Below are 144,179 nucleotides of genomic sequence, written 5' to 3'. Positions count from 1 at the left end.
GATGGAAACGCAAGAGTAACAAGGAAAGAATACTACCAACTTCAAGGCCAGAGAAGAGCCAATGATTCCAGTCAGAGACCAAGAGCAGGAAGCGAGAGTAGGAACAATATGGAGTCTAACAAGCCACACAGCGTATGAGATCTCAATCAACAAGGTAGCCGGATATAAAATGTTTATTTGTCTAAATAACAGATTCATCCATCAGATAGAAAAGGAAACAACTAGTGACCCTGTCACTCTGAATTTAGTTTTTGCTCCAGAAGCAACAGACTATCATGTAAATCTAAACAAGCCATTTATTTTAGGGATTATAATAACATCAACATAATCATGTTTATAAAACATTATTTGGAAGACCATTTGTGTGGGTATTTATTTCATCCACTGCTTTTTGAAAGTACTAAAAATAGCAAAATTTCATCATCAGTAATTATTTTTTAGAGGAAGTGGCAGAAGTTCAGAGAATATGTAAATATAACCACTTGATTAGGTTACTCCTTTTTCTTTTCACCAACTCAAGCTATATGGTGACTGACAATGCTATCAGATGCTAAATATCTATAGCAGCCAAAAGTTTACTGAAATTTTTGCTTACAACATTACTGTACATAGGATTCCCTGGGAGGCTTTTCAGACTCTTGTGAGACATATTCCCAAAACAGTTTTCTGTCTCAGTAGATTGGTACTCCCTACCTGCTGGTACTGCAATCTTTTCACCATTTGGAGAGCAACAGAGCCAATGAAAAATATAATATCAAGCTGAAGTCCCTGAAATAAATCCTTCCTACAAAGCAGGGGGACTGGTGGCTAACTTCTAAACACTCAATCCGTTTATTGGTTGTCAGCCTGGTCTACACATTCTGAACACCTACTGTATCCCAAAGTTTGAAAAAAAAGATCTTTGTTCAAACTCCTTGCTCACTGAATTCTGTTTGTATTAACCTAACCCTTCCAAAAGAATGCCAGTACTCACTAAAAGTGCAGTCAGTATTGAGAAGCAGTGACCTTTGTGTTGACAGGTCTTGAGAGGGCTTAATCTCCCCCACATAATCTTGCAAGTATTGTCAGCTTACAGTTACCCACTTGGAAATTTACCCTCACACTTAGCTAATTATTAGATGATGGGTACTGGGGCTAAGCACACTGAACACACTTGAAAGGCAGGCAATCCTATGCTGTAGTAAGAACTAATGAACTAGCCCTCTGCTTCATTATCTAAAGAGTATAATGTAAGCTGACAAGTTAAATGTTAAATACTTTTATGATCATCTTCATAATTATTAACAACAAACATCTCTCCAGCATGTACAGCAAAAGCATGTACCTCATACACAGCATAACAAGGGGCTTTAGAGACATTGTAAAGGTAAAGTGGACTTAGGATCTTATACCCATGACAACTAGTGCTTGATTTTTTTTTTCCCACAGAGATAATGATATAGAATAATCCTGGCAAATCCTTCTGAACACATCAGAGAATAGAAGACAGAATGAACTAGAGCATCTGTTGTATAGGATGGCACACAATCCGTATACAGACCACCGAATAGCACAACAAAATCTGATGTTAATGTGTAAGTAAATATAAGCCCCTTACCAAATGATATTTTATTCATTTTGGAAAATGTGGGGCTTTCCATCTGTGGTGGTTTGAAAGGAAATGGCCCCCAAAGGGAGTGGCACTATTAGGAGGTGTGGCCTTCATTGAAGGGAGTGTGTCACTGTGGGGGCAGACACTGAGGTCTCTTTTTCTCAAGCCTTCCTCAATGTGACAGTCAGTTCACTTCCTGTTGCCTGCAAGATGTCACATTCTCTGCTCCTGCACCACATCTGCCTGCAGGGCACCATGCTCCCCTCCATGACCACAATGGACTGAACCTCTGAATCTGTAGGTGAGCCACCCTCAGTGAAATATTTTCTTTGTAAGAGGTGCATGGTCATGCTATATCTTCACAACAATAGTAAACCATAAGACACATATTCTTTGGTTTGCATTGCTTGATATTTTAAGTTGGGAAATCTAGGACTGAATTGTTGTACACAGAAGAAGCTGGAAGTAATTTTCAGTTCTAATTGTATGATTATCTCCTTATTTTTCATTCCTATGGAAACTACTTCCCAAATCAATAGACTAACAGGCCAAGAAGAACATGCTTTATTATCTTATTTTTTTTTCCTCTGACATTTCCAGGCGACACAATCTCCCAGGGAATTCCTCTGGCTCCTGGAATCTTTATGCCCCACCCCTTCTCACAATGTTCTTAGAGTCATAGTGGCAGGGTTATTTTGTAAGTGTATCACATATTGTTTTATTATAATAAGATTTATTAGCACAAGATTTCTTTTCCTTTAAGGATGTTTCAGTCCATAAACCAACCATCCTTCTGATCATACATCAAAATGGCCCTGGTTGGTAATCACCGATTTCTCCCTCCACCCCATGCCTGGACCGACTATGCTACTCTGACTTAATGAGTCTGTTTTGGGTTTGTGTAAATGGAGCCAGGCCCTCTCTATCCTTCTGAGACCTGCTTACTGTGCTTAGGAAAATGTTGTCAATTTTAATCTGCATTGCCTCACATTGCAAAATTGACTTTCTGTGTAAGGCAGCCCAGCTGCATTGTTTATTCATTTATGTTGTGGATATTTAGACTGTCTTCACTTCTTGGTACTGTGAACAATGCTACCGGGAACATGGCAGTGCAGAGGTCTCTTTGAGATCATGATTTCATTTCGTTTAGACTTATATCCAGAAATTGTGAGCCCACACGGTAGTCTTATATTTAAAGAATTTAAGAACTTCTTATAGTATGTTCAATAAGTTGCACCATTTTGGGTTCTCAGCAAATGTGTAAGGATTAATTTACATCATTTTGAAATTTTCATTTTAAAAAAATCTCCAGAAATATTCAATGCGATATTGGGCAATATCAAAAGCAAACTCTTTGTGTTTTAAAAATATTGTTGTTGAAAACAAATAGCATATTTCACCCAGCCTCTTGCTCAGAGGCAGCATATACAAAGAAAGAGGTTTGATTGCAGGAGATATTTTCAAAAACCTGAAAACGAGAAAAAGAACCACAGTTCAAAACCACCCAAAGCATGGTGACAATTTTTCACTTCAAATCTTTAATGCCAATGTAAAAAAAAAAAAAAAAAAAAATGTCATGCAAGATTTTCTTTGGATTTATAAGGTTTGCCATTTAAAGGGAAAAGCAAAGTAGTGATTAAAAGCTATTTAACAAATTCCGGCAAATGGCAGGACACAATGTTAATCACCAGGGACTGTGGACCATGTGGATCTGGGTTCTCCGTGTGATCTTTAAATGATTGAGAAATGTAAGTGCTCTTGTCTGTTTTTCTGACGTGTGGAAAGCAGAAACTGCAACAAGAAAACTGTTTTGGCTTCCAAAATATTTACTGCGGAAACTGTAAAAAGAAAATTGTTTTTGCTTGCCAAATACTTTCTGTGAACTTTGAGGCTTCAATGTGTTTCTTTATATACACGATTACTAAAAGGACAATAACATCAGTGATGATATCGGTGCTCTAAAAGTGGGGTATCCTGAGATTTTTGCATTCCTAATAGTTTCAATTAATCTACTCTGCAAGCAGTTTCCATTTATAGACATGTTGATAAGAAAGAAAAATTCCAGTTAGTTTCTACTATAACAGTCATTCTTGTTTACTTATCTTAGAGAAGTGTATTAATCAATGCAGATCTCCACATTCTCGTTTTAGTGGCTGATTAAGAAACCACATAAATAGTTGCTATTACTCTTCTGCTAATGGTAGTGTTACAAACCTCACAGATACCTATGGTTATAATTTGGTGAATGGCAGACTGAATATATGCTATTATAACCTAAATATTCTCTCAGTGAATCTATGTAGGCACTAAATTTATGTAAATACATTCCCACCAAGACAAAATTAAATTGCTTTATGCATGTGTAGTATATACTTCTGTTCAATTTATGTGTGTATATGATGCACGTGAGTGTGCTCATATGGGTTTCTGCAATCACAGGTGTGTGTGTGTATATGTGTGTGTGTGTGTGTGTGTGTGTGTGTATGTACATGTGTTTGTTAGGCCAGAGGCCAATGCTCACTGTCTTTCTCTATCACTTGTCACCTTATTTTCTGAGATAGGTTTCTTACTGAGTGTGGAGCTCCTTTTTCAGCGAGGTTGGTTTGTTTGAAAGTCCCTGGGATCTGCCTGACTCTATTCTACTGTGCTAGTATTACAGTTGCATGCCCTCATGGCCAGCTTTAATGTGGGATCTGAACTCAGGCCTTTGTGCTTATATAGCAAAAACTGTATCCACCAGAGCTTCCACCATCCCAAGTGGGGTTCTGTTCCTTTTGTCCTGAAAAACTTCTGTTACCTTTCATCAGATCTTTAAATATAGAACACAAAGAACTGTAGGTAAATGAGGAAAGCTGGGGAAGGTGGTCCTCTCCAGAGAAGATCACACCAAATGGTTGTCCAGCGCCAGTGGGTCAGCCCTGAAAACATGTATAAAAGTATCACTATATGAACTGAACAGGTTATATTTAGGAATATGTATGTATATACACATATGTATCTAATAACAAAGGATAAAGAGGCTATGAATTTGAAGGAGAGTGGGTACAGTTATTTAGGAAGGCTTGTAGGGGAATGGAAGAAAGAACTATAATTATAATCTCAAAATGAAATAAGTAAAGGTCAGACATTATATGCACCACTTCCCTATAGCAATTCCGCATCAGTGTAGAAGAATTAATTGCTCATTTAGGAAGAGAAAGGATTTTGAGCTGTAACTCCCTCATTGTGAAGTTAAAAATCACAGTGTTTTTTCTACCGAGTTTCTTTGCATATGCAATATGATGCTCTGTGCCATTAGTTTCAATCCTTGCCCCCAGGCTCCAGTATTTTACTAGAGATAAATCTGGGTTGACCCAAACCATCTGGGCAAGAGTTTGAAAGGGAGGGGAGTTGTCAGGGTAGGAGAAGATATCAGTCAAATATGATGACTCTCAAATCATGTAGTCTGCAGAAAAGCACAGGAATTCAGGCTCCATTTGATACAAACTCAGCTGAGACTTTGAAGATGAAATCAAGACTTTGAATCATTCCTAAGACTATGCTTGGGTGCTGAGTAGAAGATAGCTTTGGTGATATAATGTAATAGTCCAAATTTTAATAGTTGAAGAAACATAATTAAAGTGTTGAATATATTGTCTTTTGCTTGCACACAAACAGCATTTTTTTTTTTTTTTAATCTCTGGCTTTTCTTATCCCATACATCAGCTCCCAAAATGTTATTTCTCTTTTTCAGTAAACCTACCGATCTCAAATCTTGTTCCAAAACCATCTTCTCCATAAAACTTTCTCAGGAGGAAGTGCTCTCTTCTTTTGGCAAGTGACTAAGATACTTTGGCATCTTGTTTTTGTCTTTACCACATAGATGCTAAGGACCTTTTCAATACTTTTGCCAAGCTGAAGGATCCAAGACGCATCAGAGGCTCTCTTTGCACTTCCTAAGGCACACTGCTATGGATATTCTCATTATCTCAAAAGAGTTGTTTAATTAATACAGAACAAATTGCTTAAACTCACAAATGAAAGTCCCTTTGATTATTTTCAGTGTTATTTTTGCTCCTGGTCCTCAGGAGCAAAGGGCTTTTAAAATGGAAAAATTGGAGAGATGGTTCTGCAATGAAGAGAACCTTCTGCTTTGCCGAGAACTTGGGTTAGATACTAAGAAGCTATGTGTGTGGAAAAATTAAGCCTCAATGGGCCTGACAGCAGGCCTACAGCATGCACAGTTGATTATCTCCTGACTGCAGGTCTAGACTGACAGTAAGAACATGCGCAGTAGATATTTCCTGACAGGCAGCCTGCGTCTGCCAGAGGGTGGAGAAGAGCACACGAGAGATGATGTGGACCTATGGACAGTGACCACATCACCTCAGCAGATGCCAGCTCAGTGGCTCTCCTCCCCTGGGGCAGGGTTGAGGGGTACATAATGCTAACCCCTTCTTGGAATAAACTGAGCTTGTTTCAACTTGTTCCCAAGGCCAGTGTCAGAGTTATACCTATTTTCCCCCATCCCCAAAGGACACCTGTCGGGATCCTGCAGAGGCAATTCCAATTGCAGAGGATTTTTTTTTTTGCTTTATTTTGGCTTCCATGGACACCAGCCACTTACATGATGCATATATGTACATGTAGACAACGTTTGCATGAAAACCATACAAATTTTTTAAAAAAGATGCATGCCAAAGCTTAAGGCATCATTGTTAAAGCAATAATAGTAATTGAGATTTTTGTTTTGAAAAAATATAAAAGCTAAGCTAAAAATACTAATATTAAGTGAAAATAGTAAACTAATACTGGAAAAATGATTTTCCTTCATAAAAATTAAAAAAAAAAAACCTCAAGGGTAAATTAATTCAGAAATGCTATCATTATGAAACTCCATCATAATAAAAATAAAATCAGGATGAATAAGTTTTTTTAATTAATCAAATTACTTATTTATTTATTTTTGAGACAGGGTTTCCCACTGTAGCCTTGGCTGTCTTGGAACTTGCTCTATATACCAGAAGTGCCTTGAACTCACAGAGCAATCAAATGCCAAGTGGTCTGCTCTGAAATCACACCTATGTGTGATCTCACATTATATGAGCTGATCAGGTTGTATTTAAGTATTTAGGAGTGTGTGTGTGTGTGTGTGTGTGTGTGTGTGTGTGTGTGTGTGTGTGTGTTTGAATATGATTAATTCTATTCAGTTTGACCAAATCTTAGAGCCTGTAGTTCAACTTAGAGGTTTGTAACCTTCCTTTCCCTAAGGCGGTTGTAAACTTTCTTTTCTTCTTTGATATGTAAATCTGCTCACAGACTCAGCACTGGAGTTGTTATCAGGGATCTGGGGATTACCCTTTTCAAATGATAGCATCACAAGAGAAACAGCTTCTCTACCCCCCTCAGGGGAGGAACCTAACTTCAACTGTAGAAATTTACAAATGTGAAAGAATGACCCATTCACACTGCCCAGTTAGCTCTCTAACACCCTGTAGCACATTCCTATTAGCTCTTACCAGCTCTGTCATTCTATCAGTTGAGTTCAATCTCTCCTTATTGCATTCATCTTGAGCGAACTCTCCTTTGACTGTTCAATGATATCTGTGTAATTGGTCTGTGATTCTTAACTCTGGGATTCCATCTTTCATCTGTTAGAATGGCAAAATACAAACACAAATAATAGTTTATGCAGCATAGGACACGGAACAAGGGAAACACTCCTCCATTGCTGGTGGGGGGTGAAAACTTGTACAGCCACCGTGGAAATCAGTATGGTGGTTCTTAGAAAATGGGAATCAAGAATCTAGCTATACCACTCTTGGATATATACCACAAGGACATTAGCTCAACTATGTTCATAGCTGCTTTATTTGTAATAGCCAGAACAACCCCCTCCCCCCAAAAAACCAAACCTAGATGCCCCTCAACCGAAGAATGGATAAGGACAATGTAGTACACAATAGAATGCTACTCAACCTGTTAAAAACAATGACATCATGAAATTTGCAGGCAAACAAATGGAACTAGAAAAACTCATCTTGAGTGAGGTAACCTTGGCCCAGAAAGACAAACATATTATGTAATGTAAGGAATAATCATGCTACAGATCAGATACCTATCCAGAGACCCACGGAGGCTAGATAACAAGGAAGGCCCAAGTGGATCTCCCTGGGAAGGGGGAATAGAGATTTCCTGTTTGGAATAGGGGCAGGTGGGCATGCGAATGTGAGGAATTGGGTTGGAGGGCAGGCAGCCGGAGAGTGTGCTGAAAAAGATTACTTGGAATGAGGGCTTTACAGAGTCAGATAGGAGCCTGAGGCAAAGGAAACTTCCACTATTCTATAAGGATGGCTCCAGCTCAGATTCCTGGCAGACCTGGATACATAGCCTGAACTGGCCAACCCCTGTGACTGTACTGGTGACTACCCTGGTTGTCATTGGAAAGCCTTCATCCAGTGACGGATGGAGGCAGATTCAGAGACCCACAGCCAAACATTGGGCCAACCAAGGAGAGTTCGGCTGAGGAGAGAGAGGAGGGATTATAGGAGCCATTGGGGTCAGGGAACTTCAAGAAACCCACCCAAGTGACTAACTTGGCTCATGGGAACTCAGAGTCTGAACTAACAATCAGGGAGACTGCATGGGACAGTTATGTACGTTTATACATGTAGGACTCCTGGCAGTGGGAACAGAGGGTGTCTCCCTGAGCTTTGTCTGGCTCTTGGAAATCTATTCCTCATATGGGATTGCCTTGCCCAGCCTGAATACAGGGGGGAGGTGCTTAGTCTTATGACAGTTTAATATGCCATGCTTTGCTGATGCCCATGGAGGCCTCCCCTTTTCTTAGAGAATACAGAGGAGGGGTGGACTGGGGGAGGGCTGGAGGGGAGATGGGGGGAGTAGAAAGAGAAGAGGGAATGGAGGCTTCAGTAAAATAAATTAATTGGATTAAATTTAAAAAGAATAAAATCACTGTCATTTGGGGAAAAAATAGTGGATATGAGACTCAGAAAGGAAATTTAAAAATACTCTGCCTTTAAAATTCATTCAAAATAAGTTTGTCTCATTAAAAGATAATCCACATCCTTCAAACTTTTGTTCCTTGGGGGTCATTCTGAAAGATTGAGAAGGTAGACTTTAGTGAGCAGAATGCTCAATCCAGGCTAGTTTATTTCTGTATTTAATTCATCCATTTATTACATAACATACTTATTCAGCAACTTCTCAACCCCAGACATGGTGGACCAACACTTGTTATTAAAGAGATAATGCTTTATCTCATTCCCTCTTTCTTGTGGACAACTGAGTCTATATTGTGATGGTACAAGTAATAGCTCTTATTGTTCAGAGCTCTGGTGGTACCAACTATGCCAACTTCCATGTCTATCCCAACCCTTAAAGGTACAGACATTACTATTTCCTTTTGTGTCACAGCCCAGAGTGGATGTCTCCCGGAAAGTGGGTGTCCCAATGAGGAAAGAAGCCAGAACATCCAACTCCTGGCCCAGTTGCTTTGCTTATAGATTCAAGTGAATCAGTATGCTCTATATGGGTGACTATATTTCTGAGCCTGCTTGACTGATTCCTCACACGAAAAACATATTCTAAGTTCTGATATTCCTATTTGCTAATTAAATGTTTCTTCCAGTTCGTATGCCTCAACCCACTTAAGCAAATAATCATTAACTTTCAATTATATTTAATCTAGCCTTGAATAATTTGTATATTACAGGGAGGAATTAATATTAATAGGTACAATTGCAATTTAAAGTATCCACTTCTTCAAAACTAATATCCAGTCATTTAAATAGTTCCATATTTAGAGCAGAAGAAAATGCCAAGGAGGAGGATGAGAAGTGGCATTTAGTCACCTTTAAAATAGGATTGTTGTCCCATCTTGAAAGAGTTCTGTGACACTGATAACTTGCTTGTTGCAGAACAATGGGGGGGGGGGTACTTTCTCTTGTCCTTGCTTGCCAATTTATTTTGCTTGTTACCATGGTGATAAATCCATAGTCTCAGTAGATCAAAATTTTGAACCCTGAATCTTTTGACCCTCTAAAGCCAGCTATAGAGAGGAGGAGAAAAAAAGCTCTAGAAATCCCTTCAAGTGAACAAATTTGTGGAAATTCATGTTCTGGTGCTATGCTTTAGGATATATCCAGTATAAAATCTCTGGCATTTTAAAGAGGAAAATACAAATAGGCTGTAAGCCTCAAATTCTTAAACCACTGGGAGATTAGTTTTGTGAAAAACTCTTGTTAGAACCTGTCCCCAGGTTGCCGTGCATAACAATTCTGACCTTACAAAAGGCATCATGATTAACTTTTCAGATTTTCGGTATTTGATTTTAAAGCCATACAGATATGTGCACAAAATAGGTCTTATCCTACAGTAATCTTACACTCTATTTGCATGCTAAAATCAAGTTCCAAAGAGAAAACAGTATAGAGGAGAAAAATAAATACTGCATATAAAATTTACCAGTTTATGTATGCATGTGTATGCATAAGAATAAAAGAAATTTCTTTTTAGTTTCTGTGTCCAAATTAGTACACAAATGAACTTATCATACTTTAGCATATTTCATTTATTTATAAATAAATGGATAATGCATTGGCATACTTCATTTGCTTATGTGTTTGCTTATTATTTCATAAAATATTTATTGAGCTCTAACAATGTGCCAGCCAATATTCTCAATACAGAAATGTCAAAATTTATGACTGATGACAACGGTCTCTGATCTTCTAAAATTCTCACTCTGTAAGGTAGAGGAAAACAGACTGTACACAAGAAGACAGGCATGCACACAGCACTACCTCCACCACCAACACCTTCACCAGTAGTAACATTCGATAGTCATGTATTTAGTTCAGACATCATGAGATGACAGTGCCATACTCAGGAACAGGAAAGCAAGATATGTTTTTTCTCTGGCAGAGTCAATGAGGAGAAAGGAAAAACGAAAGGATATAAACCAAGAAGTAGGCAATAGGTCCCTAAGATTTTCTTGTCTATCCTAGGATTACAGGAATGTGGCACCAAGCCCAGTGGTTTTGTTTGTTTCTTTGTTTAATTTTCTTCTTTATTGTTTGAAAATTGTATACATTTACCTGATGTTACTTTCTTAATATCTTTGATATTGTATTTTAGTTATCATATTTTTCCTTCCTTTCCCCCCCCTCTACATTCTCTATGTAACCCTCCTTTTTCATTCACTTTTATTGTATGCATATATCTATTTATACACAGACATATATTAAATCTAACCTGTTGAGTACATATAGTTACTTGTATGTGTATTTCCAGGGCTGACTATTTGACAGTAACAAACAATTGGTGTGTTCTTCTCTGGGAAAGACCACCTCTGCCACTCACAGCTTTACTTATTAGCATATAGTCCATTGTGTAGGTTCGAGGCCTCCTGTACTTTTTCCTATCCAGTTTGGCATGTTTGTTGGTGTCATCCTTTCTCAGCTCACATTTGGGCAGTTATGGTGGTGAGAATTTATAGATGTAGCTTCTGATATTACTAAGAGACATAACCTTACATCAAAGTCCTTGATTCTCTGGCTCTTACCATCTTCCCACTCTTCTGTAATGTTTCCTGGGCCTTAAGTGTGGGAGTATTTTGTAGATGTATCCCAAGAAACTAGACTCCGCAATGCTGTACTTTGATTGTTTGTAGTTTTCTGTAATGTAAAGAGAAGTCTCCTTGATGAAGCGTGAAGACTATACTTATTTGTGGGTATAAGTTAAATGTTTATAGATTGTTTTTAAGGATTGTGCTCATTTAGTAAAGTAGTTATAGATTCTCCTCCAATAACTCTGATTACCTAGTTACCTAGTCAAGACATGGGTTCTTCTTGTTAAGTGGGCCTTATGTTCAGTTTTTCGTTATAGCCAAAGTAGTAATGTCACTACTGTTATGGTGCCATGCTGGTCATTGATGTAGTTATTGGGCAACATACCAGAGTAGGACAATTGCTTGCCTGATACCTTCTGGTACCATGAAAGCTAATCTGCAGGGAGAGGACAAGCAGGTCAGTTCTAGATCATGGTTCTCTAGACCTTGTTTCTGAGGTACATAGTATCTTTAGCAAAAGGGACTTAGCTTCCACTTCTGGGATACAACTGAGGGCAGCAATAATAGACTGTATGTTTTGGGAGTCTCTTGGAAAGCCCTGGCCAACAACTCAAAAGAGGGCTTATTACATCTGGTATTGGGGTTTTTACATCAGTGGTGGGGATCCAAACTCAGGTCATTACAGAGTACCAATTGAGCTATCTCTTCAGCCCCAGATATTCTAATTTTCATAACTATAATTTATTTATCTTTATAGAAACTAGCAACTTAATTTTGCGTGCTTGTGTCTGATTCACATATTACTGAACAGTTCATACATGTGATTTCCAGAAACGGTTTCATGTCTAGACCTAGCATCAGTAAGACTCACTATGACTTTTGTCAGTTGCATTCTTTGATTGCTTCCATCTGTGTATCACAATACTGGCTGTGTCTACAGTGATGCCATTGCTACTAACAGATACCAGTTACTGAGAACCTTACTAGGCATGCTTCAGACTCTATGTTGCCTGTTTCACTGGCTATATTATATTTATCCATCATAAGAAAAGACCCACACAGAACATTCGTTTTATAGATCTGTACATAGTGTTTAAAACATTGGCCTTTCTGATTAGAAGTAGAATAGAAAATAAATTAATATTTAACTGAAAATTTGTTGCTACCAACTCCTATTGCTAAATTGAGATCCTAAAATTGAATCTACAGGTCATTAAATTTTTGTTTTAAAAACTCCACATATTTTTTAAAAGTTAAATTTCATTTAATAAGTAGGAATAAAACAATATTTGGGTTTTACTAAAATTATATTCCTAAGTCCATCAACATTCCTCATTGTTTGGTCAAACATGAAGATTGGAACAAATTACAATTCTATCTGTCCCACTAAAGTTTTCTCTCTGATTAGAGGTTTTATGGATTTATTGAGATGTGTTGAAAGTGGCTAACAACAAAACAGATTCTTTATTACATTAGCAATGATTCAAGAAATCAGAAAAGACACAGCAAGTGAATATGCCACAATCTCATCCGTCTTGATAAATAGTTTGAGGAGATGCTATTTCTTTATAAATAAAGGTGTGTGTGATTTACATCTTACCAAGTCTCCAAATTCTGTCATGATTAACCTTCCTTAGTATCCAGTATATCTGATGTCTTTCTCCTATGAAGACCAGGACCAAGGATACAGAAAAAAATCATACTTTTACCTTAAAAAATAGTAGTAGCCATTATTCCTTTAGTACGACACTTCAGCACTCAACTAGGGTTACAGCAAGCAAATAATAGAGTTGACTTTCAACTTTGCATACCAGCTTTTGCTTAAAATGCTATAAGTGCTTTAATTTTGCTTTCTATTTAGCACCAATTTCCTCCTTTAGTCCCTTTTCCCTTAAATGAGTCTTGTGAGTCTGTCATCTGAATCCTGCTGGCATTCACTGGAACTGGCTGTCCACACACATTGCTTTGGAAGAATAAGTAAACAAGAGAACAAAGAAATCAAATGTTTCTTAGAACTTTGATTTGATTTTCATTAATCTGTGTCAATATTTGCATTTTTAATTTCTTGGTTGTATTATAATAGGTGTATGACTTAATGTTCGCAGAAAAATGGGAGTGAGATGTTATTAGTCAATAACAGTCAAATAATGGAAATCCAGTGCAAGTATCCAAGACTGTAGACCAAAGAATAAAAGAAGACCTATCTTCTAGGGCTCTGTCTTCAATCCAGTACACACACACACACACACACACACACACACACACACACACACACACAAAACAAATCTACTAAGTCAATTTAGCAATATTAAAACTTCAGTGGTGTTATTATGTGCCAATAGTGAATTATCTAAAATAGAAATTAAGAAAGGAATCACATTTCTAACAGTTTCATGAAAAACATAATACTCAACCAAAAAGCAGGAAAAAACTAACCAAGCAAGTAGGAAAAATCCACAATTAAAGTGATAAAACATGGATGAAAGAAATTGAAGAAAACATAAAGAAATATGGAAAGGCATCTTGTGTTCACACATTGGAAGAATAAGTATTGGTAAATAGTTCATATTTCCCAAAGCAATCACCAGACCCAATAGAAATATTAGGAAGAACATTCTTCATAGAATGAAAGCTAACCAAAAAATTTCTATACAAATAGTAAAATATTTTGTAGATCTATATGTAAACCTTTGATCTTGCCTTGTTTCTGTAGTTTCCACTGGTTGTTTCAGAAGTTCATCATTACTTTTCCGGCATTAAGGAGTACAGGGTCAACATATTCGTTAAAGTGTAGTTATTGCTTCTTGTAGACAGAAGTTTATGTCCTACCTGGTTCTGGATCCTTCTAGTTCCAAATAAACACACAGAGGCTCATATTAATTATAAACCATTTGGTCAATGGCTCAGGCTTCTTATTGTCTTTTGATTATTAACCAATTTCTATTAATTTGTGTATCTCCACATGGTGTTTGCTTACCAGTTATGCTGGGATCTCTTGCTCCATTGACAACTACATGGCATCTCTGTCATGACTCACTCTCTGAGTTCCTCTTTCCAGCATTCTCCGAGTCTGATAGCTCCAGCTATATTTCTTGCCTGGCCACATCCTGCCTGTCCATTGGCTGAAATAGCTTTATTCATCAACCAGCAGGAGAAACATATGTTCACAGCACACAGAAGGACATCTCCCATCAGATTCTCATCAATATACCTGATTGGCCAAGTTTCTATTTCTGTTTTCCACTCTCAAGTAGAAATGCATGAAGGCAGATCACACAGAGGTGCTACTATGAAACCTTTGGGAAGACTACAGCTTAGATGTGAATCTGTGTATTCTCTATGATAAATGTTGAGAAAATTTGAAAACAAAGTTTTCAAATGTAAAGAGTCAGTGTCTCCACTTAGTTCAATTAGGATAATACATGGAAGCTAATGATGCAGTTATTCCTTTTATGTTTGACTGTTATCTAAAATTTTGAAGATAAGGGACATATAAAAACAGAAGGATTTAATTTATCTGAGGGATTAAGCATTTATTAGAGACACTTCAACATCATAAATATTTTTTTAAACACTCTGTAAGATAATGTGGCAGATACAAGTTACACCAAAATTATCAAAGCAAGCATAGCTTTGAGTAAAACAGTTGAACAATAAATAAGCCTAGCGAATATATTGAGTTCTTTTTGTGGAGAAGTCTACTAAAGGTGAAGTAAAAAAATAAAGAATATTAACTACTACTATTAAGTATATCATGAAGAACTGATTTTGAGCAGGGAAAGTCTGATTCTTGGCCAGTGAATTAAACAACCCATGAAAGAGATGAGAGTTAGAATTAGTGTATTGATAAGGACATGCACTGTTGAGTGCAAGAAGGCCCCGAGATAAGGAAAATTTCACACAGTGTTTGATAGCTTGCACTTGTCATGGTTCTCCAGAGAAAGAAAACCAATAGTATTTTTGAAAATACATAGACCCAAAGACTTGTTACGGGAGTTGCTTCATGCAATAGCAGAGGCTGGAAAATCTTACAACACACCACCTGAAATCTTAAAACATGGATTAAACAGCAGTTTCCAGAAAGATGTGAGGCACTGTCTTATAAACTATATGCTTGCAGACATGAATGGTGAAGACAGGATGTGCATGAAGAAGCTGGTGTTGGCAGTCAGAAGCATTGGTAATCACCCTAGTCTCCTTATTTTGCAGATGAAAATGGAATTTTGTAGTCCATAAAAGAGCTTGGATACATCTCAGATCTAAAACAGGTTGTTTTTGTCCAATTCTAAAGGCATCCAACAGTTACGTGGTAGCCTTAAGAGGTACTAAAGAAGATATGACTATCTTCTGATACATCACTGCGGAGAAAACAGGATTTTAATATTTTAGTATTATCTTCACAGTGGCAAACTGACTCACATATGATGGGGGAATCTCAGGGCTTAGAGCCAATCTTAGTGACTGCCAGAATCGAGACACCAGCATCAAAATGTTCATCTCTCATCACTCATACTTCAATTATCTTAAGCAGTGTGAATTTGAGGAGTATGGGAGCATAGACAAATCTTCTCCTAATATTTCTGCCAGAGAGATGGTTGAGAGATAGTAAAATTCATTATGAGGCTTGCCTTCTGAAATTCCATTAGCCATTGTTATTTGGTGAATTGAGGTGATAAAATTCAAGAGTTTGGGCCCACTTGCCTCTGGATACTCTCTTGGGTGTGAGGTATCAGAAAGACACAGTTTTGTGAATTTCTATCTCACTTACAGAAACAAGCCTCACTAAACAGAAAGTGAATTTCATAAAATTTGCTAAATAATGCTGACTGTGGATAAAACTATCACCTGTGAAGGAATCACTTGTAATTAAATTAGCAGAAATGAGTGACTTTGCAGAACTAAGCCTTCAGCAATTTCTGTGCCTTCCATCTGCCAAACTCAGCACTCTTCTTGGGCATCTTGCCTACTGGTCTTCGACCCAGGAGGAGACTATAAAAATTACGTTGTCATTCAACTTGAAAAATCCGATTGACCTATCTATTTAAGTAAGCTGATGACTCCCACCTTAGAATTAACCACAATCTCTTTCCTAAATGAGTTTTGCCTGAGGTAGTTTTTCCTTTAACATATAGAGTTCCACACCACAGTTAATTTTAAAGGTTTTGTTTGTTTGTCTTTTAGGGTCGCATGATTGGTAATCAAAACATGCATGAATAAATTTATAGAGAGCAACACATTGTCTAGGCCATTAACACTCAACTGTCTGTGGGTCTACAAGCCAAATGTAGACTGTAGATCCACACTTGTTATATATTCTTCAATTGTTCAGACCCTTTAGGATGACAGTGTCCTGGTTCCTCCTTGTTCAGTGAGAGTCTTATAATTATATTGAAGGTCATACAAAATAATTTTAAAAAACCTTAGATTTCATATCTTAAATTTTCTGCTACCTCTCATGAGGTAGCTAGGAAGCAAGCTTTTAACACATGAACATGTAGGGGGTATTTCAGATCTTAACGATACCATTTCTCTCTAGTCTCTCAAGGGCTCCTGTGCATTTTATAATACAAAATGCATATAGGCCATCTCCAAGAGGTTCAAAGGTCTTAAGTGTTCTGACATTGCTCAGAACTCCAGGTTCAAAGACATCACTGAAACTCAAAGCAAACTGTTACTCATGATCCCCTGTGGGAAGTTTTAAAAAGGGTCAAGTTTCATACTTCCAAGACACAGATGAAAAGTAGGCAAAGGGTAAACATTCCCATTTCTAAGGAGGAATGAGGACATTTCAGCAAGGGAGGCCAAACTAAATAAAAATAGAAAACGGTCAGACTACGTGGTCAGGTTTTACAGCCTACTGCGGTGACACATTGTCTCCTCAGGGGTTGGAAGGCTCTGCCCTGTGACCTTTCTGGCTTCTACTTTTTAGGAGTTTGATTTGTTCTTGCTTTTCTATACTCTGATAGGCATTTTGTTGTTGTTTACTTGAACGTCTGATATGGACATTGATTACTCTAAAATTCATGACACATTGGTGTAATTTTCTTGGGGGAATGCCATTCACCCAACTCTCATCATTCCCCAGTTGCCCATAGTTCTTTCTCTAGTGATAAGACCCAATGAACTTTCCCTCTTTCATGTTAACATGTCAACTGATAGCACTGTTATTCAGATCCTGTTTAGACATCCATGTTGTGAAACTTTGTTGGTATAGCCTTTCTGACATGTCTGGGACACCTGATGTTATAGCAAACTTCCTGTTTCTCTGACTCTTTCAATCTTTCCCTGTTCCCCACCCAGACAATGATCCCTGAACCTTTGGTGAAGTTATGTTGTAGATGTAGCAGATCGGGATTCACTTAGTCTCTTGTTCTGTTTTGCTTGGCTGTGATTTTCTGTAATGGTTGCTTTCTGTCTGTTGAAAGAAAAAGTTTCTATGATGAGGGGTTATAACAACAAATATATGTGGGCATAGAGTTAAATATTTAGAAAATACTGAAGAATTGTGCTGGGTTAGTAAAGTGGCAGTTGTAGGTTCTCCTCCAAGATCCTTGACCTTACTAGCTCCAGGTAAAGAACAGGACCTGGCTCTCTATGTATGGCTGATTGCTAGGACTATGACACTCCTATATCAATCTGCCTTTCTTTATCCTCCAGATGTTTAGATTGAGCAACCATGGAACAAAGCATATAGAGATATAATCTGTATGGCTTTGTTTCCAACCAACCATTTTTCATTTTTTCCCCCACTGAGACATTACTAACAGTTTTAAAAAGAATTATTTAGGATAATAATAAAGATAGATATTTATTAAGCATCTAGATTCCCTTTCTAGAATGAAGGAACAGTTGTCCCTGTTTCTGAGTATCAGTAACCAGACCCAGCTTTCAGCCCTCTTCAGAATACTCCTCTGCAGAGGAGTATTTCTTTGCCTCAGGTCACATACTAAGGTCATAAGAATCTACCCATCCATTCTTAAGAACTCTTTAGAACTGTCTTTGATGTAAATCTCCCTCTGTGACTGTCTGGAATTTTCCATCATCTTGCAGCCACTCAACATTCTCCCCTGCCAGCCTGGCTTATTTGCCCTCCTTTCCATAGGTGGTGATACAAACAGCACTTCCTAATAATCTTTCTCCATGGTTGTCTCCAATGTAGAGTCTATTTGGCTCATTGCCCAGCCTTCAAGAAATAGCAATAATCCCCCCCCCCTTCTTTTTAAATCAGGTCATATAGTATTCTCTAAGCTTCTAGAACAAATTTCTTTCTGATTTCCAATAATGAAATTCATTGGATTGTCCTGGGGAAGTGTTTTCCTGATGTTTCGTTTTACGGCCTCTTTTTCTCATGCAATATAAGCTCAAATAAAATAGCTTGTCTATACTTTGCAGATTCATTAAAGACATTGTCTATTTAAGGAAATTGAGCTTGTTTATGGTCCTCTTGGATGAATGTGTTTTTAAAAAATTCAGAGTTTGCAAATAATTTTAGCTGACTTAAAGGAGTCTGACAGGTTATTTAAATGGACATTGAATAGTGTGGAAAGATGGTATTATTTCAATTGTTATGTACCTTTTCCAGCCAATGAAGTCTCTTTATTCATGGGCGCAGCATGATTTTTAACGATATTATACTTTCTTTATCTTAAGAAAATCTCTTCATTAAACATACCAGGCTTTAATTTTCTATTTTTAATGCAAGAAGAAGAGCCAAGATCAAGTGATAAAAAGAAGTACTATGATAGACAGTGATGAATAAATTTGGCTCACAACATTTAACATTTAATGAAATGTGTAGACAAGAGCTAGAGAGGATGGACTCAAACATAAAGGGCATTTTCTCACTGAATCTCTGAAGAGAACTTCAGAGCATATTTTCAATGACATTTCAATAGAATAAACAGAAAAAAAATGAATTGTCATGACATTCATTATGGAAAGCAATAGATAAATGTTTCCATAAATAGTATTTACTTAACATTTTAATTTTTATATAATGAATCACAAAACTATAAGTGTCTAAATTAGGAGTGGTATAGTTAATTATTAAATAAGAGATATTGAAGTAGCTTTCCCCTACTCCTAACTCATCCTAATTTCTGGAAGTTTGAGATGATCTTTTGGTCTTAAATCTACTTATCTTAGAAATCAAAAGAATACAACTTTGCTTAGTTAAGAAATGGTAAGTTACAGAGTAACATCTGGTTCATATGAATGCAAACAAAGTTAGTTTTATTGATCATCTACTTTATTGTTTGGTAAAGCAGTTTTGCATAGGAAATACCTTGTCCTGCATTATATATTCCTACTTAAGGAGCATAAAAATGTGTCATGTCTTTATTGAGGAAAGAAACCATCTGTATGTGAACAGCAAAAATAACCGTGACTAGTGTGCATTGTGAGTCTATTTCTGGCACAATTCATGGCATTTCAATTCATAACCACAAGACCCGTGAAAGGCCCGAACTATTGATAAAACTTTGCAAAGAGAGGGACATGGCCAGCATGATACAGTTAAGAAAAGGCTAGTTCAAAATTTAAATCAAGGTCAGTGCGACCCCCAAGCCTTCACAGATTCCGTATGTCAAACCAGTAGGAACAGCTCTATGTCCTATGTTCTGTGCCCTTCATGTCCTGACTCCAACTTCTCCACCTCTTTCCCTTCTTGTCCCCATTCTGTCCTTCCTTTTTGTATATCTGCTTGCTTGTTTTATGAGTTATGGAGATCTTCTCTATGAATGATGAAGTCTCATTTTTTCTTGAATTACTACCTATCTCATGTATATTCATGAGTCAAAGAAGTGGATGTATCAGATGGCAAGAACCTGGTACCCACCAACCCTCCATCAACTTCACAAACGCAGAATAGACTGCACACTTGTTAGTGCTGTGAAGACAGATAGGGGGAAGGACCTTTGCTGTCTGGAGGGCCACAGTGTATTGAAGGGTGAAAGTTCAATTTGTTCTCTTTTCTTTCTATGCCTGCCCGGAAGTCCGTATCAGTCCCTTTATTGACAGAAACCTCACTTTTATGTACTTTTTATTTACCTGGAAAAATAATAGATTGTCACCTTTTGCCATAATAGGGAAATTTTAAATCATATCTGAATTATCACCATTAAAAAACATAGTAGAAACAGTTTCTGATGACTTGGTGGTCCTATAAATTGTGCTGACCACAGCAGAAAGTCTGGACTGTGTAAAACTTTAGGAAGGCGACTTAAAGATTGGAGCTATTAGGGAGCCAAAATACTCTTTCGTCTGTCCTTTGTCAAGTGGCAGGGTGGGGGGGGGAGCTAGGCGCTCCAACTAACTATTTCTCTGAAATCGTGGGTCACCTTGGAAATAGCAGGCACTTCCTACTCAAATAGTGACATAGAAAGTTATGAATCTGGGTCCTCAATGACAACATGGTGCCAGGTCACCACCTATATCTGCTCACTCTTGACTTCCTTTACATGAAAAAGGAAGATATTATTGTTTGCCTCTAGCCATTGTATTTATAATTGTAGATGAACCTAGTACCTTCTTATGAAATGGGTTTTCCATACATTATTTTGGAACCTCTAAGAGTTAATCAACTGTCTCTAACTACAGCCCCCTTCTCTTAGATATATTTGCATATTGAACTTAATTTAAGGCACATTTTACCCCTTCTTTTATTTTCATGCTATTAATTTGGCTTTCAGCTTTAATCTGTTGTTAGCAGGCTTAACTAGACACACAGGTGCAGAGTCCAGTTCCCCTGGACAGGTTGGTGAGTACCCTGTCATCATAGAATCTTCATCCAGTAACTGATAGAAGCAGATGCAGAGACCCACATCCAAATACCAGACCATGCTACCAGAGTCCATTTGAAGAGAGGGAGGAGGGATTATATGATCAAGGGGGCATCAATATCATGACAGGGAAACCCATAGAGTCAGTTGAGCCAAACTTGCAGGAGCTCATGGACTCTAGACCTACAGAGAGATGAGCCCGAATGAGACTGAACCAGGCTCTCTTCATGGAGGTGACAGTTTTGAGTTTTGTAGCCTGGTCTGTTTGTGTGACCCCTGGCACTGGGGCCAGGATCTGTCTCTGGTGCATGAGCTGGCTTTTGGAAGCCCATTCCATATGGTGGGATGCTTTGCTCAGACTTGATATATTGGGGCGCACTTGGACCTACCTCAAGTGAATATCAGATTTTGTTGAATCCCCATGAGAGGCCTTACCCTTTCTGAGGCATAGAGTGGTTGGTATGCAAAATGAATTAAAAATTAAAAACAAAACAAAACAAAAAACCCAAAGTTTAAACTGTGAAAACTTGGCCGTGGCTATAGTTCCCAGAGTAAACCATGGGCAAATCAGAACAAGAGAGAGCTAAGTGGTTCCTGTATCTATTAATAAGAAATAAAGTGGAAAAATGGCAAAGTTGATGTCTTTGAAGTACCAGAAAAGCACTCAGCATGGAGGCCTCCCTCTCATCAAAAATAGCCAAACATGCAGTACCTGTTAAGAGGTAGGTAGGAAAAGAACAAGTAAGACAGATGGGTACACTGATAATATCAGTTGGTGAGTACTCCAGGTACAGCTTTGTGTCCTTCCTGTTCTTTTCAGCTTTCATCCTGATGCCATACCTGAACCGTATCAGCTAGTTTAATAATTCCATAGCTTTGGATTCCTTCGGTCATCTCAGGATGTTAAAAGCAATAACGTATATTTAAACACAGGGTCAGTACTATAACTCTGGTAGTTTGAATGAGAATGCCCCCCCCCATAAGCTCATGTTTGAATGGTTGGTCCTCATTGCTGAATGCATTAGATTAAGCAGGGTTGGAATGTCGATTAAGTTAGAGTTTAGTAGAATTAGAATTAAGGAGGGAGTAGGATAGATGGCATTATTGGAGGAGGTGTGCCACAGAAGCAGACTAGAGGTTTCAAAAGACTCAAGCCAACCCCCGAGTTATCTCTGTCTCTTACTTGTGTTTTGAGATATGAGCTTCAGTTGCTGCTATTGCCATGTTTTGGTCCCAACCTCATGGGCTGTAAACCTCTGAAACTGTAAAAGCCAAATTAAACACTTTCTCTTGTAAGTTGCCCTGGTCATGGTGTTTTATCACAGCAACAGAAAAGTAACTAAGACAGAAATGTTTTGCCTTTACAAGTAACCTTCCTACACTACAAAAACTTGACATACAAACATGTGAATAACAATTGATATTAAATTAATAAGTAAACACACATGGCATGGAGACAGATGGACAGAGAAAATGCAACTGTGGACTGCCCAAGCATTTCATCTGAGTTGGGAAGTAGACTGTTTCTTGGGTGTCCTTTGTGTTAATGGCCAGTCTGGTCTTTCTCTCTTTTATCTGAAATGATGAGTGGTTTTATTTGCCACAGCTATCATTCCAGTACTTTCCACAGTCAATAATTGGACATCCAAACCCATAGCAGTGGAAGAGCCAAACTCCACATTCTCTCCCTGCTTCCATTCTATGATGCCCCCTTTCTTTTCTTGCTGAATAAGATCACTGAGAATGACTAGATTGTAGTTTATTATGTTGTCCTGATTACGAACCAGTGCAATTTACAAATGTTTTGCATTTGAAACCTGCAGTTGTTTTAGGCTCATTTGCTGACATATGTGAATTTGCTGGAAAGGGCTGGGATCAAATAGCACTCACCATCTGTGGAGGGCATTATGTCTAGAGCTGAGAACTGTAAACATGAAAAGGTTTGCAAAGTGAATTGAACCTATTTGAGTCTAAAAGCAAACGAAAACACTTATTCTTGTAAATACTTTCAAAACCATTCAATTTTAAATTATACATACTTTTGAATCTGAAAGATTACTACAATATATGTGCTAATGTCAGCCTTTGAAGTTTTAATTTTTATAGTGCTAGGCTCAGCTCCTCATGCATGGTGGGCAATAATCTACCATTAGGAAACTTACATTGCCAGTCCTAGTTATAATGTTATCATTTTTTTTTTTAGCATTGCTTTTATTTTTTTAAAAGTGTGTTTGCATGTGTGTGTGTGTGTGTGTGTGTGTGTGTGTGTGTGTGTGTGTGTAAATGATTACGATACCCTCAGGGGCCTGAAGAGGAGATCAGATACCCTGGAAATGGAGTTACAGGCTGTTGTGAACTGCTGGAATCAAACTCATCTTATGCAAATTCAGTAAATATTGCAAAAAACTGACCCATCTCTCCATTCCCTAAATAGTTGTAGTTTTTAAATATAAAGAACCAAGTTAGCTTTTAAGGTAGACTTCATTATAAGAGAGATTATTAGAAATTGTAAGGCAAGAAAATACCCTCATCTTTGTTCCCAAAACAACCTCTCTTTGTACTCATATGTTTATACATACATACATACATACATACATATATATATATATATATACGTGTGTGTGTGTGCACATGTATATTTAGTTTAATTCTTAAGGTCCTACTAAACATCTGTTTTCAGATGTGATTTTCTCTCATATTTCTTCTTACAAATACTTTATGTTCTATAACTTTCCTAAGGTTAAATTGTATTTGCTAGTTTGAGATGAAAACATCTGTCTCCTTTAACAGGTTATGAGAGTTGGTAGATATTTGGACATCTGGGATAGGATTATTTGTATATATATATAATATATATATATATATTATATAATATATATCAGTCTTTATTGAAGAATCTAGGTTTAAAAACTAAACAATGAGACAAAGTCCAAACTGAAATATCATTTACATTCCCATGTGATGATAAAGTCATAATAAAAAATAACAAAGAAACAAGCAAGAATTGATGAAAGAAAATAATTCCAATTACTTATGAGGTAATCTGGAAAATAATATGAAGACAACACATTTGACCAGGATCAATTAATACAAATGAATAGGGAGGGACAGGACAATTATGGCAAAGGTCTTCAGGCAGAAATGTGCTAGAGTAACTTGAAAAATACAAAGAGGTTATTATGGCCTCATAGGAAAACATAAGAATTTAGGGCCTTTCTTAGTTACTTTTTTATTGCTGTGATAAGGCACCATGTCCAAGGTAACATATAAGAGGAAACATTTATTTGGGGCTTATGGTTTCAGAGGATGAGATTCCTTGATCATCATGAAAGGCAACATGGCAGCATGCAGGCAGTCATGTTGTTGGAACAGTAGTTGAGCGTTCACATCTTGATTCATGACTCTAAGGCAAAGAGAGGGCACACTGGGAACCACAGGAATCTTTTTCCTGTGCCACACCTTCTCCAACAAGGCCACACCTCTTTTCCTTCCCAAACAGTTCTATTAACTGGGAATGAAGCAAATATTTGCGCCTTTTGGAGCCATTCTAATTCAAACCACACCAAGATATTTGCTTACGTATAATTAAAATTCCATGAAATACAGCCAACACCTTAAACATTTTTATATCCAGCAGGAAAATTCATTTAATTCAACATAATTATCATTTTAACATTTTCCTATATTGCCTAGGAGTTTTTCAATTTGTAAAACTGAAATGCTGTATCCATTAAACATGTCTGCTTACTCCTTCTAGCTAAGCATTGGTAAAAAGTCTTCCTATCTTCCTTTTTATGAATTTGGTTCATTTATATACACAAAATTGGAAGCATACAATAAACATCTGTTTGTGATTAACTCTCTTGTCACATGACAGCGGTTTTTTCTCTAAAGACAGATGGCTATTCACACCATTTGTCTATTCACACCATTTGTTGAAGAGGCAATCTTTGCTCCAAAGTATACATTTATTTTGCATCTTTGTTAGATGACTGTGGCTGCTTGATCTTATAGCTGAGTCTTCTATTCAGTTCTGTTGATCCATTTATTGACATGTCTGCTTTTGTGCCAATAATAAGTTATTTTCCTTACTATGGTTCCAGAGCATAACTTGGAATCCAGTATGGTGATACTCCAAGACCTGTACCTTTTGCTAAGGTTTGGTTTGGTCTTCTCAAGTCTTCCATGCTTCCCTGTTAATTTTGAGATTATTTTTCTACATTGGTAAAGAATGGACTTTTAAAAAGTTGGGATTAGGTTGAATTTATACATTATTTTAGCCTGGACGATCATTTCACAATACTGATTATACTATGAGAATAGTGTATCTTCTCATCTTCTAGATTCTTCTCAATTTATTTCTTCAGAAATTTAAAATTTTCATAATAAATATCCTTTACCTCATTGGTGAGGTTTATTCCAAAATATTTGTTGAAGCTATTGTGGAATGGCATTGTTTTACTGACTTCTTTCTTGGTGTGTTTGTCATTAGTATATAGAATGGCTGCTGGGTTTTGTGTGTGTTAGTTTTGTATCCTTCCACTTCACTTAAGAAACAAGTCTATTAGTTGTAGAAGTTTTCATGAGAGACAATTTTGCTGGGTGTTCAGGGCTGATAATTGTGATCTTTCAGAAAGAGAAATATATTGTCTCATGTCCCTCTGGCTTTAACATTTTTGTTGGGAGGCCAATCTAAGTATATAGAGCAACAAATAGACAAGCCCAGAAACTCCATATATCATATTAAAATTAAATTGCTAAATATACAGAACAAAGGAAGTATATTGAGAGCTGCAAAAGAAAATAAAGGCAGGCCTATCAGAATTACAGATAATTTTCAAAGACAAACAAGTATGAAATAACACATGAATCATGGAGACCAAGCAAAACTTTATATTGGGAAAACTTTATATTGGACACAGGGAGACATGGAAACTTTCTAGACAAGAGTAGAGTTCTGGTTTGTTCATTAATGACTTTAGAATATAGTAAAAATAAAAATCTATGTGTTAAAATATCTGGTAAACATTGGGAATTAAGCCCTTCAATGCAAATCTATAAAATTATTTTCTACATTTTCATGATGCTCTATATTCTTTATTTCCTCATTTATTTCTATCTTTTTCCATGTAGGTCCTGGGATCTGAACCCTGCTCATCATTCTCAGAGCAGGTGCCTTCACCATCAGAACTGTCCCCTCAGGTCCTTTCAGCCTGTATTTCCTTTACTGTCCTTTAACTTACCCAGAGCTATGCAGCTGCTGAATCTCAAAACCTGTAGTCAGACACTTATTGATTCAACTGCATAACTAACCCACTCAGAAAGATTAGTAATCTGCCTTTTCTCTCAGTATTATTTATCTTTCCCTCATTTCTTGTTTCTATACTGTAGTATTCTTCAATGATTTTATTTATGATATTGAGTAACAGCTGGGGACATATGTAGCTCTAAACATCCAGAACTAATACAATTATATTGATCGATAACATATCAAAACCACTATCAAAGGCAATTCAAGCTACTTTTGCCAATTTAGTAATAATTACGTGCCCAGAGGCTCAGGAGTACTGAGTTCCCTCTAGATGAAGATTAGACTTGCACTACCATGTTTTCAATTATGTTTTAAGATTGTTCCATTACCATCCTGGGAAGGGGGCCATATAGCCTTATTTTCCCTCCATTATTCTAGCCAGACCCAAACTGGATTTATAAAGAAATACAAGCTATCTACTACTCAAATACCACACACCAGAACATTTTATATTCACTTGCAGGCCACAAAAGTGATAGTTGCTAAGAGATCCTGACAGGTGAGAGTCAAAACCACATAAAAGATACTGAAATAATATTTGTTTGGTAACTTTAAACACTATATAAGATACTTTTACTAGATACTTCTCCCCTATTTTCAGCGAACACATATTTAAACTTCCAAGTGAATATAAATATCACCATTGTGTCATAATCCATTTAATATATGCTAGATACTTCCAACTGAATGGTGATATTCAAAATATATTAAATTTTAAGCATTTCTAATATCAGTGAGAAGAAACCCTTTAGCTTTCTTTTGGGTGTGCAAAATCATCACTTTTGGAATAAAATAGCTCAAATGTTACTACTGGCAGACTTCCTATAGGGATGGCCAAGGAAGGGAGATGGTCAAACTCACTGAAAATGCAAGGTTTGCTCATTCAAGTATGATAATTCCTGAATGTACCTGCTAAGTAGTTTAATAAGCATTGAAGAGGCTTCTTTTTAATGGATCCTCTTAGACTCAAGACTCCACATGAACAGCTGAGTGTAGGATGCTTTAAAGCCTTATTGTGAGATCAGTAGATCATCTATTTTTAGTTTCTTAAGGATCCTTCATACTGTGCTCCTCGGTGACTGTTCTAATTTACTTTCCTGCCAGCAGTGTTTGAGTATTCCAGTTTTGCTTCTTGATATTTTTTTTTTTGCTTGAAATATTTCATTGTATCCCAGAAATATCTATGATTACACACTTTAATTATTTTCTTACTGTACATAAAAATGTTAATCATCTTGATTTGACCATTATACCCTATATATGTATCAAATTATCACACCACACCTCATAATTTCTATAATTAAGATACCAATAAAAATAAAGGAACACAGGTTGGAGAGATAGCTCAGTGGTTAAGGACACTTTCCATTCTTCCAGAGGATCTGAGTTCCTTCTGGGCTCAAGAGGCAGTGTATACACATGTGACAATATCAATGCAGACACACATAATTAAAAATATAATAAGTCTTTCAAAAATGGAGCAGCAACATTGATAAGTTATTTCATTAGCACTACCTTGGAAGACAATGATGATGATGATGATGATAGCAATCTCTCCTTTCAAATTACAGTTTGTTCAGAGATCTATGTACAATTATGTAGAATTTTCTCATTATCATTTCCATTATTAGAGCAAAAAAATTCCAGTAGTATAAATTCTAGGTAAATGTCTGCTATAGGGAAAGAGAATGACTCTGGATTAGAGAGATCCCTGTTGGAATCATGATGTGTTACCTGCTTTCACTTAGCAATGGATTTCCATTGTTTCAGTCTCTTAGGGATGGATTTCACTGTCTGGGTTCATTCTTTAAAGGCTGTGACATAAGATGAATCACCAGAAAGCCTGGAGTGTCTGGTTTCTCCATGCACACCATTTTCATCTCCACACTTCTTTCCCTCCCATCTCTTTTGCCTAATACACGGGCCTGCTTGTAAATAAAAGATCCTCACGAAGAGGAAAGACTGTGTTTTCAAACAATGCTGAAATGTTTCTAATGAGAAATCATCTGCAGGATACAGAATAGGGTAGATGTAAGTTGTTAATTCTCTTCTGCCACTTGTTAGCTCTATGGCCCTAGGAAAAATTCCTTAGTTCTTTGTCATAATGGCTGCATTATATGAAAAATGATGACACTAAGAGATTGCTTGGGTATGCTCACTTCTCAGGCACTCGCATAATCTGGCACCCAATACTGTGGTGGCTTGAAAAAGAATGGCCTCCACAGGCTCAAATGTGTGAATACTTGGTCATCAGGGAGTGGCACTTCCTGAGAGGATTAGGAGGGGTGGCATATTTGGAAGAAGTGTGTCACTGGTGGTGAGCATTGGCGTTTGAGAAGCCCCAGTGTCTCGTTCTCTCTTCCTGCTGCCTGTGGATCCAGATGTCGAACTCAGCTACTTCTCCAGAACCATGTCTGCCTGTGTGCTGTCATGCTCCCTACCTTTCTGGTAATAGACTAAACTTCTGAAACTGTAAGTCAACCCCAGTTAAATTCTTTCTGTGTTAGGAGTTGTCATGGTCATGGTGTCTCCTCCCAGCATTAGAACACTAAGACACTTACTCTTTTATTCTAAATAATCACTCTTCTACATTGTACTTTCTCACCCCCCCCCCTTTTTTCCTTTTTCCTTTTTCATCTTCATTGTGTCTCTTCCCTTCCTCCTTTTTTTCTTCTCTTATTCTGCCTTCTTCCTTTTCTTCCTTACTTTGTCTATGTTTTTCTTCAAAACAAAGGAACATAAGAAAGGATATCTGCATATATAAATAAATAAATTTATGGTGAATTTCATTTCTAAATTCATTTCTTAAGGTTTTGTGGGTGAATACTTTGTCTGCATGCATGTCTGTATTCCACATGTGTGTCTGGTGTCTGTAGAGGTCTGAAGAGGACGTCAGACTGGAGTTGCAGATGACTCTGGGCTGCTATGCAGTTGGTCAGAACCAAACCCAAGTCCTCTGCAAAAGCTACAAGTGTTTTTATCTGCTGAACCATCTCTCCAGCCCTCATGGATTTTAGTAATGAAGCTTGAGTAATGCCCCTTGGATGGGAAGATGAGAGACCATGTAAGGATTGACCCTGTTCAGTGGCATGAGCTTAAATATCATCTACAAAGACAAGGGAAGTATGGGTGACCCCCTTCTTCTTAACAACCCCTCCCTCCAAGTAATTCTGACTACATTTGTTAAAGTTCTGAACTAGCTTTTATGCTATGTAATAAAATCTATATTATTTTGTTACAATAGTTCAATACCTATTTTTTAAAATTTCTTTTTACTTGTACTTACTTTGTTTTACAGTTTTACTATTTCATAAAAATATTCTTTGAACTAGCATTTATACCCATTCTAAAACATACAAAATTCCATGTCACTTCACTGAAAAGATACTTTTGATTCACAGTCAGTGCCAGTGAGTTTAAAATTCTGCTTGTTCACTCTCTACATTTGACATTTTCAGCTTTATATTGTATTGTCTTTAAATGCAAAGGTTTATTTTCTTGGGAGATCTATGGGCACTTCAGAATTGACCCAGTCTACACTTACAAAAAATGTTTTAAGAGTCTAGATAAAAAAGGAAAAAAGTTTCTAATGTATAAATATGTCAAATGCATTTTACAGTTTACTCATACCATCTTCATAAAAGATTCCCATGTTTTCATATTAGCGAAATGTGTGAGTGTGCATACGTGTTTCTTTTTTCTATTATTTTCATTTATTATTCATATTTTTATTTTATTGAAAGTAGATATCTTGATTAAAGTTTCCCCTTTCTCTACTCCTCCCGGCTCCCATCTAACTTCCCACTCCTCCAGATCTATTGAGAAAATTACCGATTTTAGCAGAGTCCATGTTTTAAAAATATGTCCTTATGATTCTCTGGATTCACTCAGTATCTGTTGTTATATACCCTTGTTTCTGATTTTTTAATTTGTATATTCCTCTCTTCCTTTTAGTTGTTTAGATTGTATACTGGTTTTTCTATCTTGTTAATTTTCTCAACTGATTCTTTGTATTGTTCTCTTTGTTTCTGTTTTATTGATTTAAGCCTTCATAACAATTTTTTTGGCAGTCTACTCCGCTTGAGTGTGATTACTTCTTTTTGTTCTAGAACTTTCAGGTGTGCTGTTAAGTTGCTATTTAGTATGAGATCCCTTCAATTTTATTATGCTACCACTTAGTGCTATGAACTTTCCTCTTAGAACTGCTTGCATTGTGTCCCAGAAGTTACATATGCTGTGAATTTGTTTTCAATAAATTCTAGAAAGACAGGTCTCTTCCCCCCCCACACACACACTCTTCTTTTCCTTTTTTCTCTTTTTCTTGACCTGCTTTTCATTCAGTAGAGAGTTATTCTGCTTCCATAAGTTTGTAAGCTTTCTGTTATTTCTGTTATTGTTGATATCCAACTTCAATCTGTTGTGATCTGATTGAATGCAGGGTATTATTTCAATTTATTCTACTTGTTGAGATTGCTTTATATCTGAGTATATGATCAGTTTTGGAGAAAGTTCCATAAGATACAAAGAAACTATATTCTTTTATCTTTGGGTGAATTGCTGTATAAATAATTGGTATGGTAGGTCCATTTGGTTTATAATATCTGTTAGCTCCAGTATTTCTCCGTTAATTTTTGTCTGGATGACCTGTCAAATGATGAAAGTAGAGTACTGAAATTTTCCACTATCCATGTGTAAGTATCAGTATGTGATATAAGCTTTGTTTTACAAATTTCTGTGCTCTTGTATTTGGAGCATGTGAAGACCTGAAATGTCCTATTGGTGGACATTTTCTTTACTAGTATGTAGGGTCCTTCCTTCTCTTTTGGTCAGTTTTGGTAGAGTGTTTTGGTAGATATTAAAATGGCTACATGAGCTTGCTTTTAGGTCCATTTGCTTGGAATCTCTTTTTCCAACTCTTTCTTCTGAGGTAATGTCTATCCTGGATGTTGAGGTGTGTTTCTTGTATACAGCCAAAGGAAGGATCCTATTTTAGCGCCTATTCTATTACTCTGTGTCATTTTTATTGTGGAATTAAGACCATTGATACTGAGAGATATGAATTACTAATGATTATTGATTCTTACTATTTTGTTGTTGTTGTTAGTGGTGGTGGTGGTAATGGTGGTAGTGGTGGTGGTAGTCGTGTGTGTGTGTGTGTGTGTGTGTGTGTGTGTGTGTGTGTGTGTGTGCGTGTGTGTGTGTGTGTATTTCCCTTCTTTTGACTTCACCGGTGTAATATTTTTTTTCCTATGTTCATATGTGTAGTTAACCTTAAATTGGAGTTTCCTTGTAGCAACTTCAATAGGGCTGGATTTGTAGATAGGTATTGTTTAAATTTGACTTTATATGTTTTATTTTCTCCATTTATTCTGATTAAGGTTTTTCTGGATATAGTATTCTGGGCTGACAACTATGGTCTCTTTTAGCCTACAGAATATCTGTCCAGACCCTTCTAGCTTTTAGAATGTTCATTGAGAATTCAAGTGTTTGCTTTTATATGTTACTTGATCTTTGTGATGGTTTGAAAGAAAATTTACCCCAAAGGGAATGACACTATTAGGCCATGTAGCTTTGTTGGAGTGGGTATGCCTTTGTTTGTGTCACTTAGAGGATAGTCTTTAAGGTATCCTATCATCAAGCTATACCCCGTGACACAATTCACTTCCTGTTTCCTGTGTATCAAGATGTAGAACTCTCAGCTCCTTCTCTACCACCATGTCTGCCTTCATGCCTCCATGTACCACCATAATGATAATGGACTAAATCTCTGAAACTGTAAGCCACCACAATTAAATGTTTTTCTTTGTAAGAGTTGCTGTAGTCATGTTGTCTCTTTAAAATAATGGAAACCTTAACTAAGACTGTCCGTTTGCCTTTCAGCTTTTAATATTCTTTCTTTGTTGTTTCTTTGATTATTGGGTGGTAAGGAGACTTTCTTTTCTGGCTCAATTTACTAGGAGTTCTGCATGGTTCTTATGCCTTTATAGGCACCTCCTTTTTTTTTTTTAGGTTAAATTGATTTTTCTTTTATGATTTTGTTGAAAACATTTTCTGGGCCTTTGAGCTGAGTTCTTTTACTTCCTTTGTACCTCTTATTCTTTGATTTTGGTCTTTTCATAGTATCCCTGATTTCCTGGATGTTTGTGTCAGGAGTTTATTTTTTTATAATTAACATGTGCTTTGGCTGATTTGTCAATTGTCAATTTCTTCTATCATAGCTTCAATTCTTGAGATTCCGTATTTCATTTCTTGTAGTCTGTTGGTGAAGGTTTCTTCTGTAATTCCTGTTTGAATTCCTAAAATTTTCATTTCCAGAATTCTCTCAGTCTGGCTTTTCTTTATTTACTCTATTTGCCATTTCAGGTCTTGCACGATATTATTTATTTCCTCATTCTATTTGTGTTTTCCTGGATTTCTTTAATGAACATTTATTATATTCACAAAAACTATTTCCAGATCATTTTCTTATGCTTCTGCTATGTTGGAATATTCAGGGCCTGATGCAGTAGATAGCTTGAATCTTTGAAGACATACGCCCTGGCTATTGTTAACTTTTGTGTTTTTACACTGGCACCTTGTAATCTGGGTTTGTGATGATTAATGATGTACGTTCTGAATTCTTGGTTTGTCTTTGCTGAATGGGTGTTTAGTTCCTTGGTTTCACACTCTCTGGATATTCAGAGAGTGTGATGGCTGTGTACTGCCTATTTTCCTGACCTGCTCAGCTGCCATGTTCACAGAGAATGCCTGCTGATGTTGGAAGCTGGGATGATTTTAGGGAAGTAAAGTTGGAGGTGTCTGTGATCCATTTGAGATGGGGTCAGACAGAAAAGGAGTAACACAGCAGGTTTCCAACTATAGATCTGGAGATATTGGATCTCAGGAGCAAAGTGAGTTATGTAGATCTTCCCTTAGCTTACTTGATGTCCTGGAAGGAGTGGCCCATTGGTTAGCAGGGGTGCCTGCTGGGGTTTGGGCTAGAGATGTGGGCAGGTACGTGGGAAGTCTGCAGCAGTGATATTCTGTTGCAGAACTAGGGAGAAGAATGGGGAGTTGGGTATGGGAAGAGAGACAGGTGAAGGACTGTGGACAGCCTACCTGATTTTCTGGTAGCCATGGCCTATGGTTTAGCAGGGCATTCAAATGTTTCTTTATTGAAGAATTTTTCACAGCCATTAACGTGTGCTTAAATTATAAGTTTTCTTTTATTCTTTCTTTTAAAATTTTATGTGTCTCTGTTAATTTCTGCATATATATGGATACATCCTGACCATGCTTGGTGACTGCAGACACCAGAAAGGGATAGATCCCTAAGAATTAGACCTGCAGAATTAGAACCACCAGATGTTCATGCTAAGAACTGAGACTTGGTCTTCTAGGAGAGCATCAAGTACTCTTAACCCTTGGCCAGCTCTCTTGCCCTAACTTGTCACTTTTAAAGAGGAAACAGTACCTAAATTATTTTTGCAATGGTATGTATTTTTCTCAGGGCACTTGTCTAGGTTTAGATATCTTGAAAATATTTTCTTTAGCTCTATTCTTTGAAAATTATATGTATTTATGCAATATATTTTGAACATTGCCACTCCATACTGCCTCCATTTAACTCACCTTCAGGATTCCCCAACACATCTTTCTCCCAGCTTTATTACATTTCCTTATATAAATTAATCATCCACCAAATCTACTTAGTGCTTCCTATCTACACATGAATGTAGAACCCTCTATTAGGGCATTGACAACTTACAAGTGGCCACATCCTAAAGATCAGTATAGTCATGGGATCTTTATGTCACTTACTCTAATCTTTTGCTATCATTTTGGTAATTCATTTTTTGTGATAATAGAAAATAACCTAGAATATAAGAACTCAAAGGGCTGGAATTGTCTTCCTCATCACTGAGTCCCTTATTAATAATATGTAGCTTAGCACACTGTGTGACATAACATAACACACATTTTTGAAAGAATGCATGGTTCTTAGAATGCTTTTATGTCAACCTCCTTTACATATGCATCTTATTAGCATCCCTATTTAAAAATGGAACCATCTTTGGCTTCTGTCTTGACTACAAAAGGCCATTTGGGCCCATCAATCTTGTCTTTTTTTTACCAAAAAAATTGAGTCTTACAGCATGTTTCATAATGTGTCACCTTTATAAAAGACAATCTAACTTTGTAAGAAAGTAATTGCAGACCAAAAGATCTCATCAGTGGAGCATAGAAATCAAGTCTTCCCACCTTCCTTATTTTTTAAAAAAAAGACATTTATTTTTATTTTATGTATATGGGTGTTTTCCTGCAGGTATGTCTTTACCATTTGCATGCCTGTTGCCCACAGAGGTTAGCAGAAGGTGTAGAGTAGCTGGGATTGAAGGTACAGATTATTGTGGCCTGGCATGTGGTGCTGAGAATTGATCCTGGATTCTCTGGAAGAGCATATAATGCTCTCATCTCTCCAGCCTTCCCTTTTTTTTTTTCTCAACACTACAAAAGAACATTGCATGCCAATTTCAAGAACCAGTAGCGTTAATATCATTGTTTGACTGCTAAGTGATGCATCATTTATTATAGCATTAGTTTGGAACAGTGCATTTCACAGGTCTATGATAATCAGTAAGTATATTGTAGGCCTATTCTAAACAAGACAGGATTGCCTACTTCTGGATTTCCAGGTGCAAACCAAGAAATTGTGCTTTCTTCATCTGTATATAAAGCAACAATAATGCTATCATATTAAACCTCTGAACACTTAATAGTTTAATTGGATCCTTAAGTTCCATGCTGTTTGAAAAAATGTATTTCTGGGCAATGACTTTAAATGTTGAATGACAATGTTTTCAATATTTTTACTTGAGACCATCTGAGAATGTGCAATGGTTTGTCTTTTTTTTTTTTCTTTCCCCTCTAACATGTGGAATGGGGTATCTCCATATCCTAGTCAAGTGAGAATATCAAGATTTCACTGTACTATAGATAACATGAATGGGAAGGCACAGTGGCAGGCATGAGGCTCATGGGAAATCACAAGGGACAAGGACACAGATCACTTACATGAAAAAAAATTTTAAATATTTTGTTTTTAATTTTAATTGTGTATATTAATAGTACATAGTGTATATATTACATAAGGATGCTTCCATACAGATATGAAGATATGTTGAATGTCTATCCTCCAGACTTTCTCCTTTTTCTCTCTTCCCCATCCTGTTAGTGACCTTTGTTTTCAAAGACAGTTTTGGTTCTAATTCTTTTTCTTTTTTGGTTTGTTTTTTGAGATTGTATTTTACTTGCAACATTTCTCTTTTGTCTTCCCTTCATCCAAACCTTCTCATATACCCCTCCCTTCCTCCCTTCAAATTCATGGCCTCTTTTTAAATATTGCTATTGCATGCATAGTATGGCATATCATGTCATAGCATGCCATAGATATTTATATATGTGTAAGAGTATAGGGGAGAGAGAAATTATGAATTGATCGACCTTGGAAAAGAAAGAAACAGATGGAGAAGGGTTTATAATTTTACATAACTTGGGAGATTCCAAAGTGACCTATGGTAAGAATGAGATTTGCAGCTGGTGGTAGGATCTGCAGTAGTATAGAAACAGCTCCCCTTTCCTGACTCAGGTTAGAAAGTGGAGATCCTCTCCCTACTTAGAGGCAAGACCAGAAGACATGGCTTTAGAATGCTAATAGAAAGGGATTTCTCATCTTGAGTGCAAGATTGCTTTAGGCTCAACCACCTCGTCAGAGAAGCTCAGCACCGGCTAAGATTCCCTTGAGGAGAGCAGCTTTCCCCTGGAGCAGTGAAGCTGACACATTGCAAGCATCTTGTCCCTAGGAGATTAGAGATAGAGCAGAACACAGCCTGCCTGTGTGGCTGTTCCCAAGCTGAAGCATTGCTAAAGTCGTTGGAGCAGGAGCAGAATGAATGAAGGAAAGGCAAATAGGGTGCCCAAATTCTCCCTGTAGGGGGAGAATGTGTCTTCCAACATTAGCCATGTGAACCTAACCAATGATGAGGGAAATGACCCCTGAAATAGCACAAAAGAAAACCATGCCAGGCATATTAAATAGTTAAATGTTGGATCCTGTGGGTGAAGGAATGAAGGATGATCAAATAGCTACTATTGGGAAATGCCCACTGATCCAAGGCTTTGTTGCCATGGAAATGGGATGATATTCACTGGGAATTTATAAGATGACACTGACTGATAAAAGTTCAAAGAAATCAGTTAATATCCATGGCCACAAAGAAGGCAAGAGCTTATAGTGACCATTATTATAGTTATCCCCAAACAGAAATCTATGATGATTATACAATGAACACTTGGGTCATTAAAACTGTGCCTTGAGGGCTTGTGGCCTGTAAATCCCACACACAGGTGCTTATATGTGCATACATGCATACATATCACATACACACATAGATGTAACATGAAACATAAATGATCCAGAGACTGATATTGGTGTTCAAATTTCAAGTTGAAGATCAGAGAAACAAAGCACTCAGCCACTAGCTCTTACATCTACCTCAGGCTGAAAGGGCTGTCCTGTCTCCTTGACTCTTCAGAGAAAATGCTATCTCCTCCATGAATCCTTAGAGGCAAAAGCTCTGAGTTCCTGTCTCCTCCTACCATAAATCCCCCCCCCAAACCACATCACTCCTGTGTGCACCTCCCTAGTGCTGGGATCAGGGCATGAGCTGTTACTATTCACTTTTGTATAGGCCAGGGTGGTCTTGAACTCAGAGATATGCATCTGCTTGTCTCTTGAGTCCTGGGATTAAAGATGTGTGTCACTACTACCTGGCTCTATGGCTAGCCAGTTTGGCTGCTGGGATTAAAGGTGTGAGTCATCATTGTCTGATCTCTTTAGCTTGTAGCTAGCTTTGTTTTCTGAACCTGCAGGCAAGCTTTAACAAATCATAAATAATCTCCACACAAAGGTGACTTCACTGAACCATATTCCATTACTGGATAACAGGAGATAATCATTCCCACAGCAAAAAAAAAAAAAAAAAAAAAAAAAAAAAGGATTTTTAGCTGTATTTGTGCATTTGTCTTCTCCCTTTGTGTTTTTGTGTTTAAGATCTGTTTTTTTCATTCTCAAATATTTTTGTCCCCATGAGAAGAGACATTGCAGAAACTTCATCTTTAAAAAGGTTGAGTTTTATTATCCGAACTCAGTACCTCCTAAGGCAATCAATAACTGTTCCTTATGACACTGGCAAAGATAGAAATCGTGGAAGCTCAGTAAATTTCGAATTTGGAATTGACTGATTGCAACAGCATTTGAATGAGCAATCCCAGATGCTAAGTGAAAAGAGGATGATGGCAACCATGTAGGGACAGCAGCCAGCAGCTCAAATCCATCTAACAGAAGCCATTTTCTGTCTTCTTGGCTGTACTGTCTGTGTAGATTCTGACTTAAGCTAGTCTCCAGTCACATAATTGTGAAATAAATATACATAGGTATGTGTGTGGCATAAACCATACTATGAGAGCTGAAACTCAGACAGAAAACTCAAATTTGTATTCAGAATTTCATAATGCAATGGGAGCAGTGGTAAATTACAGGGACACTTGAGTTTTTCTTGGTATAAAGAAGGAAATGTACATATATATATATATGTATATATATACATATATATATGTGTGTGTGTGTGTGTAATGTAAAATAAAAGGGTGCCTATGTAGTTTATCACTTTACAATAATGACAGCTTCAAATTTATAAAAGTACCATTGTGTCTGTTGACACGTATTCTGCAATGTTTACAACTTGTCTTAGTCGGGGTTTCTATCGCTGTGATGAAACACCATGGCTAAAAGCAATTACTGAGTGTACAAATTCTGAGTCATAGTCCACCGAAGGAAGTCATGGCAGGAACTCAAATCAGGCATGAACAGAAGGTGAGAGCTGATGCAGACCACTGTTTTCTTACAGAACCCAGGGCCATCAGTCTAGGTGGTGTCTGTGCTCCCAGTAGCCTGGAATCTCCCCATAGATCACTAATTAAGGAAATGCCATACAGGCTTCAAAATGAAATTCCTTAGATAGCTTATGTGTGCCAAAAGGCATGTATTTTTCTTAATATTTATGTTACCTGTTACTAACTAACACTGTGATTGGGGGGGTATGCTTTTTTTATCTACATGCTAAAACTGAATAATATTTTCTTCCTTATCAAACTCATTTTTTATTGTTAATGTGATAGGATCCAGAATCACCTTCAAAAGGAGCCATTGAGAGATTATCTACATTAGGTTAATTGAGGTTCAAAAAACACACCTTACCTCTGGTCCCAGACTGAATACAAAGGAGAAAGCAAGTTTAGCTTCCCTGTCTGCCTCCTGAATGTGGATGTACTGTGTAGCCCACCATCTGCCTCTAGCTTCTGTTACCATACTTCTCTGCCAGGGTGAATCCTCCAACTGTAAAAAACCCTCTCTCCTTACTCACATATTTTGTTACAACAAAAAGCAACAAAGGAAGTAACTAATGCAATATGTATATACTTTGTACTTTAAAGATTAACCTTTTGGATCACTACTGGGGTTCTGATTTCTTTCAGGAACTAATTGTACTTTCCTGCAACTTTTAAATTAGCTTATTTTTGTTATATATAGATGAGAGAGCTCTTTATTGAAGGTGTTGATACTCTAATGGGATTAGTAATAATTTAAAATCTCTGTGAAATGTCTTTGTTTAGAATTTGTTTCCATAATTCTTACCAGTACATTCAAAACATCAGACTTCTGATAAGTAGTTTTGATTCTTGCTTTCTGGGTTTTTTTTTAATTATTATTATTGTTTGTTTGTTTTGATTGTTTCTTTTTAAGACTCTATTTTCTAGGTGAATGTTTATAAAAAATAAAGTTAAAATAAGGGCAGACATATATGTAATAGAAGTTTTCACATGAACCACTTATACAGATTTCAAGAAAATAATTCCTTAAAAGGAGAAGGAAGAGCTCTGAGCTCCCTCTGTTCAGACATCAGAACTCTAGAAAGTTTTCCAAAAGCTGTTACAGATCCCTTCAGTGAGCCAACAGTAAAGATGTCTTGAAACATTAAAACAAAGATACAAAACTGTGTTTGCTAGGTAGAATTGGTAATACCTCTAATTTTTAGGATCTCTGCCATAAGTTTTATATAAACAAACAACAGCCATACTCAGGACATGATAAAACTCTAACTCATACTAAGGAGTTGACTTTTAATGCAGAGGAGTAACATAATTTAGTTACTGGATTAAGCTACACTTTCCATGTACTGTGAAAACAAAAATAATCATATTTGGGGACTGGTTTGCTCTCACCTCTGAGAGCCTGAATTAGAACTATCCCCAGGACCCACATATAAAGAGAAAACTGACTTTGTCCATCATCCCCTGACCTCCACACACAGGCCATGACCTGCATTCATTCCTCCAACACTGTAAGTCAGCAGTAAATCCTGATGGGTTAATGTGGTTGCTCTGAGTTTAAAATTTTTTACATATCTATTGTATTTTGCAGTATTTGTGTTACATTGTAAATGATTAAGATTTTCCAGTCATTATTTTACTGTAAGCCAAATTATTTAATATCTTACTGTGTAATATAAAGTATTAGAATGCTTTCATAGATCTATAGATCCTATAGTCTGCCCTTACAATTTATAAGCCAACAACTGCAAAGCCAATTCCTTAAAAAACACACTTTGGCAGAATATGGCAGCACACACTTATAATCATAGTGCTTAGTAGGTTGGGGCTGAAGGGTTGTCATGAGTTCAAGGACAATCTGGACTATATAATGGCATGTTCCAAGCCAATATCACTAGAGTGAGAACCAATTTGAAACAAAATAATGAAATTAAATGAAATAAAATCCAACACACACACACACACACACACACACACACACACACAAACTAGGGTTGAAACCATCCTCATTTCTTTTATACTACTTTTGAGTTTACCTATTAAGTAATTTTCCTCTCAGATTCTGTACTTCTCTGGACTAAAATCATACGGTATTAAAGCACAGAGGAGCACAGAGCTCATGAATTGTTAAACTAGTTCCCTTGAGGGAATAATGTCCCACTTCATACAAAACAAGTGACACAAATCGTCTTTCAGGGAACACACTTAACAATTTCCTTCTGTGTTTCACCATGCGACTTCTCACACCCCAATCATCCCACCCACCCCATTCTGTATATTTTATTTTATTGTTGTGTTATTTGATTACATGTTATAATTCTTGTAAAAAGTTCTTAGTGCAGGGGAAATGTTAAGTATTTTTTATAGAACATTACAGAATTTTCTGAGGTACTCATTTCAGTGTGAGAAGAAATTCAGGTTGAAGAACATAGGTTAAAACCATATTCACCATTGGGGCTGTTCTCTGTTAGACTCTGTTCTCTTTACTGAGGCTCACAAAAGATATGTCTCCCAGCTTCTGGGTTTTCCTGGAGCCTGTGATGATACTGAGTTCCCAATGTAATCTATGATTTTACAACCAGGAGCCACATAGGCACCTGCCATTGGCCTTTCCATCACAGAAATGTCTAACTCTTTCTCACTAAACAGGGATATTCTGAAACATCTGTGTGTATTGCTTTAATATCCTACAAAATTACATAAAAGAGGGGCTTATATTTAGCTAGTTTTTACTCAAGTGAATCACATTTGCTAACAATAATGCTCCAATTACCATCATCAAAATAACCAGGATACAGATTATAGAATTTTCAGTCTTGCCCTACATGGATTATTTTGAAAGGAAAAAAAAAATCATTACTCTTTTATAAAACGGGTAAAGTAGTAGTTGGAGAAGGTCATAGACACCCTCATTTGGTTTTACCCTTTGTGAGGGCTTATAAGATCAGAATTCCAAATTTTTTCTGCTTGATTTTAATGAAAAAGTCATACATAAATAAAGAATAACCCCTTCTTAGAGTGTGAAAATTAGAAAGTAAAAGGTTATTTTGATATTTTCGGTAGAGGCTATTGTTAATAATATTCGAACGCATTCAGCTATACATGTGATGGAATATGTGCACCTCTGCACTCTCGTATGCCAGTGGCCACACATCCATAGGTGTGTGGGGGGGTCTCATATAAACACAATGGTGTTCCTGAAGAACATTTTAAAAAGAAGTTGCAGGATGCTGGAGAGATGGCCCAGGAGCACTGACAGGTCCTGAGTTCAATTCCCAGCAACCACATGGTGTCTCACAACCATCTATAATGAGATCTGATGCCCTCTTCTCCCGTGCAGGCAAAACAGTATACACATAATAAGTAAATAAACCTCAAAAAATGCTTTTAAAAAAGTGGAGGATGTAAGCAGTGTGGTCATTATTCTTGGTTAATCTTTCCAACTATGTATGAATGGCATGCACTCCCTTGTCACTTTACTTTTAACCTAAGATTTTCAAATTAAGAAGTTGCTGTAACATTTTGAAATAGTATCCAGTATTGGTAAATGTAAGTTGAAAAATGAAAATGTCACAAATGAATTATGAGTGTATTCTCCCTACCATTAGGGAAAATAATTAGAGTAATCTCAAAAGCATTAACAATAAACATAATTCATGATCTAATAGCTGTAGTCTAGGAAAATATGATAATAGAATAATTAAGCATGCGCATAACAATTTTTGAGAAATAATGCTTACCATTTCTAATTTATAATATGGGAAAATTGAGGGATTGCTAATTATATAATCAATAATTCAGTCATAATTTAAGGTACCATAATTTAGGATACCATTAAAATCATGTTTATATTCAATCAAACTATAGTTTTGTGTTTCCAAATATAAAAATATTTAAAAAATGATACTGAAGAAAAAAACTGAACACATGTATACACCAAAGAAAATAATTCTGGTATTTGATTTGGTTCACTTACCCTTTTTTTAACCCTTTATAAGAAATTGATTTTTTCCCTGAGGTAGTGTATTTGATTAAGGTTTCCCTTCCTTCTGCTCTCCCCAGTTCCTTTCCACCACGTATCCCATCTGGACCCACACCCTTTCTGTCTTCTAAGGGATAATAATAAAAAAATTAATATAATAATATAAAACTAAAACTAACACATTGGAATGGACAAACCAAGCAAGCCGAAGGAAAAGAGCCCAAGAGAAGGCACAAGCAACAGAGACGTACTCATTTGCACACTCCGTAATCCCATGAAAATCATCAATCTAGAAGGCAAAGTATGTACACAGAGGGCCTGGTGCAGATCCCTGCCTCAGGCTCTGTGCGTTCATCTGTGCACTGAACACACACACACACACACACACGGTGCTTTAGAGGTCCTTGTCTGTCCGCTGTCTCCTCTGGCTCTTACATTCATCTATCCTCCCTTTTTGGGGTTCACTGAGCCCCAGCAGGAGGGATTTGATGGTGACATTTGGTTACAGCTTAGTATTCCAAGGTCTCTCATACTATGCATAATGCCCGGCCGTGGCTCTATTTATTTATTTATTTATTTATTTATTTATTTATTTATTTATTTATTTCAGCTGCTTCAGGAGGACTTCAGGAGGAAGGACTTTAGGAGGAAGTTTCCCCGATGGTGGCTGACCAAGGGACTGATCTATGATGAGTATAGCTCAGTATCACTGGGAAGAGCCACTTTATCATTAATTTTTTTTAATGAGTTGATACAGTTATTTATTTATTTATCTTAAATTACATATCAATCCCACTTCTCTCCCTCCCATACCCCTCCTGCCACCACCCTCCCATCCCATTCCCCCCCCCCACTCCACAGGGAGGGTGATGCCTTCCAAGAGGGTTCAACAAAATTTGTCAAGTCATTTGGAGTAGGGCCTAGGCACCCCCTCCTGCCTCTAGGTTAAGGGACTAACTTATCCACCGTCATGGAGCCCTCATCTAGTAGCCGATGGAAACAGAAGCAGACGTCACAGCTAAACACTGAGCCAAACTGGAATCCAGATGCAGAGAGGGAGGACAAAACCAGGCTGGAGAAACCCACAGAGACAGCTGACCTGAACAAGGAGCAGCTAACGGCCCCCAGACTGATAGCTGGGAAGCCAGCATTGAACTGACTCAGACCCCCTGAACATGGGTCTCAGTTAGAAGGCCTGGGCAGTCTAAGGGAGCTCGGACAGTGGAACCAGGATGTATCCCTGGTGCACAAAAGGACTTTGGGGACTCATTATTGTTTTTTAAACAGTAGGATTTGGTTTTACCCTATGCCCCTGGGCTATCTAGTCTCAGATTCTTGTGCACCCAGGCAGTATCAGCATGGGCTCCTCCTGTGCCAATGACCTCAAGGCTACCCTGCATTTTCCCCCTGCCACATTCAGTGTGTCTGGTTTTATGGTGAGGTCTTTGATCCACTTGAGGTTGAATTTAGTGTAAGGTTTTAAGTATGGATATATTTGACCAGCACCATCTGCTGAAAATACTGTTGTGGTTTTCAGTGTTTGTCTTGGTTCTGTATAAGAAATGATGTCCCTGTAAGTATGTGGAGTTTTGCCTGAGTTTACATTTCAATACCATCAATTAATGCCAGTATTATGCCATTCCTTTTTTTTTCTTTTGACCTCAAGTGAAATTATAAATAAACAGAAATTTGGGATTAAACACTAATATAAATACAAAATTTCTACTTTTACATGAGAAAATATAAGATGATATCCTCTTATACTTTGAATCAATTTTATTAGCATTATTAGCATTTATTAGCATTATTTTTATGGTACTTATACTTTGTGTTGTTTCAATGAATATAAATACATGTGGAACCATAATAAAATCAGGACATATAGATATCCATTCTACCAACACTGCATATTTTGTGATGAAAACATTGAAAATCTTCTCTTTCAATTTCTTTGAATTACATAATATATTGTTTTCACTGTATTTATTTAACTCTGAAATTGTACATTTGAGTATGTTTCTCCTCCTATATAACTATATTCAATACAGTAATTGACAAACTTATCACCTTTTCTTTCTACCATTTCTATGTACCTCCTCTATAAGATTTCTAACCTCCTCTATAAGATCAACTTTTCTAGTGCCAGATATGGGTAATGTTTACTCTTTGAAGCCTGGCTAATTTCACATGGTTTCCAGTGCCATCTGTCTATCCTTATTCTAATGATGAGGTTCCTTTCTTCTAGAATATTAAAGAAAATTTACAAGCAATAAAGTAGAGCAAAGGACAAAAGGATCCTTAGATAAAGCATCCTGGGAGAAATGCCATCCTTAGAGAATGAAGAATATCTCACTTTATTTTACAATATCTGTTGAATGTATTTATCATGGCTGAACAGGGGAACATTACACTGTTACAGTGTGTTACATGATGTTCTAATCATTTTCTCTCTGATCCTGGGTATTCCAAGAGACATCTCCTCTGTGAACCTGAGGGGCTTCATGAGCATTGAACTAGCACCAAGGAACCATGGCTACTGGATTTACAGAGTGCTTCCTACATGATGCAACACCATCTGCCTGTATCGTACGTTATAAGAGAGCATCCTGTTTAGATAAGATTAATGCAAGTGAGACATGAATGCTGAACACAAAGATATGGTATTATATGTTCTATATTTGAATGACAATTAGTATTAGTCTAGCTCTGTATTACAACTTGCAATCAGGGATAGTGTTACTGCCAGAAGTTCTTTTTGTTTGTTTGTTTGTTTAGGATTGTTTGAGCTCTCCTGGATTTTTTTGTGTGTATGTGTTTCTATATAAAGCTGAAAATTGTGTTTTCAAGATCTGCAAACAATTGAGTTATAGGAATTTCATTGAACCTAGATTGCTTTTAGCAGGATGGCCATTTTTGCTATGCTAATCCTACTAATCTACGAGTGTGGAAGATTCACTATTCCATCTTTTGTATTCTGTTGGTGAGGCTTGCCTCTAAGTTTTGCATTCCAGTTTCTATTTTTTTTTTATTTCCAGATTTCCCACATTTTGGGCTTTCTTTATTGATTCTATTTCCAATTTCAGGTCTTGAATTATTTAATATATTTCATCCCACTGTTTATTTATCTATTTATTTTGTGTTCTCATAGATTTCTTTAAGGTAATCATTCATTTCTCCTTTAGGGACCTTAATCAGATTCATATTTTGAAGGTCTCTTTCTTGTGCTTCCAGATACGTCACAGTGCTCAGGGCATGCTGTGGTAGGATTGCTCGGCTCTAGTGGGGACAAATTGTTTTGCCTGTTTCTGCTTTTTAATGCTGGTATCTAGGCAACTGAGTTTGGGATGATTACAATTCTAAGTTATGATATCTGGCATTCTCTTTGTTGGCTGTGGTTTTTCCCCCTTGGTTTCTGTTACCTTCTCTGGTTCTTTGGAGAATGTAATGGCTATGTGTTGCCTGGTAGGATTTTTTTTTTCTGGGATCCTGATAGGGAGGGTCCCTACCGGTTCCAGATAAAATATGTGTAGGTATTTGGAGCTGACACTTAGTAATAGGAATGGGCTTGGAGGAGGTGGAGTTGAAGGGTTCACAGGATGGAGGAAATCTGGATATTTCACCATAATCTGGTTATTACTTTGGGGGTCAAGACAGAGAGTGTAAAGGGGCTACAGTAGAATTTCTACTCTCAACTTGGGGATAAGAATGCGGCCATTGTACTTGGAGGAATGGAGGGAGAGTTTAAGATTCACATTTGCCTACCTACTTGGTTGACAGGTTAGGCCTATGTGGTCTCTGAAAATACCTGCTGGAGTTGGACTTTGGGGGAAGTAAAGAGGGGGGGCATCTATGAGGTCCACTGGAGGTGGGGGTGAGGGTGAGGGAGGGCGGTCTGCAGCAGCGGATCCGCTGGGGTGAGGGTGAGGGAGGGCGGTCTGCAGCAGGGGATCCGCTGGGGGTGAGGGTGAGGGGAGGGCAGTCTGCAGCAGGGGATCCGCTGGGGGTGAGGGTGAGGGAGGGCGGTCTGCAGCAGCGGATCCGCTGGGGGTGAGGGTGTGGGAGGGCGGTCTGCAGCAGGGGATCCGCTGGGGGTGAGGGTGTGGGAGGGCGGTCTGCAGCAGGGGATCCGCTGGGGGTGAGGGTGAGGGTGAGGGAGGGGGGTCTGCAGCAGGGAATCCACCTGGGGTGAGGGTGAGGGAGGGCGGTCTGCAGCAGGGAATCCACCTGGGGTGAGGGTGAGGGAGGGCGGTCTGCAGCAGGGGATCCGCAGGGGGTGAGGGTGAGGGAGGGCGGTCTGCAGCAGCGGATCCGCTGGGGTGAGGGTGAGGGAGGGCGGTCTGCAGCAGGGGATCCGCAGGGGGTGAGGGTGAGGGAGGGCGGTCTGCAGCAGGGGATCCACCTGGGGGTGAGGTGAGGGAGGGCGGTCTGCAGCATCAGATCCGCTGGGGGTGAGGGTGAGGGTGAGGGAGGGCGGTCTGCAGCAGGGGATCCGCTGGGGGTGAGGGTGAGGGTGAGGGAGGGCGGTCTGCAGCAGCGGATCCGCTGGGGTGAGGGTGAGGGAGGGCGGTCTGGAGCAGCGGATCCGCTGGGGGTGAGGGTGTGGGAGGGCGGTCTGCAGCAGGGGATCCGCAGGGGGTGAGGGTGAGGGAGGGCGGTCTGCAGCAGGGGATCCACCTGGGGGTGAGGTGAGGGAGGGCGGTCTGCAGCATCAGATCCGCTGGGGGTGAGGGTGAGGGTGAGGGAGGGGCGGTCTGCAGCAGGGGATCCGCTGGGGGTGAGGATGAGGGTGAGGGAGGGCGGTCTGCAGCAGCGGATCCGCTGGGGTGAGGGTGAGGGAGGGCGGTCTGCAGCAGCGGATCCGCTGGGGTGAGGGTGAGGGAGGGCGGTCTGCAGCAGGGGATCCGCTGGGGTGAGGGTGAGGGAGGGCGGTCTGCAGCAGGGGATCCGCTGGGGGTGAGGGTGAGGGAGGGCGGTCTGCAGCAGCGGATCCGCTGGGGTGAGGGTGTGGGAGGGCGGTCTGCAGCAGGGGATCCGCTGGGGTGAGGGTGAGGGAGGGGCGGTCTGCAGCAGGGGATCCGCTGGGGGTGAGGGTGAGGGAGGGCGGTCTGCAGCAGGGGATCCGCTGGGGTGAGGGTGAGGGAGGGCGGTCTGCAGCAGGGGATCCGCTGGGGGGTGAGGGTGAGGGAGGGCAGTCTGCAGCAGCGGATCCGCTGGGGTGAGGGTGTGGGAGGGCGGTCTGCAGCAGGGGATCCGCTGGGGTGAGGGTGAGGGAGGGCGGTCTGCAGCAGGGGATCCGCTGGGGGTGAGGGTGAGGGAGGGCGGTCTGCAGCAGGGGATCCGCAGGGGGTGAGGGTGAGGGAGGGTGGTCTGCAGCAGGGGATCCGCTGGGGTGAGGGTGAGGGAGGGCGGTCTGCAGCAGGGGATCCGCTGGGGGTGAGGGTGAGGGTGAGGGTGTGGGAGGGCGGTCTGCAGCAGGGGATCCACCTGGGGTGAGGGTGTGGGAGGGCGGTCTGCAGCAGGGGATCCGCAGGGGGTGAGGGTGTGGGAGGGCGGTCTGCAGCAGCGGATCCGGATCCGCTGGGGTTAGGGATTGGGAGGAACGTCCCAGCAGGTGCTCTGCTATGTAGAATCCTGAGGATGAGACTGGGAGATTGGATTTGGATCAGCTGAGGAACAAGTGAAGATCAGCCATAGCCTAACTGTCTTCCTAGCCTGATCCAGTTACCTCTTATGGTGATATTATTACCATAATTTTTAATTTTTAATGAGAACATGTGATTGCTTCAATGTGGAAAAAAAAAGTCTTCATTTTCAAATATCAAATGTTTTCCATCTGTTCACAATTCACACTAAACTAATTCTTACTGCTCTTGTAATTACTATCTCCCAAATATATTTCTTCCCTGCATTATATACATTAAGCCTCACAAATGCTCCCACTAAATGTTTACATTATTCTTAACTTACAAAGCCAAACTGTTTTAAAATGCACATTTACCTACTTTCAAACAGTGAGAGGAAAAAAAAAGTGCCCTCATTTGCATTTCCTTAAAGAGTGCACTAATAATGTGATTGAAAGAAACCGTGTATGAGCCTTTTAAAACAGATGTTGACTTTGCTGATATTTAAGGAGTCACTAAAAGTGAGGTGGTATTAATAGGCTTCCATGCTTTTCTAGAAAGGTCCAGAGGAAATGAATGCTGTGGTATAGTCACTGGATGATCTGAGAAACATTGCATGATTTATGCAGTGAGATTTGAGCAAGATTTTACAAAGTGCATTTTTTTATTTTTGCTGAAAGTGTCCACAAAGTTTACTTTTATTTAAAAAAAATTAAGTTTTATCCATAAGACAAATTTGTTTTAAATATTTTTTCCATCATATAATCCTATGTGAGTAATCATGATATATTGTCATTATGTTATGAATTTCAAAATACCATGTATTAACAAATTTCTCTTCATAATAAAGTGACACAAGTGGTGTTCATTTATAGTGAGCTCTGTTGGAATCTCAAGTAAGGGCAGAGGGGGATGAGGGTCACAGAAAAATGTCTGAAACATTTATAAAAACATAATGAGAGATGGTGTGGCAAAGCCACAACATGGAACCGTGGAGGGAAAAAGTAGCGGATACAGTAGAATGGGGAGTGGCAGGGCTATATGGCATAGATTAGGGGCTGGGGCTTTATCTATAGTGCTATGGAAAGGTTATGAAAGCAGCAGAGACCCAGAAAGTCTCTTCTGGAAGGATCGGTTTTTGGAAGTCATTTCATAACGACTTAACCTGAAACTGCTTATCATCTGCTTAATGGTATGGACTAATCAGTAGTGGGAATTTATTGGTGAACTAGAGATAGGGTTAGGCTTGAGGGCATGAGTGTGAAATGTTAAACAAAGAAATATGAGCACACTGAGAGTTACTTACTGAGACATTTTCAGTTAGACTGGAAATAGAACCCAGAGTGGGAAGAATGGAGTGCTTCTATAGGAAGTGACATGGGACTGGGAAGCTCAGCAGAAGCAAGAGCAGAGTTCCCAGGAAGGCACATCAGGAGATGGAGGGAGGCTAGAGAAGTTCAAATATTTATGCAAACCCACCATGGCTGACAACAGAGAGTTTGAAGGGAATGAAGCCATTTAGATGAGATGTGTGGCAGGACTCACTCATACAGAGCAATGTGGGTCCAACACTGTGACCTCGTAGGTTTTGAGGTAGTGGCTAATACAGTACCCATGGCTGGCCTGGGATGTACTATGTATCCCTGTCTGGCCTAAAACTCACAGTAATCTTCCTACCTCAGCCCCCAGAATGCTGAGATCACAGTTATCAGGAAGCAAACTTTACTTCTTCATCTTGTACAATAGTGGACAATTTGTAAGCATAGTTGCTTATGCTCCCTTATTGTGGTTTAATAAGGACCAGGATAAACAAATAGGCTGAATAGGTGTTTACTCAGGGAGAAATAACTTACAACCTAGACAGACGAACACCAGCAGGTTCCACAGGATGCTCTCCTCTCCACATCCTGCCAGCAAGAGAGAGTTCCTGGCCCCTCCTCAGACCTAGTTCCACAGGTCACTTCCGCCCCTGGCACCACCCCCAATGGGCGTGGTCGGTGCCACAGAAGCAGACAAAGTGAGTATCCCACTACACTCCCTCATCTTCACCAACATTTTATACATTTTTATCTTAGAAGTTATTACAAGATACAGTTTAAATTTAGTCTGGTTTCATGTTTACTTATATTTTTTTCTTACATGTATGTCTATGCAACATGCATGTGCAACGCCCTTGGAGGCCAAAGAAAAGGGCATTGGATCCCCTGGAACTGGAGTGAGTGTTTGTAACCATTCAGGTGCTTGGAATCCACTTCCAGTATTCTTCAAGAACAACAAGTATTCATAAACTCTGAGCCATCTCTAAAATCCTAATACCTAGTTTAATGCTTATAGACTTATAGAACTACATTATTGTAGTTAAAATTTTATATTATGGGATATGTTTTGATTCATATACTTTGAAAAGTACAAATTATCTCCAAATGGCAAGCTCAAGATGTGTGATCTTCATTCTTAGAGAAATGAAGAAATAGAAAAACCTAACTGAAGTCAGGGCAAGGGCAAAATAAGATTTGTGTTTTGAAACTGTTGGTCTTGGGATCGCTGTGAGTGAAAGGAGACTATCCATGGATCCTAAACATGACCGCAGAAAGCAAGTAACAGCAGAGAAACAGAAATAGAAAAAAATAGACCAACTTGCCCTTCTCCACTGTCCCCTCACCTTAGGACAGACACTGTCCCTGGACAGACAACTCTGAGCTCTGCCAAACAAAAATTCCATGTCCCCCAGTGTAAGTCTGAGCCTTTAAACCTACAGGTCATGATGACAACTTCTATTTGTGTTCAAGATGGCTCTTGAACCACACCTCAAAAGATTCATTTACTCATATCTACTCTATTATCAGGAGGCATAATGAGATTCACTGTTTGAAAGAGCAGTAGAAGCCATGAACAGTTAACTGTGATCATGAAATGGTGAACTACACAATCCCAAACAGGCATTCATCTTTCCATATTTATTCATCAAGAACTGCCAAAAATAAAAATAAAAACAAAATGAGAATATGCTTGTCACAATGCTAGATTATCATGGTATAGACAGAAGGAATTTATGGACCCAGGAGCTTGAAATTTGAACAGGTAATTAATTGTAAATAAAATTAAAAGAACACTGAAAATAATAAGAAATAATAAGGTGCACCCAGACATTACCCTCCAAATATAGATCATATTCCCCTGCTTTAAGTCTGTGAGAACTGTGCTGAGTTAACCTTGAAATGCAATCCATCTTCCCTTGATTTGTTGTTTAGAAGTGTTGATTGCCCCAGGGAGAGGATTATCACCTCCTGTGAATTTGAGACACTTCTGCTGGAGATTTTCCCCACAGTTGGGGATCCAGCTGATTACTGCATCTGCCCAATGTCATGGCTGGACTTTTTACTGTTTCTGCTCATCATAATCTAATCAGGTAACCAGAACTTTAGAGGACCACAGATAACAGGATTTCTGTGTTTTGATTTCTCCTTTGTGTTTCTTCCTGTAAGAGTAGATACTGCTCATAAGGAAAAAAAAAAAAAAAAAAAAAGATTATGTTTATGGCCTATTCATTTTAATCTCATCTACACTGTTTGTTTCTGGTGCCTGTCCCATTCTGCTGTAGCCTTCCTGACCCAGGCCAGGTTGTTATTGAGAAACAATTTATATTATCATTGAGCCCTTGCTCCATTCTTAGATTTGTTTCCAAAGAAGAAGCAAATGGAGTTTTCAAAAAACAAACAAACAAACAAACAAAAAAAACCAAAAAACAAAAAACAAATTTTTAATCTTCCTTTTATAGAATGCTAGACAATTGTGAGTATAATTGCTTATGCACACACAGCTTTACTTACATACATTTTATCTTATAAGTTATTGAAAGCACAGCTTAATATTTATAGAAAAGATACTATAGATATGCATTTATGTTTTTATATGAAGAGCAGATATCAGAACTTATATAGGGATTTTTACTCACATATTTGGGAAAGTAAAAATAATTCAGAATTATCAATCCTTAACTCCCAAGAGGGAAAACAAATATATGGATGAGTTCTGAGAATCAAGTTGTCTCTAATCCAGAACAATATTTCGAAGAGTAAAAAAATACCATGTAAATTTATCGTAGACAGACAGCTATTTCTTGAGTGTCTAAATTTGATTAAGAATTCAAAAACATAATATAAATTCAAATTTTTATAATATGGCAAGTTAGAGGTACTTTGCATATTTCTGAATCTCTGCTAGAGGACACAGAAATAGGTCTGTCCTACCAGGAGAAGTGAGGGATACAGAAAGGCACAAACATACAGCAGTAAGTGTATGCTTTATAAAGTGCTTTATAAAGCAACCTGGTGAAATCCAAAGTATTGCAGTTTAGCTTTATAAAAGAGACAAAAAGAAAAACCCTAAGAGTTAGTGCTTGGCAACTTGGTAGAGAAAGGGAAGCTCCTCCTCCATGGTACATTAAATAATAGAGAAAAGGAAAGCGAAATTCTCTAATTATTCATTTTGTTGAATACATTCTTTTTTTTCCATTTTCTCCCTATAGTCATGCAGTTATTTTTTTTAACTTCCAGCTCTTTATATGATGTTTTCCCCTGCAGCCATGTGATACATTGACTAGAAGGGATATGGAAAATCACCTAGGCAGCTGTTACAGTTGTCAAGTTTGGCTTCTAGGCAGGGCATCGTGGTGATAGATCACCAGATAGTAGCCATGGAGCTGAAGCAAATAGGTAAGTAGATTTTCAAGATTGTGTATTAAATTCTCCAACAACATACTAAAAAAATTAGCTCAGTGGATAAATTCACTTGTCACATAGTCAGTCCGATTTCTAGCTGTATACCATGGTGTGTGTGTGTGTGTGTGTGTGTGTGTGTGTGTGTGTTGGAGAAAGAAAAGGGATAGCTATGGGGATTACTCCCAGTATTCTGACATGAGAAACTCATTTAAAAAGTATTTTTAAATAAATAAATTTATTTCATGTGTATGTATGTGTGCCTGAGTATATGTACATATACCTCAATGGTACCAAAGCCCAAGGAAGTCAGAAGAAAGTGTTAAATGCCCTGTAACTGGAGTTATGGGTGATTATAAACCGATGATCTCCTATGAGCTCTGCATGAGTGTGCAGGGCTGTGCAGACACATATGCACGTATACACCAAGTGTTTCTATCTATAGAGCACACACCAATACATCAACTATTACAATTTATGGGGCATGTAATAGCAATACCAATTCTATTAAGGTACACATAAATAAATGTATTTATCAAAGTGTAAAATGCTATACAAAGATGTACTAAAAGACGTAAAATTAAAGTATTAAAATAGTTAGGTTATTTCATAGAGATTAAATATATTGATGTTTAAAGATGTGTTCAAGGTGTTTCAGGTATTACTTTGAGGAACTAGAAGATGGAGGCTATATGAATTATGTAATTTTAATGTTTATTGAAGGTTCATTCCCAAGAGTACATTCGTTTAAGGTTTATAAATATTCAATTATCGTTAATGTGACGTTTACCTCAGTTAGCATTATTTTAGACCTTTGGCTTATTGTTAAATTTTTCAAGTTTCCATATAGGTATATTTTTGTATTAATCTTTCAAATGCTGATTCAGTAGTTCATGCATGCTTCATGGGAGGCAGAAAAAATTTATAGCCTCAGATAAATTATAGGTGTAAAATGTTCAAAAAAATAGTAATTTTACCTTGTCATTTGGATTTTTGCTAAAATGTCACTTTCATAGAATTTTAGAGTTGTCAAATCAATAGATAATAAAGGAAACAATAGTTTCATAGTGTCCTTTAAATGATATTTTAAAACAGTGTGAGTAAAGTCCAGGCTGAACCAATCAGTAAATGTTGTGCATTATGCATCTTCAAATGCACAACACTATGCTTGTGATTACTTGCTACATATCCTTCCATTGCTGTTTCTGATCCAAAGTCTATGGGTATGCTAAAATTAGGGTATGTTTTACGTTTTTAGTTTATCTTTGAATTATCTTAGTTTAAACTATACTCCAGTTGTAGCATACACATAGACTTTGGATCAGAAACATGGCACACTAAGTGGTTGGGAAGTAGCACAACACTTAGGCAATGCTTTCTGTTCTTCTGACTCTCTCACCCTCTCTCTCTCCCTCTTTCTCTCTTTCTCACACACCCACCCACCCCCCCCACACACACAAGAAAAATAAAATAAATAGTATACCGTGATACTAGTCTATATGTCAACTAAGATATTATTGGAAATTTCGTGTTACAGAATGTGCTTGTTTTCACTAAAGATTCAAGACTTATGGAAAAACAATGTATTATCTTTCATTTATGGAACGTTAAGTATCCAATGTAGGCTTCAAAAGTTGTCTTAGTCTACTTAGAGCTTCCCAATTAAAATAAAGCTGAATATGTCACTCAGATAATATGAAGTTATACCACAGTGATCCTAGAGGTAGGGAATATAAAGTCAAGGTTCTATCAGTGCAGTCACTTGTGGGAACTTTTTGTTTATGGTTTTCCATTGCTGTCTTCCTTGTGTGTCATCAGATGGGGGAGGAACAGAAAGGGAGAAAGGGGGGGACATTTCTGCTATTTCATCCCCCCTCTTAACATGCAGCCAACTTATCACAAAACCCTAACTACACCTACAGTCAGTCACTTTAGGGCTAGAGATTTGTGATGATTAATGACTACTGTCAACTTGACAAGATCTAGAATTACCAGTTAATAAAACTTCAGGTACACTTGTAGGAATTGTCTAGGTCAGTGCTTATCAACCTTCCTAATTTTGACCCTTTAACAGAAGTCTTTATGTTGTGGTGACCTTCAACCATAAAATTATTTCATTGCTACTTCATAACTGTAATCTTGCTACTGTTATGAATTATAATATAAATATCTGATATGTGATCCCAAAGAGGTTGTTACCCACAGATTGGGAACTACTGGTCTAGATGAAGTAAACTGATGTTAGAAGGCTCATGCAAAAAGTAGGTAGTCCCTGGCCTAGATCCTGGACTACAATCAAAGAAGACAGCTATTCATGGAGCAGCATGTATTTCTTTTCTATTCTTAGCTGTGTCTACAATGTGACTAACCATCAGCTTCAAGTTCCTGAAGGTATGCCTTCTCTCCATTGATGGACTGCATCCTTCAATTGAGAAAAACGTAATCCTTCTTTCTTAAGTTGCTTTTGTCAAGGTGTTTTTTATCATAGCAGTAAGAAAAAGTAAGAGAACACTCAACACACGCATTTGAGAGGAAAACATTTTTATTAGCCTATAACGCTAGGCTACCATCAAGTGTTGCCTGTGTCTAATTCCTTTCCTTTTTCAGTTTCTAGATGGCTCAATTTCTGTATTAGTGGGATTTCTACTGCTGTGAAAAGACACCAGAGCCAAGGCAACATATAGAAGGAAGGGTTTATTTAGGGCTTACAGTCAAGAAGGATAGGAATCCGTCACTGTCATGGCAGGGAACATGGCAGCTGGCAGGCAGACATTGTACAGGTACAATAGCAGAGAGTTCACAACCTGATCCACAAGGATCCACAAACAGAAGGCTTCGCATACTGGGAATGGCACTAACCTTCTGAAACCTCAAAGCCTGTCCCCAGTGACGCACCTCTTTCCATAAGACCTGACCTCCTAACTGGTCCTCCAACTAGAAACCAATTACTCAAACATGAGCCTATGGTGGGGGACATTCTCATTCAAACTGCTACAGTACTCTTGTCCCCTGGTTTTTGACACACTTCTCTCCTAAAAGTTAATGCATTGATTGACGAGGGCTGAAATTCATCACAGAATGAGTGGCTTGAAATGAAATTTTTTTTTCTCATAATTTCAGGGAATCATGGTAAGAGCAGTTTGTTTCCTTCTGAGGTCTGCAAGGGGGACTAAGAAGATCTCTGCTCACACCTGTTTAGCTTCTGGTTGTGTGTCACCTGTTTTATCTTCCTTGATGTGTCTATATCCTCTCCAGTTCTCCACAGTCACAGAAAGTCACCATTGCATCTCAACATTTGGATTTGTTTGCCTTTGTGAATGTCCTCCTGTGTCCCAGTATGCTGCCTGTTTCAGGACATCCATTATATTAAATGGGTCTTGAGCTGGTTAGTTTTTGTCAACTGAACACAAACAAGAGCAACTTGGGAAGAGGAAACCTCACTTGAGGATTTGTCTCCATCAGATTGGCTTGTGGCTGTATTTGTGGGGCACTTCTTTTATTAATGACTGATGTGGCCCAGCTCTTTTTGGGTTGTTGCATCCCACCAGGTGGCCCTTGCTGTATAAGAAAGCAGCTGAGCAAGTCAGTAAACAGCTTTCCTCCATGGTCCTTCCTTGGCTTGTGTTTTGAGTTCCTATCTTGACTTCCCTCTCTGATAGAATGATAGAATGTATCAGGATATGTATGTCAAATAAATCCTTCCCTCCTCAAGTTGCTTCTGATTATGGTGATTACCACAGCCACCAAAAGCAGACTGATAGTATAGGACCCATACTAATAGTCTCATTTTAATTTATTACCTTTTTAAAGAACCATATCCGAATTACTGAACTTTAGCCAATTTGGAAACTACACACACACACACACACACACACACACACACACACACACACACACACACACAGAGAGAGAGAGAGAGAGAGAGAGTTATTGCTGCTCTGAAACAAAGGAGGAGAACACAGCTCTTTATAATTTCACTTCAAACTATTGCTTTTCCCATTTTGAAGTCTGATGATTTCCACCAAATATTTAAATTTTGCTTCATGATTTTTTCTTGTAGTTTTTATAGCTGATAATTATTTTTTCTATTGTTTTACATTTCCCCAGACCTTGTACATTCTATCTGTAAGTACATTCTGGAATGCATATTTCTACTTCCTGGATTAAAGAATGAGTAGAGTGGCCTATCTGCTGCACCTGTCAGAAAGGAGTAATTACCTGAGATGCTACTGGATTGTTTATCTTCTGCAGAATCACAGGCCATTGCTCTAAAGTTTGGGATTTTCTTTGGAAGTGTGAAATAGAAGCAAGAAATAAAACGGGAAAAGAGAAAAAAGGCAGTATTTGAAAAATAAATAAGAGAAAGAATGGATAAATGGTAGCAATAAGGGGTGGGGAGCTTTTTGAGTCTGGGGCAGTAAGGAAGAAAACAATAGAGAAGAAAACTGAAAATTGTGGGGAAATAGAGACAAGATCTGCACAGAGGATGTGGGAAGGACCGAGGAAGGAAGGGGCTCTGTGTGCTGCATAACAACATCTCTATCAAGGGCAGGCTGTGTGGACGGTGACTGCCCTGGAGAATGATGATAGGCTAAAAGCACCCCTTCCCCTAGTGACTTAGCCACTGCAATCACAGCGCAGTGTGTCACAGCACTCACAATTTTGTAGTGAGGCTGTCATAAACAACACTATGGCACATCTGTCCCATGAGTGTGGCACACACAATTATGTGCTACACTTAGCATTTGATGGAGACAATAAGTGAATGTGTTGATGGCTTATGCATTCACCACACTATGCTCCTCCTTATGAAAATGTAAACTTCCCTCTAAAATGGCCCAAGGCAATTACTTCAGGCAGCTTTCTGGAAACCATTGTAATCACAGGAAGTGACAGCTCTATGTATGTTATTGTCCCTGGAGACCTGTAGTGAGACAGGTTGTGGAGGGGACAGTGTCACTCAGACTCCTGACAGGTCAGGGGGTGCTTTATCCCTTCTTTGAATCTTACACCTCAACAAAAGTTTAAAATGCTGAGCAGGTTTTGATAAAAGTTTTATTCAGCATCACCATACTCATTATTACTGTGTATGACTATGGGGTACATTTATGTGGGCATGTGTGTACCATGTGCCACAGCCCATGTGCAGGGGATGACTGTGGAGTCAATTCTTTCCTGTCACCTTCATATAGCCTCTTAGGACTGAACAGTTGCCAAGTTTCTGTGGCAAGTCCTTTACCAAAAACCATCTCATCAGCCCTCCAAAAGATGTGTGTGTGTGTGTGTGTGTGTGTGTGTGTGTGTGTGTGTCTACCTGGAGGCAGGTGTCAGTGAATGCCAGATACATGGAAGCCCCGCCTGGAGCTGAAGTCAGTTTTGAGCTGTCCAATGTGGGGGCTCAAAAATGAACTCAGGTCCTCTACTGTAAGAACAGTACATTAAGTATATGCTTTCAACTATGACTCTAAAACCAGAATCACGTGACTAATGCTGTCAATTTCTGCTGCTTGCTAGAGCTGGAGCATGGCCCCCTCATTCAATTACATCTTCACTAGCTTTCTGTTTTCCATGGTTTCCTTCACTGCCTAAACCTGGCTATCCTGGAACCTTTTCTGTAGACCACAGTGGCCTTGAACTTACAGACCTTCATTAAACTCCATCTAATGAGTGCTGGGACTAAAGGTGTGCATCACCATGTCTGGACATAATCTATTCTTTAATTCATTTCACAAATTGGGAGCATATCTGTGTGTGATCTTGCCCTGATGTATTTACTACCTTTATTCTATTTTCCCTTTAATTTGTTTAAGTCCCTGAACACAGGATTTAGCTCCATTCCACTTCCTAGTACTTCTTTTCTCCTCAAATTGTGCATTTTGTATTTTTCCTTGCTCATCTTGCTCCTTTTGCAACTTTACAAGATTGAATGCTAATAAACATACAACAGTGCCAATATTAGGCTGCTTTCCTAATATTTTTATTTAAATTAGAAACAATCTTACTTTACATATCAATTACAGTTCCCTCTCTCTCCCATTCTCCCATACTCCCCTCTGTCCCTCCTCCATCCTACCCCTATCAACTCCCCAGGGAGATTGAGGGCTTCTATGGGGGATCATCAAAGTCTACCACATCACTTTGGGCAGGGCCTAGGCCCATCCCTGTGTATTTAGGTTGAGAGAGTGTCCCTCCATGGGGGAATGGGCTCCCAAAGTCCATTTGTGCACTAGTAATAAATATTGGTTCTACCACAAGAGGGCCCATGGACTCTCTTAGCTGTCACCCAGGTTCAGGAGGCTTGGTTCGGTTCTATGCTGGTTCCCATGCTGTCTGGCTGGGTCCATGGACTCCCACTTGTTCAGGTCAGCTGTTTCTGTGGATTTCCCCTTTCCTTATCATGCCTCCCTCTCTACAACTGAATTGCAGGAGTTTGGCTGAGAACTACAGGCCATTATCCCTCATGAATATTGATGTAAAAATACTCAATATACTACTGGCAAATTGAATCCAAGAACACATCAAAACAAAACAAAACAAACAAATAAAAACAACCCCATCCATCATAATCAAGTAGGCGTCATCCCAGAGATGCAGGGATGTTTCAACATGTGAAAAGATGTACTTCCATGCAACCAAGACATCTGTTCAACTATGTTCATAACAGCATTATTTGTAATAGCCAGAACATGGAAACAACCTAGATGTCCCTCAACTGAAGAATGGATAAAGAAGATGTGGCACATTTACAATGGAATAATACTCAGTGGGGAAAAAACAAAACAAAACAAAACAATAGAATGCTGAAATTCACAGGCAAATGAATGGAACTTGAAGAAACCATCCTGAGTGAGGTAACCCAGTCACAAAAAGAGGAACATGGTATGTACTCACTCATATATGGATTTTAGACATAGAGCAAAGGATCACCAGCCTATAATTCACACCACCAGAGAAACTAGGATACAAGGAGGAACATAAGAGATTCATACACGGTAAACCCTTACAAAAAAGGGAAAGGAACAAGATCTGAGCATATTGGGAGTTGGGGGGGGGCACTGAGTGGAGAGGGAGTTAGGAGAAAGAGAAGGGGAGAAGAGGAGAACACATGGGACCAGGAAAATTGAATCAGATTGAATCAGGATACAAATAGATGAGTGAGAACCAAAAAAAAAAAAAAAAAAAAAAAAAAAAAAAAAAAAGGAGCCATTATAGGTTTTATAGGTTAGAAGAGAAAACTGACTTGAGAGAAATGTCCAGAAACCTACCTATAAGGATGACTTCAACTATCAATCTGAGTAACAATCTGAGAAAGGCTAACTTATATGCCCTTTGCTGAAAATGAGATTGATAGCTAACTTATATGCCATTATAGAGCCCTCATCTAGAGCCCTTAGCTTAGAAACAGGAGGGAGGGCCTAGACCCTAGTCCAAATGACTTGACAGATTTTGATGATCTCTCCTGGTAGGCCTCACCCTCCCTGTTAAGTGTTGGGGATCATGGGAGGGAGGGAGAGGGAACTGGGATTGATATGTAAAATAAGAAAAAAATATGTGATAATCCATAAATGTAATCCACCATATAAACAAACTGGAAAAGGAAAAAAAACACATGATCGCTTCACTAGTTACTGAAAAAGCCTTTGACAAAATTCAACACCCTTTCATGATAAAGGTCTTGGAGAGATCAGGGATAACAGGCACATACCTAAACATGATAAAGGCAATATACAGCAAACCAACAGCCAGCATTACACTAAATGAAGAGAAACTCAATGTGATTCCTCTAAAATCAGGAACAAGACAAAGTTGTCCACTCTCTCCATATCTCTTCAATATTGTACTTGAAGTTCTAGCTAGGGCAATGAGACAACAAAAAGATCAAGGGGGATACAAATTGGAAAGGAAGAAGTCAAACTTTCAGTATTTGCAGATGATATGACAGTTTACATAAGTGACCCCAAAACACTCTAACAGGGATCTCCTACAGTTAATAGACACCTTCAGCAAAGTGGCAGGATACAAGATTAACTCAAAAAAAAAATCAGTAGCCCTACTATATATAATTACTGTTTTGAGATTTCCTCTGCCAATGGAATTAATCCAAAAGTCTACAATTTAGGCTAAGGCATTTTTGGGGGAGGATAGCAAGGGCATAAAGCAGATGCATTCTTTGCCAAAATATTACAAGAACAGTCTCTAGACTACATACTAACATTCTTCTCTGAAACCTCCAATGACAATAAGCCACATTGACTCCAACAAGGCCACACTTCCCAAAAGTGCCACTCCCTATGGACCAAGCAATCACACACATGAGTCTATGGGGGCCATACCCATTCAAACCACCACATACACACAAAAAGTTATGGTAAGCTAAAGTTGTTTTTTTATAAGTGACTTGTAAAACCAATTTAAATATCCGAAGTACACCACGCTTATGAAGGCTATCTCAGTTTATGGAAATGTCACAGTTATTTAGTTATGTTTTTTATTGCTGTGATAAAACTTCATGACCAAGGTAACCTAAAAATTTAGTTGTACTTACGGCTTCAGAGTATTAAGTCCATGATGGTGGGCCAAAGACATGGCTACAGGAACAGAGGAGAACTCATATTATGATCCACTCACTACCAGGAGGTAGAAAGCATACTGGAACTAGAATGTGCCTTTTGAAACCTCAAAGCCTGCCCCCAGTGACACATTTCCCCCTACAAGACCACTCCTCCTAATCCTTCTAAAAATCTCACCAACTGGGTAAACAAGTATTAAGCATATGAGCCTATGGGACATTTCTCATTCAAACCACAGCACATACTGACTCTTCACTCACTTATGGATTCACAAGAACAACTTCTCCTCTGTTCCCTTCAGATAAGTGCTGCCCACTGGCATGCCAGTTTTTATGGGCATTTCAAAAAATATGCACTACATATTAAGAGATGTTTAGACACATAAACATTTATACCTAGGTTACAGTAGCCTGCAGCATTAATTCGAGGACATAACAAATGAATCGGCAGCTTGGATATAAGTTAAACAGCACAGTGAGTAGTGGGCAATGTATCTAGGGCCATGTGTGCAAGGGTACTCTGTGAAGTTTGTACAGTCACAAAATTACCTGAGCATGTGCTTCTTGGAGTGTGTTCCTATCTCACATCTCCATCATTTGAGCCATACAAGGGAATTCCATGAATAAAAATGAAAGGAGGTAGAACATTTAAAACTCTGAGCAAGAATAGAAGACAGGGAAGCAGAACCTCGAAGCTAAGATATATTTCATTATTCTATAGAGTACATACTTTTTATCATGAAGGGAAGAAAAAAGAAACTCTATGATTAGACCATGATAAAAAGCAAGAAATTGATGGCAGCCAGAGGGCCAGCAGCTTCTTGTGCCATTTGGAGGACACGCACTGACTTTGATCATTGACTGGAATTCATTATTGTTAATACAAATGCAGGTGTGATGGATCTCCAGGTGCTCGCCAGTGGCCCCGGATTCATAAATCACCCATAGACTTTGCACATAGGGGTTTAATATCTGATTCTCCAGGAATAGCAATCATGGACAATGGGAAAAGGAAGGTGAGCTTACATCTGCAGCAATTTCCTGCAAAGTTGTCATCTCCCGGCCTCAGAGCTGTCCCCCAAGGGAAGCTGCCTGTATAAATGGTCAAATTTGCAAGGTTGCTGAGGCCTTAAGTGACTTTGAAAGGTTATATTGTGTCATTTTCTGAGAATGTTGAGGGAATTAACAAAAAAGTATCTTAGCCTGTGTAAAGATTGATTGACACGTTTTTAGGAGTTAGGCCAAAGAGTGTGTGTGTTCACTCAGTTATGTAAATATTTAATAAAATACCCCAGTGGCTACCATCTGAATCTAGTAACCCTTCTTGTAAACTATGACTCCAGAGAGAAATGCTCAATGTGAATGAATTTACAATTGAGTGTTGATGAATATTTCAGAATCTTGTCTTTTTTTCAGCAAAAAGACAAGAGAGAGAGCCTATGGCCTGTATGTCTTTCCATGTGTGTCTGAATATTGTTTACAATTTTTCTTATTTTACATATGGATCCCATGTCCCCCAAACCTCCTTCTTGTCCCATTCCCCCCCCCCACTCCACAGGGAGGGTAATGCCTTCCAGGAGGGATCATCAAGAAAGTTCTCAGATACAGGTGGATTTTATAATTAATTCTGATTTGCTTACATTTGGAACAAATTCCCAGACTGTTAAACTTTATGCATTTCCAAAATTCTTTCCTTGAAAAAAATAAAACCTCTCTTTACTAACATTTATAAGTCAAGTAATATTTTATTTTCTATCACTCAGATACACAGGTTGATTGGTGTAAGATAACACCAAATGGGAAAGTGCTGTTGTAAGCCCTTCAGGAAAATATACCACAAAATCTTTTTGGTAAAGAATAAAAAATATATGAGTAGGCAGTCTTATGAAGTGAACAAGATGTGTTGGTGTTGTACAAGTTTGTACTCAGTGTCTATATGGGTGTGGCGATTAGTGGCAGTTGAATGAATATTTAGTTTTCTTCAAGATGAATACAAATATAAAACCAAAGAATTTAAAACATTTTGACACTTGGTGCCATTCCCATAACCATAAGTCAAAGCACTGAATTTTCTGGATCAAAGCCAACATAAAGATGAACTGTGAAATTCACAGCTGGTGTTGCTTCAGAAAGCTTTCTTTAAACATTGATCCAAGGAGAAGGGAGTGCTGGGTGGCAAAAAGAGGGAGAACAGTTGAGCACCAGAGACAGAATGGTATGGTGCACAGCGGGGAAAGGAAGATAAGACGGGGGAGTGTAATAAATAGGCATTTGTAATTTTTGTGTGATTATGAGTCAAGAGGAAAGAAATAATGCAAACATCAATCACTTGCTTGACTTAATTTAGATTATTTAGAATAATTAATTTTAATATATTTGTAATTAGATTACAAACCACTTTGGAATAAGTACTAAAGGGAATACCAAATTTTATACATTCCCTTTTATAATGAAATGGTTTACCCACTCTAATAGTGTCTGTGGAAGGGTCCTAAGTACTGCCTTTATATCTGCACCCCCTTTTCTTCTTCCCCTCCCCCACACTCTTTCTTCTCCCTCTCCATCCCCATTCCTCTCCTCCCCTTTGAACTCTTCTTCCTCCTCCCTTCCCTTGATCTTTCTCTCTGCAGCTACTGCTGCTACCCCCTCATTTCTTCTGCAGTCTCTCAGGTATTCATGTTAGCAATTTTGTTTAACATTTCGTGTGGTACATTTAATGCCACTGATGAGCCAATATTACGATACAGTACTATAAACTATCAACCTCAGTTTAAAGTAGAGATCTCTGTATTGTAACATTTCAAGTTATTTTGGAGAATTGTAAAATAAAGCAGCAATGCATCATAACCCTAATGGTGCATTAATAGTACATATATCTTAGCGGGAACTAACAGCTCTCTAGTTATACATAAGGTCCCCATCAACAAGATGGAAATCTTACCTGATACTGGAAATTTAGTCAACTACTCAGGACTAGTGAATTCATGGATCTTGGAGGAGAACCTATGAATACCACTTTACTGAACCAGCACAATCCCTAACTGCATTATAAATATTTGTCAATAGACCCATAGAGAAGTGTTGTTCTCTTTCCCTGTCCAGGTAACTGATCTTTGTGATAGACAGAGACCATCACAGAAAACCACAACAGATCAAAATCTAGAGTTGTGGATCTCAGCTATTCCAACAAATACATCTATAGCAACTCTTGCATCTAAGGTTTGTGGGTCATTGCAGAAGAGGGTGGGCAGAAAGATCACAAGAGCCAGAGGAATCAGGAATTTGCTATAAGACTGTGTCTCCTAGAAGTATCAGAAACTACTCCAGTGAAATCTCACCAGATTTCTAAACTCTCTCTGAACAAGGATGACACTAATAGATGCTGTAACATGGGAGGGGGGATCTCTGAAGGCTTCAACCCTACACGTAACAGAGGAGTGCTGACAACTGGAGAAAATCTTTGTCGGGGAAGAGTCCCAAATCTGGTCATCCAATGCCAAGTGGTCAGTCCTGAAATCATATATGCAAGCAACCTTATAAAGACTTAACAGGTTGTATATAGATACTTATGAATACTTTCTCCCTATATATGTGTGTGTATACATATACATGTATACACATGAACAATTAAAGAAAAAGTCAAACATTTGAATGAAAGTGGAGGGTGGAAGGAGATGGAGGGAAAGGAAAGTAGGAAATGCTATAATTCTACTATAATTTCAAAAATATATAAAATGAATAATATAAATTGGTGCTTACTGTTGATAACAAACTTAAAGCTCTAAAATAGCAAACAGAATAATAAATACCAGGAGAAACTGTGTCATCCAGTTTCTCTGGAGTTTTTCACTGTTTGTGTCAGTTATTTCAGAGTCTCTGACTCATTTGATCTTGACTACAAACTGCAAATAATACATAAAAGGTCAGTGTAGTTCTTCTTTTATCATTGTGCTAGGTAGAACATGTTATTCTCCTTTAGTGTAATATTTTTTCTTTTTTATGTGTATTTTGCCTGCATGTATATCTTTGCACCCCAGCATGCAGTGCCTGTGCAGGCCAGGAGAGACATCAGATCCCCTGGGACTGGAGTTACAGATGGTTGTGAACTGTCATGTGGGTGCTGGGAATTGAACTCTGGTTCTTTGGAAGAACAGCCAGTGTTCTCAGTTGCTGAGACATCTCTCAGTTCCTGGTATAGTTTTAATTAAGATAGAAAGAACTCCATTTCCCCCTAATCCACTTTCCTCCCTACAACCCTTTCCATGCTACCTTTCTCCCTCTCAAACTGACAGCCTTTTTTTTCTTTGATTATCATTCTTACACCACACACACACACACACACACACACACACACACACACACGCACGCACGCACGCACACAAATGTATAAATAAAACCTGCTGACATTTTAATTCCCCCCCCCTTGCTATTAAAAACCTTCATGCTCAGGTGGATGAGATAGGTCAGCAGTTAAAGGCACTTGCCACTACACCTGGTAACTTGGATTATTTTCCATAAATCCACATGGTTTCTATAGAAACTGACTCTTGCAAGTTGCCCTGTAACCTGCATACACATAAGTGCACATGTTCACTCACACATGCACACACACAAAGTAAACAAAAAGTGATAACGATTTATATCCTTATATAAAACCCCTTCATGTTCAAAGATACTGTACCTGTAATATCTGTAAAATCTTTGAGTGGTTCCTAACTTTTATTTAACAGTGTGATTGCTATGAATATAAAATGACTACAGGAATAAACACTCCAGTGATATATCTTTAATTTTGTTTTACTTTGTTTTTGAGACAATGTCTCTCTGTGTAATCCTGACTGTCCTGGAGCTCACTCAAAGACCAGGATGGCTTCAAACTCATAGCCCCTGCCTCGGTCTTCCTAGGGCTATCATTAAAAGTTTGTAAAACTACATTTGGCTCACAAGTGAAATATCTTTAAAGGAGAGACTTAAACATACAGCATTGGTTCTATCAAATTCACTTATGGGTTGAATTATGCTCCTTTCTCTTGTTCATGCATGCATGAACACACACACACACACACACACACACACACACACACACACACACACACACACACACACACACACACAGCAGACATGTTGAAGAAATCTTAACCACTACAGAATATGACTTTATATAAGGTCTTTGCAGAGTCGAATTTTTAAGCAGAGTTAAAGTGATCTGCGTCTTTACAGAAAGGTCAAATTTGGACACAGTAAAACACATTTCACAAAGGTAGTAGAGTCTCAGCTGCAGAATGTTTACCAACAGGAAACAATCTACAGGAGGCCCTTCCCTCTGCCTTGCAGTTTCCGGCTCCCAGAATCCAGGAGGTGAGACAATTCATCCCTGGTGCTCCTGTTTGTGGTACTTTCCTATTAATACTCAGGAGAACTAAGGAAATTGTTTTTAAAATATGATTTTGGTTTTGTGCCATTTATAGAATTTTCTGTTTTAAGTAGCCCATGGCATGAGTTGTATTCTTTTAACAAAAAAATCTTTATCAAAAATTTCCAGTCAAGCACAGTTTATGAGTCATGTGTTATTATGTAAACATAAGTTATTTAATTATGTTCCAGAGGGAAAAAAGTAAGTTTAGGATAGCAAACTCCTGTCACAGACATTTAGAGAGGAGTATGTTTAGAAGGGATTAATGTACAATGTGTGATATGGGGCTATATTCTTAAACCTATGAGCTAGTAGGAAGTTTTGCCAAGGAGAGTATAGGTTTGCTTCCATTTTGGGATTAATATATCTATATGACTATATTTTATACAATTTGAATCCATATACTCTTGTTTACATTTAATTCTGTGATGAAAAATCCATTCCAAACCTACAAACATGAGCACACATAAATGTAAATGGTCTTATTACTCTATTGCTATAGTATTTTCAAGAAGCAACTGGTTCTGAGCTGAGAAGGATAACTCCATTGGAAACTGCTTGAAGGTAAGCATGAGGGGCAGTGTGGTTGGGAAGTGTAGATGTGTGGGTCACTGTGAAGTCCCTTGGAGAAAACCTATCCCTACTGGCAAGCTCCAAACCCATAAGAAACCCACCTTTAAACATTTGGTGGTAGGGGTTTGAGGTTGACCTCTGATCTCTGTACACGTGTGCACCTATGTAGACAAGCATTTACCTGTATGCCATCAGCCAGTCATTTGAGCACATGTATATGACCCAGCAGAAGGTAGCTCTGCTCCTCGTGATGTTTGACAAGTTTGGGTTGATTCTCTGCTATAGAAAACACAGCTGAAGAGTTTACATTTTTTTTCTTTCTCTGAAGTATGAACTTCAGATCTTCAACCATAGGGTAATGTAGACTTCTGAAAAGACCTAGTTATTTGCTGAAGAATGTATTACCTTTGATTGCTGATTGGACTTATTTTTTTTTAAATAAAGTTCTCTATCTTCCCATGTGTCTCTTTTCATGTAAATAATAAAGTCAGAACTTTGACATTTATTTGGGCTGTTTTATTACAAGGCTCTCTTTTCAATGTTTTAAATAAAATGCTTAAATTTCAGTAGTTTTCTATCAATGTGTACTCAAAAGCTTTATTATTCTGCTTTGATTAAAATTCCAACTGAAACAATTTTTGTTCTAAGGCAAAGGCTAATGAGATGATTCTCAAACACAACCCTTTCAGGTAAAGATTTCAGGCTTGGTAAAAAAAAAAAAAATATGGATTCTTGGCCATTAAAGGCTTTTTCAGTCATACCCTCAGGCTAGGCTATCTATTTTTAATAAGCCCACAAATGAGTTTTCTGCAGTAAGCCTGGAACAGGCGATTACAGGTTAGGTGCACTACAGTTTAGCATTACTAGAATCCTGATGTTGATATGTATTGACTTCTAGTGATGTGGTTATAATTTTCATCATTAAAAATTTCATTATAGGTTATATGTACAAAATTTTAACTTAGTAAATGTGGTTAGCCTCTAGGATAGACAAACCTTAACTAACTAGTTTTATTCTTCTATGTTTCTTTGTATCCAAAGTGTGTGTTATAATAATTACCTCGTACGGATCAAGGAGATGATATGTATTGGACACAGCAGCTTTACTAAGCATGTACTAATGATCAACAAAAAGTTCCTATGAATACAGAAAACACACGTGGGAAATATCTCTCCCAGTGAATGAAATAACTCCTGGATTCTTCATTTGCTTTTGTATTAATTAGAAATAGAGTAGTGCAGGTAGCCAAACTTTATTACCATATTTTTTTCTGTCTCTACAGAAATGTCTTCTTGAATGGTCATATAACAAGTAGTCTTAATTTTTTTTCCCCAGCAGGAAAAGAAACCCATGGTTATTTCCTTTTTTTTTTTTTTAAACTAAATTTCAAGCAAGTTTATGTTGTTGCTGTTCACCCTATGTAAGGTTTTACCTATTGATGTTTAGTACTAGGAAATGGATCTATCCTCTAACATATGAGTGTTCTTCCAATTGCAGATAATGTTTGCTGTAGTACTTATTTCCCTTTGTGTTGTCGGCAACAAGATTAATTCTGGCCTAACTTTGTTGCTTCCTTCTAGGAAGACAGTGGACTCTTTCATTAAGTACCCCTGCCCCCTGCTTTTGGTCCCTAGCCCCAAACCTCATACACTCCATATCATTCTTTCCTACATTTTCCCTTCTATTTTAAAATAATATCAGAAAGCATAGGAAGGTGGTGGGTGCTTGTGTTTAAACCAACTATTTCAACAGTAAAGGTAGAATTAGACCTTCCCTAAATTCAATGTCTTTCATAGTAAACAATCTGCCAAAGAAAATGCATTGGCAAAGTGAAGTTAGAAAAGAGGACCCTTCAAGGATACTGTACAACAGGAAAGTGAGGATTCACTTCTCAGTTTGAACCTGACTCCACTGAAACCTATGGCTGAAGTGGAGTAGATAATAGGCCAAACAAACCATTCTTCCCTTAGCGTGGTTCTATCAGAGGTTTTATCACAGAGTAAAGGAAGTAATTAAAGGGGCTGATATAACATTTTTTGTAAAGTCAATGTTCCAAAGACAGAGAGGATGACAGCTTAATAGAAGCCAATGCAATACAATGGCCTTCTTGGTCAATATTCCCAGTCAAAAGTCTATGGTTGGCTATAGTTCTGTTTATGGAAGGTAAGTTGTTTTAGAAAGGTTTCCTGGATTTGGCACCAGGCTATATGACACGTAGGCTGTACCTCTGCTGTATTTTTTTCCCCATAGCATGTCATCATATAACACTGAAAAAGCAATTTAAAGTGACTAATTCTATGTGTGCCCCAAACTGTATTTTAGTTTCATTTCTGTGGTGAATAAAAATCTTTGCACAGAAAGAAAATTAGGTAAAACAGTTTTTACAGCCTATGATCCCAGGGTACCATGTACTGTAGTAGGGTTGTCAACATGGGAGGAACTTAAAACAGTTAGAAATATCACACCTAAAATCAAAAGCAGAGAGAAATGAGTGTATGAAGGATACAGCCATGCCTACTAATGTCCGTTCCTTTATTCTTGTATAATACAGGATGCTCTGCTGAGAATATGGGACTGTCCACAGTAGACTGGGCCTTCCTTTATCAATTCATGTAATCGAGACAATTTTTCACAGACGTGTCCAAAGCCAACCCAATCTAGATAGTCTATTACTGAGACTCTCTTCCCAGGTGAATCTACATTGTGTCAATTTGACAATTGAAGCTAATCATCACAAGCCTATTCTCCAAAATCAAGCATCCTTCAGTCTCAAAGGTTGAGGAAAATATATTCTACCAAGTAAGGAGGAAAACATGTGGATATATGTTGAAAACTAATCCACTCTATATCAGCCATCACCCAGCCAACAAAACCTTAAGGTCAATGGAAAAGTCAAATAACTAGGTTATAGCTAGCTTCGTTTTGGGTGAATACACTTTCCAAAATGATTTAAAACATTACTTTCCAAGGCCCATCTTCTCCCATTTCACTGTCATTGCTAGATATAAATAAGAAAAATGTACAAAAACACAACAGAAAAAAATATAGTATAAGATAAATTAAAATGGAAGGGAGACCTTCCAGTGTTTTTGATTTCTTGATGCAACACATTACATTCATTGTAGAGAGTAGGAAAAAAAAAATCAAATGATATAATTGAATGGTCAGACTCCCACCCATAGACTTTAACAAACTACTGTTTGAGAATCCTAGTGCAGATAACAATATTACTTTAAGGAAAGCAAATGCAACTCTCTACTCTCTGATGAAACATATGACTGTGAAAACAGGTGGTAACAATGATATAATAGCACTTGAGAGGTGGGGGCCAAACCATCATGGATTTGAACCATCTAGTGAGATTGTATCTCAAACTAGTGAACAAATAGTAAACACAACACAATAAAACAAAACTATCAAATACATCCCAGAGAAAACCTCTCATACACAGAAAGATACGTATAAATTAATGCTGTTCAAATGTTCTAATTTAGAAATCCTTGATACTCATGAAATTGTTGGGAACTTCAAAAAAGCTTTTGTTTAGTGAAATTAGCGTATCGGAGATTAAGCTTAAGTTTTTTGAATATGCACTTGCTTAAAATTAAATAATGCATCATTACATGCATAGCATTATAATTAATATGCCCCTGTAAAAAGTAGCTATATTTCCCATCAAGAATTTAAGAATAAGTACACTGTGCAGCCTTCTGAGAAAAATCTTCATTTCTGGCTTATTGGAATACCATACGCCCTCACCAGTCTTCATTAATTTCTGCTATTTGGAAAAACAGGACCATACATACATATTTAGATTATTTTTAAATGAAAATCACTCTCATAGCTTTTTCCAGATAATTACAGATACATTTTCTTAATATCATAATAAACGCTGACAAGTAGTAGTATCTTAAAGGTTAATTGCCATGTGGAATCTGAAATGATATCAATGAACTTTACATGCTCTGTTACGTTAAATTTAATTGGTCAGTCTGCACTTTTATCCTGCTGTGACTTTGTGAAGCTATGTATTGGTCATTTGAAAATAGTCAGTTCATAGCTTTCATTTTACAATGTCAAAACTTCCCAATTGCTAATATTACTACTAGTCTCATCAAAAATAACATATATTGGGTAGCTTTCACAGTGATAAGATGAACATTTGCCAACATGATTTTGTTATGAACAGAAAAATATGTGACTTATTTTCTTCTTAAAGTTTTTTTCCAAATTTTAGAAAAATGTACTTTTCTGAGCTGATAACTTCAGTTATTTAGTTGCTTATTTTTAAAAAAAGTAGTTTTGTTAAAAAAAAAATGAAGTTAACCTCATAATTGAAACAAATTCTTGTGTTATTTCCCTTAAGATAACTATGGTTGTGTTTGCAGAAGATCTGCTGCATACATATTTTCATTTCTACATATGGGTTATTAAAAATAGATGAATAAGAGCATCAGGATCTAACAAAATGCATTCTATTTTGTGCTTCACCAAAAACATTCCTTTTTATTTTTACTGTTTTAAGTTGGAAGCTGGGATATGGCTCAGTCAGTAAAGTGTTTGCCATGCAAGTCTGAGGATCTGAGTTCAATCCCGCCCCCATATGCAAGTTTAATTCCAGTTGTGCCGGTACATGCCAGAGACAGAGATAGGTAGGTCCCTAGAGTCCACTGGCTAGCTTGTCTAACAAAATTGAATTGGTAACTTTGAGGTACAGTGAGTAATCCTGTCAGTCCCAAAAGGTGAAAAGTGACTGAATAAGATACCAAACTGAGCAAGACATCTCTAATCTCCCTCCCTATGCATTCATATGTATACACACAGACACATGAATACAATACACAACATTTAAAAAATTTGAATGCATATTTCAACAGAAGTGTACAATGGAGTTAATTGCCATTTCATTATGTCTCCTTTTTTTCATGGTAAAACGTAAATGTGCACTGGTTTAGATTCCATTTTTTTGTTGTTGTTGTTGTTTACCTGTATTTTTGTTGCTACATCTCAATCAAAGTTTCCCCTTCCTCCCTTCTTTACAGTTCCTCCTCCACAACTCCAATGCCTCCATCCACTCCTCCTCCACTGCTTTTTTTTTCTTATACAGGTAGGCCTCCCATGGACATCAGCCAACCATGGTATATCAAGTTGCAGTGAGACTAGGCACGTCCTCTCCTATTAAGGCTGGATGAGGCAATCAGTAGGAAGAATGGGTCCCAAAAGCAGGTAACAGAGATAGAGTCAGCCCCTGATTTCACTGATAGGACTCTCACAGGAAAACCAAGTCAGACAGCTGTCACATATATGCAGATGGCCTAAGTTAGTCCCATGCTAGTACACTGGTAGTCAGTTCAGTCTCCGTGAGCATCTGTGAGCCCTTATTAGTTGATTCTGTTTCCTTCTGCTGCAATTGACACCAGTTAGTCCTACAATCCTTCCTCTTCTTTTTCCTCAGGATTTCCTGAGATCTTCCTAATATCTTGTTGTGGATCTCTGCAGCTATTTTTATCTGTTGCTGGGTGAAGCCTCACTGATGATAATTGGGCTAGGTGACAATCTATGAATATAGGAATCATTTCAATGACATATTTGTCAGTCATGTTTGGGTCTATCCTAGCTCTCTGGGGCATCCTGTCTCTGAGTCCTGGTCCACAGGGGTGAGCTCCCTCTCAGGGTGTGGGTCTCCTACTGTGCCAGTCACTGGTTGGTCATGCCCACAATTTCTGAGCCATCTAGAACACAGCATATCTTATAGCCAAGAAAATTGCAGGTCAAAGGGTTTGTAGTTAGGTTGATGTCCCAGTCTCTCCCCTAGAGTCTTGCTTGCTACAGGAGACGGCTAGTTCAGCCTCCATGTCCCCTATAGCTAGGAGTATTGGTGAGGGTCAACTTAATAAATTCCAGGGAGTTTCAAATGCTTTAAGTTTCTAGCTCATCTCAGAGATGCCCCCAGATTCAAGTCATCTCTCCTAGTACTCTCTCCCTTAATCCTTCCCACCCCTATCTGCCTTCTAGGTGTCACTTGCTTCTACTAGCAATGGCCATCTATTTCCCCATCACATTGAGATTTATACATCCACTCCTCGAGGCCTACTTGTTCCTTAGCTTACCTGGGTCTGTGGGTTGTAGCATGGTTCTCCTTTACTTTAAGGCCAATATTCACTAGTGAGTGAGTACATACCATATTTTTCTTTCTGGGTCTGGATTGCATTTTCTTCTAATTTATTTATCGAGACATTATGGACTTTTGGAACCAATATAGTGATTCATTTTCTAACATTTCTTGTGTTTCTTTCGTGATTTGCATATCTATTGGGATAGATAAATCCAAGTTTTTCTACTCCTTTTGTTTGTTTGTTTTATGTGAATCTCCTTGGTATGTAGACTTATTATCCATACTAGTAATTTAGAAAGATAAACAGGCAGCAGTAACAGAAATAATTATTTGAGAAGACTGATATAAAACACGGTAAAAATTACCAGTGTACTTCAATAATACACATAAAATTTAGGAAACAGGAGCATGGATACTCTCAGTAAATGTACATAACATTGTTTTTAAGTTTATTAATAATGAAATAAAAACTGAGTAGAGTTTAGGATAACGAATAAGAGGAAACTATATAAGTTAGAAGAATAAGACATAACAATGAAAATACTGTGGAATAGGTATAGAAAGAGCAGTCAGTCATGTAGGCTTATTAAAATGTGGTGGGAGACTTGCCAATAAGTGATCTTAACCCACTGGCTTGCGTTTCCACCAGTGAACCAGGAAATCTGCATGTCAGTTTCAGCTTACATCTTGTTCCTCATTATCATCACTTACTCAGTTGGTGGAAGAGGTAGAGACCTTGGGATTTGGAGATTTAGTAGTAACAATGTTCTGCTCGCCATGACATACAACATCTGCTTTCTTTCTGTACTCCGATAAGGGCTCTAAGTTTGAGCCTGTAGTTTCATTTGTAAATCCAAGATTTATTATTTCTGTATTTTATCTGTCATCTAATCTTCACAGTGACAATCCAGCTGTTTCCTTCAGATTCATGGAACTGCAGGAGTGTACTGCTTGTTTTGTTTCCAGAATCTTTGAGTGTTAGAGCTATCTTTATGATAGACTGCAGAAAGTTCCATGAAGCTAGCAGTCTGCACTGGCATTGCCCAGAGCTTTGTGCACATTGTACTTGCTAAGCCCTGGGAGAGAGTAATTTTTCAGCCATCTTACTTTTATTAGTATAAACAGATAGCTGTGTTTCCCAAAATTTCCTTTCTTAATTAAATGACTTAGAAAAGGACACAAGAGACAAGCTGTTGGATAAACATGAAAAATGAAGGAATGGTATACAGGGTCCCTAGAGGTTAGACCATATGCTAGGCCAAATTGCAAAGTTTCAACATTCACACATCTCTGGATGTTTATTCTTTACATTATATTTAATTGGTGTATCATAAGGGCTGTAATCATAGTAAAGCTGCTGGAGTAAAACTACAGGAGTCATTCTTCACAAAACTAAACAAACAAAAAAGAGGATCATCTACTACTTAGGTTTCCAAGAGTAGTAAGTGTTCCAAATAACTAAATTTGCATCTATGAGCCAACTTTCAGAGTAGACACATGAACATTTACCAATACACTAGTGGGTTCACCATTGAATCACTCTGTGTAATATTCAGAAGTATAATTTGTTACTGCTTCTTAAATATCTGAAAGAACTCAGATATTAGAAGACAAAGGAGATCAACCTTCATGTTGTAACATGACTGTGAAACTGCCAGAGATTCATTTGCATTGAGATGTTTACTGACTATCTGGAAGTGAGGATGTGAGGTCGGGCATTGGAAAGGAAGCTGAAGGGGAGTTCTTAGTGATAAACACATAGCTAGAAGGAACTTCAGACAAAAAAATGTCTATTCTAAATGCTTCCTATTTTTGGTTGTATTTTCTAATGAGAAATTTATGTTTTTGTAGGCAAAGATTAGATGTATTTTTCTTTGCAGACAAAAATTTATGAGATAAGTAGAAAACATTTACATGTATTTACTTTCGTTAGCTATAAAATCATTTCTGAGAACAAAACCCAGTCTTTCTCCGAGATCTCTTCAAGAATCCCCACTAAGATATATTTTCTTTTGAGTTTGAAGTAGAGATAAATATAAAATCTCTGAGAACATAATTTTTCCCGTTTTCCCACAAGGTTTGAGTCACCTTTTGTGATTCTGTCTTTTCAGTGTCTGTGGGAAAATTCAAGGCTAAACATTGTGGTCAATGGTAACAGCCACATTGTTTTACTTCTGTTTGTCATACTGACTTTTCTCTCTTTAGCACACTTGATTTTTCCTTTGTCTTCTTTAGCTCAATTTTCAAACGTAATTTTATATACAAATAAATAGTAAGTTAGTGTATAATGGTATAGCATAGCAACATCAACTAGAAATATGGAGGATATCGAGGAGAAATTAGAAATTAAGCTGTGAGAAAGTAAGGACCTAGGTTTCGAATACTAATAACCAAAAAAGAAGTAATTTTTTTTTTTGCCTCAGAAAGTAATTTAGGACAAGAACTGGGATCCTTCTTAGATGATAGAGTGTGGGTAAAAGATGAGTTATAATCCTATTAGATATGAAAATATCAATATGCAAATATTGAAAATTATTAAGTTTAATATATACTATACTGGTGTTGGTAAAAAAAAAAATTGAAAACCAACAATAGGAATATAATTCTCCAATGTATAGCGATGCTAAACATTTACATTTTTGCCTACAGTAGTTTAACATGGATGACAATTTACCCCCATCATCATCATTTTGACAACTATTGTACAGGTGTAGTTTGTAGACGTAGCAGATCATTATAATGAAATTATTCACTCTGTAAATAACAGATGCACAGGGAGGGCTGATATTAGTCTCTGAGGCCATCACTGAAAGACGTTTATTTTTCCTCCAGTCCAGGAGTTACAAATACGTCTTTAAAATGGTTAAGATTGGGTTTCTGTCTAAGTTGCCTCTGCGTTTGGATTGTCATTTTCGTCTTTGCGGGACCTCATATGGCCTTTCTTCTGTGTTTATGGAAGCCTTGTGTCTCTTTCTTTTCATAAGGTCACGATTCTATTGCATTCAACTCCACTCAAACAGTCTCATTTCTAACTTAAGCATCTATTTCATGTTCTCCCCAAAGACGGCTTCATGTTGGCTCCGGGGTTGGAAGATCAACATCAATTTAAGATGATGCCGTGCAGCAGACAATGCCTTGGCTCATGTCTTCTACTCGATATTCTAGATCTCCTTTCTTCTTTGATGGTTTCAATATATAGCAAATGCTTCCTCATACCTTACTTTCTGAAACCCGAAGGACCTCAGAAAATATACTTAGGCCACCCACCAATTTTTTTTTCCATTTTCTTTTCTCAGGAGTTAATTTGTGTCCTTTGGCCATATCTTATCCTTCTATTTATCTAATGGGAGTAGAGATTGAAATTCGGGCTTTGTCCATGCAATTCAAAGCCTCCACCAACAGGATACATAGAAAAGCAAATGACCAGAAATGAATTAACTTTAATATTACAATTACACTCCTTTACATTTTTTTTTCACTTAGTAAAAAGTATTTTGCCATTTAAGGAAAAAACATCCCATAAAAGAAGACGAGTCTTTGATGTACCTTGCGCATGTCACTTAATATTTCTGTGTTGATTTTCTCCTCCGTAGTAGAATAGACTAGTCACGAATAGGGTTGCATATAAAATACAAGGGGAAGCACAGGCTGGCCCATGAGTAAGGTAAGTCCAATCCATTTCTGCCACTGGATGGTATTTCTCCCCATCTTCTTGTTTTCCACACTAAATACGACTTGTGTTCTCCATTTCACCTATAAATCTGAAATTCACTCCTGATGAGATGTTTCTTCTCATAAAATAGCAAGCAACGATTTCTAAAAATTTAGGCCCACTGAGGACCAGTTATATTGTAAAGAGCCTACAGAAATTCAGGCCCATTGTGGACCTGTTGGAACCCAAAGAGGCCACAGAGGGCAGAGAACTCTTCATTGGGTTAAGCTATAGATGAATAGAAGAACAATGTATCAATGTTGTTTTAAAAAAAATGCCTATGGCTATTTCAGCAAACATCAAACTCTTGTATTTGTGAAGGAACACTCTATCTCTCTCCCTAGAATTGGGGAAGAATGATTCATATTGTGATTTCCTTGCTTGCAACTCAGTTCTCAGAAAGTTTCCATATAAATAGAACTTAGGATTTATTGTGATTGTTTTTGCCCGAATTTCTTAGTAAAACAAAAATTCTGCCAGGAGCCCTGGAAGAAGATAGTTTTGAAAATCACCATGAAAACTGCAGTCTGCTCCCTAGGCCAACTTTGGAAAATGTTTCTATTTCCCTCTATACTCCATTCGATTTCCCGACTCAGAAATCAAGTCTGAAAATGATGACACCCGCTGTCCACTTGTCAGAAAACCAGGCACCAGACCATCTGTGTGGCTCTATGCTAAAATAGCATTTATCTTTACAACTTCTGACAAAAAAAAAATAATAATCTCTGGAAAATGTAAAGCCACGGTGATGGACATCTGGTGGCTCAAATTAGGCTTGTCGTATGAGTGAAAGCCCAGCCCCAGTGGTAAGGTGTATCCACCTGGGCTGAGAACACCATGACCTTTTCATCAATGGCTGGATCCTCGGCAACAAAAGGTACAAAGTGTCCTTCTTCCTATTACCCTTTCTCGTCTTCTGTGATATCGTAATTTAACGTCAAATCGTTAAAATAAAAAACGCATCAAACTGATGTGTTCACTTTGGTTATATACTTTTTATAAGATTCAAAAATAAAATAATACACAATCCCTGGTAACGATACACTTGTGTTGTGGTGTGCTTGTGTGTATTCCTGTCATGGTAACCAGCAAATCATAACAGATTATGGGAGTCCATTTTCCATGGAGATTCATAATACACAACTTCTATTCTTCCTCACTTACCTCTACCCACTCGCCCAAGGTTGGGGAAGCTGCAAGAGCTGGAAATGTGATTTAATGCGTTAAGGGGGGAAAAGGTCACTCTTACTAGGGGAGGCACCTAGTTGGGACTGAGGAAACCTACTTTACCCTTTCCTCCTCACCTCTGCTCATGTTTAAACTGAAGATGACTGATAATCATATAAATAGGTTTATGTGAAGACACAGTTGGCAATACCGTGTAGGGAAAGGTTTTCCAGCTTTGTTCTGAAAGGTGTGATGTTATCTTATAGGAAATGATTTTTATCGTATTATTATGAACAGCAGCAGGGAAAAAACAGCCCAAAAGTATATCTGCCAGAGCAAAGAATATCTTCCGGGAGGCATCCATCTACAGCTCTGCTGCCAGGGAAACCTGTTGGCAGGAGTTTTGCCCAGGCATGCTTATCAAAGTAGAGAGACCAGCTTGTGAACCATGGCAACCTCTCCCAGATTATCAGGATACTCCAAGAGGCTGTTGAGAGCTGCAAATCAAACATCCATTCAATTTTCAAGTTCTAAATGAGGAATTTAGAAATTATGATTGCTTGAATAGTCTCTCTACAGCAATAAAATCCATTTTGGCTTGATTTCCGTGAACCATTGCTTTTTCTGTTTTTTTTTTTTTTTTTTTTTTTTTCTGAGACAGAGTCTCACGCTGGTGCTCAGGCTTGCCTGTAACTCTCTATGCAATTCAGGTTTCCTTTAAACTCAAGGCAATGGGCTGCTGGCTTTGGACTCCCCAGTGCTGAGATTATAGTCAGGAGTCACAATGTCTGGCTTGACTTCTATGCTAAAACTACAAATTTATTTAATTTTGTGCCAAATATTTTATAGATCATTACATGGGTTATTTTGAACCAAAATAAATTAGGAAATTTTGCATTTTGTAAAGAAAGTTTAATATTCTTATTCATTTCTGCCACCTAAAACAATAAATAGAATAAGAAGAATAGGAAAGAGAATGATGAGGATGTAGTAACTTAAGTTTCAGAACAGTAGAATTGAAGACATTAGTAACCAGCATTGCAGCAAATGTAGAAAGAGCCGCATATAGAGGTCAAATGCAGTTGATGCAAGACATGAGAAAGACTTGAAGCCAGAATCTCAGGCAATGGGGCCAAAGGCAGAAAGTGGATGGAGTTTTGTGTTAAGTAAATGACCCATGTTTATGTCAGGACAAGTAGGAAATGTTGACATGCTGAGTCATCAGCAAAAGACAGAGCTCGAATAATTCATCCAAAAGGTGTCAGGTCCCAAACAGATTCGAAGGGAAGATTCAAATGGCCAAGGGTGTGGAGGCCATCCAGTATAAGTGAAACAGATACCCATGCAAAATGAGCTAGTAGCTGTTATCCTTTGAATTTGGAGTGTCTTTTAAGGGTCCTCCATGTTAATGGTGGGATCCTCAACTTGGTACTACTTGGATATTTTAGGACCCTTGATGTGGAAACTGTGAAGAAGCTGAAGTCACTAAGAGTGAGCTCTTGAAGAGGATTGTGGAACGTTGGTCTTCCCCTTTCTCTCATCGGCTCTCAGCCTTAACCCTTTTCCACTTCACACTTTCTATCATGATAAAGTTTCTTTTCAAAGACCCCCAAACACTGGGATCAGGCAATATGTTCTGAAACATCTAACGCCATAAGTGAAAATATCTTCTCTCTGTTTATGTTGATTTGCCCAACTGTTTTGTTAAGTAATGGGAAGTTGATGACTGTAACAGTAAACATCAAAAAATTGTTCATCATTGCTTTAATACAAAGAGCATATAACAGAAGCATTAACCTACACCTTTCTAAAATGTTAATGCAAAAAAGTAGAGAATCTTCAGTTGTGGTAATCATTTATGAGTGCATATATATATATATATATTGAAGCATTAAGCTGCATAATTGAAATGTGCACACACACACACACCAAACCATAGCATAACTGAAAATAATCGAAAAGAAATTAACATAGTATCCATGTAAAGATTAAATCATCAGTACTTTCAGAAACCCATATAGGCAACTCGGAAGTTTTATGTATGTATGTATGTATGTATGTATGTATGTATGTATATTTTTCTAATTATATTTAAATCCCCTTTACCACTCCTCTCATGCCCATTGCCTCCCTGCCAACCCACCTCCTATCCACCCCTCCCAAAGTATAAGGCCTCCCATAAGATGTCAATAAAGCCTGCCACATTAAGAATTCTAGAATCCATGATATGTAAAATTTCGCTTCCAGTGCCTAAAGAACAACTATGGGAGAATTATTAATTTCAAGGTATTTTCGGTCATTAACTATGGAGTAGAAAGATAATATTTCAATCAGACATTATCTAAAGCCCTCCCTCACTTCTCCCCACTTCAAATAGAAAGTGCAGACCACGCTTCTATAAGTCCCCCATCCCCTCTTTGATCCAGTCCTCCAATTTGATGTAAACAGATAGAGGTGGGTGGCAGCACCTCTGCTGCCTGCTATCTAGGTGAAGGACCAGCTAGAAAGAATGACTAACCCCACCCCATTCTTATAAGACATACTATGTATAGTTATAATTTGGAAAGAAAAAGGAAAAGGATGTGGAAGATGGTGTTTAATTGTAAAGAAGCAGGAGCCAACATGTTACGAGAAATTACTCATGTTACTGTACCTGTTCTGAAGCATTTGAGAAGATAACCTCTCTAATTACCATACAACACATCAATATTAAAACTCAAGAATGCATTAAAGAAAATATTATCAGAAGAATCTCAAGATGGCAAACAAAATTCAGCAACAAATACCAACCAGTAAGTTTGTATAAAAAGACATAAATCTATGACAGACTTTGAAGATCCCCCATGGAAGGCCTCACCTTCCCTAGGGAGCAGAAAGGGTTTGGGATGGGGATTGGTGGGGGCAGGGAACAGGGGAGGATGGGAGGTTGATGAAACTGGGATTGACATGTGAAACAAGCTTGTTTCAAATTTAAATTAAAAATTATATTTAGAAAAGACATCAGTTAATTCAAAAAGAAGTTACATCAATGATCACATATGGGTTACAAAAACAGTGTGAGAGAGTGACTTGATCATGGTTAGTTATGTATTAGTTGATTATGATGATAGCAGATTAACACACTTAGAAAAATTCCAAAGTTAAATGAAGAAACTCAATATAGTAGGGCTCTCTTCGTATGTCCTTAGCATTGCCTCGCCTCACTATCTTTCTTCCTTCTCTTTTACTCCCCTTTGTTTCCTCATCAGCAGACTTAAGAAGCCTCTAAGACAGCGTTTTCTCAACCTGTGGATCACAATCCCTTTGGGGGTCACATGTAGCTATCTTCCATGCTAGATATTTATCGCGGTTTAATAAGGATCAGGATAAGCAATTAGGCTGAACAGATGTTTATTCAGGGAGAAATAACTCACAACATAGACAGGTGAACACCAACAGGTTCCTGCTTCCAAGAATTCCTCCGAAAGTCCTCCTGTCTCGTGCAGCTTGCAAGAGAGCATTCCCTGGCTCCTCCTGAGACCTAGTAATCCAGGTCACTTCTGTCCCTGGCTCCACCCCCAATAGGCGTGGTCAATGCCACAGAAAGAGACAAAGTGATTATCCCACTACAGATATTCACATCACAATTCATAACAGTAGCAAAATTACAGTTTTGAAGCAGCAATGAAATACTTTTATGGCTGGGGATCATCATATGAGGAACTGTATTGAAGTACTACACGTTAGGATAGTTGAAAGCCACTGTCCTGGGTGTTCAAAATAGCACTAAGAAGAGAAGTAAGTAGTGCATGATAAGAAGTGATTTATCCAGCTTTATATCTTCAATACAGTGATATGGGATAAGTCAAGTTCATCACACTGTCTTCCTAGTCGTTCTTTATTATGAAGAGCAAACTAGACTTTATCCATCCTCCAATACTGAACTATTCTTCTTGGGATTAGAGAACAGTTCATTAGATGAGATGCCCAATGTCAATATCTGCACAACTGAAAAGAAATTTCTGAGATAAACACAAGTAGTTATTAATCACTGGAGTCAGCTAATCTCTTGGGATACAGATAGGAAATACTATGGCATGAAATTACCAAGCAAACTAAAATGCAACAAAAGTGATTACATCCTATTTCATGCTGTTTGAACATCAAAGTTAATGTTTTTATCCTGGAATCATGGTCTTTTTTGCTATGACACCAAAAACCCAAGTTCCATTAGAATGTAATGTAAAAATAAATAATTAACAAGTTGTGATAAAAGAAAATTTCATTGAAGCAATGAAATGAATTTGTTGAGGATGAAAACAAGAAGATACTAAAAAACAAAAATGTTGTAAATGATGCCTGCATTCTGGAGCCCTTTGTACCTCATGCTGTCAGTGTGAGGCAAGAGTTAACATCACATGATTTATTCAAAAGCCATCATCTATGAGGAATCCAGAGATCCTGCTAGTAGCATGGCTACACTGTTTTAATAGAACTGCATGTACCAACAGAAACAGTTTATGAAGCCACATATACATTGATGAGAGTGTCAAAGAAAACTCAGATTCTAACTTATTTTTTAATCTTTAATAGATAATAGTATGGAAAATTACTATGCAGTGTATATAAATAAATGTGCCCAATCTGTAGAGGTCCAGTTTGTTGATGCAGGAGGGATGCTGAGGGAGGAAAAGATGCCTTTACAGAGCATGTAGCAACAGATCTTCATCATCAAATGGAAGTCAGTCCTCTTGCAGTAAGAGGCATCCTCGCATCCATCATAGGGAAGCAGACGGGCATTGTAGGCACAATGAGCAGGATCACAGAGCTATGAAATAGGCTGTCTCATCAGAGGCAATGAAAGTGGATTTGTCTAGAAAGGAAAAGGGGATCAAGAAATGATAAAAAGTGAGATGGCAAAGTAGACAAGAGTCAAAGGGTCTCTGGTTCCATTCCAAGAATCATGACCGTTATTCAGAATAAAACATGTAATAGATAAGTTTACCATTAAAGGACATAATATTAAGGTTTAAGGTCAGTTTGTTGATAGGATTGAATGTGAATAGGAGACATGTGAGATAGGAGGACAAATAGCCTGTCAAGAAGTCACTCCAAGAAATGATGAAGAACTGAACAGTGGCAATAGTAGTAAAACTTCAGAGGACAATCTGAGTAGACAGAATACTAAGGATGTAAAATCTAGAAACAGCTGACCCAAGCAAATAGCAGCTCATGGAGCCCAGTCTGACAGCTGGGGAACCAGCATAAGATCCAACCAGGCCCCCTGAACATGAGTGTCAGTTGCAGGGGCTTGGGCACTCTATGGGGTTTCTGGCAGTGGAACCAGTATTTACCCATAGGGCAAGAATGGGTTTTGGGAGCTCGTTCCCTGTGGAGGGATACTCTCTCATCCTACATACATGGTGTGGGCCTTGGTCCTACCCCAAATGATGTGTCAGGCTTTGATGATTCCCCCATGGGAGGCCTTACCCTCCTTGAGGAGTATGGGGGGGGGATGGCGGGGTGGAGGGAATGGTTGGACATGGGGTAGACAGAACTGGGATTGGTATTTAAAATAAAATTGTTCATTTAAATAAAAACTTTTTTAAAATTCCCAGGTGATAGACTTTTAGGTGACTGTGGTATATGTTGATAATGCAGTTTCTGCCTTGGGTGATTATGAGGAAGAACTCACCTTTTCATTAAAGTTAGGAATGTGAAGCATTGATTTAGGAGAGATGAGTCAGAGTTACCCTCCTGTCAGAACAAAAGAAAGATCATGGGACAATGAGCCCAGGCAGGGGAGACCAGGCTAAGAGACTTCTTACATTACTGCCCTGGATATCCAGTGCCGAAACCTCACCCAGTGAAGGTCAGTTTGCTGACTCTATAAGGCCCCAGTTTGTTCCTTGCCTTTGTCTGAACTTCATTCCCCTGGAGTTGCCTTTACTCCCAGGGTTGCCCATCGTTGCTTCAGCTTCCAAATCAGTGATTTTCTTTTTCAGAATCCTGCCTATCCTCTGTGCTTAGAAGTCCATGTCTTCCCTAATCCCTCTCTGTCAAACCAAGCCAAGTCAAATCAAAATCAACCCCCAAAGCAACCCAACTCAACCCAAACAAAACAAAACATTCTTAACATCTTCATCTGTTTTCGTCATCTAACAGGCACATCAAATCTTTCAATGCTGTGAAATGATGTCATCTACAAGGTTCACATTCAAGAACTACACAGTCAATGTAAAAAAAAAAAAAAAATAAAGAAAGAAAGAAAGGAAAACTTCCCAATATTTTAAAGAACTTTTCAAATTGTGTAGGACTGAACTCACTGAAGTACTATCGTTATCCATAGGTTGATCTGCCTGCCAGGACTAGGCAAATGCACTCTACTAGATATTTAAAGTTAGTATAAATCCGCCCTTATTAGAATTTCCTTGATTTTGAGAAATGTACATATTATCACTAGGAAGGAATTCTTTACTACATTTATAGATTAATATCATACAACAAATTATCCAGGAGAATATGGAACATGGGTTAAAGGACATAAAATGTTTTGGGGGGGAAAAACTATAAAGTAATTATTTAAATTAAAACCTGAGGGATAGTAAGAAGGCTCAGGAGGAGAAGGTGCTTGCTACCAAGCCAGGTAGCCTGAGATAAATCCCTGAACACCATATGGAGAAACAATACCTGACTCCCCAAAGTTGTCCTTTGACCACATATGCAGTGGTATGTAACACACACACACACACACACACACACACACACACACACACACACACACACTTTCTTTATAAAAATAGGAAAAAAGCAATTTATAATTACAGCTAGTCTATGAAAAAGACCACCCAGCTTCCACCTCTACAAAACAATGAAGCTGGAGGAAAATATATGAGTGGTACTCATAGAAGCAGGAGAGATGTAGTACTAGGTAGATATGACAAAAATATATTGCATAAAGTATAAAAATTTAAAAATAAATTAAAATAACCAACCATAATTTTATTCTCTTTTTGCTGTTTCAATTATGATATGTAGAATGCCCAAACACTCTCCTTCCCAGACTCTCTTGCAGCTAGACACAGATAAGTTGTACAGTTTTTGTTCATGAATTACATACAACAGATATTGATTAAGGTGTTGAAGTTTTTTTTTTTTAATGTAACAGATAACTCCAATAATATATTCATTAACTCTTTTCTCCTTCATCTTGCCCTTTATCTGGCAGGCTGATTCAAGCCTAGAGGGATGGCAAACATAGTGCTGTCATTAGGATGAGAGCCTCCCACGGAGGGCAGTGGAGCAGGACAAGAGAGGACACTGCCTCCCTCGTGAGTGACATTCTTGAGCAATTTTGCTACCGCTAGGCTTCCTATCTTATTTTGAGGAGATGAAACTGGTGGTGGATCTGCATTGTGTCAATTGAAGAAGAAAAAAAACTTCCAGGTGGATATGCTTGCTGATTTTCCTACTCTTAACAAGAACTGTCCATCAAAAAGTTAGAGTGTTGGCAGGAAGCCCAGGGACAGATCTGCCTCCTAGGTTCTTTTATTCCTTTGAGCATCTGCAGGCTGTTCAATTTAGCTACTCACAATTTATAATATAGGAAGTTCAAGGGGACATGATTAATTTACTCTGGAATCCATTAATTTAAAACATTTTTAGAGTTGAAACCAGAATATTCTATTTCTTGAATCCACTATAAGTATAGTTATAACAATTAGAATAGGTACCTAAGTTATCTCCTAGAGACAAAAAGCCTATCAAGACAATTCTGTGTCATTTACCTGGATGGAGTATCACATGTATAAAAAGTGACAGAAAACACTTTCTTTGTAAGATTAGTTTTCAGAAGTCCCTGACATCCCACCAATTTATGAAGGATTTCTCAGTATAATTAAAGGTACAGTTCCATAATCTAAGACATCTCATGGACACAAAGGAAAACAACTCCATACTATTCTAATTTAGTGTTTCTTTCTCAGAGTCATCTGGAATCTGCTTACAAATGGTTCCCCAAGTACAGGACACATCTAATGCCTAATATCTTCAAAGAAACATTTTCATAGTATTTTTAAAAATATCCCAATTCTCAAAATCGAAAAATTTATCACATTCTTTCACTTATACTTACATTAAAATTTTATTGTTTTCATTACACATTTACATCTATAACTCTCTTTCATCTAGTATTTTTCTGTAAGATAAGACATAACACAAATCATACTGCAAAATATCACCCATACTGACCTTTGACATGGGGACTTTAGGACTCTTGCCTAAAAGAACCAGTATGTCAACTGACTGGCAGGCAAGGGAGGGCTGAAGATCTACAGACACAGTAGTTTATGGTAGACTTTAGTCCAAGGTTGAGGGAAGCGGGAGGATGGGGTATAACTGAGCGAAGAGCACACTCTCAGCATGTACAAGGCTACTCTGGGCAAAATCTGGGTACACACACACACACACACACACACACACACACACACACACACTACTGGAACCTTCTTAATTTTCACTTCTCTCTTTTCGTAATTTTTTTGTTCTTTCTAAAAAAAAGATTTATTTTTCCCCAACATAATATTTTTATAATTATGTGGTAATTTCATACAATGCACTCTGATCCTACTTGCTTCCCATTTCTACCTCTGTGCCACACACCCCCCCCCAAAAAAAAAAACAAAGAAAATAGATCAAGCCCAATTTATTGTTTAGCGCATTATCAACTTCCTAGTTAAAGAAAATTGAATCCTCTACCCCACACCAGAAACCATCAGCTGTGAAGAGCTATACTTCAGCATCTAGTAACCCTCTGAAACTCATCATCAGGAACACAAAGAGTATGTCTTCAATAAGAACATTTGAAACGCCTGACTTTTAGCTGCGCACGCCTTCATTTCCTAATTACCATCACATGCTCACCACTCACACTCTGGATTCTAAGATTTCTTTTCCATTATCCCTTTCTCTTCCATTTATGTGGTTGCTATGCCAAATCCATTGCTTCTCAAAGCTTGTTTTTATCTCAAAGGATTAATCTAGGTCATTATACATATTTTATTTTTATAGCATTTGATGGCTTCTAGAGAGGTTTGTCACACTAATAATATTGTTCAATGGTTGTCCCATGGTGTTTAGCTGATTTTCATGAGTAAAAATGTGCTTAGAAATCTTTATATTATTTATTTAGCCTTTTCTTTTATGTACCAGGGGCTACTTTGAGGGCCTTTTAAAAAAACATGTGTTGTTATTAAATATTTACAATTCAAACTTCTTAGCTGTTATATGCAGTAGCCTGGAAATTTCCTGGAAAAGCCACATACTAAGGTCATCGTCCTGTAGTACTATTGGGGATGACGGAACCGTTAGCAGAAAGGATGTAAAAGGAATTTAATTCAATATAGATGCATCATTGAAGAGGGTGTGAAGAATTCAGTCCTTTCCTGTCTACCTGAGTCTTGACTGCCATGTTGTAAGCAGTTAATCCTCCACACATCTGCCTTTCTGTCCCACCTCTCGCCATGGCCCTGGAAGCAACCAGGGAATGAAGCCTCTGAAACTGTGAATAAAAATAAGCTTTCCTTCTTTAAATTGATTCATCTCAGGAATTTGTTATATTGGTGAGTTACCGTCCTCTAGTAGAGATTATTCCCTTGTTCACAAGTTAAAAGTCCAAGCCATAAGGTGGTTGGGTGGTTGACTACCTCATCCAAGGTCACGTGCACAGTGAAGGAACCCTCTGGGCCAGCTCTGCCTGAGTCTGTCGTCTGCTCGTTCAGTGTGGGTTTCTTAGGCTCATAGGCTAGATCACTTTTAATGCTGTGTCCTTATAAAAAGGGAAAACAAGACACAGAAACACAGACACAGGGAAGAGGCCAGATGAAGGCAAAAGCAGGGGAAACCCTGATTCTTCTGTAAGCGAAGTCTGTCTGTCAGTATCCCACAAGCAACACGGGACAGAATGGGAAAGACATCGGAAGGAAGCAAGCATAAATGTTAACACCTGGGTTCCACCCTTCCTGGCTCTAAAACCATGAGATGAATGACTTCTTAAAGGAGCAAGAGAGTATTTACAGTTGGAAGCCTTTGGGTAGGAGTGTCTCATGAGCGGAGAAGGAAGACATGCCTGTGAGAAGACAGTGGCCTTTTGTCACTTTCTATGCATGTAGGTAGACAGTTCATAGCAGATGTCTGTGATTATAAAGTTGGCAATGTTACGAGACACTGGAGACCACAACTGTAACCTAAGCTGTGTGTTTCAAATCAAGTCCAGATGTGCTTATTTCAAACAGTGCCTGTCTCTCTGGGCTTCACAAACTTAATGCAGAAAATACTTAAGCCAATTTTCTGCAGAGTAGGATCATGCCTTTGTCTCTCACCAGTACAGTCAGTACTGGAGACCAAAATTCAATTTTTGTCTTCAGAACAAAACTGTAAGCTTCTAAAAACAAATAGTTGGCTTTTTTTTCCTGTGAAGAATCCAGCAATGCCTTTATATAATAATCAGATCATTGACACATTTCCTGTGCAGATCAATCATTCTCCAATTGGTTTGATCATCAAAAACCACTTTGAAGATTTTTTTATTACATTTTATTTCCAGACAGTCTCTGGTTAATTTTTGTTATCTTGATTTTGAAACATTAAAGATACTCCAAAGAATAAAAGTTCCTGTAAAATGGCCTAAGTCACTAATATTCAGATGTTTGGGAACTAGTGAAGGAGGTGAAGATGAAAATCATAACACATCACATGAAATGTAATATGCAGAATGTGCTCTCACATAGTCTAGTTTCTATAGTGATTTTTGAAATAGTCTACTATTTAGGGAATAAATAGATTTAGCTACTTGGCACATCAAATAAAATCAAGGAGACTTCACAAATGTTCTCAACTTAGCTTTTCTCTTAAGTTTTTATATTTTTTGAGAATTTCACATATGAGTACTGTATTTTACATCATTTTCCTCCCCCACTCCACTTCCCCCAACTTCTGTACTATAATGGGTTTTGATTTCTTAACCGAATATTCCCCAAATAGAATTTACCAATTAAAGAAGACAACTGGTGTACTGGATTTGCTTCAGTTTCTCTACTGTCTTTTAAACCGGAAAAGTTGAGTTAGGCAATTGACCCTTCTCTCCAAGCCCGTAGCCTAGAAACTGCGGCAGGGCAGGCAGAGCTTCAGTTCCCTCCCACAGAATTCCGTTAGTGTGAAACCAGAGCCACATCTGGCTCTCTTTATGAAATTCAAACAATTACCTAACCTCTTCCCTCTTAGAGAAAAAGTTCATGGGATCATATAGCAGCATCTTGTGGTATATAATGAATCCGTTAAACAGTTTTGCAAGATGCAGTAGAGGGAGAATAAATAAGTGGCTACAGCACATCTGGCTGGACTCTGAAGGAAGTCGCTTTCTTTCTTTTCTTCTTCGTGCTCCATAAAGTTTGTTCTGTCTGTCACTCCTCACTTCATTTGAGTTCCTGCAGGCAGCATGGCCAGGGGAGTGTGCTGGGGATAGAAACACAGCTTCTGGATCCCAGTGAGACTTCCTGTTTTGTAGAAGCCAAGGCGGTACAAGCAGGGAAAGAAAGCAGCCCTGAAGGTCAACTTAGACAGAGTAGGGCTGTTTGGTAGACACACAGGGACTGCCAGGGAGTCGGCAACGTGTCTCCATCGAAATAGTGCATGCTGTGCAAATTTGTCCAAGATTCAATTCTAGATGTTTAAGGGTGTTGCATAAACAACCTAGAGACAGGAAAGATAATGGAGAAAGATTCAGGGGGGAAATCAATGCTTTATAGTTTTAATCAGATATAACAAATTGTGTGCCAGAATGATTGAATCTAACAGTCTAACTTGCTTAAGTGTGTGTGTGTGTGTGTGTGATAAATGTCTATACAACTAAGGTGAAGAAAAGAGTATAAAAACTTAAATATAGAAAAGTTCAGCTACTGTAAACTAAAAAGCCCAGATATTTGTAACTTTGTGTTTTCTGAGATTAGCTACCTAGAAAAAAAAAAAAAAACAATATTGATTCATTGTATCTAACAGAAACTAACTTTACACTTGGCAGTGAATAAAACTGACAAATCAGACAAGGGAACTATATAATCAAGATAGTTTTTAATAATTAGGATTATGTAGAACCTCTAAGAGCATGATTAAGGGACAATCATAAGAGTGATTTAATTTCAAAGGTCATAAAACTTAAAGATGTGATTTATAAGCTTATCTGAACTTACCTAATACTTATTGAACATCTGATATATATTAGGTGATACACGAACATTTCATGTTGAATAATTCTAATTTCATTCTTAACAATGAGATAATAACATCCTTTTTCCAAGGGGAAAAATCAAATATCAATATGATAATACCTGGGACAAATTGCAAAGCCCAGCCTAGCAGGAAGATACTGACAAGATCTTGTTTCAAAGACAAAACAATAGAAAACAAAATGAAGCCCAATGTGTGTGAAGAACAGAGCTGTGGCTTATGCAATTCAATTCTTAAATTCTCCATTTCATAACTTGATTTCTGAGTTTGAATTATGCATGTGTATGTTATGTAAATTCAGAATTTTATTTTAAGTGTTTAGACTTAACCAGACCACCTAGAAGGCAAAAATGTGCTTTTTAAATACAAACACTGCAGTGAAATATATGTTCTTTATATCATTCACTTACTAAAATTCATGAGAAGTGATTAGTGATTTCAAAAAAAAAAAAAACCTTATTTTTTCATTAGAAGAGATTTCTAGGAGAAGTCATTGTGGAATAAACTTAATCATTTTGCACAGGAATGATTCATCTAGTAGTATGTAAATCATTGCACTAAAATTATAATTTAAATTGAAATTAATGCTCCATACCCCTTAAGCACAATAATATTAAGGGGATTTTTAAATTTAAATAGACATTTCAGTCAGTTAATTAAAGTAGTTGTTTTTTTCTTTTAATGAAATTACTTTGTTGATTCACCTTTTTTCCTTTATTTCTTTATTGTATAATATTATGTAGCTCTAGTTTGTATACCAATATACTGTGGTTAGTTATCATTGTATACTATATAGAATGGTGGAAATATAAACACAGAAGTATCTCTCAGTTAAGACAACATGTATCACTGTATCATCTCTTGAAAATATAAGATCATATCTGTTATCATAGTTTAGAAAATAATAAAAACAAATGGAATGGTCCTAATCAGAAAGGTCACTGGCTTCACAATACAGGACTTCCCTTTAATGATGACTTGTCTAATCTTAGTAAACTCACAGGGAAACTAAGGATGAAGTAATCCAAATGATTAGGTTAGTCAGGAGAATACTGTTTTTAATGTAATCTTTGTCCTCCTGGTGGCTTCTACTTCCACCATCTGTGGCTGATACCAAGTAGCTATCAAGAGGCAACAAAATGAGATGGGCTAAAGCCTCATAGTCAAAAAACCAACACAGGGATGTCGTACCAGGTGTCTGGACTTGTGTTTATTTTGAATTCTGGATCCTTCATTATTTTTACCTAGATCCTTCTCTCCTGCCAGGCAGCTATACAGCTGCCCATGCATAAAACATTCAAAACACACACTCTGGCCCCAGACCTTCGTTCATCTTGATGGCGGACTGCTGCTCATGTGAGCGTGCATGTAAGCATATATATGTATGAACAATAATTAAACATTCTTTAAAAGTAAAAACTAAAAGAAATCCTAATTTTTTTAAAAAAAATTTTTATTTTATTTTAAATGATAGGAATGTGTGTGTGCTGGTACATGCATGTAGTTGTGGGTATCCAGAAGAAAGCATCAGAGGGCATCAGATCCACTGGAATGCAGTTACAGGCCATCATGAGCCTCCTGACATGGGTCCTGGGGACTGAACTTGGCCCCTCTGCAGCACAGACACTGAACACTTTTAATCCCTGAGACATTTCTCCAGCCCTGAAACTGTGGCCACAAAGAAGGGATGCTAGCAGCCTAAGGGCAGTAAGCTGACCATTGCACTAAGTCCGTGAGAGATGTGTATGGACTCTATAAATAGTGTTTAAGTATTCAATAGTTCAACAAATCAGGAATAGTTCACTCCTGATTTCCAAACTCAATCTGCTGAAGATGTTGGCAATTTGCTACTTTATTCAGGAGCTGAGTAACAAAAGTGCATTAGTAAAGAGACAGATGCTCTGATTCCCAAATCCCTGCCATTCCCAGACTCTCCTTCACATTGATAGCTTTGCTCACCTGTGCTGCAGAACCCATCTGGGAGTGAAGATCTAAGCTAAGCTTTGTAACTTGTAGCTATTTTTTTTGCCATCACAGATACTACTGAGGCTGACATTGGTTGTTGTGCTTTGCTTCTAAAAATTAGCTGATTTTACACGTGACCATGACCTCTTTTTTTTTTTTTTCCTTTTGTTTTGTTTTTTTCCAGAACCTCAGATGCAATTTTCAGCACTGTTTGTATTAGCTTGTTACTTTGAGAACTAATGACAACTTGAATAATTTTTAGTCCCTTGAGGAAGGGATTTCATGGCAATCTAGTTTCTAATGCTGTCTTTGCCCTAGGGTCTATGACATATTGTGACTGTCATTAAAGTCATTTCTATGCACAAGGAAGCTCACTAACAGTCTTGGGGCTTTCTGATATTACTGGATTCTTCTTGTTCCTGGTCCATTTGGATTTCTTGGGAATGAGTCACAAAAAAAAAAAAAAAAAAAAAAAAAAAAACAAACAAACAAAAAAAAAAAAACTGGTAAGAGGATTAATTTTATGTTGTCCTCAGTTACTGTGGGAACAAAATGATTCTTTTTCTGAGGTATAATTTCTATCTGGATTATATTTGTTTTCCCTCTGGTTGTCCCATGGATGCATTTCAGTATTTTTTTTCATAGAGAATATTATGCACGACTCAGTGGTTTTCCCTTTTGTGACATCTTCTGAAAGGCATTGGTTTCAGATTCCCCGCCACAGGACCCATTTAGAATGCCTGAACCGCTCATCCCCACACTTCCCCACTCACCAAGAAACCAGCTTGGCAGGGAGAGTGACAGGAAGAGGCATTGCCCACCATCTTCACGGCTGCTCGCTAGACTCAAGGTCCTGGGAATCCTATCCACCCAAATGAACAGTGACTTTTCACCTACCAAATCTGCGCATCAAACTCTGTGTTTGGAAAAAGAAGCGCCCAGTGTGAAACAAAGTCCACAATTGTTACAAACAAATCATGAAGATGTTAACAAACAAATATCCAGCAATAATTGCACAGGTCGCAGCCTAGATTTTCAACCATTAGGTTGATGCCACACACTATTATTTTAGATAAAGGAACATCACTGGTTTCAAAACCCTAGTGGGTAAATCAAATCCAAAGGGGTTTAAAGATTTACCTAAATTCATAGGTATTTGAGACTACATCTAGCTTTCATACCCATGCTCTTGCAAGTTCTGACTTTAATGGGTAATAATGATACGATTGTGTGATATTTTGTTTGTTTTCTGAAAAAAAATAAAGCTTTTCTGGCTATCAGAGGGCAGAGCTAGCTACTAGTTAACTATAGAGGCCAGGCAATGGTGGCACTCACCTTTAATCCCAGCACTTAGGAGGTTCATGCCTTTAATCCCAGCAGTCTGGAGACAGAGAGGGGAAATGATAAGGGGGGCAGAGATGGGATCTCAGGCTTTTTGGTCAGAAAATTTAGAGATGTAAGAAGTCTCTGGTGGCTATTGCTCTGCTTGTCTGATCTTTCAGCATTTACCCTAATATCTGACTCCTGGTTTTTATTGATCAAGATTAATTACATTAATGTTTCATGATACTTTATTGAACAGCCACACATTTTTTAAAAATCTCTTCATGGTGGAAAATTTCAATCTGAAGTAAATAGAGTAAGAATATTACATTATCAAGAGTCTGGACAATTTCCCACCTACTTTAATTACTCCATGTCTCCTGTGGTAAAGATGTCCACAATCATAACTTCACTTCACATATAAATCCTTAGTACACATCATAAGCTGTAAAATTTTCCTGTAATTACCAATCCTCAATCATAACTAACTCATTAAAACATTCTCATTGCTATTTGCAATGTGATTCATCTTAGCACTAGCTTAGTTCATTTGGTTTGTTTGAACTAACATGAAAAGAAGGTGCACCTGTTACATTTATTTGTAGCTGTTATTCTCTAGAAGCCCTTCCTTGCCTTTGATTTCATGTCATTGGTTATTTTTTCCTTTTTTCAATTTAAATTTGAAACAAGCTTGTTATACATGTCAATCCCAGTTCCCTCTCCCTCCCCTCCTCCCTGTCCCCCATCAACCCCTGGTCCATCCCCTTCCTGCCCCCCCAGTGAGGGTGGAGCCTTCCATGGGGGATCTTCAAAGTCTGTCATATCATTTGGAACAGGGCCCAGCCCCTCCCACATGTGATTAGGCTGAGGGAGTATTGATGGGAGATGCCATTCTGTAAATATATTTCATTTTGGTTAATGAATAAAGCACTGTTGGACAATAGGAAAGCAAGATAGGCAGGACTAGGAGACAAGGAGGAGAGAGGAAGTAGTAGGGAGGAGTTTCAAGATGTAGGGCCAAGAGAGAAGAACACTGAGCCCTCTCTCCGGTAAGATAAGACCACATGGAAATACTTAGATTAATAGAAATGGGTTAATATTTAAGACAGAGCTAGCTAATAAGAAATGCTAGTAACTGGCCAACAGAATTAAATCTAACACAGTGTCACTGTGTGTTATTTGGGGCAGGCACAGCGGTGGGACCAGGCCGGCAAGAAAAACCACTCCCAACAGAGTATCCCTTCAAGTGGAATGGGCTCCCAATGTCCATTCATATATTAGGGGTAAATACTGATCCACTACTAGAGGCCCCATAGACTGCCCAGTCCTCCTTACTAACACCACATTCAGGGGGTCTGGGTTGGTCATTCCCAGTTATCAGACTCGGGTACATGAGCTCCCACTACCCCTTGTTCAGGTCAGCTGTTTCTGTGGGCTTCTCCAGCCTGGTCTGGACCCCTTTGCTCATCACTCCTCCCTCTCTGCAACTGAATTCAAGCTCAGTGTTTAGCTGTGGGCATCTGCTGTGGGATCTACTGTCACTAGTTATTAGAAGAACTTAAAGCTTTATCAGGATAAGGTATTTCTTCCTCACTTCTACAGGACTTACTTTATGTTATCAATTGCAACTCTAGTTTTGGCTTTTTCTTGCTTGGTGTTTTATAGCATATGTAACAATCTTTGCCCCAGAAAATTTCATGGTGGCATTTTCTGGGTGCTCACCTAGGTCCTGATGATAATGGAAGTCACACATGTGTCTCAATGCCACTCAAATTCATAACTGTTCGGTCATTGGCAAGGTCATCTTTTGCTACAACATTACACACACACTTAGAAATTAGTAGTTATACAAGAACATATAACAGTGATTGTTATTTTTCTTGTTGTTCTGTGCTGGTGCTAAAAATACATTTTTTCCATCAAAGAGACAAAAAAAAAAAAAAAAAAAAAAAAAAAAAAAAAAGAATCAGAAAATGAATGATTTATGTAACCTAAATGACATTTTAGGTTTCATTACACTACCATATAAACCTATTTGTTCAGATCAGCTTCTCAGTTCTTGGTAACACTTTGTTTTTGTCTGGGCTCTTTAAATATTTAGATTTTTTGTTTAGTTTATTTTTAATTGTGATTCAGTTTCCTAGGCTATGGTAATTATTTGATAATAAAACCAGCAACTTCTAAAATTTTTGAAATAACTCTAAAAATTTAAAATACACAAAAGAGGAATACCCATTTTAATCTGTTGGTGTTGGAATAAAAATTGGATTTTTGTGACAGAACTGTTGCAGATAAATTAACTTATACACAAAAAAGTACTGTAGGAATGGTAAGAAATCTAAAATTCAGAGTTGACAATGTTTACTTGTTGAGAAATGATGTTTATGCAAAAGGTACAATATGATGATTCAATTTCATTTGCAATGAAAGGCATTTTTCAGTTGCTAGATCAGAACTATAAAAAGAAATGTTTTCATCTGTGAGTTCACAGATTGATATGCACAGTTCTTCAGGTGGAAAGGCAAACCTGTGTAGCTCATGAAGTATGAAACTGTACAGGACCTGTGATGCACTGCTTTCATTAATTCTACAAAGTGTGACGCCATAGTCACCAGAGCAGCACCATCGGGCTGTCTGTTCGAGGAAAATGCTTCCCCAAAACACTGGAGCTGTCTTCATCTAAGGGGCAATCTTCATTTTCATTATCTGAAGAGACGACAAAGGGTTATGAAAATATATCTACAGGAGATTAGGCTAAATTTTCATATAACTGAATGGTAGGAAATGTGATTGTTATATGGGTGGAGTGTTCAGTAGTTTCTCCAAAGGCTAGGAAAGGCGGGATAAAGACCACATACATACATGCGTAATGCCTGGGTCACTATTCAGAGTTATGGAGAATAAAGTTCTGTTGGAAGATAGGAAAGTTGTGAGCGTGTCTGACTTGTGGTAATTCATTACACAACAAAATTCAGGTTCCTTCAACATGGGTAAGATTATGCTTGATAAGTCAATAAGTAAGACAAATAGTACATATGATACTAGAGCCTCTATGAGACTGCATATTAGAGAATCTGTAGACTTGAAACGTTGAAAGTGATTTTAAACTAGTATTTCAGGTGCTTAATGGTTGGTAAATTAAATGAACTTCTAAATTTAACTTATAAGTTTAAAGTGATTATTTCCCTGAGGCAGTTTCCCACCATTTAAATATAAGTATGGGGAGCCTTCTATTTGAAGATTGTTAAGATGAAACTACGTGGCTTTTCTTTAAAATAGAAATGATTATGTAGTAGTTCAGTATCTATAGTTAATATCTTGAAATGACTTGATAGGCAGAAGGGAAAATTTTCCTTGACTCTTCTCTCTAAATTGAAATAGTTTGAGTTTTCAGTGGTGTGTTATACATAAAAAATATTATTCAGCCTTAAAAATTAAGGATACCCTTCTATTTATAATCATGTGAGGCGAGCTTGCAATGTGTTTGCCACAATACAGAGCAAAGTATGTTAAGTGACGTATGAAAGACAGAAGAACAAATCTCTGATCCTGCAGGTGTGTGCATGCATGCGTGCGTGCGTGCGTGCGTGCGTGCATGTGCATGTGTGTGCGTTGTGTGAGTGTGTGTGTGTGTTGATAGGAGGAGGGAGAGAGGGAAGAAGAAGAAGAGGAGGAGGAGGAGCACTCCTCCAATAAAGACTAGATGCTGGAGGTGAAGAAGTATCACCCACAGGATCAATCCATGTTGGAGGGAAAGCTTATCTCGCAGGAGAAAGATGGCCTTGTTTTCTGGCTTTTGTTTAATTTTTTTTTTTTCTATAAGTCATGGTGTCACTAGGATCAAAGCAGAGACACATTGAGAAATTCTCCCCCTTAGTTTTGGCTAAAGTTCCAAGTACATTTCTCTTTCCATGTATATTAGTCAATTTTCTCTTAATTTGGAGTTGTGTTTGGATCCAGAACTGGACATTAGGTCCAGAGATTTCAGGAATTATTTGACTATGTATATCAGAGTCAAACAAGTAAAGGAAAGCATGGTTGTACAAAGCCAGAGGCCGCAGGAATGTAGGATGGGCAAAAGGTACAAGGTCAGTCACACAGGAAGAGGAAGTACTAGGAACTGTACTTATGACTGATGCCTGCCATCAGCAAAACAGAAGGTATACATGAAATATGATTATGACAGAACTTACATTAAGTAGATACTTCACCTCCAGAGAAGTTTAGAAATGGCTTCTTTCTGTTTCCATGGGTGCACATAGTCCTCAATTCTATTCCCTATTACTTTAATGTTGTTTCCATTTGCCCTCTTAAAATAAAGTTACTCGACCCCATCCCCAAGGCTCCATATTCCAGCCCAGAACTCTTGCTGCCTTTCCAGAGGCCAGGCCTGTTCTAAGGTCCCAGGTAAGATACTATCAACCACCCACTAACACTCCTTAAAGTCTTCCCAACTGCCTCAAAGCACATACTGCTCAGATCCATATTTAGTCTCACAGATACTGCAAAAGACTTCTGTTTTATTGGAGACCATACCAGTACTAGGGATTTCAGATAAGACACCATATACCACCAGCTAACACCTTCTGAAGCCTGCATCTATCAGCACCCCATCACCTGGGCACAATATACTAGCCCACAGTTTCCACAGAAGAATTCTGCTTTACTGGAGGTCACACAACACTAGGACCCCCAGAGACCAATCAGGTACCAGAACCCCAGAGGCCGCACAGGGGCTTGAAATTGCAGAAGCAACATTGACACCCCAAACCGCAGAGCCACTCAGATCTCAAAAACCTCCGTGGAGACACCCTACTGGACCTGAAGAGTCATTGGTCACAAGGACCCCAGGCCACACAGGCAAGAAGGTGAGCAAGAAAATAGAAACCAAGGGAAGACACATCCAAAAACATTCATCTAACAAAGATAAACTCAGAAATCAGCATCTAAACCTATAAAACCCAACACAGATGGCCAGAGGCTTATATAAGAACATAGTCAACAACAGCCAAGATAATACAGTACCAACAGAGCTCAGCTATCCTTCTACAGCAGCCCAGGATATTCCAACACAGCAGAAGTACAAGAAAACTTATGAATATGATAGAGGCCCTTAAAGAGGTGACTAAGCCCCTTTTAAGAAATCTAGGAAAGTACAAAGAGGCAACAAAAATGAATAAAACTGTTAAAGACCTGAAAATGGAAACAGAAGTAATAATGAACACACAAACTAAGGAAATACTGGAGATGGACTAGCTAGATAAGCAAACTAACTACAGAATCAACTATTGCCAACAAAATATAAAAAATGGAAGACAGAACCTCAGGTGTAGAAGATATGGTAGAAGAAACTGATACATCAGTCAAAGAAAATGTTAAATCTAAAAAGTTCCTAACACAAAAATATCCAGAGAATCTGTGACACTGTGAAAAACCAAACCTAAGAATAATAGAAATAGAAGGAGAAAATTTCCAGCTCAAAGTCCCAGAAAAATATTTTAAATAAAATCCTAGACAAAAATGTGCCTAACATAAAGAAATAGATGCCTATAAACATACTAGACAATAGCAGAATACCAAATAGATTGGACCAGAAAATAAAGTCCTTCTGCCACATAATAGTCAAAACATTAAATATACAGAACAAAGGGTTATTAAAGACTATTAAAAGCTGCAAAGGAAGAAGACCAAGTAACATATAAAGATAGACCCATTAGGATTGTACCTGATTTCCCAATGGTGACTCTAAAACCCAGAAGGGTATGAACAGATGTCATGCAGACTTTAAGAGACCACAGACACCATCCCAGACTACTATACTTAGCAAAACTTTCAATCACTATAGATGGAGAAAATAAGAAATTCCTTGAAAAAAAAAATTAAAACAAAATCAATCCACAAATCCAGACCTATGGAAGATACTAGAAAAAAATCTTCAATCCAAGGTGGTTAACTACACCCACAAAACCAGAGGAAATAAATAATTTCACATCAGCAAAATCTAAAGAAAGGAAGCATGAGCATATGTGTGCCTACATATATGCACACACAAGCACGCGTGTGCGTGCACACACACACATACACACACACACACACACACTGCACTTCAACAACATCAAAAATAACAGAATTAGCAATCATTAGTCATTAATACCTCTCAATATCAATGGACTCAATTCCCCAATAAAAAGACACAGTCTAACAGAATGAATGTGAAAGCAGAATCCATCATTTTCCTTCATACAAGAAACACCTCAACATCAAAGATAGGCCTTACCTAAGATTTTCCAAGCAAATGGACATAAAAAGCAATCTGGTATAGCAAATCTAATACCTAACAAAATTGACTTCCAATTGAAATTAATCAAAAAAGATTAAGGAAGTGAAGGATACTTCATGATCAATAAAGGAAAAATCTACCAAGGTAACTTCTCAATTCTGAACATCTATTCCCAAAATGCAAGGGCACATTGATTTGTAAAAAAAAAAAAAAAAAAAAAAAAAAAAAAACCAAAAAAACTTTATTAAAGCTCAAATCTCACATTGAACTCTATACATTAATAGTGGAGGACTCTGATACCCTAATCTCTCCAGCGTATAGATAATCAAGACAGACACTAGACAGAGAAATAATAGAATGAGCAGATGTTATGAGTTACATGTACCTAACAGATATCTATAGAATATTTCATCCAAACACAAAACAATATACCTACTTTGAGCACCTCAAGGAACCTTCTCCAAAATTGACCATGTACCTGGTCACAAAGTAAGTCTTAACAGACACAAGAAAGTACCCCTCTGTATGTTATCAGACCACCACAGATTAAAGCTGTATCAACAACAACAGAAACAACAGAAAGCCTGCAAACTCACAACCTCTACTGAAGGATCACTGGGTCAAGGAAGAAATAAAAGAAAGCAAAGACTTCTTAGAATTCAATGAAATGAACCCATAACATACCCAAAAATATTGAAAGAACAGCTCATAGCACTACATGCCAACATAAAAAAAAGTAGAGAGAGATCTCATACTAGTGACTTGATGACACTGAAAGGTGTAGAACAAAAAGAAGCAAACACACCCGAAAGGAGTATATGACAAGAAACTATCAAACTGAAGGCTGAAACCAATAAAATGGGAACGAAGAGAAAAACAAAATGATCCAGTGAAACAAAGAGTTGGTTCTTTGAGAAAATCAGCAAAATAGAAAAACTCTTATCCAAACTAAAATGCAGACAGAGATTATCCAAATTAACAAAAATCATAAACTAAAAGAAAAATAAAAACTGCCACCAAGGAAGTACAAAGGACCGTTAGTTCACACTTCAAAAACCTGTTCTACACAAAATTGGAAAGTCTAAAAGAAATGGACATTTTGGGGGACAGGGTGTTGGGTGGGCCTAACCAACCACCTGGTGGTTCTCCCTTTAGAGTAAGGTCTCACAAGCTATGGTATCAAGCATTCTATCCTTCTGGAAGCACGTTATTAGGGAAATACAGGCCTCACCTTTATAAATGTCTGTCACCACTAGAATGACAAAGTTGAGTAATTGAAACATCCTTTCAATCACAATATCCGAAATGTATCTGCCATGGTTTTCCAAAGAAAATAAAAATGTACCCGTAAGACACGGACTGGGAGGGCGCCGGAAGAGAAGTACCGCTTTGAGAACATCGTCGGGGAAGAGTAGACCCTGTATCAGGGGTTACAATGCCTGGGACAACGTCCACGGAACTTCTGTTAACTAAGTGGGGGAACATATGGCTTGCTCCCCATTATCCTCTGCATGGGGTGTGTTCCTGTACATGATAAGAAGCAATTGCATGTAGGAAAGATTTGTTCTGCCTCACAGTTTGACGGCACATCAGCGATGCCGTGAGAGTTGGACTTTGAGTACCTGGTCATGTCATGTCTGCAGTAAGGAGCCAGGGAGAAAGGCATGCTGCTTCTCAGCTGATCTGGCTTTATCCACTTAATCAGCCCAGGCCCTACCCCAAGGAATGACGCCGCAATGAGGGTTCGTCTTCCAACCTCAGTTAATCTAAAACAGAAACTTCCCCATAGACAGGCCTAGAGGTCTCTTTCCTCAGGGATTTCTAGCTCCTGTTGAATTGACGATGTTAGAAAATAGTATCCTATGTTCTCAAAGCTCCTCTAACTAATAGAGGCTCAGTGTCCTCTGAGCACCCAGTCTACGGAGAGATATTTAATTTTATTGACTCATAGGAATTCTGTGGTAGCATCTCGCCTTGCCAGTGAATTTGTGTCAGTGGCCACAGCTGTGGACATGAAAGGAAGGGAGCGGAGTGGGGGGTGGGCACTCTTTCTCAGGCCTTGGACTGCACTGGAAGGGCAGAGGCCGCATCTTCTGGAGCAGGAACGCTGTGGCAGGTCTTTACTATCCTCTGTGTAAGGTGTTCCCCAATGAAATGACCATTTATCATTTATCTTCCGGTCTAGTGAACTCATTAATACCCCACTTTCAATTGGCACTCAATGTGCCTGTGTGGATTCCCACCATCAGCCCTCACAGCCCACTGGCCAGAATTCCAGAGCTAACCGAGCTGGCCAGCCTCATTGGATTCTGGGGTCTCATAAAGAGACGACCTAGGCTTCCGTAGTCTGTGCAGTTCTAGTCTGCTAATTACTTGTAGCCTGGTCGTGTGCATTAGCAAGCATTAGCAAGCACTTGTGCCAAGGTCTCACCTCATTTTAGTGTAAGAGTCATTAGAAACCCAAGGACTACTAATCAAGGCTCTTCGTGAAAGGGTTTTTAAACTCATATCGGTATTAAGACCAGATGGTATGAGTGTTTAAACCTAACTTGTAGTACGATTCCTGCTTCCTCCTTCTTTTCAAGATCAGAGGACCACAGCAATATATTTTTCAATCAAAGTAGGCTAGTAATTGTTATTTTCTTACTTTCTAAAGGGCTGAAGTCTCAAGCAATGTTTTAAGAACCTTCCTAAAAACCTCTGGGTCAAATGATAGTACAAGAGAGATTAGTATGCAGAAAGAAAGCCAAGACAAATGAATTTGAGTTAGGAGTATTTCATTCTGCAGCTTGCAATTTCAGCCTCCTTTCATGCCTCAAACAGCAATCTTGCATGCCACAAAGTTTAGCAAGAAAAATTTGCACAGAAACTGACTACTGAGTACTAATTCACAAAATACTATGGAAGTATCCTGCACTTTTCAGTGTACTAGGCAAACGATTTTTAAATCTATTACATTTCTTCTGCACTATCAATGAGACCTGAATTAGCAATGCCAATTGTTAAATCAGTTTACCAGATATTTGGAGTTTTCCTTTATTTTTGAGGAGCGCTAGAGACATGGATCAGCAGTTAAGAACATTTGCTGCTTTTGCAGAGGACCTGAGTCTGTTTTTCAGTAAATGGATCCCACAACTGCTCATAAGCCCAATTTCAGAATATGGGGGGGGGGAGATATAAAATAAAACACAAGCAAGAAAACAAACAAAACCACACCGAAGGATGTCAAGAAACCATGTCACTATTTTGCAAACTATTTTAAAGATAGAGTTAAAAAGAGATACCATAACAGAGGGGGCCATTATAGGTTTGGAGAGAAAACTGACACTAGAGAAATGTCCAGTGACCTACAAGGATGGCCCCACCCAACAATCTGAGCAACAGTGGAAAGGCTACCTTAAATGCCCCTCCCTGATAATGAGATTGTTAACTAACTTATATGCCATCATAGAGCCCTTATCTAGTAGCTGATGGAAACAGAAGCAGACACCAACCCTAAACATTGAGCCGAACTCCTGGAATCCAGTTGCAGAGAGGGAGGAGTGATAAGAAAAGGGGTCAAGACCAGGTTGGAGAAACCCACAGAGGCAGCTGACCTGAACAAGGGGGAGCTCATGGCCCCCCAGACTGATAGCTGGGAATCCAGCATTGTACCAACTCAGACCCCCTGAACATCCGTCTCAGTTAGAAGGCCTGGGCAGTCTAAGGGACCTCTGACAGTGGAACCAGGATGTATCCCTGGTGCACAAAAGGATACTCCCTTAACCTAGAGGCAGGAGGGAGGGCCTAGTCCCTACTCCAAATAACTTGACAGATTTTGATGATCCCTCCTGGTAGGCATCATCCTCCCTGTGGAGTGGGGGGAGGGTGGGACGGGAGGGGGTTTGGGGGGACATGGGAGGGAACTGGGATCAATATGTAAAATAAGAATATATATATATGAGATCGAGTTAATGCTGATGGTAAAAGCGAGAGGGTAACTTCCTGTTTACCCTGCTTCTCTTGTAAGAATGTTCCCTCCACATAAACAAATACATGATGAGGAACATGTTGTTAGCTGCTCAAAAATGAATGCGTTGTCTCCTTTGACTGTTGTCAATTTTATCTTAGGCTTTAAGAGTTTCCGTTTGTTTTTAAGAATATAAACATAGACAACCCCCACCCAATCTAGGGCATTTTCAGCATCCTGTCCCACCACTCCATCCCATTCCAGGACCTCAGCTGTCCGTGTCTCAGTATGTTTGATGATTCCCCACTGGGTTACCTATTTATTATTTGTATGGTTTTGTTCTCAGTGTTCTGTGAATTGAGAATATATGAGACTCTATTTCTAGATTATTGTTTCTATTATCAAGTGTTGAAACTGCTGCTGACACTATTGACATTTTTTCAGAGATTATCTTTTCAGCTCTGAAATTTCTGTTTAGTTCCTCATGGAGCTCAGCTCATAATATTTGCTAGGATTTAGGATTTGCCCATTGACTGTCCTCATCGTTGCCTTTGATTATGTCAAAGTTCATACAAGGGCTTCTTTAGTGTGTTTACTCATCCAGGTTCTGTGTCATGAAGAGTTAGCTTTGACTGTCTTTTCTATTCCTTGCTCCTCTGAGTACCTGAAAGTATTTGGGTAAAAACTGGAAACTTTTACTTAATATAGTTTAGCAAACATGCATTTTATGTTTATTTTATAATAGTTTATAGTTCTTTATTTTGTTTCTCTTTCTTTTATTTCGTTTATAACTTCTCTAGGCTTAATGTTTGGAACTGCAATATTTACTTAGAAATGTCATTGCCTATTTATAAAATAAATCACATTTATAGTTGTTAAGCCTGACTTCCTGTGGTTCAACCTTCTGTTTGTATAGCCCTGTAGCCAGCTTGGATAGATATTGTGACATTCAGCCTTTCAGTCCTTGTAAGTGAGGCTGTGTAGACTCTAGCAAGTCAGTTAAACTTTTCCTCAGTTCATAGATGCTTTTTTTTTCCTTGCCCTATCTCGGACCAAATGTATAGTTTTTTATTCTTCCAGTGAGCTATGAAGATACCATTTTGTTACAAGAATTCTTAAGGTGAAGCTTGGGCTCTGATAGCCCCAGCAAGCTAAGCAGTACCACATGCCCATGGTAGGTCAGTTAAATAAACACATAATAGTGAAGAAGATTTACTCAATGTTGCCACATTGGAATGAGCAAGGAGTTCCAGCAACCTCCCATTTCATTTGTTAGGGTGCTGCCATGAGGCAGAGGGTTAGATAAAGGATGCAAGGTATGCCGAGCGAAGCAGTCCTATCAAAGCATGGTCTTGTCCAACATCACTGTCTGGGCTTTGACCTCTCCAGCGCAGTTGTCTGACAAACTGTGCAAAATCTTTTTCAGGGAGACAAGCTCCCCCTCTGGAGGACACGAGGGCCCATCCCTTTCCTTTCCCCATCAGGGGACTCTTAGCAGAAATTTTGACATCTTAAGGTTTGTTATTTTATTGATTAAATAGAGAGAAGGGCTTGCATGTCTCTTTAGAATATCTTAATTCCTGCCAGGAGGATGGCAATCCGCCTTTTTCATGAGTCGTTTTCCAGGTTTAACCTAGTGGTCCCCTTCCTACTGTCAAGTCTGCTGATCTTTTGTGATCAGACCCATGCAGGAAATCTACAGCTCTGACACTGGTCCAGCGGGAAGAAGGCAGATCCACCCCAGGCAGGAACACAGACCTGCGGTTCTGATCTAAAGCTCTAGCAGTTTTTTTAAATAAATGATGCTTCTCACGGTTTGGTCTGCTTGGTTGACTTCCAAAGACTGAAATTGCTGTCTTGGGCAATTTTGTTCCATTTTTCTCCTTTTTTTCTTGTTTGTTTGGTTTTGCAAAGAAGGATTCGCTAATTTCTTTTTGGTACCATAACCAGAATTACACATTTGGTTGTTATTTTTTTCAGAAATTGATTTATGGGTGTATTGATAATGTTTTGGTTATGATTTTAAGAGGTCTTTATCGGAATGGAATATACTAAAATATATATAGCAGAATTATAGCATGCTGGCAGTCAATTTAAAATTATGTGCATCAGGAAGAGAGAGTAGACACAGAGAAGAGGCAATATTGGAAGTGAATTGTTGAACCATGGTAGCAGACACCTGGATAGTCATCTCAATTTTCCTTAAATTTTAATGCTTTGAAATTATTTATAAATAAGGACAAATAAATACTGGGACTTTATCTATTTCATCATCAGTGTTAGCATGAGATGAGTATAATGTTCTAACTGAATATTTTTAGAGCAATTTATTTCCCTTGTAAAGCAATTGTACTCATTCACAAGATATCCTACTGGGTCTTGAAGTTTGTAACACAGACATACATTTCTGCATTTAATTCACCCCCCTTTTGAGAATTATCATATTTTAATATGATAGCTTTTCATGATGAATGCTGGCTTGAGCAGGTATTGAGTTTAACAGGGGTCATGTATCACTGAGGGATGGTGCTTCGTGTTCAGTTTCTGATGTGCCTGTGTCTCATCCCTGTTTCTCTTTCCATCTGACATTTGCATAAAAAGTAACTCTAAAACCATAATAAATGTGATTAATAATCTTGTATTAAATCCTTTGTATCAGAGCTTTTTTGGCATCTTTGAAGTGACACAGCCTGGGGAAGGTAAATAAGAAAAAGTGTTTTGATGTCACTGGCATAGAGATTAGATAATAGAAGATTGCTAAAACTAAATCTGGGTCCCAGAAAGCAATGAAATCTTTAGAAAGATGTTTTACTCTGCCTTCCCACCTTCTTCTAGGAACCATTTTTTTAAGGCTTGAAATGTCAAGAGAGTGTTAGAATGAGAAGGGGAGAAGAGGAGGGGAGAGGTGGTCATGAGGGACCAGGAAGATGGAGACAGGGGAAGAATAGAGGAGAACAAGAAAACAGATCCCATAATAGAGGGAGCCATTATAGATTTGAGGAGAAATCTGGCACTAGGGAAATGCCCAGAGATCTACAAGGATGAACCCAACTAACAAACTAAGCAATAGTGGAGAGGCTACCTTTCCACAATAATAAGATTGATGATTACCTTACATGCCATCCTAGAGCCTTCATCTAGCAGCTGATGGAAGCAGAAGCAGAGACCCACAGCTCAACACTAGCCGAACTCCTGGAATCCAGTTATAGAGAGGGAGGAGTGTTGAGCAAAGGGGTTAAGACCAGGCTGGGGGAAACCCACAGAAACAGCTGACCTGAGCAAGGGGGAGGGAACTCATGCACCCCAGTCTGATAGCTGGGAAACCGGCATAGGACTGACCCAGACCCCTTGAATGTAGTATTAGTTAGGAGGGCTGGAAATCTATGGGGCCTCTAGTAATGGATCAGTATTTATCCCTAGTATACAAATGGACTTTGGGAGCCCATTCCACATAGAGGGTTACTCTCTCAGCCTAGACACATGGGGGAGGGCCTGGGCCCTGCAGCAAATGATACAATAGACTGTGAAGACTCTTCATGGAAGGCCTCACCCTCCCTGGGGAGCATAAAGGGGATGAGCTGGGATTTGGTGGGGGTGAAAGGGGAGGATGGGAGTGTGAGGGAGGGAACTGGGATTGACATGTAAAGCAACCTTGTTTTAAGTTTAAATTAAAAAAGGGGGAAAAAAAAGAAAAGAAATAATATCAACCATGGAGTCCTGGAAATGCTATGCACATACATTGAACAAATGATTAGCTGTCGGCTGACCTTAGAACAAGGTGGCACTTTGAACACCCACAGGAAAGTTGCAGCGCAGAAATTCTCATGGCCACCTGTTTATGGACCAGCTCAATTTTCCCTTGTTTTAGAAAGGGTCTCTCTCTCTCTCTATCTCTCTCTCTCTCTGTCTCTCTCTCTCTCTCCTTCTCCCTCCCTGTCTCTCTCTCTCCCTTTCCCTCTCTCTATCAAAATTGAACTCTCCAACAGATTTCTTTGGAAAGAACCATCTTTAAAAATCTGTTTTCTTTGCTGAGACAGACCTTAAGCTACTGGTTTGTGTTCATACGACACTCTTGTTATCACGGGCATGTTTTGCCTTTCACTTGGCAGTTCATATGCTGCAGAGTTATTGGACATTATTACCTTCACTTGTGGAAAACTTAGAATTGCTCTGTTATGAAATATTCACTAATATGCAAGAGGAGATGCCTGAGTATCCAACAAAATTCCATAAAAATCATAATGTATCATAGGGAGGAGAAGCTGTGGTAGGGATGCATTGCAAGACATAAGAATAAATTAAAATGAAATCATAATGTGAGTATAATATGAATGGGAACTAGAGGCAAGCTCAGATATCATAACTGTTAACTTCTTTGCATACATCTCATAATAGGACAATATTTCCCAATGACCCAGACAACGGATCATTGTAAATGTAAATGAAAGACAATTGAGCTTGAAATCCTTAAAGCCTGTACAGTTTCCACTGTTTGCCTGCAACACTCTCCCTTTAAATGGAAGAATAGTATTTATTAATATTTTAAGCATAATTACACCTTTATTGTATGTTCTCTGAGTTTAATATTTAATAATCTTTTTTCCTTGGAGGATTATTTTATTTTTTCCCATCTATATTCTTGACTAAGATCTAGCTGAAAAATTGGTTTCATAATGCCTCATACTTTTTTTGTGGGATAGTTTACATTAACCTGGAATGTCCAGGAGAATCTAGACACACCACTTTCTTTGCTTAGTGCCAAGCAGTTGCCACTAAACAAAACAAAACATCCAAAAGGATAAATAATGGAAAGAACTTACTTTGATTTTTGAATATGGTATTTACATATCACGTGATAAGATCTGTAGATTGGAGTATGAGGACCTACTACTGAAAGCATAGCATGTATTATCTTTAGAGTTTAAGTTAGTTGAGCATAAGCACCAAATTATCTCCCATTAATTGGTAGAATGCCCCAAGGAGGTCGAATTAACCTGAGCCTGCTTATCCCAGGACCGTTTTTCCATAAGTTTGTCACCTTTTCAAAGATATGAAGTTTACATGTATTTTACCTTATGTTTTTATTTTATGAGCATTGATGTTCTGCCTGCATGTGTGTCTGTGTGAAGGTGTCAGATTACCTGCAACTGGAGTTACAGACAATTGTGAGCTGCCATGTGAGGGCTGGGAATTAAACCTGGGTCCTCTGGAAGAGCAGTCATCTGCTCAACCACTGAGCCATCTCTCTGGCCCCTGTTTACATCTGTTTTAAATGTGTCATTTATTATTTCATTTCTCTCCCCTGTTTAGAAGGAAAATTTCATAAGAGCAAGGTATCTGTTGGTTTTGTCTTCTGAAAAAGAAAAAAAAGATGGTTGGTCTGTAAAGAGTATCGTACATGTAGTGTTAGGAATCACCTGTTCTTTGTGCAGGACCTCAGCTCAATCTACCCTTGCTAAAAATTAAATACTTTTCAAACCAATATTATCTATAATGCAGACACACAAAGTTAATTTTCTGTTGGTATCAAGGGAAATTGAAGTTCAGTGACATCAACACCATTTCATGCCTCTTATGTCATAGAATATGGATGGGACAGAGGCATAGAGATGGCACAAACAGTTTATTAAAATAAAATATAGTTTTAGGAGAAATATCAGATCCCAATGGTGGTGACTTGGCTCATATGCCTACTTCAGGCTTTTTTCAGATATGCTCAATCTGCTATATTTTTACTCTGCTGTGTGTGTGTGTGTGTGTGTGTGTGTGTGTGTGTGTGTGTGTTCCAGCCTTCCTATTGCTAATAGATTTCTTTCACATGTTACTTTTGTAGCCAGTTCACAGGTATTTCATACTTTACTCTCTTCCCTATTCCCCTACCTCTCCAGTGTTTAGGAGTTGAAAATATAGTTGGGTTCACACAGAACATATGTAAACTCAACCCAGCTTCAGTCTAGATGACCTACCTCTTTATGATTTCCTCAGTGTCAATCTTGTTAACTTACACAAAGAGCATATAAGTCATGCATCACACGTAGCTGGTTATTTGGTGGTACCTCTAGCCTTGTCCTGCCTTCTCATCTTCGATTTCTGCTTTTGCTGCTCCCAGATGCTCTCTGTAACTCCTTTGTCAGCCTCTAAATGCTGCTGCTGGGTGAGTCAGGGGATAGCAGCCTTGGAAGTCATCTGTTATTTGTGCAACCACCTCAGCCCATCTACCCTTGAGAAAAGACCAGAAATGGTAAATAAGTCACTGGGGTGCAGTTTGAAGGGCCTATGCAGAGAAGTCTCCAGGAATGTTGGCCTAAGGTAGGAGAAATGCTCTTATAGTCAGCCAGCCATGCATCTTTGGCTGTAATAGGAAAGGAATATAGTAACAAGGGTGAGAATTGTTATGGTATGGTCTGGAGCAGATGTGGTTTGCATTGTCTGTAGTGGCTTGGGCAAGATGTGCAGTCATGGCCAAAGCAGAGTCTCCAGAAGCAAAGCTCAGTTGAATGGGTAAAGACCTAGTGTTTTCTTAGTATCTTCTGGTCCTCGTGGCTCTTTTGAACTCTCACCTTTAAACCAACGGCTGATCTCAGTGTCTACCAGTAAACAATCAAAGTTTAAACAGCCTACATTATTCGATGACAAGTTACAGAAGCCCTGGAGAAATAACCTCTTGACTAACAACCCTTGTGATCCCTGCAGAAGTGCTGGGAGCTAAAGCTGTAGCTGTAGTATTCTGGGTGGACTCTCATGAGCAGCAGCAACATTCTTCATAGCCTTGCAGTGTTCTCTGACCACAGAGACAACCGCAGTGGCTCCAGATCTGTCTTCTCTTCTTGTCAGCCCCAAGGCAATGATTTGACTCTCATCCAAGTTACCTGCCTCTGAGTTGGGAGCCTGGGAAGGTTTTAGCTGATGTCATTCAAGCAGCAAAAGCTTACTCTTGTCTGTTTCACTCATAGAAAGGAAGAAAGGAATGAAGGAAGGAACGAAGGAAGGAAGAAAGGAAGGAGGGAATGAAGGAACAAGGAAGGAAGAAAGGAAGGAGGGAATGAAGGAATGAAGGAAGGAAAGAAGGAAAAAAGAAAGGAAGGAATGAAAAAGAAGAAAGAAAACATTAAACTCTTTCCAATAAACATCTGTTATGAAGGTAACATTGGCAATAGTGTTTAGCTCTCTGTTGGGGGTAAGATCGTTCTTATGTCTCAAGCTCTCTCCTTTTAATTCAAATGATTTAATCCTTTAATATCACTATCTAATGACTTCTTTCCACAACATGATGTTAAACTTTGCTTTCAAAATTGTCTGAGGAACATTTGCATAGCCAGAAGATGGTGGAACATACATGCTTATGAATTATAAAGTAGGACAGCTCCTCATATTTTGCTCCTTCAGTTTTTCCATGAAATTGTGATTATTTCCAGTACTAACAAATTTTAGCAAAAATGAGTTATTGATCTGCAACATGGCACATGTAACAATATTAATTCAAATTTGAATCACAATATCTAAGACCAACATAGCATTTATATATTTAATACATAGTCACTGAGTTATAAGTATGTAGCCAGCTTTGCCACACAGATCTCTTTCTGGGATTATGAGTGTATTTAAACAAGTTCATTAATCTACTCAGTAAGAATTCCTAACACCAAGGAACAGTTATTTGACTTTAATGGATATATACTTTCCTAGATTTTTGGAGATGCAAAAAGTAAACCATCATGCTAATTACCCATGAAGATCATATAACATAAAAGTGGAGGGCGAATATTTACTAATAATACTAAAGTTGGTATCAGGTTCTTGCCTGAAACTGGGAGTAAGGAGTAAGTATTTAAAGCAACATGAAGATAAAATGGCAAGTAAAGAAATATTCTCTAACTTAAATTCTTCATCAATTATTTTGGCTGTGCACATTTTGACACAAGAACAGAAGCTCCAGAATGAGTCAGAAAATCACCAAGTTGATAAGTAACACTCTGAACATGCCCTTGACATTTCTCTTACAATCAATTAGTGAATACAGGAGACAAGCGTAAGTCTCTGCTTTAAGCGGACATAATTTAGCTGAAACTGGCCACTTAGTGGAGATAAAGTATTATTGAAAGTATTATTGAGTACAAGCACAGCTATCCCCACTGGCTGAACTACCAGCAAACAAAACCTAAAAGGCAAAGAGTGGAAATGGATTGACATGTGTCCAAGTTGAGTCTGGTGAATCTGCAGATCCAAAGACAGAGATATCAATTTTACAGTACTTTAAAATTGTTCAAATTTAAACCTAGGGAAAAAAAAAAGATTAGCAATGCCTCACCACCAAGGTAAAGGAGGTTATGTATTTAACAACCTTAAACTGCTGAGATAAATGTCACCGTAGCCTAATTAGTCAAAATAATATGAAAAGAACATGAAATTAATAGGAAGGTGTGTAGGTGTGTGTGTGTGTGTGTGTGTGTGTGTGTGTGTGTGTGAATATAGCAATACTCTCACTGTGATTGCTATCGATTGTTTTGTCAGATATTTAGGTTTTCATATTAGATTTTTGTAATTCTAAAGCAGTGTTTGTGTTTCTGTTACTTTATCAAAACTGCAATGCCACTCCAGGGTCCACAGGGGATTAATAACAGAGATCTGGAACAAAGACTTCATTGGTTCTATTTGGTTCGGTGAAAGACCCTTTTACTTCATTATCACCCCTCCACATAGAGCAAAGGGTGGTGACAGACTGGCCAGGGCACTGTAAATGTGCCCTGCAGGTCCCACTTAAGAAAAGAGGCAGAACATTTCCAAGTCCTAAGAAAGAGACATGGCAGAGAAGAAAGTTACATAAGTCGGGTGCTATACAGAAGGCATAGAATCATCCATTCAGAAGGTTAAATGACAGACATGGGCTGTGAACAAACTGCTGTTTTCATATTCAGAATTTCATTGAATTTAAATTAAAAGAAGCATTGCTTTTTCCCACGTGTATTTCATTAAATGCTCATCAGTGTTTCAGTTTCTACCATGACGCATGTCTGATTCATGGTCAGATGTCATGTTGTTGAATATTCTATAAAAGAATCTCATGACTTGTCTAGCAAGACAGATAAGACAATCCCCAAGTATTTCTTTGGGTAGGTAATGGGTTTCTGAATCATAAGGAAAGGTACCCATTTAACAAAAGGAAGCCATGGAAACTAGCAATCAATCAGAATCCCAGAACAGCCTCACCAAAGAGGAAAGCCCTTGGAATTATGTGATACCTCCCTTCCCAGCTATCAGAACATCACCAGGTGCCATTTCAGAGCTGTTTGTCCTGTTAAAAGAATGATGTCCAGTCTCAGGATTATTACAAAGCATTTTGTGAAATTATCTCTGAAATGTTTAATAACAAAAGAGCCAGGACTTCCTTTACCTCATTGAAAGACGAAGCTTATGATGCTCTCCTTTGGACAAAAGCAATGTTTACTGATTTTTAAACGTGTTCCTTTTGCATCTCAGCTGTTCTATTTGAATTTTTTTCTTATATAAGAACTTCTTTGATATTCACTTAATTCTTGTGGACAGCAATCATCATGCCTCTGTAATTCAGATTCTATGTGCATGAAAGCTTAAATCTTTAAAAATATTTCTTCCATTTTTTGAGATCATGATTTAATTACATCATTTTCCTCTTCCCTTTCCTTATTCCAAACCCTCCTTACTTCCTCTTTTCCTATTTTATGGTCTCTTTTTCTTTGTTATATATGTGTATATACAGATAGATAGATGACAGGTGTGTGTGTCTGTGTATGTGTGTGTGTGTGTGTGTGTGTGTATAACAATTAAAGAAAGAGAGGCAATGGATTTGAAAGAAAGCAAAAGAAGGAGATATATGAAAGGGTTTTGAAGGATAAAAAAGAAAATAATTATGACCTCAAAATATATATTTTCAAGGAGTTAATTTCAGTCAGTATGAGTTGAACAAGCAAGTATTCTTTGGGTAAATTGTGCATATCATAGTAAGGAAGTAGCAATGAGCCTTGTCCTGCCTAGGGATATTTATAATCATCATTTGGCAATTGATTGCAATTCGCAAATCTCAATAGAATAAACTCACTATCCATTTAGCAAGAAAAACCCAACCTATAGAAAAAGTGATGTACCACTCTACAGGAAATACAAGACAGAGTTTCGGATTAATCTGGCTATGTCAACTTTAGCAACCCAGTCTATTGTACCTTGTATGCTTTTTTAAAATCTTTTTTAAAAATCTTCGCAGATTTCACATAATGCATCCTGATTCCATTCATCTGCCCATTCCTTCATATCTGTTCTCTGCCCTTGCAACCTCCCTGAAAAATAAAATAAAATTTAAAAGAAAAAAAAACTGAACAAACAAAAAAGTCTCAACATGGGAGCTATAGTGTGACACAGTATGTTACACAGTACACCCCTTAGTTCACACATCTTTACTTGTGTTTGTTGCACTCAGTCATAGTTTTGTTTGACTCCTCTGGCTTCTGTTACAACCTCTATACCCTTCACTGGAATTCCTCTTAGATATCCTGTTGTTACTTTGCGTCACTGAGATCCTGCAGCTTCTGAGCTCCACGTATTCCAGCAGTTCATAGATAAAGTGTATATTGGGGTGGACTAACTCACAGCCCTGGTTCTGGGCGCAAGTGGTGGCTGGGTTGGTCTGCCTGCCAGTTCCCCTCACTGACGCCACCAGGGCAAGCTCTCTAGCATTGCCCCAGCTAGCTCAGCCACTGTAGTAGGCAGGAAGGAGTGGGACCAATTCTCTGCTCTCAAGCTGTGGTGGTTTGAAAGAAAACGCCCCCCCCCCCCCACCCCAGGCAGTGGCACTAATAGGTGTGGCTTTGTTGGAGTAGGGATGGTCTTGTTGAAGCAAGTTGGGGGTGGGCTTTGAGGTCACTGAAGATACTGCCCAGTGTCTCAGTCCATTCCCCATTGCCTGTATATAAGATGCAGCCAGCACAATGTCTGCCTGCACGTCACCATGTTCCCTACCACAATGATAATGACCAAACCTTTGAAATTCTCAGCTGCCACCTCAATTGAATGTTTTGTTTTTTGTTTTTATTTATTTTTTTTAATAGGAGCTACTGTAGGTAGTTATGCTGTCTCTTCACAGAAATAGAAATTCTAAGATATATGCCCTAATGACCAACTCACCTACGCTCACACTACTAGGGCGAGCCCTACTGTTTCATCTAGGCAAGGTACAGGGCCTGTCCTCCTAAGTACTGCGGTTGGTAAGGTGCAGGGCCAGCTCTCTTGGCTGCTACAGGTGACAAGGAGCAGGAGGGGAGGGCATCTTTCCCTCACCAATGCTACCACATGGCAGAGGAGGGGCTTGGGTTCAGCTCTCCTGCTCTTACATACTCAGGGCTAGCCCACCTACACCCCTGGACACAGGGTCAGCTCTAGTGTGCTGCCCAGGCAAGGTGTAGTGTCCACTCTCCCACCTGCTGTATCCAGTGAGGGGCAGAGCCAGCTCTCCCACCCAGCACAGGTGGCAAGAGGTGGTGGGGGAAGACACCTTTCCCTCATCCATGCCACCACATGGCAGATGGGAGTGGAGGTCAACTCTCCTGTTTCCATGCCCCAGAACCAGTTCACCTACAACTCAACCAACAGCATCAGCTCTTTTGTATTACTCCAGTGAGGCACAAGGTCTGCTCCCCTGAGTGCTACACCAGCTCCCACTCTCATGACCCCAAGGCCAGTTCCCCACCCACCACAGACAAGGAGGAGTGGGGGGTGGGGAAAAGCATCTCTCCCTCACCAACTCCACCATATGACCAATGAGGGTGGGAACGGATCTCACATGCACACTCACAGGGCTACATCACCTGTGCGTCCCCGTCCCCCCCCCCCAACCCTCCCTGTCAACAGTGTTAGCTCTACAGCACTGCCAAGGGGAGATGCAAGGCCAGCTCTCCCAAGACTGCAGCAGGTGAAGGGCAGGGTCAGCTCTTCCACTCTCCTGCTGCTGGGATACTTCTTTTTAATTCAAGAGACAGACATTAGGGAAATGCAAAGTCCCCAGGAAAGCCCAAGAGCTGGAGTTGCAATGGCTGATATAGAGCGAAGACATTCAGGAGGAGCTAATTTTCTGCTGTGGAAATGAAAAGAGAAAATGAGATATGAAGCAGCAAATTGGTAAGATAATTTTAAAGAGTGAAAAAAGCAATGCTAGACACAGACTATATTAATGGACAATAAAGCCCTAGCAAAGAAAGTCAGGGTAATGATGGCAGAGAGAAGGCTCATGTATTTGGCTATAAGAATTAGAAAAAAACAATTCTATCTGAAGAGGCAAATTCTGACCCGAAATTATTGTTATGTGGAGGAGACAACTATACAAGTATTGACTTAGACATCACATAGAAATAGCTTAGCATAGGGACCTACATGCAGTATATACCACCTAGCCTCTTCCCCCTTTCTCAATAACTGGTATCCCTCTGTCAACTTGATTAATAGACACCCATGGGATGAAATAATGAAGGGAATCAGAGATGCAGGAGACTATGACATGATTCCTTTTTATTTCAAAGAAAATTTATCTTGAAAAGTGGGAAATGTGTAAGAACAATCAAGATGCATAGTAAAGTATAAAATTAGTCTGAGATGACAAACCCAACCAAATGATATGACTTGCCACAAATGAGCTAATAATGAATGCATGGATGAAAAAAAGAAGATGTGTTGGGATGAAATGCATAAGTATTAATGATATAGAATCTTCTTCCTATTTTGTACCTTACATTTGTAGTAAAGAAAATGCTTTAACTGAGCTAGCCAATATATGCAGAAGTCAGTCATTAGATAAGGAATATTCAGGAGGATTGTTTTGTAAGATTGTATTTTTGTAAAATGCCAGGAAGGTTGTTGAAACTACTAAACAGAAAAGATTGGTGTCATATTTTTCTTTTTACTTATTTGTTTAAGGTTAGAATATGTGGCCAAATTCTCAATAAGATACTAGAGTAACTATGCTGGAGATATCTGAGAAAGATGGTCTTACTTGGTTAAAAACAAAAAGTTTCTGGTGGAGAAAAAAGAGAGAAAAATAATTTTCCACACACAACTACTCTTAAACTGCTAAAATTGCTGATAGAAAAGAATTAACATGGATTAAAGCAAGTGGATTAAATTTTTAGAAGAGCTATGTGTGATTTTGAAACACAAGCCGTAGGGAGCATTTTAGACTCAGGCTGCAACAGATAAAATACATGCAATTATGAGCTACACAGCTCTTTGTTGTGAAGAAAGTGATAATGGATCAACAATTTATTTAAATAATGTGTTCTGACATAACAATATATACACAAACACAGTCATTCTCAATCAGCTGATTAAGATGTAGCCAAAGACTCACAGAAACCAAACTTTGTATTTTTCCTAGTGACAATGGTTTAGAATCCACTAATGCAATGTTTGTGGCAATGTTAGAGAAAATACATTTTGTAAAATTGTTGTATTTCCCACCTGTTGACTATTAACTGTTCAAGAAAAGTGCTCAGTGAAACTTTCTTTAAGGAAATAACTCAAGTGGCATACTCTGATCTTTGAACATTAGACATTGTAGTGGTTTGAAAGAAAATGTCCCCCAAAGGGAGTGTCACTAATGGGAAGTGCTGCTTTGTTGGAGGAGGTGTGGTCTTGTTGAAGGAGGCGTGTCACTGTGGGTGTGGACTTAGAGGTCTCATATATGCTCAAGACACCACCCAGTGTTTTGGCCCATCCTGTTTTCATCTGATCACTATATATCCAGCACCGTGTCTGTCTGGGCTTCAACATGATAATAATGGCCTGAACCTCTGAAACGGTTAGCAAGCCACCCCAGGTAAATGTTTGCCTCACAAGAGTTGCCATGCCCATAGTATTTCTTCACAGCAGTAGACACCATGACTAACACAAGCAATTAGCAAACTTTGAGTTCTAGTACTGATTTGTCAAGCTCTTCCTTGCCAGACCATTAGATCTCTGACCCCTCCACACTTTTCCTTTTGGACTTATTTATTGTTTGTGACTCCTGCTCTTTCCAGCTTCTTTCTTATCTTTCCTTAGAACTTCAGCAGAGGTTTGTGTCACCTCAGGATAGGAATCTGTTCGTTCGAGCAATCCTCCAATCATCAGAGAATGCTGTTGCTCTTGGCAACTTGCTCTTTTACACAATCCAACAATTGTCACAAGGACATCTTCCCCAAGAGTCACCCTACAGCTCTTCAACAGTATTTCTTCAAATAAGATCCTACAGACTCCCTGTGTATTAATCCTTCAGCTTTTAGCAGAGCAAGTGAACTAAAATGTTTACTCATATTTCCTCACTGCTATTAAGAAGTTTTATTGGTAATTTTCACAATACAGCAGAAACAAAAATCTCTGAACAAACTGTAGTCTGACATTGTGGTGTTTCAAAGATCAATCAAACTAGGATAAAAAGTACTTCTCAAAAGTGAGCCTGGCTTTTCCATTTTTTTTCTTGTTTATGTCTTCTAGCCACATGAATGTCTAACTAAAGACAACATTTATCGGATATTAAGAGTGTCTTATATTTTATCTAAAACGCAGGGTTAAAATGCCATCAATGCTATGAACATATGACTTTTGACCTAAGTTGATGTCCTGTTTTGCTATAATTGTTAGAGTCACAAGCCACATGACCTCCCTCCAAATGTCTGCATTGATAAAACACAGGATGTCATTTTCTTCAAGCCAAAGCCCGAAAGAGTTCTCAGAGACAGGGGTACAACAGAGACAAAGGATTCTAGCATGGAGCAATAATGATACACTACCATTGAAGGGTAAAAATGAACAGACAATCTTTCCAGATGAATTTAACCATCAGTCCATTGTTTTTCCAAACTTATCAGAAGCACACATTTTGTTTCTCTTTCAGTATCAATGCTTCTAGCTAACGTTGACTCATCTGTGGACTATTTTACATGATGAATTCTTTCTCCAATGTCTTTACCCAATTTGCCTTCAAATCCACATGCTCATCACTATTTTCTTAACTTTGCAAGCAGAATATCATCCGGACTCCACGATGTGCTCACTATACGATTATTAAAGGCAAACAAGCATTGAATGGTGTGTTTGTGTATCTCGCTATCTAGAGTGGAGCCTCTGGGACTTAGTTTATGCAGGGTAACTTAAGCCATTCAACAAAGGTTAGAGAAAATGGATCTTGACAGTAAATTCTCTTAATATATAAATTAATCAGCATAACTGTTTGATAAGCACATTCCTAAAAATCCAGGCATGGAATAAGGAGCTAAGATCAATGTTAATGAAAATATAGAGATGTACAGGGGCTCCTTCATCCTTCCTTTAAAATATGCTTATTCATAGAAACTTGACAAAACTGACTTGCAAATATTGACCAAATAGGTCCCAGATGTGCTTCTGTAGCCAAAGGAAAGAAGGGTAGAAGACATCATTTAAGCCTGGAGCCATGTGCATCTCCCCCCCCCAACATACACAGTTGTTCCTTCAACTAACTTATGCTGTCTTTAGTTTAGTTTTTATTGGGAGGGGATGGGGATGAGGGACCCATTTCCTTATAATTTCCATCTACATAAGTACTTTAATTTTTTTTTATTTCTCCTTGTTAATCTACTTTCACAGGAAAAACATCGATTATTTCAAGTTCTTCCAGGCCCATGGAAGAGCTTCTTTTTTCCCTTCATTGTATGGCACGATTTTACGTCCATTGAGTTATTGTATTGTGTCTTTTTATGTCTGCAGATATTTTGTTTCCCCATGCCACACAGAAAAATGTATAGCTTCAGCATTCTGTGAGTGTTTGACTTTGCAGGGGTCTGACTCCAGGATAACAGCATTACTATTGATTTTCTATTATAAAACACGGAAAAAATAAAAAAGAAGTGACGGTTTATTTAAAAGTTGATAGAAAAGTTAGCTATGGAAAGCAGGGCCTCTGATAAAGAAAGAGGCCTCAGCTGGATAGTTCCAGTTTCCAGTGAGATCTGACTATCCTGCAAAAACCTCCCAAGTTTCAGCTCAGCATTTGTCCTCTTCTGCCAGCCATTGGCTAGAGGTGAGTCTGGGCCCAATCGGGGTGGCCTCTCCCCTACAACCTCTCCTCCCCCCCGAACTCCCTGGGTTGGGCCCCTGATCCTGCTGCTCCTGTGTCCTGTCCCCATCCAGAGCACCCTTGGAGCTCTGATACACCCCCACCCATCCCCACCGGGAGCCTGCCCCCCCACACCCTGTGCCCTATCCTGCCCACTGTCCTGCCGCTCTGGTTGAACACTGGGAGAGAGGGTGGAGCCAACAGTCCACCCTACTTCAGAGACTTCTCAGAGCAACTCTGAACAAAGGAGACCTGCCTATCCACGCAGGGCCACCTGTAATTTCCATCTGCTTGGTCTCTGACCCCACCTCCAGGCCTCTGCTAGAGTCCAGGGCCCCTCCCAGAGATCCACCTATCTCTGCAGGTCCACTCTGAGTTTCAGCTCAGCCTTTGTCCTCTTATGCCAGCCATTGGCTAGAGCCATTGTCTAGTGGCATCTATTACTGGATCCTCAGTCCTGACCCCATCCCTGGGTCCCTGTCTGCAGAGAGACCTCCTAGCGAGTTTGAACCACCCCGAGCTACAGATATTGAATCTCTGACCCACATAAGCCCACCGGGGAAGTACCATAGAGAGAGGGGGAGACCCCACCAACACCTACTGGAAAAAGCTATGGGAAGAGGGCAATACAAGAAAACACCTAACAACAGAAAGACAAACATGACACAACCAGAATCTAGGGAATCTACAGCAACTAGAACGGAACACAGCAACTAGAACGGAACACAACAACAAAGCAGAGGAAGCAGAAGGGAACAACTTAAAAATTACCATCATAAAAATGATAGAGGCCCTCAAAGAAGATGTGAGAAAATCCCTTAAAGAAATGGAGGAAAAAACAAACAAAAAAGTGGAAGAAATGAACAAATTCCTTAAAGAAAGCAAAGAATGTCCAGAAAGCCAAGAACAACAATTAAGCAGGTGAAGTAAACGGTTCAGACTTGAAAACTGAAATAGAGAAAATAAGGGCAACACAAATCGAAGAAATGCTGGAAATAGAAAAACTAGGCAAAAAATCGGGAACTACAGATGCAAGCATAACCAACAGAATTCAAGAGATGGAAGACAGAATCTCAGGCACAGAAGATAAACTAGAAGAAATAGATTCATCGACCAAAGAAAATCATAAATCCAACAAATCCTTAACACAAAACATCCAGGAAATGTGGGACACCATGAAAAGGCCAAACTTAAGAATAATAGGCATAGAGGAAGGTGAGGAAGCCCAGATCAAAAGTGCTGAAAACATATTCAACAAAATCATTGAGGAAAAGTTTCCAAATCTGAAGAAGGACATGCCCATGAAAGTACAAGAAGCATACCGAACCCCAAATAGGCTGGATCAAAGAAAAAAGACCCATCGACATATAATAATCAAAACACCTAGCATACAGAATAAAGAAAGAATATTAAAAGCAGCAAAGGAAAAAGGACAGGTAACATATAAAGGCAGACCTATCAAAATTACACCTGACTTCTCCATGGAAACCCTCAAGGCCAGAAGGTCCTGGATAGATGTTCTACAAGTATTAAGAGAACATGGATGCCCGCCTAGGCTACTATATCCAGCAAAACTCTCAATCACTATAGATGGAGAGAACAAGATATTTAATGACAAAACCAGATTTTCCCAATACGTATCTACAAATCCAGCCCTACAGAAACTATTGGAAGGAAAACTCCAACCCAAGGAAGGTAACTACGCCCACAAAAATGTAGGCAACAGATAATCCAACTACACCAGAAACCAAGAGTAAAACAGAAGTAATATATTCACAATACCACTGCCAACAACAAACCTAAATCAAACAAGCATCAACAATCAATGGTCCTTACTCACCCTCAACATTAATGGTCTTAACTCACCTATAAAAAGACACAGGCTAACAGAATGGATATGAAGCAGAATACATCTTTCTACTGCATACAAGAAACACATCTAAGCTTCAAAGATAGACATTACCTCAGGGTAAAGGTTTGGGAAATGATTTTCCAATCAAATGGAACCAAGAAGCAAGCAGGCGTGACTATCCTAATATCTAACAAGTTAGACTTCAAACCAAAATTAATCAAAAGAGATGAAGATGGTCATTTCGTATTCATCGCAGGAGAAATCCATCAACACAAAGTCTCAGTTCTGAACATCTATGCCCCTAATACAAAGGCACCCACATTCGTAAAAGATACACTACTAAAACTCAAAGCTCATATAAAACCTCACACACTTATAGTGGGAGACTTCAATACACCACTCTCAACACTAGACAGGACCACAAATCAGAAACTCAACAAAGAAACAAAAGAACCAACAGAAGTTATGTCTCTACTGGGGTTAACAGATATCTATAGAACATTCCATCCAAACACATGGAACCTGCTCCACATGGAACCGTCTCTAAAATCGACCACATACTAGGTGGCACAACAAACCTCAACAGATACAAGAGAATAGGAATAGTCCCCTGTATCTTATCAAACCACCATGCTTTAAAATTGGAATTCAACACAAATAGCAGAAAACCTACAAACTCATGGAAACTGAAAAATGTGCAAATGCAACACACCTGGGTCAAAGAAGAAATAAAGAAAGAAATTAAGGACTTTCTATTATTCATCGAAAATGAGGACACAACATACCTGAACTTATGGGACACCTTGAAAGCAGTGTTACAAGGGAAGTTCATTGCACTAAGTGCCCATATGAAGAAAACAAAGGATAGTCACATGAGAGAATTAACAACACAACTGAAAGCCTTAGAACAAAGAAAAGCGAATTCACTCTGTAGGAGTAGACGCCAGGAAATAATCAACTTGAGGGCTGAAATTAACAAAATAGAAACCAGGAAAACAATACAAAAAATCAATGCAACGAAGAGTTGGTTTTTTGAGAAAATCAACAAGATAGAAAAATCTTTATTCAAATTAACAAAAAAGCAGAGAGAAAACATGCAAATTAACAAAATCAGAAACGAAAAGGGGAACATAACAATGGACACAGAGGAAATCCAGACAATTATCAGGTCATACTTTGAAAATCTGTATTCCACAAAAATTGAAAATTCAAAGGAAATGGACGAATTTCTGGATAACTATCACTTTCCAAAATTAAATCAAGAACAGACAAACAACTTAAATAGACCTATAACCCGCAATGAAATAGAAGCAGTCATCGAAAGCCTTCCAACCAAAAAAAGTGCAGGGCCAGATGGATTCAGTGCAGAATTCTACCAGACATTCAAGGAAGAACTAATACCACTACTCCTCAAACTCTTCCACAAAATAGAAACAAAAGGTTCATTGCCAAACTCTTTTTATGAGGCCACAATAACCTTGGTACCCAAGCCTCACAAAGACACAACTAAGAAAGAAAACTACAGAACAATATCCCTGATGAACATCGATGCAAAAATAATAAAACACTGCCAAACCGAATTCAGGAATACATCAGAGAAATGACCAAGTAAGCTTCATCCCTGGAATGCAGGTATGGTTTAACATATGAAAATCTATCAATGTGATCTATCATATAAACAAACTGAAAAAGAAAAACCATATGATTATCTCCCTAGATGCTGAAAAAGCCTTCGACAAAATTCAACACCCTTTCATGATAAAGGTCTTGGAGAGTTCAGGGATGACAGGAACATACCTAAACATAATAAGAGCAATATACAGCAAACCAACTGCCAACATCAAACTGAATGGAGAGAAACTTAAGCCAATTCCTCTAAAATCAGGAACAAGACAAGGCTGCCCTCTCTCTCCATATCTCTTCAATATCGTACTAGAAGTTCTAGCTAATGCTATAAGAAAACAAAAGGAGATCAAGGGGATCCAAATTGGAAAGGAAAAAGTCAAACTCTCTATTTGCAGATGATATGATAGTTTACATAAGTGACCAAATAAACTACCAGGGAACTCCTACAGCTGATAAACACCTTCAGCAAACTAGCAGGATACAAGATAAACTCAAAAAAATTAGTAGCCCTACTTTTTTCAGACGACAAAGAGACAGAGAAAGAAATCAGAGAAACATCACCCTTTACAATAGCCACAAGCAACATAAAGTATCTTGGGGTAATACTTACCAAACAATTAAAAGACCTATATAATAAGAACTTTGTGGCTCTAAAGAAAGAAATTAAAGAAGATACCAGAAAATGGAAAGATCTCCCATGTTCTTGGATAGGTAGGATTAACATAGTAAAAATGGCAATCTTGCCAAAAGCAATCTATAGATTCAATGCAATTCCCATTAAAAACCCACCACAATTCTTCACTGATCTTGAAAGGATAACAATCAACTTTATATGGAAAAACAAAAGACCCAGGATAGCCAAAACAACCCTGTACAATAAAAGAACTTCAGGAGGCATCACCATTCCTGACTTTAAGCTCTACTACAGAGCTATAGTTCTGAAAACAGCCTGGTATTGGCATAAAAATAGATAGGTAGACCAATGGAATCGAATCGAAAATCCTGATATTAACCCACATACCTATGAACACCTGATTTTCGACAAAACAGCTAAAATTATACAATGGGGCGAAGACAGCATCTTCAACAAATGGTGCTGGCACAATTGGATGAAGTTGTGTAGAAGACTGCAGATAAACCCATGCCTGTTGCCATGCACAAAACTCAAGTCCAAATGGATCAAAGACCTCAACATCAATCCGGCCACATTGAACCTCTTAGAGGAGAAAGTAGGAGGTACCCTTGAACAAATTGATATAGGAGACCACTTCTTGAACATAACTCCAGGGGCACAGACACTGAAAGAAACAATTAATAAATGGGACCTCTTCAAACTTAGAAGCTTCTGTAAGGCAAAGGACACAGTTGCCAAGACCAAACAGCAGCTCACAGACTGGGAAAAGATTTTCATCAATCCTATATCCAACAAAGTGCCGATCTCCAAAATATACAAAGAACTCAAGAAACTAGTCAACAAAACATCAAATAACCCTATTAAAAATGGGGAACAGAACTGAAGAAAGAATTCTCAATGGAGGAAATCAAAAAGGCTGAGAGACACTTAAGAAAGTGCTCCACATCCTTAGCTATCAGGGAAATGCAAATCAAAGCAACTTTGAGATACCATCTTACTCCTGCCAGAATGGCTAAAATTAGAAACACCAATGATGACTCATGTTGGAGAGGATGTGGAGAAATGGGAACACTCCTCCACTGCTGGTGGGAGTGCAAACTTATACAGCCATTTTGGAGATCAGTATGGAGATTCCTCAGGAAAATGGGAATTAGTTTACCACAGGACCCGGCAATCCCCCTCTTAGGCACATCCATGCAACAAAGACATCTGTTCAACTATGTTCATAGCATCACTATTTGTAATAGCAAGAACCTGGAAGCAACCTAGATGCCCCTCAATTGAAGAATGGTTAATGAAGATGTGGCACATCTACACAATGGAATACTACTCTGCAGAAAAAAATAATGGTATCTTGAAATTCGCAGGCAAGTGGATGGCACTTGAAGAAACCATCCTGAATGAGGTAACCCAATCACAAAAAGAGGAACATAGTATGTACTCACTCATAAATGGATTTTAGACCTAGATCAAAGGATCCCCAGCCTATAATTCACACCACCAGAGAAACTAGGATACAAGGTGTATTCTAAGAGATTCATATAAAGTCTCTCACAGAACTGGGAAGGGACATGCCCCCCAGAGCACAGGGGAAGTGGGGGGGCAGCGAATAGAGAGAGAAGTAGGAGAAAACGAGGGGGAGGAAAGGAAACCATGTGAGACCGGGAAGATTGAGCCCGGTTAGGAATAGAAGACAGGAGAGAGAGAGAACATAAAAGAGGAAGCCAATATTGGTTTGAAGATAAAATTGAACACAGAGAAAGGTCTAGAGAACTACAAGACTGCTGCCAACTAACAATTTGAGCTTCCGTGGAAAGGCTGCCCTCCCCGGAGAGTGCGATCCACAACTAACTAATCCATGGAGCCCTCAACTAATGCCTGTTGGAAACAGGAGCAAACACCCATACATAAACACTGAGTCGAAGTAGAACCCAGATGCAGATGGAGAGGACAAGACCAGGTGGCAGAAACACATAGAGACAGCTGATCTGAACAAGGAGGAGCTAATGGGCCACCAGACTGATAGCTGGGAATCCAGCATGGGACTGACTCAGGCCCCCCTGAATATGGGTCTCAGCCAGAAGGACTGAGCAGTCTAAGGGACCTCAGACAGTGGAGCCAGGATGTATCCCTGGTGCACAAAAGGACCTTGGGAACACATTCCCCATAGAGGGATAACTGCCTTAACCTGGACACAGGAGAGAAGCCCTAGTCCCTACTTCACATGACCTGTCAGAGCTACATGACCCCAACCTGATGGCATTCCCCTACATATGGAATCGGGTTGGGGGGATGGGGGGGAGGGTGGCTGGGGTGCATGTGAGAGGGCAGAGAAGGTAAAAGTGAGGTAAGGAGGGAGGGAAGGACGGAGGGAGGGAGAGAGGGAGGGAGGGAGAAAGGGAGGGAGAGGGGACTGGGATGGACATGTAAAATAATAAATTAAATAAAAAAAATGCTTTGACTCCAAAATTTAAGTTCAAGGACATGTTACTGGGGAAAAAGATTTCTATTTTTGTTTCCACAGAAAATGAAAAGATGTCTGGATTCCTTCCAGACTAATGTGGTTTGATCAAGCTAGACCACCTGAAACAGAGTACCAGGTGATTCTACATACAAAACAGCTGGACAAAGCAGCCTTACAGACTACAGCCAGGATTTTTGCATCTTCTTAGAATCCCCCATGACAGCGCCCCTTACCAGCAGGAAGTAGATTGGAAAGAACAATGCCCAAATTCCCAAATATTGTCTATAAATGTTTGTTTTCAATTAAATGGACTTGGTTATATAAAATAAATAAATAAATAGATAAATAAATAAATAAATAAATGAAAAGAAAAGTTAGCTATGACTTATACTTAAGGGAAAAGCTAGGTTACAATGAAAAGTCGCTCATTTTATCTTTTAAGAAGTTTTTTCTTTTCTCTGTAAACATAAAAAGTACACATATTCTTTTAAAATAATTTTATTAAAGTAACAAAATCACCTGTAATTCTCTTTTACACAAACTCTTGGTTAGATATTAATATTATTTTATATAATTAAAAGTATCAACTGTTTGTAATTTTGAAGATAACACAACTTAAAATGTTGTAATGGATGTATCGCAAAGATGATTTTTATTGTACTTTGTTCTTCAATAATATTTTCCTTTCGGTATTTACTGCTTTTAGGTTTTAAGTTCACTATCAGTTTGTTCTACAATGTTTTATTGCAATAAATATCTTATTTATATTAGCAAATGTTTCTCATGCTATGCTTCATAGTTTTTGTCTCTGAAGACTTGAGCAATATTTGCATATTTGCCTTCCATGTTGCATTAGTTACTTTGCCTGTTTCTAATACAAAATACTGGCAAAAATAACACAAGCTCAAATTTTGTTTCAGTTCACAATTTGAGGATACAGTCCATCATGATGGGAGTTATGGCAGCAGCTGGAGCTTAAGGCAACTGATCACTCTGCATCAACAGTCAGGAAGCAGAGTGAGATGGAGAAAAAAGTCTCAGGTCACATGCCCCTCTTTATTAGTCTGGCTCTCCATCCCAGGGACCATAATTGAGGTAGATCTTCCCATTTCAATTAACCAGCTCTAGTGAACTCCTCACAGGCATGCCCAGAGACTTACCACCTGCATGATTCCATATTTGTGAAGTTGACAATTAATATTAGTCATCTCACATGTCCCAATGTAAAAGGCTATGTTTTAGCTTTCTGAGTACTTGTGCATAACAGTCCTATGCCCTTGTTTGCTGATTCTCTGATGTGTATCATTGTGGAGTCATTTGCAGTCACTTGCATATTTAGCTTTTTGTAGAAAGTGACATCTTCTGTTCATTTGCATGTCCAGTATTTATGATGAGGTACCAGACATTGTGGTTTAACTCTTGTTAGGTACTTTGATTTTGTAATCAAAACAATGCTTGAACATATTTTGAGCCCATCTTAGGCCAGGGCAGCATTTATTCTAGTGTTTATTTTTTCCCCATTACCAAGGCAGAATTTCTCTTATTACTACAGTTTTGCTTTTGTCTGCGCATGGTGTCTCCTCCATGTGGGAGTCTGTGTCAGTTTTCCCGAAGAAGTCATGAGAGTGGGAGCCCATCCTACAGCAGAGTGACCTCATTACACATGAAGACACCTGTACTTTCTTCACCCCCGATTTCATATTGTGAGCTTAGAGAGCTAGGACTTCAACATGTAAATTACCTCAAGATATGATTCAACTCACAACACACATACACACACACACACCTCAATTGATTCTAGCGTGGTACAGCCGCAGACCTATTTGAATTAAATATGACTATCTGCAGGGAATTTTAAAAACTGACATAAAAATTTAAAGCCTTGAGTAAAGCACTATGCATTTTCACCATAATAAAAGCTCGTAGCTCACCAGCACATTGCTGACTGTACCCATGCTTCCTTATGGCTTTTATGGGCTTTAAAATACATTAGAGCATCATGGCCCTCCCATCCTCCGAACACTTTGGGTTCCCTTTGATCCCATCTGGATTAGATGTGCATTTTCCTTTGCAATTGCTCATTGATCTTTCTTTCTGAGTGAACTTCCTTTAGCTTTATTCAATCTGTTTCTATTTTCTAAAATTATTTTTCTGGAAACGTTTAAAATTCACATATGCATTTTTTTTCCCCAAAGAAGAGGGAATCTACCAGCAAATGTAGTGTGCATGTGACTTTCCTAAATTGAGGTCAACTCCATCATTAAATGTTATTTTATGAATGTTTGCTCTGGTGTCTATAAAGCCATTAGCAAACAAAGAAAGTTCTATTAATTCAAATAAATGAATATTCTGAGCCATATGTCTGCTGAAATATCAGGGGTGAGGTATAAACTAAGCTGGAGCTTACAGACATAAATTTTTACAATTACCTGTAAGGACAGCTAACAAGGACTGACTTAGATAAGGATTGGTACCTGAATATGAATGAAAATATTAATCCTGGTGCTGAAATAGGGAAAATATGTGGAGACAACACTTTGGTACATTTGTCACATAAAGGCTTCCAATATGTTTATATTTCAGCTCCCACAATAACTGCCAGCATCTGCATATTAATATCATCCTCTTACCCAGACTAAGGAACATTAGATTGTCAAGACAAACAAAAGTAGTTCTGATTATCCATTCAGCCATATTTAATAAGATACTTATTAAATATCTGAGATATTAACTAAATAAATAATAAAAGGGAGAGCATGGATTGCTTTGAAATGAACTGAGAATAAATTTAGAAACGGTATAATAATAATAATGACTATTGTTAAATTCATGTTTAAAAATTAGGATTTGAGGACTGGATAAATGGCCCAGTAATTAAGGATGCTTGCTGTTTATCCAGAGAACCAGAGTTCAATTCCTATCACTCATGTCAAATAGCTTACAACTGTCAGAAACCCCATGTCTGGTGGATTAACACCCTCTTGTAGCCTCTGTAGCCCTATGCGTATGAGCTTGCGTGCATACAGACACCCCCCCACACACACACACACACTACATTATTGTTTTTAACTAAGCTGTTCTATTTACTGATGGAGACTCAGCTATCAGATGTTGGAGTGAAAAGATGTTGGAGAGGACAAGAAGCAACCTGCTAAAGACACAGCAAGAGAGCATCTCTCCATTCATCCCCAACCAAAAAGGCCCATAAATCTCTTAAGTCCTTCTACACCTTCCCTGTGCGTCTCCATACATATTCTTGGTTCCTCTGATTCCCGTTCCTCTAATTCCCGTTAACTAGCTGGCTCCACTCCCTGATTCAATGTGAATTTTAGTATCACAGTCTAAGGGTTTCACAGTGCAATCTCTCTCTCTCTCTTTCTCTCTCTCTCACACACACACACAGAGAGAGAAATAAAAAGCAAAGATAAATATTTAAAAATAATTGGGATTTTGCCCCAGTAGGAAACTCAATGGGCAAAGGCACTTGCTTCCAAGCCCGAATTTGATTCCTGAGTCTCACATGAACACATGCTCTAAATTGTTTTCTGACTTCCACATGCATGCCTTGGCATACATGTACCACCACAGAATGAATGAATGAATATTATTCAATAAATGAAAATTTGAGATTATAATCTAAAAGTAATGCGTAGCCTAAAAGTAAGATAAGAAAGTGTATAACCTGATGACTAAAGTGTTGTAAGAACTCCAGATAAGAAAGTGACTTAGAATGCAGAATGTGTTCCATTGAGCATCTTTTTATATAGGTTCGTATGACGAATTGCTCTATAATTCTCTTTGTTTAGTCTGTATGGTTTGGTTTGGATATCAGGGTACCTGTGGTCTCAGAAAATGAATTGGGCCATGTACTTTCTGTTTTTATTTTATGGAATAATTTGCAAAATATTAGAGTGTTAGTGTTAACTCTTCTTTGAAGGTTTACTAGAATTCTTCATTAAAATAATTTGTTCCTGGGGTTTGTTTGGTTGGGAGATGGTAATGACTCCTTAGGGTTATTAGGGTTATGTCTTTTTTTTTTTTTTTTTTTTTTTTTGTTAAATCTGTTCTCAATTTACCTTTGGTGAATAGTACCTATAAGGAAACTTAATCTTTTCTTTTTTTTCTTTTCTATTCCGTGGAGCACAGCTTTTTAAGTATTCTCTGGATTTGCTCAGTGTTTGTTGTTATGCCCCCCTTTGCATTTCTGATATTGTTAATTTGGATAGTCTCTCTCTGTGTGTGCATTTACTTTAGTTTGGATAAGGGTTTGTTATCTCATTGATTTTCTTAAAGAACCAACTCTGTCTTTCATTGAGTCTTCGTATGGTTCCCTTTGTTTCTATTTTTTAGTTCAGCTCTCAGTTTGATTATTTCTTGTTGCCTACTTCTCTTTGGTGTGCTTGTGTCTTTTGTTCCAGAGCTTTCAGATGTGCTGCTAAGTTGATAGAGATTTCTCCAACTTTTTCCAGTAGATACTTACTGACATGAACTTTCTGCTTAGCACTGCTTTCTTTATGTCCCATAAATTTGGGAAAATTGTGTGTTCATTTTCATTGGTCGGTCCCAAGTTTGTGGATTCTGGTTAAATAAATAGCTTTCTTATACATCCCAGGACTATTTGTCTAAGGAGACCACAGTGGGATAGACTGCACTACATCAATTAACAATCAAGACATTCCTTCACAGACATATCCACAAGCCAGCTTAGTCTGGGCAGTCCTGCTACCGAGGCTCACTTTTCACGTGACTCTAGGCTTTGTTGTCAGACAAAGATAATCAGGACACCATATGTGTTTATCTCTATAATAAATAGTTACAAAGCATTTTTTCTTAAAATTTAATAAATGTAAATAAAACTACAGAAAATTGGACAGTGGAAGTTTTCCCTTTTCTGCTTTGTTTTATAAAGCATTTGGAGGTGTTCATTGTATAAAACTTAAATGGCACTCCTGCCTTCAATTTTAATGACAGAAATAAATGCTGCACTTGTATGAATGTCTGAGGGGACATTTGATGAAATACGCTATTGGAAACCATCAAAGGCTGAAGGGCTTATGGCTCTAATATAGAGCCAGCTTTATTCCATCTGTAGAAGTCTGGTAAAACATGCAATAAAATGTTAACAGTCCAATAAAGCCTGTTGTTCTCAACTGTTTTGCTCAGCACAGTCTTATATTGGTAGTGGATTTTTGTTCTACCTCCTTTGTTTAGAAAAATACACTGGCCAGGGACTATTACATCTTGTTTGCTTATTATGACCAGAAAGATTTTCTTCCTCCGTTGTTTAGACATTTGTTCTCTCCTCTCCAACCATAGTTTCTGTCTCAATTCTAAAATACAGCTTGAGTTTTGTGAAGAAACAAATGACTCATCAGTTGAAGTTATTGTGCTCTGAGTTCTCTTTTTCCTTTCTTTTTCTCATTCCTTCTGTCCTTTGTTAAGCTTTTATTCTTTTTCCCTTAATTTCTTTGTTGACCTGCCTTCCATCTTTGCTAAACATTTCATGATGAAAATGTATTTGGTGCAAAACATCTCTTTGCTTCAAATTGTAGCAATGTTAGGTGTCTAGTGAGCAATCAGTATCTTCTGGTTACATTTATTCCTATGCAAAGTGATCAATATCTTCATAAACAAATCTAGCAGCAGAGAAAAGTATGAAAATCTGTCAGCAATCATGTGTGTAATTCAATTAGGCAAGTCTGCCTCCCTACCATCCATGTGCTTTCCTGGCCGGCATTTCTTCTGAAGGCCCATAACTAGCCTTAATTTGAAGTTGCACTTGGAAGGCTGCCTAGAGTAGAAATTATAATTATAGATCCGATGGCAATGGGAATACTGTGGAGTCCCAGAGTACTCAGAAGAAGGAAAGAATACATTTGCTCTATGCTTCAAAAGTTATATGGAACTTTTGAAAAAACTTTAAATAATAAGTAAATATTTTTGTTATAAAACAGAAAATTAATATTTCTACTTCATAAAATTAACATCTAATCAGTATCAAATGATACTAAAAAAAGAATTTTCAAGCACTACCTGGTCCCTTCAATTTAAAATCATTAATTAAACTATATCAATTGGGCAAAGTGAAATTGAATTCTTAAATCACAACATCAGTAGTCTGAAACATTTTCACAAGCAGTAATTATGATCTGGAGTTCTGGAAACTATCACATCTAAATCCATTCATCTATTTGGGCTCCTGCCCCTGAATCACTCTGCATGTGCCTTCATCTCTTCTTTCTGTTTTATTGCCCTTGTCTTCAATGTCAGTCCACTAGCTTTCTCAATATTATTTATTATTATATTTGAAAATGAGATAATTTCACCGGTTGCTATATGCTTTAGGCTTTCCAGTTTAGAAATTTTACTTTGCGGTGTCAATCTATGTATGATGTTATTCTAGAATCTGAACAATCTATGTAACAAGTATGGTAAGGGAATAGAAAAGGACCAAAAGGGTAAGATTTTTTTCCTCTTGTCTTATTAAACTCACTTGTGTGCTACCATTCTACCCAACATCTTCATCTAAGTTATCCACAATAGCATTTTACTAGTTAGGTAGGATTTTCATTACTACACGCAAATTGTGAAAACTGAATGCATTAGTAAAAAGGAAAACAATATTAATAATAAGTATATATGGTACAATATGAAAATAACATTATACACAAAGAACTCTGTGACATGTATGTCCATAGATATTTTAAATGACAGCTTAAGCAATTATCACTTAACTCTCTTGTTCTACCATGAATAATTACTTTGCTTTTTAAAATTAAATACAAGGAACAACTTTTTTCTTTCTTACTCAGAACGGAAAGCATTTTCTTGCATATTATATCCCAAGAGAGAGTCTTGGAAATGACATGCTGAATTGAAGGCTACAGCATGTGATAATAGGATTGTCAACAAGTTGACTTTGACCATTCGTGCTACATAATAAATGAAACAGATGTTGTTGACTGTCTCTCTCAGGCAGATAACAGCCATAATATGGTTGTTTATTCATTGCATTTTTATTGTTGTTCAATATTTTAAATAGGCAATTAAAATTGTTACAAATTTTTGCTAATGAACACAAAAAGGTGACAAACATTTTATTCTTATAATCATTTTTAATGCAGAGTATTGTTGAGGTCAGGAGATAATGTCCTTTGAATAGTCTAACAAAACCTTATTAAATACTTTTACATTGAACTGCTTTAGCACTGAAAAGATATTCTGGGTTAAAATTAAAGAATTATCTTAATTATGGCATTTTTTGATGCTTTCAGTATATAGGTTTCTGATGTATGTCTTATCAGAAGACACTCCAACTTTATAAACCATCTCATTGGAATAATCAAATTAAGCTTTTCTGCAAAGGGAGAAAGCAAGTTATCATTGGAAGGCTCTGAGACGGTTATTAAAGAATGATGAATCATATCATAGGTAGCTTTGCATTTCAGAAACTGAAGAGTGATCAAGTTCTGCCTGCGTTATTTCATTTGCAAGGACTGTCACATGGCGAACTGATAATCCTACTGAGTGATTTTTGAAGATTTTCTCTCTTTCAAAGTGTAAAATTACTTAAGAGGACTTTCGTTAACACTAAAAATAACTTAAACTGAGTAAGTTCAAAAGTATGAATCTACTCTACCCCTTGTTTTTGCCGTGAATCAGAAGGGAGAGTCTTTGCATTTGCATTTAGATGTGATTCCCTAGTGAAAAGATGGACACCCTGCCCTAGTGTAGGCCCTTCAGGGTAAGATGAGTGTGCCTCCCTCTGAGTAGATATTTCATTACATTTACCAATAATGCTTTTATTTGTTTTGATTATTCACTTAGATGTACATTTATATTTGCTATACTATTGAGATTCCTTATAAACTTTTAATTTGAAATGTTCAAATGTTCCCTCCTACAGTTGGGGTTATCTCTGTGACAGCAAATGTCAATCTGTGTGTTTGCATTATATTAGTTAACATAAACTCGGTGCTTTGTTCATCCTTGTCTTTTTTAATTAAATCATAGAAAGTCTGGGTCCAAGAGTTATTAATAATTCCATAGTCCATTTTCTTATGTTACAAATGAGAATATACACTAAGAAGTTTTGATTGATGTACTTGTTATTTGTTTCATTGCTATGTCAAAGTGCCATGACAAAAGCAATTTAAAGAAATATTTGTTTTGAATCATATCATGTTTTATTGCAGCCCATGCTGTTGGGAGAGTCATGGCAGCAGGAGCAGAGGCAGCTGGTCTTGCTGTGTGTACTAGAAGGAAGCAGAAAGTGACGAATGCTAATAATTCTCAGTACACTCTCTACTTTTTTATCTAGAATCTCAATCTATGAGATGGTGCCATGCATAGTTAAGGTCTCCCCACGTCAGTCAACATAATATAGACAAACCATCATGGGCATGTCTGATGGCTAAAGTAATCTATATATTACCTCATTAGTGTTCTCAGTTGTTATCCCCTAGATAAGTAGATTAGGTCAAGTTGACACTCAATATTAAATATAAGCACTGGCTTATAGAAGGAGATGTACAAGGAGGGGCAGTGGCTAACACCTAAGTGTATCAGCCTAAAGGTTTTTAGTGGGTGCATCCCAATTTAAACATTAAGTTAACTTCCTAGTCTACTGTTAGTATTTCCAATTTGAAAACTAACTTTCAGACATGATGGAACACACTCAAAACAGTAGCTATATGTAAAATAAATCTGAAAATATAAAACATATAGTATACATGAAAGAAGTAAGATGTTAAGCATAAAGTTGCATTCCCAAGTCAATTCTAACTGAATACTACATAGTATTTTTTTTTACTTGCAAAGAAAAAAGTTTCAAGAGGGAGGATTCTGCCTGCAATATTCTCAAAAGTCTATACAGCCAGAAACAATTCTAAGCACCTACAGGCTTGAAACAACCAAAACAGATAATCCCACTGGCTCAGACACAGCCAGGCTGGCAATTTCCATGGACAGGTATCCATAACTGAGTGCATGCTTGAGGACTCAAGAGGTAGCTTGGGAATAGACTACAGTCAAAAAGGAGCCCAAAGTACACTGTCAGAAAGCTGGAGAACCAGAATATCTTGTACTATAACAGAGTTGGGGGCATTCTTGCTATTTTCTCTCTAAATGGTCTAATTCCTAGAGTTCAAAGCCCAAAGAATATTGGAAACAACAAAGTTCCCCTCCCTCTATCTTTTTGTTCTATTTAGATACCATACCACAGTAGACTGGTGAAGGCCAATCTTTACAGAATTTGCTGACTCAGTTGCACATGAGTTCCATAAAATTCTCACAGCTGCACCTAGAAACACTACTTTACCTACTTTACCAGGTATCTGGGCATTCTTTAGCACAGCCAGCATGGTACACAAAACTGCCCATCACACATTCTTAGAACTGTACACAGAGTGGGAGCTCTTCTCTCCTCCTGCCTTTTAGAGTCCACATTGGTAATGAACTTTGCTCCACCACCAATGATATTACCATCCAGTCTCAGGAAGGGTTAGAGATTTTTCAGCTTGGGATGTATACCTTTGCATTAATACTCACTTTACTGCTTTGATTGATATTTTTATGTGTGTCATCTGTATAATTCTTGTCTATTTGACACAAACACAAAAGCAAGCAAACAAACAAAAATCCAGAAGAGACCTGCAATGGAACTCAGCGGGTTCCAGGCACTTTCTGTCAAGCCTGATGATGACCTGAGTTAGATCTCCTGGACCCATGTGACACAAGGAGATAATTGGCTTCCATAAGCAGTCCTCTGAACTCCACATGTGATCACACACACACACACACACACACACACACGAATAAACACATGTCATTTAAAAATAAGACACATTTTAGTAGAAAAAGTTCAGATATGTAGGAATGATTGAGTTTTAATAAACATACACAAAATGAATAAATTAATGCAGGTGATTTCAGATACGATGCGTTTTAAGTAGGAAAACAGTTCAGGTATGATTCAGGAATAATCGAATTTGAAAGGACACTCGTTAAACCCTGTAAAGCAGCTGAGAAGGGAGGTATAAAGAAGTGGCAGGCAGAGGTAGCAGCATGCATGGAAATCTGCAAGCAAAACTGAGCACAGGGCACATCAAAGAGAAAACACTTCCATATGGGAACTTAATGCTCACTTCATCACATATGTATTATGAACCATATGGTTGTAGAATTAGCTAGAAAGTATCAGATTAAAAAAGTGGAGGAGCTAAGGACTGTAACAGGCACTGCTGGCTGCCCATCTAGTAGTCATTCCTCCTTCTAACAAAACTCTGACTTCAGAAACCCATTTGCATTTTAATCACAGCTTCAGGGTTTGTTTATTCCAAGGCACAGAAGGAAAGAAATGGCAGGTAAAGTCCTGGGTAAGGAAACCCAGGTGCATGTGCAGCTTTTTCTCAGATTGGCATTAACACGAGAATACCGTGCAAGTCTTGTACTTATGATACCTCATACACTTTTACAGGTTATTAATTCCCCTCCCATTAGGATAACCACGACTTGTATTATCATAATAATATCACCTTTGGTGTATGGCAAGGGTTCTCCAAGGAGTGGGAAGTTTAGAGCAACCTTCACTTCTGGATAATTTATTTCAATTTGAATGGATTGTTTTGTAAGTTTTTGTTTTTCAATAGAAAGAAATATCTCCTTGGTAACATTGGGCATAAAAATTAAGAACTACTCATTGTGTGCAAAAGGGAGAGGAAAGACAGGGAAGGGGTCAGAGGAAAGAAAAATTCGCTACTATTAAATAGTTCCTTTCCCCCACCTAAACTCTGGTCACAGAGGAGATAACACTTTATGACCTAGGACCCTTCTTCCAGATGGATATAGCCCTGGTCATAACAGAGTCACCATGATGAAAGATTGGTTGTGACTGGACCTCTGTTTGGATTGCATGCACTTGTTCCTTGGTAAGCCAGCAGGACACGGTTTGGGGGTGCAGGGGATGCATCTTACACTAAGGGTGCTCTAAATGCACAAGATGTGTTTATAGTCAACCATCTTCCCAACAGAGACCAGTCACACCAGCATCCTACTGGTCTGCTTTCCTAAAACTGGTCATCTTGTACAGATTCACAGTACACGGGCTCTGTGAGCAGGGCCTTCTCATACTGCCTCCCCAGGCTAGCATAGTTCAGTTCGTTCGATTTGCTTGAATTTTTTAATTTCAAGAACACAAGAAAACATGATGCCTTTATGCACTTTACATAAATGATTACCCCTGCCGCTAACACTTTAGCTGAATTATTTTTTCCCCAATAACAGTTATTGCCACATGGGCTTGTCTTAAAGCTTACTCTTGTGGAATATGTTATTCTTTCAAGTTTAGGCTTCTGGAAACAGAAATCTGGGTGTTAAAAGGGCTCCTCTATCCCAGATAGACTCAAACATGTTTGTTTTGTGTTGTCCAGCATTCCTTATCCTAGGACAGGCTGGAGCCTGGCTTTCAAACATGGAGGAAGAAAAAGTAGCGAACACATATAGGTATTGAAATCTGTGCCCGGGAGAACAGCAGGGATTATTCCAGTAGACGTGACCACCATTAATCCCATGATAGAAAAAGTGTATGTGGTAATAGAGAGAAGCTGGCAAAAAGTGTCCTGCTCTTGTCACAGATATTTCATGTGGGAAGTCCAGGCTGATTGTTCCTGCAGGGTTTCCCCAGGTATGCCTGCCGGGATCGGAAAGCTCGTTTAAATGGTGCGTGGAAGTCTGTCTGATCCTTGTTATTTGTTGTTTTACCTGGTATGTACTCAGTAATCTTCTGCAAAAGCTCAACTGTTACTATCACAAATCACTGTGTCATGGGACACCTCATCAATTGCTCTAGAATATCCAGTCTTCGGAAAACCAGGATTTTGTCAGTTTGTTCCCTATCCCCCCAAGGCCCAGAAGAGCACTGGGCAAAAAGCTGACATTCAAGAAATATTATTGAATAAACAAATACATCTGATTAGCTACAGATAAACTATGTGAAACAAAATCATCTCTAAAACTGATAGGTTTTGGGGTATTATTTTGTTTCCCCCACACACACCGGATCCTGAGGTATAGGCTGGGTTTTCTATTTCAAGTGTGTCTATGTTGGCGGAGATCAGCATGTTTATAAGTTTTTAGGTCCATGGTAGAGATCAGGAGCTTGAGATTTATATCTTACATTAAGGTACAGTTAATATTTTCCTTTCTCTTTATGAGCTCCACTGCATCCGGCACATACAAGATTTAAGTGGTGGAAAGGAAGACTAGAAAGATGGGTCAGCATCTCATACACCTCTTAGTGGAAAAGCCACTTTGTTTTTAAGCATCCATAATAAGAATCTCAAAGCTGCTTGTAACTCCAGCTCTATGGGAGTTAACAACCTCTTCTGGCCTCTGCAGGAACCTTCACTCAAACACATTCACACACACACACACACACACACACACACACACACACGCACGCACGCACGCACGCACGCACGCACGCACGCACACACACACACACGCGCGCACGCGAATAAATAAATGACTCAGAGACTGATATTGGGTTTAGACTTCAAGCTGAAGTTAAGAAAAGCAAAGCAGCTAGCCACTAGCTCTCACCTCTAGCTCAGGAATGAAAGGGCTGATCCATATACAAGCTCTTCACCAAGTCTCAAACTGCCGCCTCTCCTCATTGTGGCTGGAGAATGAATGACTCTCTGAGACCATGCTTCTGTCTTAAATACTTCCCTAATGTTGGGATTAAAGGTGTGAGTTATATTTCTCTTTTAGAGTGATTCACTCTTGTGTAGATCAGGGTAGCCTTGAACTCAGAGAGATCTGTCTATCTTTTAATCCTGAGTCCTAGGATTAAAAGTGTGTACCACCACCTCCTAGCTTCTGGCTGCTGAGATTAAAGGTGTGTATCACCACTGCCTGATCTCTATAGCTTCAAGCTGACTGTGCTTTTCTGATTCCTCAGTCAAGCTTTAATAATTCACAAATATTATATTGCTACACAAAAAAACCATAAAAATTTTAAATAAATCTCCAGATGGTAGAAATGAAGACTGCTAATAAGCAAGAAATGTTTTACTGAACTCTAGCACTGGCCTGACACCTGTACCTTCTGAGCTTGGTCGGCAGTGAACTCTTTTTCTCAAGAAGTAAATGGTTGCTTCTTAGGAGTAGACCTTTCAGTGCTGAGGCTATCTCCCCCTGCAGTGCAGGAAAGACTTTGGTTGTTATCAAAAGTTGTTGTATAATCCTCTAGAAAGCTTTTTTAACCACCATGGTTCAGCCTTCATGAGAACTGGTTGTAGTAGTCTCACACTGTGGACTAGCTTCCTTGAAACCTAAACAAAACACCAACTGAACCCTCTAGAGAAGTCACTGGGAGATGCTACCCAAATGATGTATCCAGGGAAATGTGCAAGTTCACTGATTTCTGAAAAGCCCTGCAAATGTCTACTTGATCTTCCCGCCCCATTGCCCTTACGTTGACCTTAGACTTCCCTCTGAGTCTTCCCTCTGAGTGCCAAGAATATCCATCCACTCATGCCCAGCAGAGGGCACAGATATGATTCATTATTTTGCAGGGCTGGTGGATATGACTTTGAAATCACCCTGTTAGCTAGCTCATATCATGCATGTAAACTTGCTCTGTCATGCAAAGTGATTCTGCCTCTCTGTGACCCCTACTCCCTTAGCTGCCCACAGAAAACTAAAGTTCTCAGAACAAATAAGGCCATTTTTATGAAAAGAATTCATTCCTAAAAGTAACAGTAATATCTACTAATGCCAAAATTTTCTTCTGCTATATATGATTATGCTTGTCCATAATGTTTTTTTTCATTGAAAGTAACATATAGCAGGCTTGTTTGCATCTTAAGTTTAACAGTATTGAAAATACAAAGAAAATACAAAGAATCTTAAGGCTGAGCACAAGGTCATCACAAAATGTTATATGTATGTACATGAATCCATATACATGCACAGTAGACGGGGGGGGGGGGGGGATGTCCATCTGATTCTCCACTGTACCCTAGATAGGATAGCTTTAGTAATTTAATACACTACTAATTTTTCTAGGTTAATGTACTTATTTGCACATTTGCATAAAATGTATATACAGTTTTTATACTAACAAAACCATGTGAATCATATTGGTCTATAAGATTTTTCCCATTAACAAGAACATATTACCAACACACTTTACACACAGTCCTTGCATCTCATTTATTTATGGCTAAAGGGTTTTCCTTTACATGAAAGCTATAGTATTTAAGCCACACATGAAATACCATCCTAATCACCACAACAATCCTCCTAGCCTTTGGTAGTGTATGATCTGAGGTGATCATTTTCCTTCAAAATGATTTGGCAGCATTATCTTTACTTTTTCACATGGACTTTGAAAGCTAAAAAGAATCAATGCCTAAGGGTCTCAAAAATTGCATCACAAGAATGGTAGACATTAACTTGAGAGTGAATTATAGAGTTAAAATAGAGTTCTTTCATACATGATCATGGCATAGCATAATTTTGCTTTTGTCCTTGCACGGGTTACTTCTTTGATTGACATTATGTTCCCCAATATCATTATCTAGTCTTTATCTACAAAGTGAGCCATGAACAGTGACAAATGGGTGCTAACATGTGTCAGAAGAAGTTTTACAAAGCAGCTCACAGCCCATTTTCTACACAGGAAAACGTAAGGGTTGCCTTTCTGTCCCCCCCCCCCTTCTCAAATACGTCATTGCTAACATTTTTTACAGCCTTAAAGTAGAGATATTATTTCACATCAATATTTTATTCCATAATGCAAATAATCACCATTATAAAAATGTATCTTTTACCCTTTTATAGCCTCAAGAAAGCAATTAACATTTAAGTGAATTGTGTCATGTAAAATATACATATGTTTCTCAAATTGATTTCCTGGAATAAAATTAGAAGTTCTAAATATATCTTATTTTGAATTGAGTCTTAATGAAGTTAGGACACAACCACCAAAACACTGATAAAAACTGCTCCTTTTAAATATTCTTCATGTTCTCTACTGTTGTGTTCAATAAATGTTCCTTTGGAGACAGAAGCTGGCCACTTGTTGCCTCACTCTATGACATAATATTTTCCCACTGGATCATTGATTTTGCCTCTGGACTGCTGGTAAGGAAAATTTCTCTGAAATTATCTTTACTGTGGTTGAAAGAGGGAAATATAAGGCCATCAGTAAGATTTTCCTCCTTGTCCATCTCCCTTTCTAGAAAAGCAATATAACTATGTAATTATGCCAGATAAGGTCATAAATTGTCAGTAATTTAGATATTTATTCCAGATAATGTTTACCATATTTTATTTTCACACAGAACATACATTTCCAAAATGAATTTTTTTTTTGTCATGAAACAGCTAGAATTTGGGAAACTGTCTGTGCTCAGACAACTATCAATACAGGAAATTGAGTTACAAAAAAATCTACATATGAAACTTAGAAACACAGGATGTTTCCTAAATAGTCACTCATTTCAATAATGTATCCATTACAGTTTTGCAGGAAATTAAAAAAAAAAAAACATCTCAAGGAGGCATTTAATAAGGAAACTGAATGCTATGAAAATGTTCACAGGGAAGAAATGTAGGTATTAATTTGTGGATGAAAAAGAAAGTTAAAATTTAGAAATATAGGAGAGAGAAAGAAGTAGGGAGGAATTTCAAGATGTTGGACAAACAGAGCAGAACGCCAGCCCCTCTCTCCGGTAAGATAAGACCACATGGAAATACTTAGATTAAGAGAAGTGGGTTAATAGTTAAGACACAGCTAGCTGATAAGAAACTAGTAACTGGCCAACAACATTATATATAAAAAAATTAGAAATATAAATATTTCCCATGGAGAGAGAGTAGTAAGAGAACACCACTTCCAGCTTTGAGGTAATCAGAATAATCAGGTACTGAGGCTCTGGGTCACTCCAACCCTGGAGTTCAGCTGGAAAACATACCCTTCTGTCCATGTCTGCAGAGCCTCTTGTCTCTTCCTGTCAGAGAAAAACCAAATTCAATCCTTCATTGTAGGCCTCTTGTGGATGGGCACTTGCTGGGATTAAACCTTAATCTTGTAGCAAAACTTTGGAAAGTGTAATCCCCAGGCTCCTGACCATGAAACACATATGGGTCAGGATGGGGCTGGACATTATCAGAACAGGGCTCACTCAAATGCTCATTGCCTTGGTTTCCAAGATCACAGGGTCTCTTTGGAGTTCATTCATGTATTTATATTGAATTTAGCTGACACTTACTCCTCTTTGAAACTCATTTAGATGCCCAATTTCCTAATCATAAAAAAAAAGCCTAAATTGATGCTTCTGACCATGGCAGCATTGTCAGAATTATATTCTTAGATCCTAGTTTAAATCTGCTCTAATAACTGAACTCAGGAGGGCAGACCTATCACCTCTTCATTCTTACTTTCTTGTACTATGAAAGTGGGAGACTGAATTATAAAACTTGGCTAGCACTTTCCTACTGCCAAACCAAATTAATACAGCCTTCTTTCCCTTAGGCCATATTTCCATAGAAGAAGATTAATGTACTTTCATTCTGGTTAGGTGGTTTTGGATAACCAAAGTTCTTGTCAGTTTTATTGAATCATTCATGAAATTGATTTGAACTTATAGAAGAGCCTCTCCATCTTCAAAGACTAATTTGCTTATTTAGGGAATGAATTTTATGCAGTTTTCAAAATATATTATCTGCCTCCATTTTAATGAGCCTCCGGTTTACATAATCTTGGTTAATTTCCAGCAGTGGCATTCTCAGTGGCTATTGATCTCAGAAATTTAAGCACCAAATTTTCATTTATATCCCTTGCTTTTTAGCTATGGACTCCTTATAAAACAGCTGTCTTAAATTATAGACATTTCTTAATATCAAAATCACCACTGTGTCAAACCAAACTATATCTCAATGCTACTTATCTCTTCAGCATATGAAATATTGAAATGATAGTGAGGTACAATTTCACATTCACTAGAATGACAAATTTAAATATCTTACAGTAAGTTTTGTCAGGGATGTGAGAAACATTGAAATGTTTTACATATAAAATGGTAAACAATTTGACAGTTTTTAAAATTTTGAGTATATGCCCATCATGTAGCCTTACTATTTTCTTTGCTAAATCATTACTGAAGAATACTGAAAGCAATTATTCAATAAATATTTATGCATAATTATAAAATCTGCATTTGTAATAGCTACAAAACATTACAAACCTGAATGCCAACCAACAGATGAATGGTTAAATAAATGGAATAAACTATTCAACATTCACCTTAGCAAATGAATGTTAAGGTAGTTAGGCTGTGTGAGTAGAGCTAAACAAAATGAGTAACTACTGCATGACTCCATTTACACATAATCTTAGAAAATACATGTCAATCCATGTAAAAAGAAAGCAGATAGGGATTGCTTTGGGATAAAAGTGATGAATAGTCAGGAGGGGCATGTTCAGATTGGGGACTTAGGAGGAGTTTCAAGTGGTGGATATGATCTTATATACAAAGACTCATGCATGAAATTTCTGAAGAATAAATTAAATTAAAAACAAAAATAAGTACAATCATAGCTTAATTAGGTTTTCTGTCTCGGAGGTTGTATTACTTACTGTTCTATAGCAGTGATAAAACTTTTTGACCAAG

The 144,179-nt window shown here is 38.3% G+C and overlaps 1 protein-coding gene across 1 annotated transcript; it reads right to left on the bottom strand.

The window, feature by feature from the left end:
* Nucleotides 1-45,927: 45,927 nt before the first annotated feature.
* LOC127230442 (uncharacterized) lies at nucleotides 45,928-102,077 on the bottom strand. The gene is made up of 4 exons (XM_051195753.1): nucleotides 101,862-102,077; nucleotides 101,115-101,301; nucleotides 87,738-87,859; nucleotides 45,928-47,742 (listed from the first exon to the last, which is right to left on the bottom strand). The coding sequence occupies exons 1-4, from the start codon at nucleotides 102,075-102,077 to the stop codon at nucleotides 45,928-45,930; spliced, it is 2,340 nt and encodes a 779-aa protein (XP_051051710.1).
* Between the last annotated feature and the right edge of the window lie 42,102 nt (nucleotides 102,078-144,179).

This window comes from Phodopus roborovskii, unplaced genomic scaffold (assembly GCF_943737965.1).
Source record: "Phodopus roborovskii unplaced genomic scaffold, PHOROB, whole genome shotgun sequence".
Taxonomy (NCBI): Eukaryota; Metazoa; Chordata; class Mammalia; order Rodentia; family Cricetidae; genus Phodopus; species Phodopus roborovskii.
The sequence above is the reverse complement of the archived record's forward strand: the minus strand, read 5'-3'. Positions and strand labels throughout refer to the sequence as shown.

What these genes read in the sequence shown, in the direction of transcription:
- LOC127230442 (XM_051195753.1), bottom strand. Translation starts at nt 102,077, where the DNA reads ATGAGTTCACTAGACCGGAAGATAAATGATAAATGGTCATTTCATTGG. An exon ending in GGTGACAGACATTTATAAAG is followed by an intron (nt 87,860 to 101,114) that starts GTGAGGCCTGTA and finishes CCTTTTTATAAG; the next exon opens with GACACAGCATTAAAAGTGAT. An exon ending in TGCACGTGACCTTGGATGAG is followed by an intron (nt 47,743 to 87,737) that starts GTAGTCAACCAC and finishes CCCTAACCCCAG; the next exon opens with CGGATCCGGATCCGCTGCTG.